General features: G+C 45.1%; 1 protein-coding gene across 1 annotated transcript; it reads left to right on the plus strand.

Annotated features, from left to right (window-relative positions):
- The first annotated feature begins 14,986 nt into the window (after window positions 1-14,986).
- SLC15A1 (solute carrier family 15 member 1) lies at window positions 14,987-113,037 on the plus strand. The gene is made up of 23 exons (XM_075336722.1): window positions 14,987-15,072; window positions 35,445-35,464; window positions 47,137-47,221; window positions 47,807-47,948; window positions 52,301-52,420; window positions 52,535-52,634; window positions 52,731-52,821; window positions 62,424-62,507; window positions 63,517-63,599; window positions 64,390-64,476; window positions 67,959-68,048; window positions 68,952-68,996; window positions 72,478-72,510; window positions 72,598-72,686; window positions 75,406-75,487; window positions 79,663-79,794; window positions 92,324-92,470; window positions 96,157-96,203; window positions 97,623-97,730; window positions 106,552-106,645; window positions 107,150-107,296; window positions 108,349-108,456; window positions 112,575-113,037. Exons 1-23 carry the CDS (start codon window positions 15,069-15,071, stop codon window positions 112,779-112,781), a joined length of 2,145 nt encoding a protein of 714 aa, XP_075192837.1. The 5' UTR covers window positions 14,987-15,068; the 3' UTR covers window positions 112,782-113,037.
- The last annotated feature ends 31,142 nt before the right edge of the window (window positions 113,038-144,179 follow it).

Consider the following 144,179-nt stretch of genomic DNA (forward strand, 5'->3'; position numbering starts at 1 on the left):
GTGAAACCAGCTTGCCTCGGGTGACCAGTTACCACCAGAAAGTGAGTAAAGAACCAGTTGCACTGAACCCCTTGTGTGGCGTACCTTCTTCTGACACCCGTCATTACACCTACCCTCTAGGGCCTGGCCCTGCTTGCAGAGGGTCTAACATCCAGGCTACCATTAACACCAGCCCCAGTAGTGGACATTGTGCAGCGGCGGGCTCCAGCTGCATAGCCTCAACACCGCAAGTGGCGTCACGTGTGAACACTATTCTATTCGCCTGTAAATACTTCCCTTTTCAAAAAGGACCCAGGGCACAGAACCGGACAACGCCCACCAAAGTGACATTCCCCAGTTATACACCGCCCAGGACCGAGTACCCCATAACCCTGGGAGTCACAAATGCACTGTTATTTGATGATACGTGCAACAGAATATCTAATAGGTGGTTCGGGTTTTGCTAATTATTCCCTCCCCTAACAGCCTGACTGTCCTCCCCCCCCTGTCCTTTCTCCCTCCTTCCTCCCCCTGTAATAACAGAGACAGGGGAAGGAGCGACAGGCAGGCAGACGGGCGGGAATAGCTAGCAAAACCTGACCCACTTATTAGATATTCCGTTGCACCTATCATCAAATAACAGTGCATTTCACAATCTTTACCTGCATGTATTTCAGAAACTATACATCCAATCTCACAAATAAAGGACCTAGAGAGACCTAGAGCACTGGCTTTAGTTTATATGTGAAAATCTTTGTGGTTGATCTGTCGCGGGTGGGGAAGGCGCTGTGCTTACCACGCTCGGGTCCGGCGCTGCTGCTGCTCGGTGGCTCGAGCGGTGGGCCGGATCCGGGGACTCGAGCGGCACTCCTCGCCCGTGAGTGAAAGGGGAGTAGTTTGGTTTGGGGATTTGGTCCGTGACGCCACCCACGGGTTGTGGTGAGGTTGGAGCACCACCACTGCTATTAACGGGGATCCCGGGAGCGATGGCAGGGAGCAGCTGGGATGTTTCTCTCCCCTCCGTGGGTAGGGGGGTTTGGTGGTCCCGGGGCCCGGAGAGGTGACGGGGAGGCAGGGTTGGCAAGGTGCAGGGTCGCTTGGCTGCGCAGCGCGGTGCCGGATGGCACGGTAGTACTCACTCAGCCACAAATGGATGCAAGTCTCTGGTAAAACAAACGGCTGGATGGACGGGTCCCGCAGCCGGCTGCTGTGGTTTCTCCCGGACGGTTGGTGGTGGCTGCCTTTCCCTGCACCATTTGTGTATCTTCGGTCCCGATGGCTTCCCACCGGTAACCCGCTCCCCAGCGTGTATATGGGCTGGAGGAGCTCTTTTGCCCGCAGGCTCTGACCCTGGGAACTCTAGCTGTGGCGGTAGCTGTATTTCCCTTGTGCTGTTTGGACGGTTGCCTTCAATCGGGTCTTGGCTGTTTGGAAACCCCTGGGGTTCCGGTCACTACCGGATTTGACCTGTTTAACGGCGACTCCAAGCCTGGTCGGGGTCTGCAGGCCCTGCCGGTTTGTGCTGGCTTCACTTCGCTCCCCGGTTCGGTACCGGCGGGCCACCGCCCGTCCCTGGTCCTACGGTTTCGCGTCGATCTGCCTCTCCTGCAGACGGTCACCACCATCTGCCAACCTTGCTCTCGGTGCCCGGGCCACGTACCCGGACACAGTCAGTTTGCTCCTCTACTACTCCTTCACTCCTTCTCACTTTCCTAACTCCTCTCAACTGACTTCCTTCTCCCGCCTCCAGGACTGTGAACTCCTCAGTGGGTGGGGCCAACCGCCTGGCTCCACCCCACCTGGTGTGGACATCAGCCCCTGGAGGGAGGCAACAAGGATTTGTGTCTGACTGATGTGCCTATCTCAGGGTGGGGGTGTTGTGCTGTAGTACCTGTGACGACCTGGCTAGTCCAGGGCGCCACATTCCCCCTTGGTTAAATGCAGACCGTCCACGGGCTGCCCTTCCATCACCGGTTTTATTTTCAACTGAAAAAGGTAGAAAAACATATGAAAAACATTCAACAAAGCATTCTTATGGATCTTCCCTTAACGGGAGGCACGGTACTTTAACGTTACAAACACAATTTTATTAATAATAACGGTCGGCTTCCGCTCTCCCACCCAAACAACCTGGCCCTGATGCTGCCCCTAAGAAGTGGGCAGCACCCGTTGACCCCAGTCCAGATCCAGGCTGCCCGAGCGGGAACAGGTACGGTGTCTCGTACCCTACGGTCACTTCAGTGGACCCCACGTCCATGGGGGACCCCTGACCCCCGGAGGATTGCCACCGGTTACGGTAGTGGCGGGCCTGGGCCATCTCTTTCCTCCAGGCCAATCCTCCAAATCAGCCTCTCCGGAGGTGGCAACGGAAACATGCCAACATATTTACATTTCCACTAGTTTGTGGGTGCCCTGCAAGTTCTCAGGCGTGTCCATAAGCAGTTTCTTATGCACGGTACAAAGGGTCCCTACGGGGACTACTTGCCGGCAACGGCCGATTCAATCACTGTCGACAATCAGGTAACATCTTCGGTTGATTACTTTCATTATTCATGTACATATTCACACACTCAACGTATCACACCCCTAATGGTAGTTTCCCTGTACCTAAGCGGGGGTCGACCTAGGTTGGGACGTGTGGACCTTCGGGGCCCAATGTCAGTGGTGACAGGCAGTGGGGCAGAGGGAACAACTGGATCCTCTTCCCGTCTATCGTGTGGGACGGGCGGAGACATAGGGGAGCTAGGTACAGGTGCATCCCTGGGCACTGGCTCATAGTCGACTACTTCCATCTCTTTTTTATCCACGGGTTGTGGGAACAGTATCACTGGAAGAATCACTGCGCCGTTCTGCGTAGGCCAATCTGCCGGGAAATCGCCCATCATGGTGTGGATTACCCCTTTTTCCTTCTCCCCAGCCGGTCTAGGGACCGGAGCTTCAGTTGCCACCCTCAATGGTGGTGGGCACCTCTTCAGGTGGTCCCTGGAAACCGTGGCCACAGTCTTCCCCTGGTCACGACTGACCTGGTAGGCCTTCCCATTCTCCCATTTGGTGGGTTGTATATCATACGGGGTCTTCTCCCATTGATCATCCAGCTTATGGGTTCTTCTCTTTTGCTTCAGTACTACATCCTCAGGCTGAAAAGGACCTGCAGGCGCCTCCTGTTGAAGCACTGCTCCTGCTGTCCCCGACTCCGGCACAAGTTCTTTTCTACGTATTCTTGGACCTGTCGGTACTGCGCCCTTCGCCGAGTGTCCCATCCAGCAGTCGAAGGGAGTGCTTCTGGAGCTTCCAAACCTATTTCCAGGTCCACTGGCAGCCGACCGGGCCGAGCTCTCATCAGGTATGCCGGGGTGCATTTCGTAGAGCTGGAGGGGATGTTTTTGTACATATCGACCAGGTCAGGTAGCTTTTTTGGCCACAGGTTCCGCTCTTCTAGCGGTAATGTCTTGAGGAGACCCAGGACCAGGTGGTTCATCTTTTCACACATACCATTGGTTTGGGCATGGTAAGGCGCGGTCCGAATTTTCTTGCAGCCGTACAACTGGCAGAATTCTTGAAACGCCTCCGCTTCAAAGGCCGGACCCCGGTCAGTAAGTACCCTTTCTGGGTACCCGTGCGGTCGACAGAAATAGGCCTGGAATGCTCTAGCGGCGGTACGGCCGGTCAGGTCCTTGACTGGGACAACCACCATGAATCTTGAATAGTGGTCTACAATGGTCAGAGCGTAGGTATACCCACTTCGGCTAGGAGTGAGCTTCACGTGGTCGAGGGCGACCAGCTCCAGCGGCTGATGCGTGATGATTGGGTGCAATGGGGCCTTCTGGCTGGCCTCGTTCCTTCTTCTCAGTGCACAGGGACCACATTCTCGGCACCAGGCTTCCACAGACTCCCGCATCCCTCTCCAGTAGAATTGCTCCCTCAACAGCATCTCCAACTTCTTCCACCCAAAGTGCTCGGCACCGTCATAGTATGCCTGCAAGACAGTGGGCACATTAGCCTGGGGAATCACCAGCTGGCGAACCTTCTCGTTGGTCTTCGGGTTGATCAATTCCCGATACAGCTTCCCCTGGTGCAGGTACAGCCGGGCTCGTTCCCTCCACAGTCGTTGGGCCTTGACGGGGGCGGCAGGGTCTATTCCGGCAGAGCCCTGTTCCACCAGGGTCTTGACCAAGTGAACAGCAGGTGCCTGGTTCTGGGCTTCTTGCCACCCTTGACTGGTAAGCGGATCTAGGTTCACCTGTTGTTGATGGACATGCAACTTCTCAGTCAGCGGCCGGTGAAAGGCAGGCAACTCGATTTCTTCGAGGTCATCATCATCCGGCCCCTCTCCCGACAGGTGGGGCATCCGGGAGAGTGCATCGGCATTGGCATTTGTACGGCCGGCCCGGTACTTGATGGTGAAATCGTAATTAGCCAGCCTGGCCACCCACCGCTGCTCCAATGCACCCAGCTTAGCTGTATCCAGATGGGTTAGTGGGTTATTGTCCGTATAAGCGGTGAACTTGGCTGCCGCTAGGTAATGGCGGAATCGCTCGGTGATGGCCCACACCAGTGCTAAGAGCTCGAGCTTGAAAGAGCTGTAGTTCTCAAGGTTTCTTTCCGTAGGTCGGAGTTTCCGGATAGCATAAGCGATCACCTTCTCTCTTCCGTCCTGGACCTGGGATAAGACTGCTCCCAAGCCTACATTACAGACATCGGTGTAGAGGATGAATGGGAGACTGTAGTCGGGGTACGCCAGGATTTCTTCCCTGATCAAGGCCGTCTTCAGCTGGTGAAATGATTCTTCATTTTTTTCTTCCCACGCCAACGGGGTTCCAGGGGGCCTACCACCCTTGGTCTGTCCCACGAGGAGGTCTTGCATGGGGGCGGCCATTTTCGTGTACCCCTTAATGAAGCGGCGGTAATAGTCCACCAGGCCCAGGAACTGCCTCACCTCTCTCACCGTGGTCGGTCGCGGCCAGTCCTGAATGGCAGTGATCTTTTTGGGATCTGGGGTGACGCCTTCCGCGCCCACCACATGTCCAAGGTACTGCACCCTGGGCTTCAATAGATGGCACTTGGAGGGCTTCAATTTCATCCCGTACTTGGCAAGGGACGCGAACACCTCCGCTAGGTGCTCCAGGTGGGCTTCATACATCTGTGAGTATACAATTACATCATCTAGGTACAGCAAGACGGTCTCAAAATTCAGATGTCCCAGACAGCATTCCATTAGCCGTTGGAAGGTTCCAGGGGCGTTGCACAGCCCGAACGGCATGCTATTGAACTCACAGAGTCCCATGGGTGTAGCGAAGGTGGTCTTCTCACGGTCTTTAGGCGCCACGGACACCTGCCAGTACCCACTGGTGAGATCAAGGGTAGAGAAGTAGTTAGCGGTTCTCAGCGCGGCCAATGACTCTTCAATACGGGGTAGAGGATAGGCATCTTTATGCGTTATCTGGTTAATCTTACGGTAATCCACACACATCCTCATGGTGCCATCCTTCTTCTTTACCGGCATCAGCGGGGCGGCCCAGGGACTGTAGCTATCCCGAATAACCCCGCCTCCTTCATGTTCCTCAACATGTCTTTGGCGCATTGGTAGTGTGCAGGGGGGATGCTCACCAGTGGGGATATTGTGTTGGACCCCTTTAATCCGCCCGAAGTCTAGTGAATGTTTGCTGAAAACCTGCTCGTATTCCTGTACCACTCTGTATACCCCTTCTTTATGATGTGTGGGGGTGTCATCAGTGCCTACGTGTAACTCTTGACACCACTCATCTAACCGCCCCGGGGATGGGTGGTGACTGGCAGGAGGCGGTGAGGTCGGGGGAACGGCCTCTTGGATGGTGTGGGGGTCTAGAGTAAGCAGCTTGGCGAAGGTAGCGTACCGGGGAAGCCTAACCTCCTCCTCCCCGCAGTTTAACACCCTTACGGGCACTCTCCCTTTCTTGACGTCTACCACCCCTCGGGCGGCCATTACTGTGGGCCAGTGTTCTGAGGGCATGGGCTCTACCATGGCTGGGTAATCCCGTCCCTGGGGACCTACCGCTGCCCTGCACCAGATCATCATCTCACTCCTGGGAGGAACAATCAAAGGGGCTGCATCCATCACTCTCACTCCCCCCAATCTCCCTCCTGTTGAGTTCACTTGCTGCCGATACATCAAGGCCCGGATCTCACGCTGCACAGCCCTCTGTCGGCCTCCTGCTGCTGTGGCGGCCAGCTGCCGCAGTAGGGTCAACACCTCACTCATGCAGTGCTCCATCACATTAGTCCCTAGCATTACCTTCGGGTTATGATCGCTGGGTTCATTCATTATCACAATCATTCCCTGGTGCTGCAGTTCAGCCCATCCCACGGTCATGGCTACTTGTTTGTACCCCATTTGGGTTAAGGGGAGTTCATCGGCTGCAACCAGTGTCATGTTACCGTCTGGAGGGGCAAGTTCATCATTTCCCTAATACCGCTAATACAGTGTGTAAGGTATCGTGGTTACCTGGGATCCAGTGTCTAGGAGTACCATCAGTGGGATGCCGTCCACTGCCAGAGGGATGATGGGCCGGGCTCCAATGTACCGGTCCCGCCAGTCGTGGGGGCCACTGGGTTCTACTCCTGAGGATTGGCCCTTGGCCCCAGGGGTTGTTCGTTTAACGGACACCGTCGGGAGTAGTGGCCGGGCTTGCTGCACCTGTGAGTGAGTCATTGGCCCTTCTCCGCTGCATCCAGGGGACGTCCTCCGGGCTGTCGGCGAGCTGCATCCTCCCCGGGGGCTTGGGTCTCGTCGGAGGCTGGAGTGCGGCGAGTATCTTGGCGAGGTCTCCATCCATGCGACGGACCTGGGCAGCCAGCTCCTCCATCATTCCGCCAGGGGCTGCAGGCGCCGAGGGAGCTGAGAGAGAAGGGGCTATCACGATGGGAGCCGTCTCAGCTGGCCATGGGGCCGCTTCCGGGCCGTCGGATGCTGGGGGTTGCAGAGCTTTGACGGCCCGTTCTTTCAGCATAGCAAAGTCCACATTAGGGTGTTCTAGGGCCCACAGCCGGAGCTTCTTGCGGTCCTCCGGGGATCCCATCCCCTGCACGAACTGCTCGACTAACATTTTGTTGCTGTCTGCATCACTAATGGAATCCACCCGCTTCAGTGTGCGGAGGGAAGTTTGCAGGCGCAAGGCATAGTCTCAAATACTGTCTGCAGGCCGCTGTCGGCATTGGTAAAACTGCATCCGCAGCTCGGCTTCGGTGCGGGTCTCGAAGGCAATCTGTAGCTTTTCAAAGATGGTGGCCACGGAGGACCAGTCCCCCTCGGTCCAGGTCTCCGTCGCCTGCTCATCCGCGCCGGTTAGCTGCCCCAGCACTACCGCTGCACGTTGCTTGTTGGTCAGGGGATATAGTTCTAGGACCGGGTTAAGCTTCTTCCGGAAGACCTGCATAGTGTCAGGTTTCCCGTCGTACTGCAGCAGCCAGGTAGCTCCGGGCACATAGGAGAACAACATCACCTGGGCAATGGCGGGGGCCGCGGCCTCCCCTGCTCGTGCGGCCGAAGCACGGCCTGGCCAATTCTCAATCACGGGCGCCGCTGCGGCTGCGACCGCCGCTCCTCCAGCGGCCTCGTCGGGCGCAGACATCTTGTTTCCGCCCCCTTGGTCTTTTCTCAGCACCTCCTCTTCAGGGGCGGAGCTTCGGCTTTCGCGCCTCAACTGCTCGAGAAGACGCTCGAGCGGGAAAATCTTTGCGCCCAAGATGGCGGCTTCTGAAATTTTTCGGCCGGATACCGCCGGCGGGACACAAGGCGCACTTCTACCAGCCGGTAGAACGGTAAGATCCTGTTCGTGATGCCAAGTTGTCGCGGTTGGGGAGGGCGCTGCGCTCACCACGCTCGGGTCCGGCGCTGCTGCTGCTGCTCAGTGGCTCGAGCGGTGGGCCGGATCCGGGGACTCGAGCTGCTCTCCTCGCCCGTGAGTGAAAGGGGAGTAGTTTGGTTTGGGGATTTGGTCCGTGACGCCACCCACGGGTTGTGGTGAGGTTGGAGCACCACCGCTGCTATTGACGGGGATCCCGGGAGCGATGGCAGGGAGCAGCTGGGATGTTTCTCTCCCCTCTGTGGGTAGGGGGGTTTGGTGGTCCCGGGGCCCGGAGAGGTGACGGGGAGGCAGGGTTGGCAAGGTGCAGGGTCGCTTGGCTGCGCAGCGCAGTGCCGGACGGCATGGTAGTACTCACTCAGCCACAAATGGATGCAAGTCTCTGGTAAAACAAACGGCTGGATAGACGAGTCCCGCAGCCGGCTGCTGTGGTTTCTCCTGGACAGTTGGTGGTGGCTGCCTTTCCCTGCACCTTTTGTGTATCTTCAGTCCCGATGGCTTCCCACCGGTAACCCGCTCCCCAACGTGTATATGGGCTGGAGGAGCCCTATTGCCTGCAGGCTCTGGCCCTGGGAACTCTAGCTGTGGCGGTAGCTGTATTTCCCTTGTGCTGTTTGGACGGTTGCCTTCAATCGGGTCTTGGCTGTTTGGAAAACCCTGGGGTTCCGGTCACTAACGGATTTGACCTGTTTAACGGCGACTCCAAGCCTGGTCGGGGTCCGCAGGCCCTGCCGGTTTGTGCTGGCTTCACTTCGCTAACCGGTTCGGTACCGGCGGGCCACCGCCTGTCCCCAGTCCTACGGTTCCGCGTTGATCTGCCTCCCCTGCAGACGGCCACCACCATCTGCCAACCTTGCTCTCGGTGCCCAGGCCACGTACCCGGACACAGTCAGTTTGCTCCTCTACTACTCCTTCACTCCTTCTCACTTTCCTAACTCCTCTCAACTAACTTCCTTCTCCCGCCTCCAGGACTGTGAACTCCTCAGTGGGTGGGGCCAACCACCTGGCTCCACCCCACCTGGTGTGGACATCAGCCCCTGGAGGGAGGCAACAAGAATTTGTGTCTGACTGATGTGCTGTAGTACCTGTGACGACCTGGCTAGTCCAGGGCGCAACAGATCCAAGTGGTAACGCCCCTAGTGATAAGACAGACTAATGGTTTAACCAACTTAAAAAGGCAATAAATAAATGGTTAAAAGAATCAACATATCCACTGCAATGTAAAAATGATTTCCTGTTGATATGTTAAGTCTTTTGAGCTTCTTTTTACCATGTCAGGTTTTTAAATATGCAAAGGAGTGGAAAGACATGACCTGACCATTTTTCAGGCAGCTTCTGTTTGAAAGCCATTCTCTAGTTTATTTAATACAATTTAAATTAAAAACAAAGGATAAAAATATCAGAAAAGACAAGTGGAAAAAAAAAAGTTGTTTTAGATCAAAAATGACGCTGACGTGTGCTGAAGCGTCTACCATCTGAAAAAGTTCCAGGGTTTGCAGACTTCTAAAGGACATTGTATGCCCATACCTTAAGAATGCAAAACTTTAATCTTAGAAGTGTTAAGTGGGCTTTACACACAGCGACATCGCTTGCGATGTCGCTGGTGAAAGCACCCGCCCCCGTCGGTTGTGCGTCATCGGCAAATCGCTGCCCGTGGCGCACAACATTGCTTACACTCGTCACACGTACTTACCTGCTTAGCGACGTCGCTGTTGCTGGCGAACCGCCTCCTATATAAGGGGGGGGGTTCGTTCAGCGTCACAGTGGCGTCTCTAAGCGGCCGCCCAATAGAAGCGGAGGGGCGGAGATGAGCGGGCCGAACATCCCGCCCACCTCTTTCCTTCCTCATTGCGGGCGGCCGCATGTACAGTGATATTCCTCGTTCCTGCGGTGTCACACATAGTGATGTGTGCTGCCGCAGGAACGACGAACAACATCGTACCTGCAGCAGCAATGATAATCGGGATTACAACGACTGGAGAACGATCAACAATATGGTGAGTATTTTGGATCGTTAACGGTCGTTCGTGCGTTTCACACGCAACAACATCGCTAACGAAGCCGGATGTGCGTCACGAATTCCGTGACCTCAACGACATCTCGTTAGCGATGTCGTTGCATGTAAAGCCCGCTTTAGCCTTGGCAGCAGCACGGCTCTCCTGGGTTGTTCAAGAGCAGTGATACAGAGACAGCTAATCAGAACATCAGTATTCCAGTCAGCAGGTCAAGTGAGCTGTAGGATATGTCAGATGGTGGTGGTAATTAGTGTGCACTGCTCTCCTGGGTTGTCCAACCTTAGGAGGAGTGGGAAGCTGATCAAGCTGGCTGCGACTGTAACCATTACCAGTGGAGGTCCCTGGGCCCACCGAAGCTCCAGTGCTGTGGTGGGCCAGTCCAACCCTGTTGCTGTCTGACTGTCAAAACTCTTTCCGAAAGGCTATGGATTCTTTTCAGAATACAAGGACCAAACTTATTAACGTTTTAGGCTTTAACATAAAAAGTACAGTGCTTACAAAATTATGAGTAAAAAGAGAAGTTATATACATATGCAACAGTTATAAAATAAGAAAATTCTAGAATACATCTAAATGCTTCCATCTGCTCTTCTGTTCCTTGACGGTAAGGGGAGTTATGGTTCACACTCAGGCCAGGCTGACCCCCAGAATGTGAATGTTTTCTAATTGTTCAACCCATAGTTTTATATCCCTAGTCCTGGACTAAGGATTCCAATACAACTGTATTATTTAAAATGCAAATATCAGGTCTGTAACTGGACAATGAACAAACATAAAATAGTTAATTGTCTTCCATTCCCTCTTATTGCGGGTAATAGGGAATGCCTGGACTGGGTAAGACAGGATCATCTCACCATCCTTTGAAACTTGAGCTAACTAGGCCTAAAGGGCCATTTACACGCTGCGATAGCGCTAACGATATATCGTCGGGTTAACGGTGTTTGTGACGCACATCCGGCGTAGTTAGCAACATCGCAGCGTGTAACACCTATGTGCAACCTTAAACGATCGCAAAAGAGGCAAAAATGGTGTGTGATATGTCATTCATTTACCAAAAATCGTTGTCTGGTCAGTAGCGAGGTTGTTTGTCGTTCCTCTGGCAGCACAAATCGCTATGTGTGACACCGCAGGAACGAGGGACAACCTCTTACCTGCGGCCGCCCACAATGAGGAAGGAAGGAGGTGGGCGGGATGTTCGTTCCGCTCATCTCGGCCCCTCAGCTTCTATTGGACGGCTGCCGTATGACGTCGCTGTGACGCTGCACGAACCGCCCCCTTTATAAAGGAGGCGGTTAGCCACCCACAGCGATGTCACAGGGAAGGTAAGTCCGTGTGGTGGGTGTAAGCGATGTTGTGCGCCACGGGCAGCGATTTGCCCGTGACGCATAACAGACGGGGGCGGGTACGCTCGCTAGCGATCTCGCTAGCGAGATCGCAGCGTGTAAAGCACCCTTAAGTGTCTGTACTACCAGAGATACATTATTTAGGTCAGGGTTCCTGTTAACTTCATAACCTACAATAAACGTTTTGACTTTTTATGGCCCTTTGTATTAACTTAACCACGTGGATGTTAGACTTATTGTAACATTATATTTTCCTTTACAACTTACTTTTTCTATCTGTTTTCATTATTCTGCCATATGAACTTTTGTCTTACATTGTTTACAGCTTGATTCAAAGGAGACTGTCCCTTCAAGCCTGACTGAACATACACAATAGCATACATTTGAGTCAACTCATGAGATCTCAGTCATCTCACACAACTCTAGGAGGGACCTGTCATCCACTGCAGACATATGGGGAAAAGCTGAGAGGGAGAAGCACCTGATTAGCTTTATCTCTCTCAATGGTCCTTGACTAATCAATTATTCATGCAGTCAGGTTGTCATTCACGGTGGTTTGGGTAGCATGAATTGATTGACAGTTTCCCTTTAGGTGAAGTAATAAGCTATATAGGTAATTTTTCATCAGATGTACTGTACATCTGTGACGCCCTGGCAAAACCAGGTTGTCACAGAGCCTGCACAAATCCACCAAAGTGCAGGCCATTCCCCTCTTTGACACCAACACAGTCCCCACACAGGCCAATCAGGCCTAGTCACTCCCCCACCCCCCAGGACAAGAGGAGGGATCGAGAAGAGCTTAGGAAGTGACAGAGCAGAGTTTAGTTTCAGTTTGAGCTGTAGTCAGTGGAGAGCTGACAGGAGGGAGTTGGAGCTCCCTGGAGAGGGTGGTAGTCGGGGTTGGAGCCCCGGACGACTGAACTAGCCACGCTGACTAGGTGGCAGTGAGGGCCACAGGTGATGGAGATCTGGTCACGGGGAACCTGAGGCCGACCGGGGCAGGCTTGTAGCCCGCCGGTGCCGAGAGAGGGGATCCGGTCCAGAGGCCGTTCAAGCGGACTAGTCCAGACAAGAGAGAGACAGGCAGAAAGTGCAGGAGAAAGGGCCCCTGGCTGTATATCTGTGTGTGGGACCCGAGTGCAACCGCTGGAGGCTACCGGTCACTGGCAACTTGGTTTACAATACAGACTGTGTGTGGTTACTGACCCTCCAAATTATCATCAGCTCATCCAGCACCACGACAACCGAACTGTGAGTTTCCTGCTCCCTGCAATCCCTCACAATACCCTGGGTCCCGGGACTACACCTCCCCTACCCATGGAGGGGATCCCACCTTGCTGCCTGCTCCATCAGCCTTGGGCACCCCCATATCTAGGCAGCGGCGATGTCACCATCCATCACCGCAACCCACGGGTGGTGTCACTGATAAAGACTCTATCCCCTGTAAATAACCCCTTTTCACTCATGGGTGACGGACGGCTGCGTGAGCCCCGGATCCGGCAGCCAGTCGAGCCACAGCAACCGCCCGGATCCGAGTGCCTTGAGTGGCCCCCCTGTTATGGTCTGCCCCCCGCCCGCGACACATCTACTCCAGATTATGTAGTCAACCACTTGGAGCAGTGTCAACACACAAACACAGAAGAAGGGCTCTGTTCAAAAACAATATATGGACACATTGCAGTCCAATAGCTAATCATAATTCACAATTACTACTGCTTTAGGCTGCTTGCCCATGAGTGTTTGCAGCATTTTGGGCGGAGCATGCTTCAGCTGCGTCCAAAACACTGCGTTGTATAGTACAAGTATAGTGGATGGGATTTCTTGAAATCCCATACCCATTGTGCTTGTTTTTTCGCAGCAAACACTTACCTGCGGTGCGTCTTTCCAGGCCATAGCTTCGCATGCATCCTCTGTAGGTAGACCACAAGCGACAGACTGCAACGCACTGAACCCTGATCGTGGGTACAAGCAGCTGCGGTCTCCTGTGTTCTCCTGTTGAGGAGGCTCACGGACCAGGAGGTCAGGACCCGCTGCATCCAGGACGCAGTGAGTCCTGATCCCCTTACCTCTTGGGCTGCACGAGTTGCTCCAAAGCTATATCCTACTCTGATTTTCAGTCCTAATCAAGCATAAATTGCAGAGTCCTGAAAATCGTTAATTGGAAGCAGCAACTATGTATCAGTAAATTAATTCAATTAGTCAAATTTGTCAGTAAATGTTCTCCAATTACTGAAAATGTCTTCTGATGTACAATATAATGTATTACATTTTTCCCTGTTAGTAAATCAGTAAAATAGTATATCAAAGTATACTATGAGTAGATAACACTGACTTTACAAAAAAATCAGTGTCCGAGTTCAGAGTTTGCGTGCTTTATGTACACTAACCACTCAATTGAGCATTGGTGTGCTCGGGTACACTCAGTGCTCGGCCTAGTGCAAGCCATTTGCAGTTGCTGAAAGGCTGTCGGTGGGGGGGAAAACAAAGTTTTCATATGTAGTGTGTAAAAAACAAAAAAGGAACCCCTCCCCCGGAAGTACATTGAACTTTATATAAAGTCTGGCTGAACCTGGCAGACCCAAACTTCCGTGGGTCCACTCATATCTTAACTCTGAGTAGTAAAGGCAATCTGTAAACAGGCTTTTGCTAAACAATCTGATAGTAGCCAAACATAGGGTGAGAAAGTCTGATTCCAGTGATGCAGGACTTACTGGGTTGCTTGAGTAACAGAAGGGGATTTAGTCAGGTCACCGGTTAGGGATTCTGATAGTGTCAGCAGGAAACATAAGAGGAATGCAGAGGGTCCAGCAATCGGAATCTTCATAAAACCATTCTCTTTTTGTAGAAAAAAATTTAAATCTTAGAACATGATGAAACAAATGCGTTTCGGACTGTGTAATTAGTATTTGTATATCATATAAAGACTAATGACACAGTCTGAAATTCGTTTGTTTGATCATGGTGTCCCTAGGTACAATTTTTTTATGACTTTTTTTCTACCATGTTTAACGATTTTATTTTTTCTACAATAAAATAATGGTTTTTATGAAGATTCCGATTGCTGGACCTTCTTCCTGTGTACAACTGTCAACATGCTGCTAATCAAATGGAGGAGGCGGAGTTACACCGATTAGCTAGTCTGCACTGCTCATGGTATGTAATCCTATAGTGTGAATCTCCTGCTAGGAAAACACTCATTGCATTGACAATACAGCATACAGCCTAATAAGTGACACATCCCTGGAATCAGGCTTTTGTGCCCAATATTATGTTGCTCTCAGATTCCCATTAATGTGTCCTCACTGATATTAGCAGGTGCACTGCAAAATCATGTGGACTTAGGTGTAATTTGGCTAAATGAGTTCACACATATGCATCTTATAGCGGCTCAGAGTGCTAAGAAATAGACTACATTACAAATGATGTTTGTTTACCAGCCGATGTGCCTTACAATGAAACTCGTATCCTAAATGTTGCCGCCTCCCAGGGTAATTCAAGTGTTCTGCCCATATAATGTACACAGCTGATGTGCTCTCCGCTGCCAACAGCCACTGTAAACAACTGACTTTTATCAGCGATTGCACGTCATTTTGCTGTGGCACACAGATTTCATTGCAGCCCTCCTGCCCCTTCTCTTCCCACAGAAGTTAACCAAACTCTGAACTGTACCCTACAGCCAGTGCTGGGGCAGAGGAGGAGCTCCCTATGATGCCCTTCTATCCAAGAAGAAGGAAGAAAACAGGAGGAGAGAAGGTACTTTGTCTATGTAATAAGTACCTAGTGCTGGTCCGCAGCCAAGTGCAGGGACTTTAAAAGAAAGGACTACAACAGGACATCCCTCCCATTCTCCAAAGAATACACCACCACTCAGTGGCACTATCACAGTCACCATGGGTATGTAACTACTTACTGCAACCCACTAATCTGTACTGTCCTTAATAATGCTCATTATCTACTATGTTGCATCATAATAACTAACCTAAAATTGTAACGTAATATCTAGTATTTGACTAATTCATTGTTTTTGTAGTAATTTCCTATATGGTTTCTTCTCTAAATCTGGGATACTAATGTAAATGTGTATAATAATAGGGAATATTTGCTTGGAATCTTCTAATCTTTCTGCCGGATTACAAATATTAGAACAGATTAATTGTACACTTGTGTATTTACTATAGAAATTTTTAAGCTGCAAAACATATAAACATGTAAGTGTATTAGCTTGAGCGTAAAATTCATTTACACTACTCCCTAAAATAAAAACATAAATGTAAACATGCATGCACAAGAGCAATACGGAGAAATGTGACATTACCTACTCGACTGCTTCTTTATTACTAATACTAATATTTCTATCTGCTTTTTCATGAATATCTATGAATCTGTGATAATATCACTAGGACATTCTTGTAGAGTTAAGAATTTTTTCTAAAAAATCCTCAGTTGTTCAAAATAGCAAGGTTTTAGCAAAACAGTTGTATTTTTTACCTTTACTTTGCCTAAATAAGACCAAAAGTCTTAAAGAAGCTATCTACTACTTTAACATTGATTGTGTGTCCTACTCCTTAGGACAGGTCAGCAACATCTGATCGTCCGAGATCCGACTCCAAACACCTTCATAGATTAGCTGTTCATGGTGCTGGTGGCAGCAGGCAGCCAGAAATGCTCCCATTCGAAGGTTTTCCATCTTCTGCACATCTGCCTCCCATTCAAAACAATAGGAGGCAAATGTGCTGTACCCGGCCGCGGCCATTATCAGAAGACGGAGCAGCTCTGTTAGTGAGCATTTCCGGCCATCTGCTACTGCCACCGGCACTGACAACAACTAAACAGTGAGGGTGCTGGGTGTCGGACCCTGGCCCATCAGGCATTGATGACCTGTCCTAAGGATAGACCATCAATGTTAAAGTAGTGGACAACCTTTTTAAGGATTAGACATTATCCATTAACAATTCTCTATGTCAGAAATGGCCAGCATACAAGCACTATAATTGATAAGAAATCCCACTAAACATATTTAATAAAAAACATAAGAAATGTTGTGATGTATCATTGCAGGACCTTCACTTTCCTGCAGGTATAGGTAAAGAGCAAGGGCCGCTTTACACACTACGACATCGCTAAAGCGATGTCGATGGGGTCACGGAAATTCTGGCGAACATCCGGCCGCGTTAGCAATGTCATTGCGTGTGACACCTATGAGCAATTTTGAATCGTTGCAAGAACGTTCAAAATCACTAATCGGTGACATGGGGGTCCATTCCCAATTATCGTTGCAGCTGCAGGTACGATGTTGTTCGTCGTTCCTGCGGCAGCATACATCGCTATGTGTGACACCGCAGGAACGAGGAACCTCACCTTACCTGCGTCCGCCGGCAATGAGGAAGAAAGAAGGTGGGCGGGATGTTACGTCCCGCTCATCTCCGCCCCTTCGCTTCTATTGGCAGGCCGCTTAGTGACGTCGCGGTGACGCTGAACGCACCTCCCCCTTCAGGGAGGGATTGTTCGGCAGTCACAGCGACGTCGCTGAACAGGTATATGCGTGTGACGCTGCCGTGGCGATAATGTTCGCTACGGCAGCGATGACCACATATCGGCCATACGACGGGCGCGGGTGCTATCGCGCTCGACATCGCCAGCAAATGCTAGCGATGTCGCAGTGTGTAAAGCGGCCCTTACACAGAGGACCCATTGGTCTTGGGAGTTATTCCCATAGATTTAAAATATACAAATGTAAATTGCCCTGAGTGTAATTTCTTGAATACACAGTAATCTTTGACGTGAAGTTACTGTAATGCTATGATATTCTTAGCATATTTCAATTTTTAGCACATTAGTATGTTATTTCTAAAGATATATGTATTTACTGGCACAAAGACCATAGCATAGAATGAGTAATTCTGCGTAAAATGAATTGTCAGCAAAATAGGCAAAATAAAAACCCAACTGTTCCCATAAAAGACAATTGAAAAGTGAAGATAAAAAATTTGTTTGTTATTGAAATTGAAGTCTGTACATAAAGTATAGAACAAACATAGACAACCCCTAGGCAAAGTTACTACAGTTGTAAACAGCATTAAAACTCATGAGGCTTGGCACTTTAGGGAAGGTTCACACTGTGTCTGCTTCTAAAAAAGCTGGAAAACACTCCCCAAATTCTCTCTATGGAAAAACAACTTGCTGTTCATATGTTTAGTATTTTGAGCATCTTTTAAATGCTTCAAGATTTAAAAAAAAAAAAAAAAAAAAAAAAAAACATCCGATGGGAGAAAACGAAGTGGAGGACACTTCTTTGAAGCGTCTCAGGGACGCATGATAAAAACTTGGCATTCGGCAATCAAAAGGCTGCAAAAACTCTTCAGGAAAAAACTCTGCAAAAGCACTTGAAAAACCCTTCAAAACCGATTCAGGATACTAAAACTTCTAAAAAACTATCCAAATAAGGAGAATTTCCTGAAGTGTTTCCACCAAAAAAACTCAGTTTTTGACAGCCTGAATAAAGCTCACACCCTTTGAGTACACACTGTCTTCTTCCAGCGGACATCCATTTTTTCAAGCAGAAGATGCTTCAGGAATCACTCTTTTTCTAAGGAGTTTTGAAAACCTGAAGCATGATTTTTAATGTTTTTTATTTTTTTCTTTTCCTGTACGCTTTTACAACATTTTATTTTTTTCATTTTCCCCCATTTTTTTTAATCAGCATTTTTTTTTGTCATCTATTCACTGGTGTATCCTAGGTGTTTTTAAAAATCCTTTTAAAAAAATTAAGAAAATGCTAGCACTTTTTTAAGCAAATGCTCAGACCGCTCAAGCTTTCAAAAGACAACAAGCATTTAAAAGACGTCCAATCATCTGGAGATTGTTGCAAGGAAGATACTGAATACTTTACAATAGAAGTCAATGGAAAAGCTGAAAAGACATGTATAAGATGCAGACGCTTCTTCTTGGGTGTTTTGTCAAGAGTTTTTTGCGTAAATGAAATGCTAGTGTGTTCATTGTTTAATGCAATAAAAATTTAAAGAAAGCCAGAGAATAACCATAAAAAGAAACACAAAATACAAATAAGATGCTACTAAAAAGGGGGAAAAAATATAAAGAAGGTTCAGAAGCTGATGAAAAAATGTTACAAAAAGACACTTTAGATTTTCAAAACTCCAGAGAACAGAAGCAATATGTGAAGCAACTGCTGCTTTAGAAAAGGTGTTTTTTTTACTACAGGAAAAAGACGCAGTGTGAACATAACCCCAACTCTTTCCAACAACTCTTCAAGCAAAAGATGATTCCATAAACCCACCTTTTTGCTGATGTTAAACGTCTTTTATTTGCTTCTTTTGGTCTTTTTTCATGAGCACTTTCTTGATTAATTTTTCTGGCAGCCTTTTTATATTTATTTTTATCAGCTCTTTTTTGGGTGTCTTTTTACAGGCTTTTTTTTAATCCATTAGTTAAACAATGAAGAGAACACTAGTGTTAAGCTGGTGTCACACTAAACGACAGCGACAACGACGTCGCTGTTACGTCACCATTTTCGGTGACGTAACAGCGACCTTGTAAGTCGCTGTTATGATCGCTGCTTAGCTGTCAAACACAGCAGAAGCAGCGATCATAACGTCGCTGTGCTACATGTTCAGAGAGCAGGGAGCCGCGCTTAGCGCTGGCTCCTTGCTCTCCTGCAGCACACATCGGGTTAATTAACCCGATGTGTGCTGCAGCTACATGTCACAGTTCAGAGAGCAGGGAGCCGCGCTTAGCGCTGGCTCCTTGCTCTCCTGCAGCACACATCGGGTTAATTAACCCGATGTGTGCTGCAGCTACATGTCACAGTGCAGAGAGCAGGGAGCCGCGCGCACTGCTTAGCGCTGGCTCCTTGCTCTCCTTGCTACAGTATACATTGGGTTAATTACCCGATGCATACTGCAGCCACATGTCACAGTGCAGGAGCCGGCGCTGGCAGCAAGAGCGGAGGCTGGTAACCAGCGTAAACATCGGGTAACCAGGGAAAGGTCTTCCCTTGGTTACCCGATGTTTACGCTGGTTACAGCTTACCGCAGCTGCCAGTGCCGGCTCCTGATCGCTTCATTTCGTCGCTCTCTCGCTGTCACACACAGCGATGTGTGTGTCACAGCGGGAGAGTGACGACCAAAAAATGAAGCTGGACATTCAGCAACGACCGGCGACCTCACAGCAGGGGCCAGGTCGTTGCTGGATGTCACACACAGCGACAGCGACGGGACGTCGCTGCAACGTCACAGAAAATGGTGACGTAGCAGCGACGTCGTTGTCGTCGTCGTTATGTGTGACACCAGCTTTATTTGGAGAACAATTATTGCAAAAAAAGTTCTGCGGACACAACTTTTTTTGTCTGTTTTCTCAGCTGGATTAGTTTTTGTTAACATTGAACTTATTTGGAAAACGGATCTAATAATCATCCATCCATTTCTCTTTCATTTGTAAAGGATCCATTTTTTTCTCCAATGTAAAAAAAAATCAGATGCAGCTGAAATCAGTTTTTTAAAAACAGACAGTCTCACACTCTCTCTCTCGTTAATCATAGTCTTTTTAATGGGGTTGTATGACAATAAAAACCATTCTGTGTCATTTCAAACATCAGAAGAACACAGGATTGCGAATGTACTGAGTGCAGAGAAGAAGAAACATCCTCCTAGGTACTGTAAGGTTGGGGCGGTCCTAATGAGTGATTGATATCAGACATTGCCTAAAGGCTGCTTTACATGGTACGACCGATTGTGCAATTTCACAATCGATCGTACCCGCCCCCGTCCTTTTTGCGTCACGGGCAAATCGCTGCCCGTGTCGCACAAAGTCAGTAACCCCCGTCACACATACTTACCTCTCGTGCGACCTCGCTGTGGGCGGCGAACGTCCACTTCCTGGAGTGGGAGGGATGTTCGGCGTCACAGCGCTGTCACACGGCCGCCGGCCAATGGAAGCGGAGGGGCGGAGATGAACAGGACGTAAACATCCCGCCCACCTCCTTCCTTCAAATAGCCGACGGCGGCCGCGTGACGCAGGTGAGCTGCTGTTCATCGTTCCCGGGGTGTCACACGGAGCGGCGTGTGCTACCCCGGAAACGATGAACAACTAAATTAAACGATATTATGGAACCTAGCGAGCAGTACACGACTCACGATTTGTGAGCGATACTGCGTTGCTAGGAGGTGTCACACAGGCCGGCATCGCCAGCGATGCCGGATCTGCGTCACAAAAACCGTGACCCCGACGATCTATCGCACGATAGATTTTCTGGTGTAAAGCAGCCTTAACTCTCCATGCACTTATGGAAAGTGGTGGGGAAACCGTACTTTCAAGAACCTATTATACAATAGGTTATATAATGTGAAAAAGGCATTACTTGAGCAAACATATGCACAAATAATATCCATCTGCACTGCACCAATTCAGTCACTTAGGGTCAGAAACCAATTAAATACAATGATGACTAAGTCGTACATTTGTGCTTGTGTGAACACGAGAGACCCAGAATAAGGAAGTCATAATCTTAAGAGCTATAGATCATAAAATAGGAGATCTGAACAACACGTGAAGTGATTCATGGAAATGGAGATACTGGCATCCAATTTTCTCTATGATCCAATAATATGTACATAAACTAATGTTGCAAAATTAAGTCTATTCCACTTGCTAATTTTAGAGTCATATTTTATTGCCATTAGTTACAGAACAAATATTACAGAAACAATCAGCCATTACACATATAAACAAATTGGCAATCAAACTGAAACTCAAAGTGCATCTGATTGCTCCGTCAAGAGATAACGCTCAGTGCAGAGTGCTGGAGCCCAGTCCCATGGATTGTGAAATTGACCGGAAAATATATTTCAAGACTGAAATTGCTTCCATCTTATAGATGTGTAAACATCTGGATGATGAGGGCCTTGTTTGTGATTTTTACCAGCTCATATCCACTGTATATCTGAAAACAAAAAAATCTAAAATAAATATCAAATAACGATAAATATCAAATTCGTAAATATTTGTAAATGACAATATAATAATAGGAGAATTAACCCCATAGCGACGGCCTAACGTCTCAAGACGTCGGAAAAACAGGGTACTTATTCTGTTCCGACGTCTTGAGACGTCAGGCCGGAAAAAGCTTGTAGCGCCCCCCAGTGACGAAAAATCTCGGGGGTTTCAGCTACCGGAGGTAGCTGAGACCCCCAAGATTATGAATCGGGGTGTTTTTTTTGGACCCCGTTAATGCGATCGCCGGTATACACCGTATACCGGCGACAACATTAAAAAAAAAAAAATGGCCGGTAAAATTGATTTATTTCTCATCTGACATGATCAAACATGTCAGATGAGAAATAAATATGAGCCCTTAGTGCCCCCAAAGCCCCCGGTACCGGAGAGTCCCCCCACCACCCCTACCCCCCCTCCGGAAAATCCAAGACGACGCGCGCTGAAAACTGCAGCCGCCGCCGGCTCTGCATTCATTTCCCTCCGATCTGAAATGATCAAACATTTCAGATCGGAGGGAAATGTCCTCCCCCTGACCCCTCCTCCGGGCCACCGGAGATCTCTGGTCCCCGGAGCCCCCTCCGGTCTCCAGAGCCGCCTCCCCCCTCCCCCCTCCAGAGCGTGGAACATGGCGGCCGCATCCATCCTGCTCTTTCTGCCGCATGTGACACGTCACATGCGGTAGAAAGTTGTCCCGCCGTCACCCCCCGTCACCCCCCGTCACCCCCCATCACCCCCGTCACCCAGCCCAGCCCCCCCCAGCCCCCGGTCTTACGTTACCTGTCTGCTGGTGATCCGTCCCTGCGATCACGCCGCCTGCTTCTTGAAAGCTGGCGGCGCATGCGCAGAAAGCGGCTGTCAGCTGGATCCCTGCAAGCAGGGACTCTGACGTCGCTGCTACACAGGCTGCTGCACTGTGGACCGGGGGAGGGTGAGTATGGTAATCTGCAGCCACACTCCTCACATGGAGAGACTGCTGTTCTAGAAAATGGGGGGTACGTTCTGTGAGCGTGCCCCTCATATTCTAGAATAAGGTTACTGCAGGTCACTCTGCCCTAGGTTGGACCGGGGCAGTGTGAGTGCAGTATTCTCAGATTACTGCACCCACACTGCTCATGGAGAGCTTGCTCTTCCAGGAAATGGGGGATACGTTCCCTGAACGTGCCCCCCATATTCTAGAAGATCCAGAGTCGGCGTGGGACCTCCAACATGGATTACAGCGACCGAAATTTATTTATTTTCAATAAATTGGTAAAAGAGGAATGTTTCGGGGAGTTTTTTTTTCAAATAAAATTTTTTTTTGTCTTTATTTTTTTCTATTACTTGACTGGGTTAGTGATGTCGGGTATCTGTTCAGATGCTGTGACATCACTAACCCCAGGGCTTGATGCCAGGTGACATTACAGCTGGTATCAACCCCATATATTACCCCGTCTGCCACTGCACCAGGGCGCGGGATGAGCTGGAGCGAAGCGCCAGGATTGGCGCATCTAATGGATGCGCCACTTCTGGGGCGGCTGCGGCCTGCTATTTTTAGGCTGGGAAGAGTCCAATAACCATGGCTCTTCCCACCCTGAGAATACCAGACCCCAGCTGTCCGCTTCACCTTGGCTGGTGATCTAATTTGGGGGGGACCCCACGTTTTTTTTTTTTAAAAAGACGCCTGGGGAGCCCTCCAAATTGATCACCAGCCAAGGTGAAGCTGTCAGCTGTGGTTTGCAGGCTACAGCTGTCTGCTTTACCCTAGCTGGCTATCAAAAATAGGGGGGACCCCACGTCGTTTATTTTAATTATTAATTTTTTGGGGGGCTAAATACAAGGCTAGGCACCCTTTAGTGCCACATGAAAGGCACTAAAGGGCGCCAGCTTAGAATATGAAGGGGGGTGGGACGTTATATTTGTTTGACATCTATCCATTCATCCATTGTAGCATTTTAGGCTGTGCGCCCACAATCGGGATTTGCAGCGTTTTGGGCGCAGAGTGTTTTCCCTGCGTCCATAGCGCTGCGTTGTGCAGTAGAAGCACAGTGGAAGGATTTTTAGAAATCTCATGCCCACTGTGCTTCTTTTCTCCGCAGCATACACTGACCTGTGGTGCAGCTTCCCGAGCCTCAGCATGTCAATTTATGCTGCGGAGATGAGTGTTCTCTACAGGTAGCATAGAGCTCCACAGCGGCCTGAACCCAAATCGTGGGCATGGGCAGCTGCGTTCTCCCGTGGACAACACTCATATCTCTGCAGGACGGCTGACACTGTATACTAGACGCCATGTCGCTGGATCATGGCCACATAGCCTAAAAGTGAGACATTTGTTGCTAAAGCAACATTTTTGTGAAGTACCTGTGGATTCAAAATGCTTACTATACTCCTGAATAAAATCCAGTTTCCAAAATGGGGTCACTTGTGGGGGGTTTCTGCTGTATAGGTACCCAAGGGGCCCTGCAAATGTGACATGGTGCCCGCAATTTATCTCAACTTTTCCAGAATTCAAATGGTACTCCTTCCATTCCAAGCCCTCCCATTTATCCAAACAGAGGTTTTTGGCCACATGTGGGGTATCCCTGTGCTCATAAGACATTGGATAACAACCTGTTGGGTCCACGGTTTGTTGTTGTCTCTTGAAAAAGTGAGAAATTTGATGCTGAAGCAACATTTTTGTGAAAAAAATGAAAATTTTCAATATGGCAACCTAAGCTTATCAAATTCTGTGAAGTATTCGTGGATTCAAACTGCTCACTATACACCTAGATAAAAGCCTTGAGGTGTCTTGTTTCCAGAATGGGGTCACTTGTGGGGGACCGCCACTGTTTAGGCACCTCAGGGGCTCTCCAAATGCAACCTGGCGTCCGCTATTGATTCCAGTCAATTTTGCAGTCAAATGGCACTCCTTCCCTTCCGAGCCCTGCCATGCGCCCAAACAGTTGATTTCCACCACATATAAGGTATCAGCATACTCAGGAGAAATTGCACAATAAATGTTATGCTGAATTTTTTCCTTTTACTCTTGTTAAAAAAAAAGCTACCTGGTTGAAATAACAATTTTGTGGTAAAATTTTATTTTTTTTTTTTCATGGCTCAACGTTATAAAATTCTGTGAAGCACCTGGGGGTTCAGGGTACTCACCAAACATCTAGATAAATTCCTTGAGGGGCCTAGTTTCCAAAATGGGGTCACTTGTGCGGGGTTTCTGCTGTTTAGGTACTTTAGGGGTCCTCCAAATGTGACATGGTGCCCGCAATCTTTTTCAGCCAAATTTCCTTTCCAAAATTCAAATATTGCTCCTTTCGTTCCAAGCCCTCCCATTTGTCCAAACAAAGGTTTCAGACCACATGTGAGGTATCACCGCGCTCATAAAAAAGTGGTTAACAAACCTTGAGGTCAAATTTTTGGAATTACCTCTTGAAAAAGTGAGAATATTGATGCTAAAGCAACATTTTTGAGAAAATTATTAAAATTTTCAATATGACAACGTAACGTTAACAAAATCTGTGAAGTACCTGTGGATCTAAAATGCTCACTATACCCCTAGATAGAAGCCTTGAGGGGTCTAGTTTCCAAAATGGTGTCACTTGTGAGGGATTTCTTCTGTTTAGGTACCTTAGCGGACCTGTAAATGCAACATGGTGCCCGCAATCTATTTCAGCCAAATTTGCTTTCCAAAATTCAAATATTGCTCCTTCTGTTCCGAGCCCTCCCATTTGTCCAAACAGAGGTTTCTGACCACATGTGGGGTATCGGCGCGCTCATAAGAAAGTGGGGAACAAGTTTTGGGGTCCATTTTGTTGTGTTATTTCTTCTAAAAGTGAATAAATTTGGGTTAGAGCAACATTTTTAGGTAAAATTTAATTTTTGCTTTTTTTCATTCCACATTGCTTTTGTTCATGTGAAGCACCTGAAGGGTCAATAAACTTCTTGAATGTGGTTTTGAGTACTTTGGGGGTTGCAGTTTTTAGAATGGGGTCACTTTTGGGTATTTTCTGTCATCTAGGCCTCTCAAAGTCACTTCAAATGTGATGTGGTCCCTAAAAAAATGGTTTTGTAAATTTTGATGTAAAAATGAGAAATCGCTGATAAACTTTGAACCCCTCTAACTTCCTAACGAAAAAAAAATTTGTTTCCAAAATTGTGCTGATGTAAAGTAGATAAGTGGGAAATGTTATTTATTAACTATTTTGTGTCACAGAAATCTCTGGTTTAACGGTATAAAAATTCAAAAGTTGAAAATTGCTAAATTTTCAAAATTTTTGCCAATATTCAATTTTTTTCATAAATAAACGCAAAAAATATTGTCCTAAATTTGGTACTAACATGAAGTCCAATATGTGACGAAAAAACAATCTCAGAATCACCGGGATCCGTTGAAGCGTTCTAGAGTTATAACCTCATGAAGTGACACTGGTCAGAATTGCAAAATTTGGTCTGGTCATTAAGGTGAAAATTAGCTCCGTCACTAAAGGGTTAAAGGGGACCTGTCATTTGTTAAAAAATAATTGAGCTAAATCCCTTAGCTCCCCCGAATCTGTCAATACCTTGCAGAGAAGTTTACATTTGCTGCTGTTAGAAGACAGTATGTGGAATGTTTGCTTGCAGACCACTGGGTGTTTCTTCAAATTCTTCTCTGGGGCGTGCACTTTCACCATTTCCCCCAGACGCTGCCAGTCACAGCTCGGCAGCGTCTGAGACTGATAGTGGCGGAGCAGCTACTGAGATGTGAGTGAAAGTGTATACCCTCAGAAAAAACTCTGAAGAAATGTCCAGTTGGTCTACAAGCAGAGATTTCACATACTGCACTCCAATCAAAGCAAATGTGAATATCTCTGCAATTGAGAAACATTAAAACAGAAAAGAGAGGCAAAATCAGGATTCATTTTTGCCAGATATTTAACTATTTTTTGGGAGCAATTGACTGGTACTCTTTAATTTGAGAAGGCTGCATTTCAGTAGTAGTACTATGCTGGGATCCTAAAGGGTACCAGTCATGTCCAAAAATGCTATTTACCTGCAGTTGTTGGGTTAATCTGCAGATAAATAGCATTAAAATAATGCCTGTCTTACTGGAGCAGCAGCTACAGCGAGAAAATGAACTTATATCCTCCTTGCGGCTATTTGTTCCCAGTCCTAGAGGTGGTGCAGGGACTAGTTAGGCCCGTTTCACACATCCGGCATTCCGACGGATTGCCGGATCCGGCACACTCCAGTACAGTGTAATACTGTACAATGGAATTGCGGCAAGCTCCAGTCACATGCTCCGGTCACATGCTGTCATGTGACCGGAGCATGTGAGCGGAGCTTGCCGCAATTCCATTGTACAGTATTACACTGTACTGGAGTGTGCCTGATCCGGCAATCCGTCGAAATGCTGGATGTGTGAAACTGGCCTTACAATCTCCATTGTCTACACTGTGTGGCTGTAATCACTTCCTGACACTTTGATTAACACTGAGCACTTTACACTCATGCTATAGAATATAAGTTCATTTTCTCCTTGTAGCCACTGCTCTAGAAAGGCAGCCAGGTATTAGTTTAATGCTATTTGATTGAAGGTTAACTCTATATCTACCAGTAAGTATAGTTTCTGGATGTTACAGATTTTGCATAGGAGTAAACAGATAACTTATTGACTATATGTTGCCCAAGTCATTATTACATTTACATTTGTAAGACTTTTTTTTACTAGCTTTTAGTGTTCTTTTGCCAGTTTTTTATTTGTACTTTATTCCTTTAAATTGTGCCTTTTGTACGTGAGCTTTGCTTTTCCAGATGTTTTTGACTAATTTATTAATTGCGGCTTTTTAAAACTCAGCTACATTTTTGCGCATTTTTAGTCCCCATCTAAAGTAGTTCCATGTCTGACATTTTTGCTCACATTTTGAAATGGAACTTTTTGAACTACATAAAATACATAAACTGTTATAGACAAAAAGTCAAGAAGTAAGAGCAATTTTTATTTTCTGCAAGATTCCAGTGCTGTGTGCATCATTTTAAAGAACTTGGCCCAAAACCAATAATGAATACCAGGAGATAAAAAAATAATTTCTCCTCTCTGTAATCAGGGTGTGCTCAGCTGTCAGTTGGGCAAGTGACAGCTCAGTCATCCAACCTGGAGCTGGGGCTTCTTGAGCTGTCAGTGTTTTGAATGACTGTTCAGTAGTCCAATCTCAAACTGGAAGGTGCTAGATTTTTGCTGGTTCTCCGGGTCCCTGGTAATTGTCCAGTTATTTAACTGTGCAGTTTAGCCCAGAGTACTGCCAGTCTTATTATTCAGTTCTGTGGTGCTTGCAGGCCTGTATCTGTGATTGGTGTTCTGATCATTGTTGCCAGACCTCTGACCATCATCTGACCTTCCTTTTGCCTCATCCATTCACTCTGATCCACAGCCCTCCAGGTATTCAGACTTTGGACCTTGACCTGACTATGCCTCTGCTTATACTCTTACTTCTGACAAGCTTTTCTGGTATCTGAACCCAGAATGTTTGACTACCCTATCTCTGACTTGTCTTTGTAGTGACTTACGACAAATTAAGACAGGCCTCACTATTTTTTACTCTCCTCATTAGTATGGATCCTATTCATACACTGTTTGATCAGATAATAAATCTGAGCCAGGTGGTTCATGATCTGGCCGGGATGTACCAGAGACTAGAGATGTCACAGTCTAAAGGCTGCTTTACACGGTACGACCGATTGTGCAATTTCACAATCGATCGTAACCACCCCAGTCCTTTTTGCGTCACGGTCAAATCGCTGCCCGTGGCGCACAAAGTCGGTAACCCCCCGTCACACATACTTACCTCTCGTGCGACCTCGCTGTGGGCGGCGAACGTCCACTTCCTGGAGTGGGAGGGACGTTCGGCGTCACAGCGACGTCACACGGACGCCAGCCAATGGAAGCGGAGGGGCAGAGATGAGCGGGACGTAAACATCCTGCCCACCTCCTTCCTTCACATAGCCGGCGGCGGCCGCGTGACGCAGGTGAGCTGCTGTTCATCGTTCCCGGAGTGTCACACGGAGCGGCGTGTGGTACCACGGAAACGATGAACAACTAAATTAAACAATATTATGGAACCTAGCGACCAGTACACGACTCACGATTTGTGAGCGATACTGCGTCGCTAGGAGGTGTCACACAGGCCGGCATCGCCAGCGATGCCGGATGTGCGTCACAAAAAACGTGACCCCGACGATCTATCGCACGATAGATTGTCTGGTGTAAAGCAGCCTTTAGTTGCAGGGTCAGTTATCAAGTGCGATGGGTGCCTCTCTGAGTCCTCCATTGCTGACTGCAGCTTTGACTTCTGTATCTTCTGATGTGCAGTTGGTCTCTCCCGGACTAGTTATGATCCTTCCTGACAAATTTTCAGGAGAGAAAGATCAGCTTAGGGTGTTCAGGGAGAGCTGCAGGCTATTTTTCAGTTTGCAACCCCAGTATTCATGGAATTAGTCCTAGCGGGTGGGAATAATGTTCCTGCTGCGAGGGGGTCCTCAGACTTGGGCGTTTTTATTGCCCCCACAAGCACCAGATTGGTCATCTGTTGATGCCTTTTATCACTCCATTAGGGTTAATCTATGAAGAACCTGACAGAATCTAAGTGGCAGAGACAAAGATCATGAACCTGATACAGGGAGCTGCCCAGCTGCGGACTATAGTACTGAGATCCGGCAATGGTCCAATGAAGTTTTTTGGAATGTTGCAGCTCTCGGCTGTCAGTTTCACTGTGGCCTTTTGGATTCACTTAAGGACACTGGTTCTGCATACTCCGCCCAGTTCCTTTGGGGACTCTGGCTATTCAGTTAGATTACAGTATTCGGGAAAGATGTGAAAAGTGACAGGTGGTTTTGGAAATTTTTCCAAAAATGGTTGTTTAGCTGAGCCAGAACTGATGGAGGTTGGAGCTGCCAGTTCTCAGACCATTGAGAGAAACGTCACTGCTATCTTGGACTCTGAGTCACTGTGGTCATGTGGGGCATTTTCTCAAGGGCTGCTCATTATGGACTCAAGCAAACAAGCAGTTGGTTGTTGAGGAGATCACTCAGACTTCCAGGTACCTTTGTACTCCTCAGATAAAGAACTATAGAATATTGACCTATTTTTCCAGGATCATTCATTATCCACATCCTCTTTCATTCATGTAGCCAACTTCATCAATTGAGGACTGGTTCTGAGACTAGGATTAGGGACAGGTAGATTGGAAGGACCCATGCAAATTGTTGTCATTAACAGGACACAGTGACTTCAGAAGCTTGTTCAGCTGGTAACAATGGAATTTACACTTAAAAGTGGGAACACTTCACTCTGAATCTATCTTCTGCTATGTTTTGGATAACTTACCTGTAGCGTTGGTACTCAGATTTCCATGATTGAATATTCATAATCCTGTCATTGATTGTGGTAGAAGGGATATTGTTAAATGGAGTCATAACATAACAAATGTCTTAATTCTGTACAAGTTTTGTACGCTAGTCTGGAGGGCTTTCCCGAGTATCTGAAGGACTTTAGGGATGTGTTCTCGAAAAAAGAGGCAGAGATAATATTTCCACATCGTATTTATGACTGTGCTATCAGTCTCATTCCCAATGTCAAATTACCTATAGCTTGCCTGTATAATTTATCGGGTCCTAAACGGACCGCTATGAAAGAATATGTAAACCAAAGTTCACAGAAGGGTCATATTAGTCAATCTTTCTGACCTGTAGCTCCTGGATTTTTCTTTGTTAAAAAGAAAGATGAGGGCCTTTGTCCTTAACTCGATTTCAATAAATTGAAGAAAATAACATTTAAGAATGCTTACCCACTTCCGCTTATCTCCTACCTATATAATCAATTTACAAGGTCTAAATAGTTATCCAAACTTGATTTTAGAGGGGCTTATAATTTGATACATATTTCGAAGGGTTATAAGTGGAAGACTACATTTTTAACGTCTGAAGGCCTATTTGAAAACCTTGTCATGCCCTGTTGATTAACCAATGAAGTAGCAGTTTTTTAAACTGTAAAAAGTATATATTTTTTTATTGTATTGAAAGGTTTATCGTAGTCTATCTGAACAATATTCTAATTTTTTCCCCTGATCTGGAATCACACTATGAAATGTCAATTTTGTCTTACAAAGCTTACAAAAAAATATTTGTTTGCCAAGTTGGAGAAATGTACTTGTTCTGTGCAAGAAATTTTGTTCTTGAGGTTCATTTTATCTGCTGAAGGGTTTAACCTGTGTGAGGTCATACCAATGTGACCAGAAGGGGCAGGGCCTCAGCCACCAAAGCTGGATACCAGGTCACACGGGTATGACCGCACACAGTTGATTGCCTTTAAGTGTCATAGCGATTAATATTTTTTTTGTTCAATGAAACTCATTGATGGTATTGTCTCAGGGTTCTTTGGTTCACTGAACTCAATCTAAGATACCTGTGATAATTATTTTGCCAGGTGAGCCCAATAAAAGGAAAACTGGATGCTCCACAATATTAAGCTATTAAGCAGGCCACAGTTTTCAAGTAACATGGGAAATAAAAAGGATCTCTTTTCTGCCAATAAGCATCAAATGGTGCAATGCCTTGGACAAGGGATGAAAACATTAGATATTTCACGAAAATTTAAACATGATCATTGTACTGTGAAGAGATTTGTGGCTGATTCAGAGCATGTACGTGTTCGTGCTGATAAAGGCAGAATGAGGAAGGTTTCTGCCAGGCAAGTTCATTGGATTAAGAGAGCAGCTGCTAAAAAGCCATTACAAACCAGCAAACAGATATTTGAAGCTGCTGGTGCCTCTGGAGTCCCTCTGGAGTCCCTCGAACCTCAAGGTGTAGGATCCTTCAAAGGCTTGCTGTGGTGCATAAACCTACTATTCGGCCACCCCTAACCAGTGCTCAAAAGCAGAAACGGTTGCAGTGGGCCCAGACATACATGAAGACTAATTTTCAAACATTCTTGTATACTGATGAGTGTTGAGCAACCCTGGATGGTCCAGATGGATGGAGTAGTGGATGGTTGGTGGATGGCCACCATGTCTCAACAAGGCTGCAACATCAGCAAGAAGGTGGAGGAGTCATGTTTTGGGTCGGAATCATGGGGAGACATCTGGTATGCGGTTCCTGAAGGTGTGAAAATAACCTCTGCAAAGTATATAGATTTTCTGACTGACAACTTTCTTCCATGGTACAAAAAGCAGAAACGTGCCTTCAGAAGCAAAATCATCTTCATGCATGACAATGCACCATCTCATGCTGCAAAGAATATCTCTGTGTCATTGGCTGCTATGGACATAAAAGGAAATAAACTCATGTTGTGGCCACCATCTTCCCCTGAACTCAACCCTATAGAGAACCTTTGGAGTATCATCAAGCAAAAGATCTATGAGGGTGGGAGGCAGTTCACATCAAAACAGCAGCTCTGGGAGGCTATTCTGACATCATGCAAAGAAATTCAAGCAGAAACTCTCCAAAAACTCACAAGTTCAATGGATGCAAGAATTGTGAAGGTTATATCAAAGAAGGGTTCCTATGTTAACATGTAACTTGGCCTGTTGGGATGTTTTGGATTTAAATAGCTTTTTATTTCAGTGAATGTGACCTCCTATTGCTGCAAATTCCACAAATGAGCATTTTCAGTTCTGTAAAAGATAAAATGTTTAGAAACTCTACTGTGCCCAATAATTTGGAACAGTGCATTTTGAGGTTTTTTTTAATTTTGAAGATTATACTGTTATCATTGGGAGGTTTCTTCAATAAAATTCGATGTATACTCTAACGGGTGATGACTTTTATTAGACTGACTGTCATTTGCACCGACCATTTAGGAAAATCAGAGAAAAATATAATTTGCATAATAATTTGGAACATGGTGTATATATTAAACAAAAGGGAAGGGTGCACCACTGGTAATTATAATTAAATATCAAAATATGGGTGCTCTCTAGAGCAACAGTGTAACAAGGAGAAAAAGACACTGCACATGCAGCAAGAGAGCATACCCAGTAGAATAAAATGTGACTTATTACATACCACAATTAAAATAGTATCCCACAATACAAGGGAGCAAAACTCCACAATATACAGGTAGTCATGGTGCCCATGATAGGGTGAGCAATACAAAATTAAACAATACAATCACATGCAGGTGAGAGTCGTGCATGAATGAATGTCATAAAATATGTCAATAAAAGACAATATCAGACAGTTCTTCAGGGGAAGCCGCTGCAGTGGCAATACGCGTGGGGATTCTCTCTCAGGGACTCTTTACTCACATTCGCCCTCCATTTGGCCTCACTGGTCTCTCCAGCAATTGGGGTTAGAATGTGGATTGTTTTTTTTACTGTATAACACCATTAGGTCTGTCTCATAGCTAATTGGGCCTGGGTTCTTACTGTCTTATATTGTCTCAGAGTTGGCCTTTTTTTTACATATTTTATGACATTATTTCAGGTATGACTCTCATCTGCATATGATTGCTTGCATTGTTTCTTTTTGTATTGGTCACCATACCATGGGCACCATGACTACCTGTATATTGTGGAGTTTTGTACCCTTATATTGTGAGATATTGTTTTAATTGTTTTTAATATTTGGTATGTAATAAAAGTCAAGTCTTATTCTACAGGGTGGCCTAGAGGTAGCCATACAGAATCTCAAGGATTCAAGGTAGTAAATCCAGCAACTTGATCCAAAAAATTATGAAGATAACATCTTTCTTTATTGAAGTACAAACATAAAATTAGTCCATATGGGTCACATGAAGTGTCTGTGTACCACTTCATACTGTTGATGGAGGTCTAGAGTTCAAGGTTCAGAAGATCATAGACTCTTGGATGGTCTGGAGTTCCCTCCATTAAATGGTTTATTGGAAGGGACAGAGACCTGAAGAGAGATCCTGGGTTACAAATTGTTCCATAAAGGCTTTCCATTGGACGTTTCCTGGGAAACCTAGGGCTCTGGTGCCCCCCTTTGAAAAGGGGGATACTGTCACGATTCCTCCATTCTGTGATGAGGTTGTTAGTTGGGTGAGTGATAGCTCAGTCGTTGAACCTGGAGTTGGGGCATGCTGAGTTGTCAGTGTTTTGAGTGACAACTCAGCCTCTTGACTTGTCTGTAAAGTGTCAAGCTCACAATAATGACTTAAAAAAACTTGCAAATGAATCCCAGCATATAAAACAGATGTACATTATTGAATTCTTTTTGTGCTAACAGATCCGTACTGCAAAGATCTGTAATATGATTACATTTCTAAGCCCCTTTGTTGTAGATTCAAGTACATTAAGTTCCTGAATAGTTAGATGGTTGACACATATTTCCCAACCATACTTTTTATTTGAGAGTAAGGGCTTAGTCAGATGTCCGTGTAGATGGCATTCTGTATATGAAGCTACTAAGTTTGACTCAGTAGGCCCGTGGACAATTTGTTCATTGTAGTCATTGATCGGATTGATGTGTACAGACATCTTGATGAGCCAAGGCCTCATTCATACATCATTTTTTTTTATGTATGAGAAAAACCACACTGAGTCTCATTAGTGTCATCAGAGTTAGGTCAAAGTTTCATGAATTTTCTTTTAATGTTGAGAAAAAAAAAGTTTCTCCACCTTCTCTTATCTATCAGTTAGTGGTAAATGGACAGTACACGGATATCATCTGAATGTTGTCCGATGTCGATATCAGACATGTCTCCATAATTTTGCATGGATTGGACCACTTCGTTCGCAATAAATCACAGAAATGTGAATAGCCCCATAGTCTGTTATAGGTATAAGTGCTATTCATGAAAAAAACAGAAAGTACTCATATATGAAAAATAGACGTATTAATGAAGACTTATTTATTGTTGTGGATTGGAAGTTAAGGACGAAAGCCCCTGAAATCTTTCATAGCTTTTCTTCCAGTGTTTTCTAACAAGACTCATGATGCAACCTAGTCCATAGCCTATTTAATTTATTGTGAGATCTATTTATGATTAATCATTGCCCACCACTTTCAGATAGATGCTACAGAAGTTACTTTGATTGCCATTAAGAACAAAGTGGTAAAAACTGGCTGTGATGTGGTATTTCTGTATATTGCGATCAGATGATCGCAAGTTCAAACTAGTAAGTAACAAAAAATATTTAAAAAAATATAAAAATAATCTAAAAGTTCAAATCGCCTCTTTTTACCCCAATTAAAAATTAAGAAAAAAAAAATACAGGAAATACAGATATGTTGTATCGCTACATTTCTAAAAGGTCAATCTATAAAAATATAAATTAAATTAATCCGAATCGGTATGGAGCAAAAGAAAAGTGGAAACTCTGGAATTGTGATTTTTTTTTTGGCTGGCGTAACTGAACAAAAAATGCAATAAGAGGTTATCAAAACATCGTATCTATCTCAAAGTGGTATCGATAAAAATATCTGCTCAGGGTGCAAAAAACAATTCCTCACACAGTTCCATCAGCCGAAAATTGAAAGTGTTACATTTCTTGGAAAATGTTGATACACACTTATTTTTTTTTTATACACATTTCTGGCTGTTTTTCACCACTTAAATTTTTTAAAAAGTGATTTTTACCTTATAATGATTACTGTAAATAAAAAAAACAATTAAGGATGATGCGTAGTGTCATTCAAAAGTACAACTTGTCCTGCAAAAAAACAAGGTCTCAAACAGCTATGTCGATGGTGAAATAAAGTTACTGCTCTTGAAAGGACATGACGAAAAAAATCGCCTCGTCAGTAAGAAGGATATACCTCTTTAAAGGGAATCTGTCACCAGATTTTTTCCACATAATCTGAGAGCAACATGATGTAGGGGCAAAGATCCTGATTCCAGTGATGTGTCATTTACTTAGCTGCTTAGTGTAATTTGGATAAAATCACTGTTTAATCAGCAGGAGATTATCATTAGAGGACTACCTGGCATGCTGTCTGGTAATCCAGCATATTCATGAGTTCTGTATAACTGCTAGATCTGCAGCAGTGATTTTATCAAAATGACAGCAAACAGCTCAGTAAGTGGCACATTGTTGAAATCAGGGTCTCTGTCTCTACATTATGCTGTTCTCAGATGGGGGAGCAAAAACCTGGTGACAGATTTCTTTTAATTATCACAGTTAGGTATGGAAAAGTTTAAAATGATAGATTTTTCCATTTAGAAATATATCATAAATACGTTTTCTTAAAGATATTTGTGTCAGATATATTTAGATAAGACGTTTATATCATGAACCTGGTACTTTAAGATTATTAGATTTGTCAAAATAAATAACACTTTATTTCTCTTTTCTTAACAGGGAGGGGCGAAAAATCAGTAGTAAGTTTCTCTAATGCAATATATTTACTTTAGTTAAACTCCTGTGTTCAGTTAGCTTTCTTATATGGATTTGAAAGACAAATAAAATATACATATAAATATATTTATTTTCGATTTTGTGTTTTTGTAAAAGAAAAAATATAAAACAGCTTAGAAAAAGTACAATTGCAGCGAAATTCACCGCAATCATTTTTCTCTTGTTATTCCCACTTTACTCTTTTCATTTACTGTTTACTCTGCATTTATAGTACCTACATTAATTTTAGGGTAAGGTAATTAAAGATTCCAGTCAAGGACTGAATTGAAATTTCAGAAAATATCACAGGGAACACAAATAAATAATAATTAACCCTGCTGTTCTGTTCGGGTTTACTATACACTTATAATGTTCCGGTTATTTTTGAAAAAAGCAATTTAATTAACCACAAGTTTCAGAGCCGCATAATGAATATTTTGAAAAAAATAAAAATAAAATTTCAAATTCGGTAATTTTTGACCAAACAGAACAGCAGGGTTAAATTAAAATAGAAAGGAAACAATTGTACAATTCGCCACAGCACAAGATTACAGATAATTTAGTGGACACTAAAGCTGGGTTTACACACTGCAACATCTCAAACGACATCGCTGTAACGTCACCGGTTTTGTGACGCAATAGCGATGTTGTTTGCGATGTTGCAGTGTGTGAAACCTATCAGCGACCCGGCCCCTGCTGTGAAGTTGTAATCGTTACAAATCGTTCAGGACCATTCCTAGGTCCTTTGTTTCCCGCTGTGCAGCATGAAGTTTCAGTGTGTGAAGACTTTGCAGCGACTTTGTTAGCAACTTCCCTTTCAAAAGGCTGCTTATCAACGTCCCCAACAACCAGCTAGGTCGCTCTGCAGGTCCGGATCGCTGTTGAGTTGTTGGCCAGGTTTGCCTGTTTGACAGCTCACCAGAGACTCACCAGAGACTTAGGGAGGTCGCTGTTACGTCACAAAACCGGTGACGTTACAGCGATGTCCTTTGCGATGTTGCAGTGTGTAAACCCAGCTTGAGAAACCTATGACAATGCAGAGCATGTTTCAATCATTAAAGGGTTAATCCCAAGGCAAATTTTATCACTTTATGATTCGTAGAGATTTGGCCTCTGTGGACTCTAAAGGATCTTTACAAGTTGCCATCAAAATGTTTTCTAGATAGCAGCATTCTGAGTAACTGCAGAGGGTGCGGCCTTGTTCTTTTCACTACGAAAGCATTACCGTGTCCCCTCTTCTCTAAGGATCAGTATAGGTCCTAGAGATTGAAACCCACCAATCAAAAAGTGATTTCATATAAGTAGTTATGAGGGAATAACTCAACATTTTGCAAAAAGATTTGAGACACTGAAATTACTGTAAGCGTTTTATCATCTAGTAAAGCCAAATGTAAAGTGAATCTGCCAGCATCTTTCCCCCCCCCCCCAAACTATTTATATGTGCATGTTGCATTTTCAAACACAAATCCAACAATACCTTTATATTGCCAGTCAGTTTCTTCATTACAGATAAATCAGCCCATGAATGGATATGCTAATGAAGCTGGAGGGCTTTCGGCAAATGGAAGTTCTTCTCAAGACTCTTTCACTTCAGATCTATTCCTGCCCAGTGTTGCCTTCTACTTGACTGATACCTCCTTTAGTGACTTCAAGCAAATGAGCTGTCAATCAAGCAAGAGAACTTGGTAATGGATAGGAAATAGAGCTGGAGTGATGGCAATTTGGGTTGAGCTTTCATGAGCCAAAAACATTTCAAACTTATTTGCTTTGAAGTAATGCAGAATGAAAAAGGTGAAACAGTCAACAAGGTGGAACAGCAGGTAGAGCTACTAAATTCGTATTTCGTTTCTATCTTCTCTCAAAAAACGAATGCAAGCATCAAAAATAATCCTTTTAGAAATGATGTTAAGGAGGAAGCCAAGTTGACATTAAGCTAAAGATTGATAGGAGAACATTTAGCCAAGTTAAAGGAAACCCAGTCCCCAGGTCCTGATGATGTAAATTCTACAGTCCTGAAAGAGATAGCAGAGGAAATAATAGTACTGCTTGTTATAATCTTCAGTAAGTCATGGGAATCAGGAGTGGTCCCTTTAGACTTGAAAAGGGCAATTGTGGTTTTTATCTACAAAAAGGGGGAAAAGGAGAATCCAGGAAATTACAGGCCTGACCTCCATAACAGGAAAGATCTTATAGCAAATTGTCAAGGTACTTGGATGGGAAGGCATTAATAAATCAGAGCAAGCACGGCTTTATGACCAATAAATCTTGTCAGACTAACCTGATTCTACAACAAAGTCACTGAATGGTTGGACCAGGGGAATGCTGTGGATATAGTATACCTTGACTTCAGTAAGGCATTCAATAAAGTATCACATAATATAGTCATTGAAAAAAATGATCAAGTATGGAATAGACAAAAAATCAGTTAGATGCATCAAAAACTGGCTTAATGATTGGCATAACGAGTAATACTAAATGGTTACACATCATACTGGGGGAAAGATAAAAGCAGTGTGCCGCAAGGCTCTGTCCTGGGGCCAGTGATGTTTAATATCTTTATAAATGACCTGAACAAAGGAATTACTGGGGAATTCATAAAATTCACAGATGATACAAAGATAGGAAGAATGGTCAGAGAGGAGGAGAGAGCGCATATTCAAAAGGATCTAGATACACTCGAACAATGTGATGAAGCAAACAGAATGGTGTTTAACAGAGATAAATGCAAAGTCTAACATCTGGGTAAAAGAAATGTAAAAAGCATATATAGTATGGAAGGAATAGGACTAATTGATAGCACAGGGGAAAAGGACTTGGGCATAATAGTAGATCCCAGATTCAACTTGAGCCAACAGTGTGGTGCTGCAGCTAAAAAGGCTAATAAAATTCTGGGACGTATCAAGACAAGCATTGAATCTAGATCAAGAGAGGTAATTATTCACCTATACCCTGCCCAGGTCAGAACCCACCTGTAATACTTGTACAGTTCTGGGCATCCCAATTCAAGAAAGTCATCGATATATTGAAGAAAAGATCAACCAAGATGGTAGAAGGTCTGCAAACCATGTCTTATGAAGATCGGCTAAAAGAACTAGGAATGTTTAGTTTGCAACATAGAAGGCTGAGAGGAGACTTAATAGTGGTCTACAAATATCTGAAAGGTAGTCACATTGCAGAGGGAACTGCCCTATTCTCATTAACACATGGTAATAGAATAAGCAATGGGAAGAAACAAAAAAGAAGGCGATACAGATTAAACATTAGGAAAAACCTCCTGACAGTGAGAGCAGTCAGAGAGTGGAACAGGCTAGCACGATGTCACAGCAACTATGGGGTAGCAGGGAACCAGGGCTCCTAAGTGGTCCCTCAAGCTAGGGGGCCCTATGTTATCCATAATCTCAGGTATACTCCTAATGCTGGAGATGCCTGAGTTTCTTTCCTGGCCCTGCTCCTGACCAGTCCTGACCTGATTCCCCCTCACCTTCCCACCCAGGGAGGGATAGGACAAGAGTACAATGAAGCTCACAGATAAAGATAGAAAAGGGAAAACCAGAACTCTATCACACAGCACTCACGCACAAAAAGTAAAGATAATAACAGATTCAGGAGGAAAAACAGGAAGGAAGCTATAAAACAACAGTGGTAAACTTCACAACTGCACCAAGCAATAAGCACAAGCATCACCAAAGAGTCTGGGACACCACACCTCACAGAACAACAAAGACAAACTATAGCTGGCATGGGTGGAAGGATTCAATCACAGCATAAATTGTAGGAGAGCAGATGTGATAGGCCTTGCATCAATATGCGATTAAAGGAGCAAGCAGACTAGCAGAGATTAGTTCTTAGCTCGCCAGCCTGCCTATGAATCAGCACACAGCCCAAGTCTGCCTGTGTGAATCCCAGACAGCAGAGAAATCATCAGGCAGAATCTGCAATCTGAACAGAGCCTGACACCGCTTTGACAGTTGGTGAAGTTTGTGCATAACTCCGTGTGACAGTAACCCCCCCTCTAAGAGGGGCCCCTGGACCTTCAGGACCCAATCTCTCAGGATGGAGACAATGGAATATCATAACCAGCCATGAATATCTGAGGCTGGTACCCAAGTCTTCTTCTCAGGGCCATAACTTCGCCAATGAACCAAGTACTGTAATGAACGGCGAACCTTAACAGAAAGATTCAGGGGAACAAAGAACTTGTTCACCGAAACCCTACATGGCACATCACCTTGAGCCTTAGCAATCTCAGGCTCAACATAAGTACTGAGCACTGACATCACCACTCCCTTCTGATGAAGGGGGACAGGTTCCTCACAGGGTACCCCTGTGGAAAATTCCTGGACTAAGCATCGGCTTTAATGTTCTTAGGACCAGAGCAATAAGTAATGAAAATATTAAACCTATTGAAAAATAATGACCACGGAGTGCGTATCAGTGTAAGACGTTTAGCAGACTCAAGGTAAAGAAGTTTTTTATGATCGGTAATTATTGTAACAGCATGAATAGCTCCCTACATACACTAACTTGATTGTCAGTAATTCCCTGTTACCAATATCGTAATTACATTTGCCAGGAGATAATTTCTTAGAATAGAAGGTGCATGAACGCAGTCTACCAAGAGATGGACCTTGAGACAATACAGCTCCAACCCCCACCCCCTCTGTAAAAGGTTGAGATACATTAGGCTGTATCAATACAGGTGCCGACGAGAAGCACTTCTCAAGACAGTCAAAAGCATACAAAGTACCCTAAGTCCAATTAAAGAAGTCTGTACCCGTCTTAAGGCCCTGTCACACACAGAGATAAATCTGCGGCAGATCTGTGGTTGCAGTGAAATTGTGGACAATCAGTGCCAGGTTTGTGGCTGTGTACAAATGGAACAATATGTCCATGATTTCACTGCAACCATAGATCTGCCAAAGATTTATCTCTGTGTGTGACGGGGCCTTTAGTTATGTCAGTAAGTGATCTTTCTATAGCAAATAAATTCTTAATAAACTTCCTGTAATAATTTCCAAAACCTTAAAACGTTTCAGAGCTTTGAGGTTTTCAGAATGGTCCCATTTCAAAATAGCTTGTAATATAGTGGGATCTATCCAAAAACCTGCAGCTGAAATAATGTAATCAAAAAACGGAAGTTCTTGAACAGTGAAAATACATTTTTCTAGCTTAGCGTAAATTTTTTTCCATCCTAAGAATTTGTAATACTTGTCTGACATGTTCCAAATAAGAACCAAAATCATGTGAATATATGAGAATGTCATCAAGGTAAACAATTACAAATTTCCCTAAGGCCTGTTTCACACGTTTGTGCTTTTTTTTAAACGTACCAGAATCACTGACATACACAAACACATTATAATGAATGGGTCTGCTCACACATCAGTGATTTTTCCCTGCACGTGTCTCCATGCGGCGTACCCGCGTGTCCGTGATTGCCGCACGTGACATGTCCATTTTTTTCTGGCATCACTGATGTCCCACGGACCACGCAGTGGTGTGGTCCGTGAAACACGTGCCAGAAAAAAACGTGCTTTTAAAATAAAAATAATTTTTACTCACCCGGCTCCAGCGATGTCCTCTGCAGCCCGTGCAGCTTGCTGCTTCTGAGCTGGCTCATTACTGTCGCGCATATTCATGATGCACGACACAGCCGACCCGGAAGCAGCTGCTGCGGGGGTCAGCGCCGGCCGGATGCTGCACCACGGGAGCGTTCAGCACCATGGAGAGCGGGTGCGGGCACAGGTGAGTTAATCTATAAGTGCAATCACGGGCCACGGAGAACGGAGCCCGGATTACACTTAGACAACCCACGTGTGCCGTTATTCACGGCACACGGAGGGACATGTGCGTGTTTTACACGCCAGTGAAAAACGTCAGTGTTTTTCACTGACGTGTGAAACGGGCCTAACAGATGAGAAAACACATCATTAACAAAATGTTGGAATACGGCAGGCGCATTGGTTAGACCACATGGCATCACCAAATTTTCAAGGTGCCCCTCTGGCGTATTAAAAGCCATTTTCCACTCATCCACCTGTCTGACCTGGATCACATTCCAGGATCCCCTAAGGTCAAGTTTAGAGAACCATTTACCACCGGCAATTTGATTAAATAAGTCAGGAATGAGTGACATGGGATACAGATCACAAACTGTTATCTGGTTGAGCTAACGAAAGTCCAAACATGACCGTAGTCCATTATCCTTCTTTATATCAAAGAGGAAAGCAACAGCCACCAGAGATGAGGATGGTCTGTGCCCTTTAGCTATAGTCTCTGTTATATAATCCTTGAGAGCTAATCTCTCAGGGCCCGACAAGTTATGTAGTCTGCACTTAGGCAATTTTGCCAGTGGCCTCAACCTTATGGTGCAGTCATAAGGTCTATGTGGCGACTACTCCTGACAACCCTTTTCAGAGAATCCAACACAAATGTCTGAGAATGGATCCAGAAGACTAGAGACAACTGCCGAAATACAGGTTCCTAGACAGTGTTCTTTACAATGTGTTCCATTTAATTATGTCTTGTGTTTTACAGTTAACAGTGGGGATATGTAATGCAAACCAGGGGAACCCTAATACTATTTATACAGAAAGGCCTTAAAGGGAACCTGTGACAAGGATTTTCCATTATAACCTGCGACCACCACCATAGGCCCTGATATACAGCATTCTAGAATGCTGCATACAAGTGTCCAGGCTCTCTGTATAACGTAAAAAAATCCCTTTTATTATACTCACCTGTGGGACTGTAGGGTTCGATGGGCGTCGCTAGTCTCGGTCTGGCTCCTTCTCTCTTCCTTCGATCGCCGTCCTGCTTCTCAGCTCCATGTGTACACCGCATCCTATGTCATCCACACAGAGGCCTACATTGCTTTGCTGCGCATGTCCACTTTGATCTTCCCTGCTTAGGGCAGAGCAAAGTACTGTAATGCGCAGGCTTGCAGAAAGGTCAAAGACCAACCACACATGTGCCCTACAATATTTTGATCTTCCCTCAGCAGGGCAGATCAAAGTACGCTTGCATAGGAGTGCAATGGAGGCCTCTGTATGGATTATGTAGGATGCGTCATCTACATGGAACTGGGAAGGAGGACGGCGACTGCACAGGATAGAGGGGGTGTTATGTCCGAGACCAGAGATGCCCTTTGGACCCGACCACCCTGCAGGTGAGCATAATAAAGGTCATTTTTACATTATATAGAGCAACCTGGGAACTTCCATACAACATTATAGAATGCTGTATATAAGGGCTTACATTGATGGTGGTCGCCGCTTACAAGGGATAAATCTGGTGACAGGTTCCCTTTAAGCAAATAACAAGATATGAGTTCAGAATGGAGTACCCCTATACGGAGTTTCAGCCTCTGTACACACTCAACAAAACCCTTCTGAGAAAGAAGTGACAAATCAATGACAAAAATCCATACCGTATTTGATAACTCCTTCACCTCTAACCCAGAAGAACGAGCAAACTGTTCATCAATTATGTTTGCCCCATAAACACTATGCAGAAATACCATAATAGGACAATCTATGCCCCAATCGTAACCCTTGAGGGTATTAAACATTGAGACACCATAGTTGAGGAAATACGTAGACCCAGTTTGGAATCACCCAACCAACCTGGGTCTAAAAGTTTTTAGCCATTTTTCCTTAGGCACGGAGGGGCAGGTACTGACAAAGTGTCCCTTTTTGCCACAGATAAAACAAATTCCTCCTCTTTTAGTAGAGGAGTTTTTCCCCTCATGGCACATTACTCCAAGCTGCATAGGCTCTGGTGAGGCTTCCAAAGGTAATGTTGTTATAGTAACCTCCTACCAGAGAGTCTTGGTTTTATGAGACCTCTACCGGAAATGGCAATCAATATGCATTACTAGAGACATGTATACTCAAGAGAAGGATAAGTTTAATATATTACCAACTCTTGTTTTACCCTCTTGGATACACCCTGGAAAAACAGGCTTTTGCATGCAGGGTCGTTCCACTGACTGTCCATGGACCAGGAATTTGTCCGATTATCCTGTTGCAGTGAACGGATTTTAGACTTGGCTAAAGATATTTTATCTGGATCATCATGTGACACCCTGGCCTATCAGGTCGTCACAGGGTATTGTGCAATCTGCCCTTCTGCATGATACCCATCTCCTCCTTGGCTACGGGTCCCGGACCTTTGGTGTTGCTAAGGACAAGCTACTCAAAACCCTAGGAACACTCTGCACCACACCCACCAGACACACCAGTGGACAGCCTGAAGGGAATAGGGCTGGCCACTTGGGGGGTTGGTTAAGGGAAGGTCAGGAGTGTTAGGAGACAGCAGTAGTAGTAGGAGTAGTGTGTGAGTGGTGACTCTAAAGTGGAGAGGTCAGGAGCTGGGCTCCTCGTGTACTAGGTGGCAGACGTTGGTCTGGGCCCTGTAGGAGCTGGATCCCGGTCGCAGGGAATCGTGACAAGGGGCAGGGACTGTCGAGGAGGACAGCCGGCGGCCTTGTGCCATCACCGGGCAGGGGCCAGGGCACAACGGGGTACGTGGACCCTGGGCCAGGAAGTAGCTTCAGGCGTCCTGGTAATTCACCCGACGAGGACGGAGCCTTCAAGATCCGTTCTCCACCCGCTCCAAAATCGGGGTACTAGAGCAACTATGGGGATAGGACTTTCCCACTGCATAGTCCAGAAAATCCCAAGCGTGAACCCTGAGAGCAAGCTCACTCCGTTAGCCATACGGTTGAGCGGGACCCGTTTAGTTTTAAGCTGAAAGGCACCAACTACGGAAAAGAGGTGCCAAGGTCAAGGTCACAGGCTAACAAGCAACACCACCGGGCACGAAATCCAGGCGTACCCCTCCCTGCTGCAGTGGCATCAAGAACTTTGGCTTACCACGGTTGTCAGCGTCACCGTTATTGAACTGAGTGAGTATGCAATTAACCCTTACCGGCCCGACGGCACCTCCCCGACACCGTTACCGAATCCCAGGGCATCCCCCCTACTCGTGGAGGAGTTAAGCACCTGGCTCTCCACACCATCGCCACTGGGTACTCCCAGTCGCAGCGGTGGTACTTCATCCTTACCACACACCACGGGTGGCGTCACAAACTTTCCACACCGTCCCCTATACATAGCCCCCCTTTATTTGAGTGGCCGCACGACCCCCGGGTCCGGATGTCCCTCGAGCCACCGCGGATCCGGATCCGAGCAGCCCGGCTGCTGACGCGGGGGCGGCACAATCATAGATAAGCCCAAGTGCTCAGAAAAACCCATCCACAGACAAAAACAAACAGTGAATCAGCAAGGAAAAAGCCTATGCTTGTGTTTCCCTACTCAAGGGTGAGACCACAATTCACACCCGCTGTGCCTCACCACCAGAGGAGAGGGGACGTAAATGGAAGTATAATTTACATGATTCTCTAAAGGTAACAAAGCAGCTATGCTGCTGGGAGGGACAGTTTGGGTTCAGATGATCCAGCAACCAAAAGAGATTGCGCCGATGTAGAGGACTGCACTTGTTTCTGTACTGCCCCCTTAAATAATTCAGGCACCTGGAGAGACAAGGTCTGCAATTATGGAATATAATATAGGGCCAGCTATAATGTCACAGCGACTATGGAAAACTAGGGAACCGGGGCTCCTAAGCTGTCCCTCATCCTAAGGGACTCTATGCTATCCCTAACCTCAGGGATTCTCCTGATGGTGGAGATGCCCGAGTCTCTTTCTTGGCCCTGCTCCTGACCAGTCCTGATCAGATTCCACCTCCCCCCTCCCCCCAGGGAGGGACATGACAAGACAGACAAGGAAAAACAAAACTCTGGCACACAACATGCACACACAAAGGTAAAGACATTAAGGCCTGTTTCACACATCAGTGATTCTGGTACGTTTGTGCTTTTTTTTAAACATACCAGAATCACTGACATATGCAGACCCATTATAATGAATGGGTCTGCTCACACATCAGTGATTTTTAACTGCACGTGTCTCCGTGCGGTGTACCCGCGTGTCCGTGATTGCCGCATGGAGACATGTCCATTTTTTTCTGGCATCACTGATGTCCCACGGACCACGCAGTGGTGTGGTCCGTGAAACACGTGCCAGAAAAAAACGTGCTTTTAAAATAAAAATAATTTTTACTCACCCGGCTCCAGCGATGTACTCTGCAGCCCGTGCAGCTTGTTGCTTCTGAGCCGGCTCATTACTGTCGCGCATATTCATGATGCACGACACAGCCGACCTGGAAGCAGCAGCTGCGGGGGTCAGCGCCGGCCGGATACTGCACCGCGAGATCGATCAGCACCAAGGAGAGCGGGAGCGCGCACAGGTGAGTTAATCTCTAAGTGCAATCACGGGCCACGGAGAACAGAGCCCGGATTGCACTTAGACAACCCACGTGTGCCGTGGTTCACGGCACACGGAGGGACATGTGCGTGTTTTACACGCCAGTGAAAAACGTCAGTGTTTTTCACTGATGTGTGAAACGGGCCTAAGAGATTTAGGATGAAAAAGAAGAGCAGGAAGGAAGCTTGAAAACAACAGTGACTTAGTGACAAAATGTAGAATTGGTGGAGGAAGGTTGAACTAGATGGACATAGGTCTTCTTTTCAACCTATGTAACTATGTAACTATGTAACAGGGGTAAATTCAACAACCGCACCAAGCAATAAGCACGACTTTCCCAACAGAGTCTGGTACACCACAACTCACAGACCAACAAAGACAAACTATAGCTGCCATGGGTGGAAGGACTGAACCAGCATAAATAAAAGGGGAGCAAATGTGGTAGGCATCCATACAACCTGGGATCAAAGGAGCAAGCAGACCAGCTGATATTAACTCTTTCTAGCCTGCCTATGAATCAGCACACAGCATGTCATTGCCCGAGTCTGCCTGTGTAGAACCCAGACACCAGAGAAACCATTGAGTGGAGTGTCAGAATCTGAACAAAGCCTGACTCCACCGTGACAGTTGGCGAAGTTTGTGCATCAATGTACATCTTAAAGCGGAAGCTGGATAAACACATAGCTGGGATGATTTAGGAAAGCCTGCACTCTCAGGAAGTTGGACCCGATGACCCTTGAGGTCTCATTCACCTTTACCATTCTATGCATTTTGATTCAAATGCTGGTTTATCAATAATGAAGGAATGGACTGTTTAGGTAATGGTATTTCTGAATTTCTAAATCATTTTAGGGTTGAAATCCTGCTGTCAAATATCCTTTAAATGTTTTGTGAAAAAAAAAAATAAAGTACCGTAAGTCACACACTGAACTTACAGCATCTCAATGCACCAGCTCCACCTTAAAGTATAGTTTTAGGATGCCTGATGCTTCTATTTAACAGTACCTAGAAATCTTATGAAAATTTACTTTAAAATTTATTTAAGAAAATACAAAAAATCCTGCTGCAGTGCAGGCTGCAAGAGAAATGTAAGATGTTCTGCAGAAAGATATCGAACACAAACTTAAAACAAAGCATTGTATTTTTATCCTGTGGAGATATAGAATGCTAAATAAACTTCTATGTGTGATATACTACTCAGAACTTGAATGGAGCAGACACATCGCAATATATGGATTGATTGTTACTTTGACAATATTAAACAATAAAAAAATTAATGAAATACTATTTGTAATATATGATTAATTCTTTTTTTTAACCTTTAACAGCCTGGATGCTTTGGCTACCCTCTAAGTATCTTCTTTATCGTCATCAATGAATTTTGTGAAAGGTTCTCCTACTATGGAATGCGAGGTAAAGTATTACCTTTCAGTTGATTTTTACTCTAAGGGATCGGTAACAAGGACAAATACTATTCGGTATTTTGTCAGATAGCATTCAGACCTATGTTATACTGTGGAGCAGTGCCGACCTACACTTTTTTTTCTCATGGCAGTTCACAATGAGAAAAAAAGTGTATATCAGATCACGCGCTCCCATTCAAGTCTACGGATGCGTATGAAATATAGGACTGCATTCGGATGTCATCGCTGACACAGACACTGGAAAAGATGGAGAAATTATGTTCTCCATCTTCTCCTCACCTGTGCTCTGATTCCTTCATGTGAGAGATTTGGATCTCCGTAAATGACACTCGGCTCAAACTGTTATCAGAGTTTGAGCCGAGTGTCATTAGTAAAATCAGGCTGATTCTCTTGTGTGAGAGAACATATGATTGTGTGACCGCAGACTAATAAAAATTCTGGTAGCGGTCAAAATCAAGCTATGATTGCTATGGCAATGGCAAATATCAATGGACTGCAGCAATTACTTAAGATTCAGTAATTAATTAGGAGAAATAATTAGGAAATATATTCTCTCTGTATCTTCTCTTTGTAGCGGTGTTGGTTTTATACTTTAAATACTTTTTACGATGGGACGACAACCTCTCCACTGTGGTTTATCACACTTTTGTTGCTGTGTGTTACCTGACTCCAATTCTTGGGGCGATCATCGCTGACTCTTGGCTCGGGAAATTCAAGTAAGTCATTTTGGAATCAGTTTGTTTACATGAATGTAGCTCCTTTACTTGTTTAACGGCTCATCCTTCACAAAGTTATAGGCTGTACTCTTCCCTTACAAGAAATATGTCAGTCATTAAATATTTTAGTAAAACACATGCACATATATAGCTAAATTGAATATGTTATGTGAATGAAGCTCCATGATAGCATGATAGGCCGTCTGATGGAAATGATGAAAGGATGCAACGTGCGTTAGTCTGAATGGTGGATAAGCAGCTCCAATCAAGTCCCAGAGAAACTCCAGCTTAGTGCATCAGTGTCAGCGTGCACTATTCGTTGACATTTGAATGAAATTAGGCAAAATTATATTATGGCAGAAGACTGAGGAGGACCCCACTGCTGACACAGAGAAATAAAAAAGCTAGACTGCAGTTTGCCAAAATATACGTGTGTAAGCCAAAATCCCTCTGTGAAAACATCTTCTGTACAGATGAGACCAAGGTAGAGATTTTTGGTAAAGCACATCATTCTACTGTTTACTGAATGAACGGAATGAGGCCTACAAAGAAAAGAACATAGTACCTAAAGTCAAATATGGTACAGCACAGCTTCCCTACTTAACAGTGGGGAGCGGGACCCCGACATCTTCAAGCATAGGGGTCACTCGGGACATCTAAAATACAGTGCATGGATGCAAGGTACAGACCATCAGCAATACCAAAGGAAGCGGACTCCCGGACAGGCTCCGCTGAAGCGGCAGCAGCACCCAGAGACTTGGTTTACCTTTGTGTCAGAGTCTGCTTTGAGGTCACATGACTACCAACACTGCCTGAGTGAGTACGCTGTCCTCCCCTGCTTCCAATCTGCACCACGCTCCCCTATACCTCCATCATCCAGAGTCCTGGGGCCTCCTCTACCCGTGGAGGGAACGTCATCTGACTGCCCCACTCCATCTCCCCCGGGTACTCCCATCGGCAGCGGCGGTACTCCCCTTACCGCAAACCATGGGTGGCGTCACAAACTCTTATCCCCTGTAAATACCCCCTTATCATTTGAAGTGGCCGTGAGCCCCCGGGTCCGGAGATCCTCGAGCCACAGCGACCCCCGGATCCGAGCGGTTCGACCGCTGCAGGGACGGCACACCTCAAATTTCTGGCGTCACGAACAGAATTCGGACTGGGCCCACTAACCGGGGTGATGTGCGCCTTGAAAGTCCAAGCTGTGGTGTCAGGGTCAGGTTCCCGCCATTTTTTGCCATCTTTGGCGCCTAAACGCCAACTTTCCGACCAAAAGAGCGCGAAACTGAAGCTCTGCCCCTTGTCCTGAGAGCGTGGCCGGAACCGGAAGTTCACAGTTTCCCCTGCGCGAGACCGTTTTGCTGACGAAAACCAAGGGGGCGTGACTGGATGTAGCATCGGAAGTGGAGCAGGGACACGAGGACTTTGCCCATAAAGTTCCTGGACACTGCAGAGGCAAGATGGCGGCAGCAAGGGACTGGTCACCGGAGTGTGCTGCTCCTGGGACCGCGACCTGGATTGAACAAGAGACCGAGCAGTTCTGCAGGAGGATGCGGACACAGTTCTTCTACATCCTGGACCATTGGAGGGAAGAGATGAGGAGTCTGGCTATGGCGTTGCGGGACCGTGAGATGGAGGTCCTGCACGTGGAGCGAGTAAGCAGCTACCCAGTCCGGGTTGACCCGGCCTACCTGGCCACGGGATCCGGTCTGCCCATGGCCACCGCAAGCCCTCAGCCACCGCCACCCTCACCCTCGGCGGACGCCGAGCCGCTACCCCCAACACCGGTAGCGGAACCTCCAGTCCCAGTCTACAGAGCACAGGCTACAATGCCTCCAGCCGCACCACCGGCCAGACCAGACCAGGCTGCGACGCAGCTAGTCCCAGAACCGGCCCGATCAGACCTGGCCGCATCACTGGGCCCATACCTTGGTACGGAGCACCTGGACTCTGCAATCCCGGCTGCGGAACAGCTGGTTTCTTTACCCACCATAGCGGAGGCGGAGCCTGTGGAGATGCCAGATCCACCGCCGCGCGGTATCCCGGTGGCCGCCGGGGCCGCATGAGTCCATCTCCCCCGGGTACTCCCATCGGCAGCGGCGGTACTCTACTTACTGCGAACCACGGGTGGCGTCACAAACTTTTATCCCCTGTAAATACCCCCTTTTCATTTGAAGTGGCTGTGAGGGTCCGGAGACCCTCGAGCCACAGCGACCCCCGGATCCGAGCGGTTCGACCGCTGCAGGGGCGGCACATTACAGTATGTCCAATTTCCATTTTTTTCTCTGTTATTTCTATGTTGTTCCAGTACACACAAAGGAAATAAGCATGTGTATGACAAAACGTTTAATTACAATAATTGTCTGGGAGAAATACTTAATTTTCTGTAACAATTTCAAGGGTACCAACACTTTTTGGCTATGACTACATACTGTATACACTGTATCTACTGAACAAAAATGTAAAGGAAACACTTGTTTCTGCTCCCATGTTTCATGAGCTGAACTCGAAGATCTAAGACTTTTTCTATGTACACAAAATGCCTTTTTTTTTCTCTCACATTCACATATTGTTCACAAATTTGTCTAAATCTGTGGTGAACACTTCTCATTTGCTGAGATAAAGCATCCACCTCACAGGTGTGGCATATCAAGATGCTGATTAGACAGCAGGATTATTGTATAGGTGTGCTTACCCTTAGGTTGGCTACTCTAAAATATGCAGTTTTACAGTATTGGAAGGGCCTGAGGCGTATAGAAAAAGGCATTTTGCATACATAGAAAAGTCTTAAGCGGGCTTTACAGGCTACGATATATCTAACGAGATGTCGGCGGGGTCACGTCGTAAGTGACGCACATCCGGCATCGTTAGTGATATCGTAGCGTGTGACAGCTATGAACGAGAAGAAATACTCACCTTCTCGTTCATTGCTGACACATCGCTCATTTTCTAAAAATTGCACGACCTGTTATTCATCGTACCCGGGGCAGCACACATCGCTCCGTGTGACACCCCTGCAGCCGCCGCCAATGCTGAAGGAAGGAGGTGGGCGGGATGTTTACGTCCCGCTCATCTCCGCCCCTCAGCTTCTATTGGCCGGCCGCTTTGTGACATCGCTGTGACGCCTAACATCCCTCCTCCCTCAGGAAGTGGATGTTCACCGCCCACAGCGAGGTCGTTTGGAAGGTAAGTACGTGTGATGGGGGGATTACAACATTGTGCGACACGGGCAAGAAATTGCCCGTGCCGCACAAACGATGGGGGCGGCTGCGATCGCACGATTAATTGTAACGTGTAAAGCAGGCTTTAGATCTTAGAATTCAGCTCATGAAAAATGGACGCAAAAACAAAAGTGTTGCAATTCTATTTTTGTTGAGTATATACATGGCCGGCTCCAGGTTTTCATGAGCCCAAGTCAAAAGATTCTCAGTGGCCCCATGCATATAAAGACATGCACATACACATACAAGCATACATACTTAAACATATTGGAATACAAATTCACTAAACTACATATAAACAGATCTAACTATATACACAGTCATATACACTGATATACATAAATATACACATAATAGATGCATACACAGACACATTAGAGATATTTTTAATATTGGTAAGCTGGCAACAAGCCTTGCTCACCTCCCCCTCTTGTCTCTCATCCCTCTCCTCTCCAGCATGTGGCTGTGCAGGCCCCTATGCATACTGGTCATCATTTTAATAGACATGGCTGCATAGAGTTCACTTTTCGGCCTTGTCCGCTAGCAGTAACACTGCCAAGCCGGCACTGCACTTTTAATTCTGTTTGTGTGCCAGCCGGACAGCGTCACTTGCTAGCAGACAAGGCCGCACAGTGTACACTGACACTGCTGTATATACAAGAGACATGGGGGCTACAGTATATACACCACAGAGGGGCTTGTGGCAAATACATCATAGGTGAGGCTGGGGGGCATAGACATCATTGGGGCATATACATCGGACGAGGTCATAGACATTACTGGAAGGCCATAGACATACACTTCACTGGAAGGCCATAGACTTCACTGTGTGTCATAGACATTATTGGATGGCATAAACATTACGGGGGGCATAGACATCACTGGGGGGGGGCATAGACATTATTGGGAGATATACACACTGGGGGGGAATTGAGATCTGCTCGGGGCTGCAGAAAAGGTAATCGCCCCTGCAGATGGTAAGTGGACCTACCTGTTTGTCCAGAGCCCTGACACGGCCTCAGTGTGCCGGTTGGCGGTTGGTGAGTTATAAGGCTGAAATATATGAAAATGCTTTCACACACCTGGATTGCCATGTAAATAATTTAACCTATAAAATGTCTTCACTTACAGGACTATCGTATATCTGTCTGTTGTTTATGCGGTTGGTCAGGTCATTTTGTCTGTCAGTGCCATTCACGATCTTACTGATGGGAACAGGGATGGAACACCTGACACTATCGATGTCCATATGTAAGTAGAAATAGTTTTAAAGGAACAATGTAAACTCACCTATTCATATTGTGTACGTTTTGCAGGTTTTCTTTGGGAGTATGATTTTTTTTTAGCATATTGCTTTTTTCATAGTGCATTATCAATAATTGGCCTCATTTTAATCGCTTTGGGCACGGGAGGAATCAAACCTTGTGTTGCAGCGTTTGGAGGAGACCAATTTGATGAGAGCCAGGTATGGTTTTATCAGTGTTATATGTCTTCCTACCATCATCTTATGAAACTGTTGTCGGTGTTATATTGACCTGAACAATATGTATTTCTACCATAGGATAAACAGAGGAGTCGGTTCTTCTCCATTTTTTATCTGTCAATCAATGCTGGAAGCCTTCTGTCTACCATTATTACTCCAATCCTGAGAGGTAAGTAGGACATCTCACTGTCAAGATTCACACCAGATGGAAAATATTAATTTTCTACTCTATGACTGTAATATGGCTGTATCCTGCATATCTGCTTACAAACAGAACCAGAGACATTTAGAAGTGGATATTGTAAACATAACTGATGTGGCATGCTGTGCTATAATTGTGGCAACATACCCTAAATACATAATGCGCCAATCATTTACTTTCAATTAGTGCAGCCGGGAGTCGGCTACGATACATGAATAGTGCATTCGTTATTCAGAGTGGCAGACTATCTGTAGAGATTATGTTTGCTACATCTGTAAAATGTCACTACTTCCAAGGACATTCAATAACATTTTGTAAAACCTGTTGTCCAAGTAGAAAGTAAGCAACGTTATGGATAATCTCTGTACAGTGCTATTGAATATGGTGTGGTTACATACACATCAAGAATAAACTAAAGAAAAAATAGCCACAATACAATATATATAACCTTACATTCAGGGGCTGGCTGGCAAATTTTGGCCAGGGGGGCAAGCACAAAGCAGTGGCCCATGAGCAGCGACCCATCCTTATTGTATTTAACTCCGGCTGCTTAACATAAAGAGTAGCGGTAACAAGGTTTTAAAAAGATAAAGCCGAAGTAATGATGATATTGTTGTGGTTAAATGCCGACTAAATTCTCATCCACGTCTATCAGTGTCCTACTGAGAGAGGTGTCCAGGACTCTAATCAGCACGTGACCATAACTGTGTAAAATGCATACATCCGATCACTACACTGGGAATACAGGGGAATCCTGACAGTGTGCACTGCGCTCTATCACCATTCATCAATCTGTTGTCACATAGGGATTACAGACATCTGTCTAGAGCTCAGAAAACAGTGTTGGAAAAAAAAATGTGGCCTGGAAATTGCATTTTGTCCACAGAGTTGATTCATATATACTAGTTTCCATTATAAAATAGACAAAACAGTCCACCTAAAGAAGCCTCATATGAACTTTTTTCTCTTTCTGTGTGTAAATGTTAGTGTAGTGTACTGTCAGTGTGTTTAATATACTCACCTGCCACAGCCTTTTCCTGTGTGCTGCACCACTCTGCTCCTCTTCTCAGTGACATCACCACTCTGCAGACTCTCTGGGTCACGCTGTGATCTGCTCCTCTTCTCAGTGACATCCCCGCTCTGCAGACTCTCTGGGTCACTCTGCACTCTGCATGGCCTAGAAGAGCCTTTTACAATGCAAGTCTATGGAACATCCAAACAAGGTTCCATAGACTTAGGCCCGTTTCACACGTCAGTGAAAAACACTGACGTTTTTCACTGGCATGTAAAACACGCACATGTCCCTGCGTGTGCCGTGATTCACGGCACACGTGGGTTGTCTAAGTGCAATCCGGGCTCCGTTCTCCGTGGCCCGTGATTGCACTTAGAAAACAACTCACCTGTGCCCGCTCCCGCTGTCCATGGTGCTGATCGCTCCCGCGGTGCAGCATCCGGCCGGCGCTGACCCCCGCAGCAGCTGCTTCCGGGTCGGCTGTGTCGCGCATAATGAATATGCGCGACAATAATGAGCCGGCTCAGAAGCAGGAGGGAGAACGGGCTGCAGAGGACATCGCTGGACGCCGGGTGAGTAAAAATGATTTTTATTTTAAAAGCACGTTTTTTTCTGGCACGTGTTTCACGGACCACACCACTGCGTGGTCCGTGGGACATCAGTGATGCAGAAAAAAATGGACATGTCTCCGTGCGGCAAACACGCACACGCGGGTACGCCGCACGGAGACACGTGCAGTGAAAAATCACTGACGTGTGAGCAGACCCATTCATTATAATGGGTCTGCGTATGTCAGTGATTCTGGTACGTTTTAAAAAAAGCACAAACGTACCAGAATCACTGACGTGTGAAAGGGGCCTTACATTGTAAAAGAGACTTCCAGGTCAGAAAGACCCAGTATACAGGACAGGAGAAGTGGTACTGTGCAGTGTATATATACAGAATAATACAGATACTGAGGACTACATCCAGTATACAGGACAGGAGAAGTGGTACTGTGCAGTGTATATATACAGAATAACACAGATACTGAGGATTACACCCAGTATACAGGACAGGAGGATTGGTACTGTACAGTGAATATACAGATACTGTATAGAGAATTACACCCAGTATATAGGACAAGAGAAGTGGTACTGTGCAGTGTAGCTATACACAGAATAATACAGATACTGAGGATCAGACCCAGTATACAGGACAGGAGAAGTGGTACCGTGCATTGTATATATACAGAATAATACAGATACTGAGGATTACAACCAGTATACAGGACAGGAGAAGTGATACTCTGTGGTGGGTATATACAGAATACGGCCGGGGTCACACTAGTAGTGGAAAGCATTGGATACAATATACTAATGACACTAGGCTCAGGCTCTGCTGCGAGCATGAGCAGAGTATCATTTACTGTGATCTGAGTCTCTGACATGCTGGAAACGGATCACAGGAGCGAAGAAGATGGAGGGATTAATTTCTCCATCTTCTCCATCTCTGCACACATTACACTGCACTTGGATGTCATCCGAGAGCAGTCCGATGTTTCTAATGCACCCATAAGATTTGTATGGGTGTGTGTGATTCGATTTGTGGAGGCGCTCACAGATCTTCCCTGGCTCATTGACTAACATTGCACCGTGAACAATGTGAGCGAGGCCTAATACATAGACTGAGAACATTTAACATTGCAACACACCCGAAACATTGCAACACACCCACACACACACACACACACACACACACACACACTCACACTCACACTCACACACACACACACACACACACACACACACACACACACACAGCCAGGTCTCCTATATATATACACACACACAGCCAGGCCTCCTATACACACACACACACACACACACACTGCCAGGCCTCCTATACACACATACACACAGCTAGGCCTCATATAAACACACACACACAGCTAGGCCTCCTATATACACACACACAGGCCTCCTATATACACACACTCACACACACAGCCAGTCCTCCTATATACAGTCATATGAAAAAGTTTGGGCACCCCTATTAATGTTAACCTTTTTTCTTTAGAACAATTTGGGTTTTTGCAACAGCTATTTTAGTGTCATATATCTAATAACTGATGGACTGAGTAATATATTCTGGATTGAAATGAGGTTTATTGTACTAACAGAAAATGTGCAATCCACATTTAAACAAAATTTGACCGATGCAAAAGTATGGGCACCTCAACATAAAAGTGAAATTAATATTTTGTAGATCCTCCTTTTGCAAAATTCATAGCCTCTAGTCGCTTCCTGTAGCTTTTAATGAGTTCCTGGATCCTGGATGAAGGTATATTTTACCATTCCTGTTTACAAAACAATTCCAGTTCAGTTAAGTTTGATGGTCGCCGAGCATGGACAGCATGCTTCAAATCATCCCACAGATTTCCAATGATATTCAGGTCTGGGGACTGGGATGGCCATTCCAGAACATTGTAATTGTTCCTCTGCATGAATGCCTGAGTAGATTTGGAGCGGTGTTTTGGATCATTGTCTTGCTGAAATATCCAGCCCCTGCGTAACTTCAACTTCGTCACTGATTCTTGCACATTATTGTCAAGAATCTGCTGATACTGAGTTGAATCCATGCGACCCTCAACTTTAACAAGATTCCCGGTGCCGGCATTGGCCACACAGCCCCAAAGCATGATGGAACCTCCACCAAATTTTACTGTGGGTAGCAAGTGCTTTTCTTGGAATGCCGTGTTTTTTTGCCTCCATGCATAACGCCTTTTTGTATGACCAAACAACTCAATCTTTGTTTCATCAGTCCACAGGAGCTTCTTCCAAAATGTAACTGGCTTGTCCAAATGTGCTTTTGCATACCTCAGGCGACTCTGTTTGTGCCGGGCTTGCAGAAACGGCTTCTTTCGCATCACTCTCCCATACAGCTTCTCCTTGTGCAACGTGCGCTGTATTGTTGACCGATGCACATTGACACCATCTGCAGCAAGATGATGCTGCAGGTCTTTGGAGGTGGTCTGTGGATTGTCCTTGACTGTTCTCACCATTCTTCTTCTCTGCCTTTCTGATATTTGTCTTGGCCTGCGACTTCTGGGCTTAACAAGAACTGTACCTGTGTTCTTCCATTTCCTTACTATGTTCCTCACAGTGGAAACTGACAGTTTAAATCTCTGAGACAACTTTTTGTATCCTTACCCTGAACAACTATGTTGAATAATCTTTGTTTTCAGATCATTTGAGAGTTGTTTTGAGGAGCCCATGATGCCACTCTTCATAGGAGATTCAAATAGGAGAACAACTTGCAAGTGGCCACCTTAAATACCTTTTCTCATGATTGGATACACCTGCCTATGAAGTTCAAAGCTCAATGAGGTTACAAAACCAATTTAGTGCTTTAGTAAGTCAGTAAAAAGTAGTTAGGAGTGCTCAAATCAAGAAATTGATAAGGGTGCCCATACTTTTGCATCGGTCAAATTTTGTTTAAATGCGGATTGCACATTTTCTGTTAGTACAATAAACCTCATTTCAATCCAGAAATATTACTTAGTCCATCAGTTATTAGATATATGAAACTGAAATAGCTGTTGCAAAAACCCAAATTGTTATAAAGAAAAAAGGTTAACATTAATAGGGGTGCCCAAACTTTTTCATATGACTGTATATACACACTCACACACACACACACACACACACACACACACACACACACAGCCTGGCCTCCTATACACACACACACACACACACACACACACACACACACACACACACACACACACACACAAAGCCTGGATTCCTATATATATACACACACACACACACACACAGCTAGGCCTCATATAAACACACACACAGCCAGGCCTCCTATACCCACACACATACACATACACACAAACACACACATACACACACACATGCCTCCTATATACACACACACTCACTCACACACACAGCCAGGCCTCCTATATATACACACACACACACCTCCTATATACACACACTCACTCACACAGACAGCCAGGCCTCATATACACACTTTCACAGAGTCAGGCCTGCTACACACACACACACACACACACACACACACTCACACAGCCAGGCCTCATATATACATACATACACACACACAGCCAGGCCACATCAACAAAGCACAAACACAGAACCACGTATGTACATTTACCTTAGGCCTCTTTCACACGTCCGTGCCTCCGGTACATGTATGGCCAGTTTTCTCATGTACCGGAGACACGGGCACACGCAGACCCATTAAAATCAATGGATCTGCGTTCACGGGCGTATTCTGCCATGGACCGTGTGTACATGTGGAGCATATGTGTGTCCGTGTGGTCCACACGTAGACATGTCCACGTTTTCTCCAGCATCACGGGTGTCACACGGAACGCAAACGGGTCACACGTAACACAAACGGACCACACGGATGTGTTCCATGTGACACGCACTGGAGAAAACACATGTATCTGAGAGAAAAAAAAACAACTTGACTCACCTTCTCCAGCCCTGCAGTCTCTGCCGCAGCTGTCACTTGCTTCCGACCGCTGCTCGTTATGCTCATTGAATATTCACTACACTGCGGCAGGAAGCTGCAGCAGCGGGGATTCAGCAGGACCGGATACTGAAGATCAGCACCACGAAGAGCAATGCCAGGGACAGGTGAGCAGAAAGTTTCCGTTCTCTGTGTGTTATCACGGATAACACACGGAAAACACACGTGAGCCATAAACACGGCTCACGGAGGGCAAAACGCACCTTTGACACATCCGTGAAAAACGTGCATGGTTTTTCACGGATGTGTGAAAGAGGCCTTAAAAAAAGTGTCTGTATAAGCAGTGGAGATGGCCTCAGCGGAGAGCAGGAACAGGAAGTCAGGAATCAGCTCCTCTGAAGTGAAGCTCCGGCCCCGCCCCCAGGTCTGCTCCTGGTGAGTGGCTGAATGCAGCTTCCGCAGAACTGTGTGTGCAGCCTCCGGCCTCCTGTCACTGCAGACAGGGAGCTTAGGGGCCGCAGCAGCCTTTCACACCAATGAAACAGATGGTCGGGCGACCCGAAACTACTGCTCATAGACCGGCCCAGGGGGCAATTGCCCCCCTGCGTCAATGACCAGTCCGCCCCTGCTTACATTTGATTTTATCCATGCTCACAACTCTGCTAACACCCTATTGCTAAGGCATGGATCAAAAACAACTTCAACTAAAGAAATAAATGGCTTCATCCATACAGCTGTAGGATGTTTCAGTGCAGGAGCCATATATATATTTTGACCATAGGAAACAGTCAGTTTTTATCCTATCATACCAGGTAAGCCTTCCTTGAAGAATACTCTTAGGCTGGCATTACACGGTATGATTTATCGTGCGATTTCATGAGCGATCGCACCCGCCCCCGTCGTTTGTGCGTCAAGGGAAAATTGTTTCCCCGTGTCGCACAAAGTCGTTAACCCCGTCACACGCACTTACCTCCCGGACGACCTCGCTGTGGGCGGCAAACATCCTCTTCCTGAAGGGGGAGGGACGTTTTGCGTCACAGCGACGTCACACAGCGGCTGGCCAATAGAATCGGAGGGGCGGAGATGAGCAGAACGTAACATCCCGCCCACCTCCTTCCTTCCACATTGCCGGCGGGACGCAGGTAAGCTGTGTTTGTCATTCCCGTGGTGTCACACGGAGCGATGTGTGCTGCCTCGGGAACGATGAACAACCGGAGCACAGAAGGAGGACCGACATTTTGAAAATGAACGACGTATCAACGAGCAACAATAAGGTGAGTATTTTTGCTCGTTCACAGTCATTCGTAGCTGTCATACGCTACAATATGTCTAACGATGCCGGATGTGCGTCACGGAATCCGTGACCCCGACGACATATCGCCCGATATATTGTAGCGTGTGACGCCGCCCCTAGGCTGCATGCCCACGATCAGTGTTTCCAGAGTTTTGGATGTGCCGTGTTTTCGCTGCGTCCAAAACACTGCGTTGTACAGTACAAGCACAATGGATGAGATTTCTAGAAATCCCATGTTTATTGTGCGTGAATGGTCCATAGCGAAAACTGACCTGTGGTGCAGCTTTCTGAGCCTCAGCATGTCAATTCTTTGTTGCAGAGTCGCAAGCGTCGTCCGTAGGGAGAACACAGCGAGAGACCGCAACTGCCCGAGCCCGGATCGTGGTCACGGGCAGCTGCGGTCTCCTGCTGAGGAGACTTGAGGCCCAGCAAATCAGGACTTACCGCGTCCAGGACGCAGCGGGTCCTGATCGTGGGGACGTACCCTTAGAAATGCTTTCCTGATTTCACAGGATAGAATCTGATCCCATCCTTGGCACTAAATACAGTCATATGAAAAAGTTTGGGCACCCCTATTAATGTTAACCTTTTTTCTTTATAACAATTTGGGTTTTTGCAACAGCTATTTCAGTTTCATATATTTAATAACTGATGGACTGAGTAATATTTATGGATTGAAATGAGGTTTATTGTACTAACAGAAAATATGCAATCCGCATTTAAACAAAATTTGACCGGTGCAAAAAGTTGTCTCAGAGATTTAAGCCTGCTTTACACGTTGCAATTTCGCATACGATATCGTATGCGATTTGCAACGCCCCATCGTATGTGTGGCACGTTCAATTTGTTGAACGTGCCGCACAAACGATTAACCCCCGTCACACGTACTTACCCGTCCATATGACCTCGATGTCGGCGGCGAACGTCTACTTCCTGGAGTGGGAGGGACGTTCGGCGTCACATCGACGTCACGCGTCAGCCGGCCAATAGAAGTGGAGGGGCGGAGATGAGCGGGACGTAAACATCCCGCCCACCCTTTCCTTCCGCATAGCCGGCTGGAGCCGCGGGAGGCAGGTAAGATCTGTTCAATGTTCCCAAGGTGTCAATCACTGCGATGTGTGCTGCCTCGGGAACATTGAACAACCTCACATTCAATTCATGAGGAATGGACGACGTGCATGTGAGGAACGGATTTTCGTTCAATCGCAATCGCACGTACCTGTCACACACTAGAATGTACCTTACGATGCCGGATGTGCGTCACTTACGACGTGACCCTGCCGACACATTGTAAGATACATTGCAGCGTGTAAAGCTGGATTTAAACTGTCAGTTTCCACTGTGAGGAACATAGTAAGGAAATGGAAGAACACAGGTACAGTTCTTGTTAAGCCCAGAAGTGGCAGGCCAAGAAAAATATCAGAAAGGCAGAGAAGAAGAATGGTGAGAACAGTCAAGGACAATCCACAGACCACCTCCAAAGACCTGCAGCTTCATCTTGCTGCAGATGGTGTCAATGTGCATCGGTCAACAATACAGCGCACTTTGCACAAGGAGAAGCTGTATGGGAGAGTGATGCGAAAGAAGCCGTATCTGCAAGCACGCCACAAACAGAGTTGCCTGAGGTATGCAAAAGCACATTTGGACAAGCCAGTTACATTTTGGAAGAAGGTCCTGTGGACTAATGAAACAAAGATTGAGTTGTTTGGTCATGCAAAAAGGCGTTATGCATGGAGGCAAAAAAACACGGCATTCCAAGAAAAGCACTTGCTACCCACAGTAAAATTTGGTGGAGGTTCCATCATGCTTTAGGGCTGTGTGGCCAATGCCGGCACCGGGAATCTTGTTAAAGTTGAGGGTCGCATGGATTCAACTCAGTATCAGCAGATTCTTGACAATAATGTGCAAGCATCAGTGACGAAGTTGAAGTTACGCGGGGATGGATATTTCAGCAAGACAATGATCCAAAACACCGCTCCAAATCTACTCAGGCATTCATGCAGAGGAACAATTACAATGTTCTGGAATGGCCATCCCAGTCCCCAGACCTGAATATCATTCAAAATCTGTGGGATGATCTGAAGCGTGCTGTCCATGCTCAGCGACCATCAAACTTAACTGAACTGGAATTGTTTTGTAAACAGGAATGGTCAAATATACCTTCATCCAGGATCCAGGAACTCATTAAAAGCTACAGGAAGCGACTAGAGGCTGTGAATTTTGCAAAAGGAGGATCTACAAAATATTAATGTCACTTTTATGTTGAGGTGCCCATACTTTTGCATCGGTCAAATTTTGTTTAAATGCGGATTGCACATTTTCTGTTAGTACAATAAACCTCATTTCAATCCAGAAATATTACTCAGTCCATCAGTTATTAGATATATGAAACTGAATTAGCTGTTGCAAAACCCCAAATTGTTATAAAGAAAAAAGGTTAACATTAATAGGGGTGCCCAAACTTTTTCATATGACTGTATATACTCTACATGAAAACAAAACCAGCTGGGTGCGAGGTGCGGTAGATAGATGCAATTCTTGATTGGTGTACCTTTTAATTTTATTTTATTGAAATGCACAATCCTCTATGATTTTCATTGCAAAGGAATTCTGCAAAAAAGTCCATAGCTTTTTAACATGGGGGCCTATTGGTAATGCAGGTTACTATATTCTTATAAAGTGGCATATGTTGCTACCATTCAATAATCTAAGTAACATGAAAAAGATAACATGAAGATTATTGAAATCTATTCTTATCATTTTCAGGCCAGGAGTGTGGGATTCACACTAAACAAAAGTGCTACCCTCTGGCCTTTGGTGTGCCTGCTGCTCTCATGGTGGTTGCTCTTGGTAAGTTCATTGAAATTAATGGTAATTATTCATTCTTAGAAGTGCTCCCAGCAAATAGGTCACAACGGTGACGTTATGAAAGTGTAACCTGAAAACCAGAAATCATAAATCTTGAAATATTTCCATAACTACCCCTCTGCCTCACAGTTTTAAAGTAGACCTGTCACAATGTCAAAATGGTTAATTTGTGCTTTTAATCTATTCTCACTGCCCCTAATTATTTTTTTTCTTTCTTCTTTTACCCTCCATACTGTTCCAGACATATGAGCCTATTTACTTAGTGCTAATTTTTAAGATCTTCACCAAGTAGGCTTAGCCTAAATATTACCATGTGAGTAACGCCCCTCTGGTAAAGACTATAAAAATTTGCACTGAATAAGGCTATGTTCACACAGTGCATCTTTTATTGCGTTTTTGAGGTCGCAGAGATGCACCTACATGCCTGTATTTCCTTCTCCCAGCAAAGTCTAAGAGATTTCTATTTTGCTGTCCACACTGGGCATCTTTTTTTTTGGCTGCATCTTGGTTTGTTTTTTGAAGATGCACCATGTCAATTTTTTTGCATTTTTCCAGCGTTTTGAGCCCTTCCAGTCAATAGATTTGACTTAAAAAACACATTGGTTAAAATGCGATAAAAAAGCATGCGTTTTTTTTATGCGTTTTTGCCGTGGGTGCGCTTTTTGGGGCCAAAAACGCTGCAACTTTGTGGTTAGAAAAGATGCACTGTGTGAACATAGCCTAAAAAGGCTCATATCTCTGGAACAATTTGCCAGATAAAAAAAATAGAACACACAGGGAGGCAGTGGGAATAAAATAAAAGCGAATGCTGTCCAATTTTGACCTGGTGACACATTCTTTTTAACTGCACTAGGTGAGAAGAACTGTCAATAACATTTCTTAGCGTTCACAAGAATCACTGAACCCCAGAACAGCATAGTCGTTGGTAGTAATCATCTTGTTATGTAATATAGACATTTGGATGGTAACTTTATCTTTCTTTCCTACACAGTTGTATTTATCGTTGGGAGTAGAATGTACAAAAAAGTGTCTCCCCAGGGAAACATTATTGTTAAGGTTTTCAAATGCATCTCGGTGAGTAAAATAGAGATTTTACTGTAAATGCTGTTTTAGTAATATTTTCTCTCAATCTTGTTTTGAATAAATAAAATACAATACCAAAAAATATAACGCATAATATTACTCACTATTAATAACCAACTTTGATATTTCATCACATATATAGATGGAAAACCTCATTTGAAGAGAACCTGTCATGCAAAAAAAAACGCTGAGGTTTATCTGCAGGTTAATAGTACTCTGACACCGTATGGCCCTTGCACTGACTACCCCAATGCACTGGGAGGAAATGATCTTTATTCTTCCCAGCAGCCTCCGGCTTTCAGTCATAGAGGTGCGGCCGACGCAGTTTTAGTCACCGCCCAGTGCAGAGAGACCGGCGGCTGTAACCACTGACTAACAGACAGCTCTGATACAATGAAAAATGATTTAAAAAATCCAATGAAGATATAAATAAACCTATGTCATCACATCTGTTACATTTACTTATTATGTTTGCAATGCATTATTGATACCTATAATAGTTACTCATTTGCTTTGTTTTTATAACTTAAAAAGGAAACAAACACCTAAACAAATCTATAGAATGATCATTTTTTTTGGGAGATACTATAGAATGAACAAATAAAAAACAGTCATTCTGATTTTAACTTTTTTAATCACCGTTCATTATTCAGTATAACTGACATGTTAACTCTATTCTGAGGGTTCATATGAAAATGTCAGTACTAAATTTATATATTTTCTTTGTTTACTATTTTTAAGCAACAAAAAAAATTGCTTATTTTGTGTATTCTGTTCACAGTTTGCGGTCAGTAACAGATACAAAAATCGCAGTAAATCAATTCCTAAGAGAGACCATTGGATGGACTGGGCAAAAGAAAAGTATGATGTAAGAAACAAATTGGTTATTACTGCAATAAAACATATATTAGATTAATTGTATCAGTGTATGCCTCTGCATGATGGGGGTAAGGTCCCTAGTAGTATACACTATGCGCCTGCCGAGCTCTTAGGACACGGCATGGAGGAAGCGCTGCCATGAAAGTCACAGCGACATTCAAATTAGTGGAAACTTTGGGGGCATTTTTACAAAAACCACACTCATTAAAGGGAAGGTGTCGTGTTTTTTTTTTTGTATTAATAATAGTGATTATGAAATCAAGTATTTTTAATACAAAATTAAATTCACTATTTATTTAGTTTTTATTTAATTCTAGTTTTACTGATACACTGGGCGCTGCCATCTTGGATATGCTGTGTGTAACAACAGTTACTCACCTCAGATACAGCAGCCCCTGTGCATAGAAGACAGTTGTCGGGCTCTGACCCCTATACTTAACACACAGACTGCTCCCTGCTTTCACGTGGACACACCACCTGGGCTGTCCAGATCACACCAGAGGCAGGAGATCGGCACCATCTTTGTGGAGCTCACAGTGTATGCTGTGTGCTGCCCTTTCTCCTGTCATTTGTTCGGGTTGGGTGAGTACCGGGCCGCCGCCGTTACCCTCTCCCACCTACAGTAGCTCTACAGTAGGATTTCAGCAGCTGCTCCCCCTAGTGTTTAAGAGTGGAAAATATCAAACTTTTAATTTTTTTTTTATATTTTGCTCATTTAAAAACAAATAATTATTTAAACAAAACATTAAAACATTAATACTTTGGAGTTTTTCAGTTATTGATTTTTTTTTTTTACAACACCTTCCCTTTAATACCAAGAAATTACCAAGAATTTATTATCAATTTTTAATGTTCCTTTTGAAAGTTGCATTGACTTTTTTGATGGACACACACAGTGGCCCCTATGTAGGACCATTTCCAAAAGTAGATATTCATTAATTTATATGACTCACAAACTTCCAAGTAAAATAATATTGATATTTTGAAGAACAATTAAAAAAGCAGATGGAAAGGAAAAATAGTGGCATATGTAACTTAAAGACAAGGGACACAACTGTGATGGGGCCTTTAGTCAGAGGGGAATACGTACTGAATTGCTTACCATGTCATAGTGAATATTGTAGATATTGAAAGGGTTGACAGTATGCAAAAAGAGAAACAAAATAAGGCACTGCTCAAATCTGCTCTGACATATTGGCGTATAAATTAGCAGCATAAATACCATGATGAGTGGTGCTTAATCTTAGAAGTATATTCCATAAATAATAGTAACAGTCCAGAAGTAGTAATTCACTACTTGATGTAAAATCAATTCTTTTATTGTTGTAGCACATCACAACAGGGAATACAGAGACTAATAGGGTAACTGATGTTTCGCACGAGACCTAAGCTTCCTCTAAGCCTTGATGATTTACTGTACATCACTAACATCTTTATATATCACGCACCAAACTTTAGTAACACAAATTTTTGAAACAACTTAAAACACATTTAATTAATAGAGCTTATTTCTATCAAAACAACTACCGTACTGATTTCAGTATTTACATTTAGACCTCCACGACATAGTGCTTCCAATTATAGTATAAGCTGTTCTTCTTTTTTCAATAGGATGTGTTCATTACCCACATCTACTTGGTGGTTGTACTTGATATAAAACAAAAAAAACTATGCACTATGGTCTCCTCCATGAAAGTCAGGCATATGTTGGATCAACCTTGGATAACCCTTTCCTGAGGTGCAGCATTGGTCATCCTGGACGATCAACTGTTCTGGGCACCAGGGGCTGAATGTGATCAGTTGCAGGACTGCACAGCACAATTTCATCAACTGTATATTGGATGCAGTGGTGTACTGCAGATCCACTCGTATTCACCCTAATAGAGGTGGATTTGCATTATCAAGCCAAAGCCACTATACAGTTGCATAGCTGGGCTGTGCAGCTGTACAACTGATCACATTCAGCCGCTGGTACCCGGAACAGCTGATTGGTAGACATGTCAGGTGTCGCTCCCACCAAATTTAATACTGGTGATCTATCCTAAAGATAGGAAATCAATATAAAAGTAGTGGATAACCTTTTTAAATATTGATTGTATGGTTTTCCCGAGTCCATGAGCCATGGCTTGATTGAACTTTGACTGTCACTGTGCGAGTCTCATATCGGTATTACCCGGCACAGCGCACAATCTCCTGACAGGAGCGGGTCGACTGCATGTATTTCCATGCAGCTGAGGCACTCCTGTCAGGAGAGTATGTGCCGTGTGATACCGATGCAAGACTTGTAGGAGTGATACGCAAGTGGAATCATATCTTCAGTGTCAGCCTGCTTCTCGCTCAGTATAGATGCTTGTCTATACAAAGCGATGAAGAAGAGCTGACATTGCTCTCCCTTTTGACTACGTTGGACAAAGGAATTTTTTTTATAATAAAGATGGAGTCTCTAAATGTTTTTTTTTGTTTTATTTCTAATGAAAAAATTTTTTCTACGTGTTAAGTTTTTCTTTTTACTGTTTACTAGAAATTCATGGTGGCCATGTCTAATTTGGCGTGATACCATGAATTTCAGGTTTAGTACCAGCTGAGAATACAAAGCTGGTATTAACCCCTTTATTACCCAGAGCGCCACCGCCATCAGGGCTGCTGGATGAGCTGGGTAAAGTGCTGGAAGTGGCACTGAGAAACAATGCGCCATTTCCAAGGGTAGCGGAGACTCCCAGCCCCCAGCTGTCTGATTTTACCTGACTGGCAATCAAAATACGCCGGGAGCCCACACATTTTTTTTAGTTACTTTTTTAAATAATTAAAAAAAAAAATTCATGGGCTTCCCTGTATTTTGATTGCCAGCCAAGGTAAAGACAGGCAGATGGGGGCGGCAGTCCATAGCCATCCGCTTTATCTGCGCTGATAATCAAAAATACAGCGGAGCGCTACATCATTTTTTTCAAATTATTTATTTATTTTTACACTACTATATGTGTGAGGAACCCAACAGCCAATCTCAGATACTGTCACGCAGAATGGGCATCTGTGATTGGCTGTTGGAGTAACCTGGAATCTGCACATATATTTTACATGCTAGAATGTATGGGCTGGTTTCAGGTTATTCCAGCATCTAATCACAGACGCCCACTCTGTGACAGCGTTTGTGATTGTCTGTTATTTTAACAGTAAAATAAAGCAACAACACAGAGAATTTTTTTTTTATTAGAAATAAAACAGAAGATGTTTAGGAATCCATCTTTATTACCCCCCCAAAAATATATACTTTACATTTTTTTAACGAGTAGCACACGGTCATGTGCGTAGAGCCCAAACAGACATTAGAAAATATTATCCCTTGCATTTTAAGGCTTTGTATATCCTAACTATCTCAAAGTCTAATTATTCTGTAAAGAATTTTGTTACTGTACTGTATGATACAATTTACATTTAAATTATATGTTGTAACTTATTTCTTTTTATTATTAGGAACTTCTTATTGCTCAAATTAAGATGGTTCTAAAGGTCCTGTTTCTTTACATCCCTTTACCAATGTTCTGGGCTCTTTTTGATCAACAGGTAAACTGTAAAATTGAATACTATCAGTTATGAAAACATCTTTAATTAAAGAAAAAAGTTGTTTTATTGTGTTAAGATTTATACTTTTTTTTTTAAACCATTAAAGGGGTTGCAACTTGCAAGACAGTAGAAAAGTCAGGAACAGTGACATATTTGTCTATAAGACATGTGTGGATTCAGCTAACCTTTTTCTTGAATGGGGGTCAGCTGCAGTACACGACTCAGCAGATGTACCCATGTGATACTATGCTGGAAAATAAAAGACAATTTATTATTATTATTTATTTATATAGCATCATTGATTCCATGGTGCTTTACAAGAGAAGGGGCTACATACAAAATACAGATATAGGTTACAGTAAACAAATTGGCTGATAGACACTCTGGATTTTGGACAACAGAGAGGTGACATCTGGCTCAGAGAGGTAGATCTTAGTGTCATCAGCATATAGGTGGTACTGGCCATGGACTTTATAAGTTGTCCCAAGCCAAGGGTATAGATTGAGAGTAGTGGTACTAGGACGGAGCCTTGCAGGAGTCCAACAGAGAGAGGGTGGGAGGAGGATGTAGTCTGGGACTGGAAGACGTTAAATGTGTGGTTGGAAAGGAATGAGGAGATCCAGGATAGGGCAATGTCTTTGATGCCGAAGGAAGAGCGGATCTGTAGTATGAGGGATTCGTCAACTGTGTCGAAGACAGAGGACAGGTCTAGGAGGAGTATAGAGAATTGTTTGTTAGGTTTGCCTATATGCAAGTCGTTAGTAATTTTGGTCAGGGCAGTTTCCTTGAAATGATGGCGCCAGAAGATTCATCTAATCTTATACAACCCCTGTAAGCAGGGTCATTGTTTTAGTGGGTACCACAAACAATTATTCATTGCATTTATCATTAATTTTATTTAAGGGTTCAAGATGGACTATACAAGCTACTACTATGGATGGAAATTTTGTAAGTTATTTAGAAAATACCTATAAACAAAGTCTGCATATATAACCTTAACAATGAGAGTAATAATAATAAATTCCCATTTTTACTCATTGTAGTTACTATGACTGCTGTTGAACGTACAAAACGTACTGAAACATATCCAGACTGTATGTTTACTCTAGATAGACATATCAATAAAATAAAAATCCTCACAAATTCTATACAGCACTTTAAAGACAACCTTTCAGCACAATTTTGTAATGTAATGTAAAGACAGGGTTGTAATGGCACTGTAATTATGATTACATCGATACCTTTGGTTAAGAAATTCGCTTTGAGGTTTTTCTGTAATCGCCATTTGAAGTTTTATACTAATTAGGTGCACAGGTCATTCATAGACAGGAGGCAGCCAGAGGCTCAGGGAATCATGGACCGCAGGCACGCAGAAGGTCCGAGAATCACAGACAGGAAGGAGAAATCCTGTGTACTGTACACAGAAATCTAATTAGCAGAAAACATCAAATGGTGATTAAAGAAGAACCACAAAGTAGATTTCTACACCAAAAATATCACTACTTGGACAACCCCTTCTCATTCTACATGGTCACCCATATAAATAAGAAAACTTATACATACCTCCAGTGTCGACGCAGTTTCAGCAATGTCAGAACTTGCGTTTCCGGGGCACACGTGCAGGGCCGGCTCCAGGTTTTTGTGGGCCCTGGGCGGAAGAGTCCCGGTGGGCCCCATCCACACGCAGACACACACATACGTACACATACATATACATATTTAAAGACAAACTCACAAAAATACGTATAGAACTGACATATCTATACAGTCATATACACTGACATACATAGATACACATCATACATGCATACAGACACACACAACACAACTCTGCTAGATACATACATACAGACACACACAGCTCTGCTGGATACATACACACATAGCTCTGCTACATACATACACACCTAGCTCTGCTATATACAGACACACACAGCTCTGCTGGATACATACACACATAGCTCTGCTATATACATACACACCTAGCTCTGCTATATACAGACACACACAGCTCTGCTGGATACATACACACATAGCTCTGCTACATACATACATACATAGCTCTGCTACATACATACACACATAGCTCTGCTACATACACTCATAGCTCTGCTACATACACACACAGCTCTGCTGGATACATACACACATAGCTCTGCTACATACATACACACATAGCTCTGCTACATACACACACAGCTCTGCTGGATACATACACACATAGCTCTGCTACATACATACACACATAGCTCTGCTGGATACATACACACATAGCTCTGCTACATACATACACACATAGCTCTGCTACATACATACACACATAGCTCTGCTACATACATACACACATAGCTCTGCTACATACATACACACATAGCTCTGCTACATACATACACACATAGCTCTGCTACATACATACATGAATCTGCTACATACATACACACATAGCTCTGCTACATACATACACACATAGCTCTGCTGCATACATACACACATAGCTCTGCTACACACATACATACACACATAGCTCTGCTACATACATACATGAATCTGCTACATACATACACACATAGCTCTGCTACATACATACACACATAGCTCTGCTACATACATACACAGCTCTGCTGGATACATACACACATAGCTCTGCTACATACATACACACATAGCTCTGCTACATACATACACACATAGCTCTGCTACATACATACACACATAGCTCTGCTACATACATACACACATAGCTCTGCTACATACATACACACATAGCTCTGCTACATACATACACACATAGCTCTGCTACATACATACACACATAGCTCTGCTACATACATACATGAATCTGCTACATACATACACACATAGCTCTGCTACATACATACACACATAGCTCTGCTGCATACATACACACACACATAGCTCTGCTACATACATAGCTCTGCTACATACATACATGAATCTGCTACATACATACACATATAGCTCTGCTACATACATACAGACATAGCTCTGCTACATACATACACACATAGCTCTGCTACATACATACAGACACACACGTAGCTCTGTGGGGCCCACACACACAGCTCCAGGGGCCAGCACATACAGCACCGGGGGGCAGGGCATGCACCTAAGGGGGGAGAAGCCCATACAGCTCCCCAGGGCCCATAAATCGGGGGCGGGGAGGGCACATACCTCTCAGGTCACGGTGGAGAGGGGGCCCTCACAGCGCCGGAGAGGGGGCCCACACAGCGCCGGAGAGGGGGCCCACACAGCGCCGGAGAGGGGGCCCACACAGCGCCGGAGAGGGGACCCACACAGCGCCGGAGAGGGGGCCCACACAGCGCCGGAGAGGGGGCCCACACAGCGCCGGAGAGGGGGCCCACACAGCGCCGGAGAGGTGGCCCACACAGCGCCGGAGAGGTGGCCCACACAGCGCCGGAGAGGGGGCCCACACAGCGCCGGAGAGGGGGCCCACACAGCGCCGGAGAGGGGGCCCACACAGCGCCGGAGAGAAGAGCTGTGCTGGGGGTCGCTGGCTGGCACTGCAACTCCTTCATCTGTGGGACTGAGCAGGCCGGTCGGTAGCTCCGCCCACAGATGAAGTTCAAACCAGGAAGTCTGCGCGCCTTAAAGGGACGGCGCTGCAGATTCCTGCCGAGGACTGCGGAACTCGGCCCGGGGGCAGCAGAACTAAGGCGAGGGGGCCCCGGCCAAGGGGCACCAGAACTGACGAGGCCGAGTGGGCCCCCCCGGCTCTCCAGGGCCCCGGCATTTGCCCAGGTATGCCGCGTGCTGACGCCGGCCCTGCACACGTGACTGTTATAAAGCAGGTTCCGTCGAATAGCAGTCACAACACTCACTTCTTTATGTATAATATGTGTCATTTTGCTGCTGTTCTCTAATGCATAAAAAAATTCCCTCATTCCTCTCACCTTCCTCCGTTTCAACAACACGAGGCATCCTCTTCTATAGTCAGTGTAGAGACCAGCAGCAGACATCGGTGTGCCAGCTAGGAGCAATCTATGATGTCACTGCCATGGACGCACATCCACCTGAAGTAGAAGCTGGAATCGGTGGGTCCCCCTCCAAAACGGGCCCAGTTGTAGTCACATTTTCTGTGACTGCAATCATTACGCCCCTGCTACTAGTCATCTCATAGCCAGACATGAACATGAAGTGGAGATTTCTTTATACATTTCTCAGTTTTAACTGATATAGAAAAAAAAGCAGGATCGAAGGCGAAAAAGGAGAAAGTCGGAGAATAGGTTTTTTTTTTGCTTTGGACATTTTCTACATTCTTTCTTAAAGTGTTGGGAACAGAAAATCAAATCTAATGGCATAAATAAAATGATACTGCTTAGGGAGTGATAAATACATAAATTGTTTACAAATTGCATATTTTAACAGTATTTTATATTTTTTATTTCAGGGAGCGATTCAGATTCAGCCAGATCAAATGCAGGTAAGTGAATAATGTTTTTGAATCTAAGTAAATAATAATTGCCATCATTTTGTTTTCAAATTTATAATAACTACTTTTTTATTGTAGACCGTGAATCCAATATTGATTATTTTTTTTGTGCCAGTGATGGATTTGGTAATATATCCCCTCATTAAGAAGTGCAAACTAAATTTCTCGTAAGTATAACAACTGTAAGCTACAAATATACATTACTAAAATGAATATTATCATGGTAATTGCGTCAAAACAAGTAATAAAATTAAGCAACTAGAAATAAAATTTAAAAAAAATCTATCCTTTTGTGTTACTGCTTTTATGCAGACCTAAACAGTTCTGTGGGTAAAGGCTATAGAAAAGCCTTTTATGTTTAGCTGTTTCTGCAGTTGTGTGTTACTCCGCTCCCTCATAACTACAGGTTCACGGAAAACATAGGCTTTGTTTGCAGTATATAACCATAGAGATTAATACAGTACAGACCAAAGGTTTGGACACACTTTCTCATTCAAAGAGTATTCTTTATTTTCATGACTCTGAAAATAGGTTCTTCAAAGTAGCCACCTTTTGCTTTCATTACTGCTTTGCACACTCTTGGCATTCTCTTGATGAGCTTCAAGAGGTAGTCACTGGAAATGGTTCTCACTTCACAGGTATGCCCTGTCAGGACCATCAGTTGTGTTGTCAGAAGTCTGGTGGATACACAGCTGATAGTCCTACTGAATAGACCATGGGTCCCCAATTCCAGTCCTCAAGGGCCGCCAACAGTGCATGTTTTCAGGATTTACTTAGTATTGCACATGTGATAATTTAATCACCTGCACAGTTGATGATTCCAACACCCATGCAATGCTAAGGAAATCCTGAAAACATGCACTGTTGGTGGCCCTTGAGGACTGGAGTTGGGGAACCCTGGAATAGACTGTTAGAATTTGTATTATGGCAAGAAAAAAGCAGCTAAGTAAAGAAAAACGAATGGCCATCATTAATTACTTTAAGAAATGAAGGTCAGTCAGTCAGAAAAATTGGGAAACATTGAAAGTGTCCCCAAGTGCAGTGGCAAAAACCATCAAACGCTACAAAGAAACTGGCTCACATGAGGACCACCTCAGGAAAGGAAGACCTAGAGTCACTTCTGCTGCCGAGGATAAGTTTACCCGAGTCACCAGCCTCAGAAATCCCAGGTTAACAGCAGCTCAGATTAGAGACCAGGTCAATGCCACACAGAGTTCTAGCAGCTGACACATCTCTAGAACAACTGTTAAGAGCAGACTTTGTGCAGCAGGCCTTCATGGTAAAATAGCTGCTAGGAAACCACTGCTGAGAACAGGTAACAAGCAGAAGAGACTTGTCTGGGCTAAAGAACACAAGGAATGGACATTAGACCAGTGGAAATCTGTGCTTTGGTCTGATGAGTCCAAATTTGAGATCTTTGGATCCAACCAACGTGTCTTTGTGCGACGCAAAAGAGGTGAACAGATGGACTCTAAATGCCTGGTTCCCACCGTGAAGCATGGAGGAGGAGGTGTGATGGTGTGGGGGTGCTTTGCTGGTGACACTGTTGGTGATTTATTCAAAATTGAAGGCAAACTGAACCAGCATGGCTACCACAGCATCTTCCAGCGGCATGCTATTCCATCCGGTTTGCGTTTAGTTGGACCATCATTTATTTTTCAACAGGACAATGACCCCATACACACCTCCAGGCTGTATAAGGGCTATTTGACTAACAAAGAGAGTGATGGGGTGCTACGCCAGATGACCTGCCCTCCACAGTCACCAGACCTGAACTCAATCAAGATGGTTTGGGGTGAGCTGGACCGCAAAGTGAAGGCAAAAGAGCCAACAAGTGCTAAGCATCTCTGGAAACTCCTTCAAGACTGTTGGAAGACCATTTCCGGTGACTACCTTTTGAAGCTCATCAAGAGAATGCCAAGAGTCTGCAGAGCAGTAATCAAAGCAAAAGGTGGCTACTTTGAAGAACCTAGAATATAAGACATATTTTCAGTTTTTTCACACTTTTTTGTTGAGTATTTCATTCCACATGTGTTAATTTATAGTTTTGATGCCTTCAATGTGAAACTTCAACTTTCAGAGTCATGACAATAAAGAAAACTCTTTGAATGAGAAGGTATGTCCAAACTTTTGGTCTGTACTGTAGTTCTTCATATGACCTGCATACATAAAGCACTGGGACATTTTAACTCCTTATTGCTCTATGTCGTCAATGTACCTTAGGCTACATTCACTAATCGCTGCGTTTTTAACCTCAGTATTTGTAGCTAAACCAGGAGTTGGTGATAAATACAGAAGTCATGCCCATGTTTCTATCATACTTTTTCTCTGATTGTTCCACTCCTGATTTTGGCTTACAAATACTGAGGTAAAATACTGACCAAATACTGAACGCATTTTAACCTAATGGCTCCACAACCTAACCTTAGGTCAGGATGGTCACCCAGCTACTGCTAACATTATCATCAGTAGAATCCAGCTGAGATTGACAGCTAGGCTTTTGCTATAACAACAAGGATAAGAAAAATGGCTGATTTGGGTTGTTTAACCTACTATATGCTAAGTTCAATGTCAAAAGCTGCCTGTAGGGTGTTTCTCAGATAAAGGGGTATTTAGAGCAAGGCCATGAGTCACATGAGTCTAAAAGAAAAGTGAATAAATAAAATGTAATTGACTACTTTTTTACCCCAACATGTTCTCTAAAAATCAAGGCCTCAACTATATGTTTAATAGACTGATCAGCCTCAGGTTTTTCTAGAAACAGCGACTGAACTGATAAATTCTATTATGGCAGTGTTATTACCTAGGTAGAAGTATAATGTTTCATAAATTCATCTTTCAATGTACTGTATACTGCTCTACTAAATTTCTACATTGCATCTGCAGACCTCTGAAGAGGATGACTGTGGGCATGTTCCTGGCTGCCATGGCATTTGTTGTTGCTGCTATTGTACAGATGGAAATTGATGTAAGTAACAGTTGTCATTCTCATTAAATCTCTCACATCATAGAAATTATTACAGAATAGATGTCCTAGTCCATGTCTATGGGTTGTCCAACTGTGCAAAAGCCAGAAAAAAAGCAATAAGCTACAGAGTACATATGGCTCACTTGTTATATTTAGCAATGGGGGATCGTACTCGCCACTGCTTGTTACTCAATCGAGCATTGTGTTGATCTGATGCGACTCGAGTGCTGAGTACAATGGAAGATAATGGGAAACTCCAGCATTTTCAAACTCAGATCATCAAGGCTCAATAGAGTAATGTGCAGTGATGAACATGCTTGCCCATCACTAGTTATATCCCCTGCACTCCAGCTCTGATGCTTTTCTTGCAGACCACCAGTCTGTGTTCCCATGCCAGTAGTGATGGTATGCCGTACAATCCATCGCAATCACCTAAAAGGGGATAAATGTTAGATTTTTGTTGTCACAGTCCCTGCTATCCATTTTCTTGTGGGTTTGTACAGCCCCTTTTAGGCACATGTTGACTATTTGGTGAGTTTTTTACCTCAGTATTTATAAACCAAAACCAGGACTGGGTAAAAAATACATAAGTGGTGCCCGTGTTTCTATTATATTTTCCTCTGAGTGTTCTACTCCTGATTTTGGCTACAAATCCTTAGGTAAAAATACAGCAAATACTCAATGTGTGCATGTGGCCTAAACGCCGCTTTACACGCTGCGATCTCGCTAGCAAGATCGCTAGCTTGCGTACCCGCCCCCATCGTTTGTGCGTCACGTTCAAATCGCTGCCCGTGGTGCACAAAATCGCGTGGACCCGTCACACTACTTACCTGCCTAGCGACGTCACTGTGACCGGCGAACCGCCTCCTTTCTAAGGGGGCGGTTCGTTCGGCGTCACAGCAACGTCACTAAGCGGCCACCCAATCGAAGCGGTATGGTGGAGATGAGCGGGACGTAACATCCCACCCACCTCCTTCCTTCCTCATTGCCGGCGGCCGCAGGTAAGGTGAGGTTCCTCGTTCCTGCGGTGTCACACATAGCGATGTGTGCTGCCGCAGGAACGACAAACAACATCGTAATTGCAGCAGCAACGATAATTGGGAATAGGGGAGCATGTCAACGATTAGCGATTTTGCACGTGTTTGCGACGGTTTTCGATCGCACGTAGGTGTCACATGCAACGACATTGCTAAAGCGGCCGGATGTGCGTCACGAATTCCGTGACCCCAACGACATCGCTTTAGCGATGTCGCAGCGTGTAAAGCGGTCTTTAGTCTTATGACCTGGTCAAGATCACTGGTGCATCGCTACAGGGTCACTGGTGAGCTGTCAATCAGGCAGATCTCACCAGCGACCAGTGACCAGCCACCAGCCCGCAGCGACTCGTGGAAACGATGCTTCGCTTGGTAACCAAGGTAAATATCGGGTAACTAAGCAAAATGCTTTGCTTGGTTACCCAATATTTACCCTGGTTACAAGCGCACACCGCTTAGCACTGGCTCCCTGCATTCGTAGCCAGCGTACATATCGGGTTACTAAGCAAAGCGCTTTGCTTAGTTACCCGATGTGTACTCTGGCTACATGTGCAGGGAGCCAGCACTGGCAACCTGAAAGCGGCGTACGCTAGTAACCAAGATAAATATCGGGTAACCAAGCAAAGCGCTTCCCTTAGTTACCCAATGTGTACCTTGGTTACCAGCGTCCGCAGCTTCCAGACGCCGTCTCCCTGCACATTCAGATTGTTGCTCTCTCGCTGTCAAACACAGCGATGTGTGCTTCACAGCGGGAGAGCAACGAGCAAAAAATGAACCAGCACTGTGTGTAACGATCAGTGATTTCACAGCAGGGGCCAGGTCGCTGCTTAGTGTCACACAAAGCGAGATCGCTGATGAGGTCACTGGTACATCACAAGCAGCGATCTCGCTATGTGAGAAGTACCCCTTACTTTTAGGTCACATACACACGCTGAGTATTTGGTGAGTTTTTTACCTCAGTACTTGTAGCTAAAACCAGAAGGGGATGAAAAATACAAAAGTGGTTCTCATGTTTCTATTATACTTTTCCTCTGATTGTTTTATTTCTGGTTTTGGATCACAAATCCTGAGTTAAAAACTCACCAAATACTCAACATGTTTCTGTGGCCTTATACAGTAATACAATTCAGCTTCACGATTTTAGCAGAAATTTCTACACTGTACTGTACGTCAGGGTTTTTTTTTTACTATTTTAACAATTTATTGTTTTTTTACTACATCAGTGCTCTCTATATTATCTCATGCAAAATAAATATGGTTGCCTCAGGGCAAATGTAGTAAATATGCAGTATTATGGAGTGAACACATGAACAGGGAGAATCTGACAGAGAAAGAGATTCTTGTTGTCAGTGTTTCTGTGGTTCGGCTAAAGGCTACTTGACACACTGCGTATCGGTACCGATATCGCCAGCGTGCGTACCCGCCCCCATCAGTTGTGCGACACGGGCAAATCGCCGCCCGTGTTGCACAACCACGTCCGGAACCGTCACACGGACTTACCTTCCGTGTGATGTCGCTGTGACCGGCGAACCGCCTCCTTTCTAAGGGGGCGGTTCGTTCAGCATCACAGCGACGTCACAGCAGCGTCACTGAACCGCCGCCCAATAGAAGCGGAGGGGCGGAGATGAGCGGGACGAACATCACGCCCACCTCCTTCCTTCCGCATTGTGGCCAGGAGGCAGGAAAGGAGAGCTTCCTCGTTCCTGCGGTGTCACACGTACCGATGTGTGCTGTCGCAGGAACGAGGAACAACTTCGTTACTGCTGCAGTAACGATATTTGAGAATGGACCCACATGTCACTGATGAGCGATTTTGCACGTTTTTGCGACGATGCAAAATCACTTATAGGTGTCACACGCAACGGCATCGCTAAAGCGACCGGATGTGGGTCACAAATTCCGTGACCCCAACGAGATCACTTGAGCGATGTTGTAGTGTGTAAAGCCCGCTTAAGGCTGCTTTCACACTTCCGTCTTTTCCATCAGTTGTAATCCATGGGCTTGAGAAAATACGGTATTCTGCAAAATAATATGCAGGATTCCGTTTTTTCCCCATAGACTTGTATTAATGATGGATTGTGACTGATGGGCTTGCGTTGCATCCGTCCCATGACAGATCAGTCGTGGAATGAAAGACCGTCAGGCGGGAGCAACACACAATGCAACCTTGTTTCTTCCGTCGGCATCCATCGTTAGTTATAATGGAAGCCTATGGGCGCAGGAATCCGTCGTCATTCCTGAAATCCACATAGGTAAGGATGGTTGAACTCGGGGAGATCAACATCCAACACCACGGAGACACCATCATGTGTTTCTCAACACAGTGATATTAGAACAAGGCCCCCTGGGAAAATATGCAAAACAAGAATGCCACGGAGACACCATCACATTTTTCTCAACTCTGGCAGGAAACTACTATACGATACGATGCGATACCATAATTTCCCACGGGATCAATAAAGTGTATCACAGCAGCACAACTTAAATCATAACATGAATTACTTAATTGACAAGACTAGCCAGGTCTTTCACCGGGAAGGAACAACCATGGGAAGGGCAGTATCCAGTCAAGGAGACCACCTATGCCAAACATGGTATCCATCCACAGACAGCTGTTTCGGGGTATTTGCCCCTCACCAGTGTGGAGTAGGAAACTGGCTAGTGGGAGCAATGCCTAGTAGAAGACTACATAGATAAGGATGGTTGACCTCGGGGAGATCAACATCCAACACCGCGGAGACACCATCAAGTCTTTCTCAACGCAGTGACACTAGAACAAGGCCCCAAATGTCCACATGAAAGAAATCACACCATGCACCATTGTCTTCCATATTTCGGATGAGATTTGACTATTCCTGGTGAGTAAGGTGCTCAAAAATGATTGGATGCCACACAGATGAACTAAGTAGCATCTGTGCTTTATGAATACATTGCTATTATTAAAAATGGAAACTGTTTTGAGTCTGGTGAAAATGTAACGATTTGTTACACGCTCATGTGAACTGAGCTTTAAAATAACACATGGGGTATAGAAAATTGAAGTTATTTGACACCAGTGTGAACAGAACCTTAGTTGATAACTTGTGTCAATCTATTATTATATTTATTTTGCTATATTGCTTATTTCTATTTGTCCTACAGAAAACTCTGCCAAAATTCCCAGCTGGAAATCAGTTACAAGTTAAAGTCATAAACTTAGGTGCAGAGAATGTCAATGTTTCTTATATACAAGCTGTGGATTCCCCTGGTCCCCTTTCACTGCCTTCTTTCCAGGTAATACACGATTTCTACTCATTTGGCTTTTCTTAGTGATTCACTGGTTTGGGAAAAGTCTGTATAAAATGTTTCTCCCTACTTGGTTTATAAAGTTTTATAAACAGCAGTCATCTATATATATAATTGCCTTATTCTGTCTGTCTGTCTGTCTATCTGTCTGTCTATCTGTCTGTCTGTCTGTCTGTCATGCTCCGAAATTGTGTCCTTACGGTGACACAAAGCTGATTGGCCGCTGGGCTCGCCATGGCCCCGCCCCCCCACACGGATTGGCCTCTCGCCCCGGCTCTCTGCAGGCCCCGCCCCCCTCACGCAATGCACGCTCGCTGTGGCCCAACTGACACGGGGCTCCGATTCCCAGGTGAGTACACACACACATCAGATCACACTCACACTCACACTCACTCTCACACACACCTTACACACACCTCACACATCACAACATCCTGGGATATCGCTTGCTTCTACACCGGCTGCGTCAGGATCCCGGCAGCGCCAGACATAACCTTGCGATGCTGGGATCTTAACGGAGGCCGTGAAAGCTGGTAACCATTATACACATCGGGTAACTAAGGTCCCTTAGTTACCCGATGTGTATCATAGTTACCAGTGTACACCGGCTCACACTCACTCTCACACACACCTCACACACACATCACATCGCATCCACACATCAAGGTCCTGCAGCTGCGGAACATACATGACATAACAGCACACACATAACAGCACACACACACACACACACAAATCAGATCACACTCACTCACACACACACATCACATCGCATCCAAATACTCACAACATCCTGTGATATCGCTTGCTTCTCGGCGGCGATATTGTGCTGTGAGCTTCCAGGACCTGACGGAGGATCACATGGCCAGAAGCATGTGATATCCCCGGATGTTGTGAGTATCAGCGCGTATGTGCAATATCGTCAGTGTCTGTGTGTGTGAGTGTATGCGATCGGGTGTGTGTGAGTGGATGCGATCGGGTGTGTGTGAGTGTATGCGATCGGGTGTGTGTGAGTGGATGCGATCGGTTGTGTGTGTGAGTGGATGCGATCGGTTGTGTGGGTGAGTGGATGCGATCGGTTGTGTGGGTGAGTGGATGCGATCGGTTGTGTGGGTGAGTGGATGCGATCGGGTGTGGGTGAGTGTCGGCAGAGGAGCACGGCGTGCTGGAGGAGGCTGGGAGCAGAGAGGCTGATCTTGGGGAAGGCTGGGAGGGGGAGGCTGATGCTGAGGGAGGCTGGAAGGAGAGAGGCTGAGCAAACGTGCTCCATCCGCCATACTGCGCACTCCCCATCGTGCTGCATCCCACATGCTGCGCACTCCCAAACGTGGTCCATCCGCCATGCTGCGCACTCCCAAACGTGGTCCATCCGCCATGCTGCGCACTCCCAAACGTGGTCCATCCGCCATGCTGCGCACTCCCAAACGTGCTCCATCCGCCACACTGCGCACTCCCAAACGTGCTCCATCCGCCATACTGCGCACTCCCAAACGTGCTCCATCTGCCATACTGCGCACTCCCCATCGTGCACCATCCGGCATGCTGCGCACTCCCAAGCGGATGGAGCATGATGGGGGGTGCGCAGCATGGCGGATGGAGCACGTTTGGGAGTGCGCAGCATGACGGATGGAGCACGTTTGGGAGTGCGCAGCATGACGGATGGAGCACGTTTGGGAGTGCGCAGCATGCCGGATGGTGCACGATGGGGAGTGCGCAGTATGGCGGATGGAGCACGTTTGGGAGTGCGCAGTATGGCGGATGGAGCATGTTTGGGAGTGCGCAGCATGGCGGATGGAGCACGTTTGGGAGTGCGCAGCATGGCGGATGGACCACGTTTGGGAGTGCGCAGCATGGCGGATGGAGCACGTTTGGGAGTGCGCAGCATGGCGGATGGAGCACGTTTGGGAGTGCGCAGCATGGCGGATGGAGCACGTTTGGGAGTGCGCAGCATGGCGGATGGAGCACGTTTGGGAGTGCGCAGCATGCCGGATGGTGCACGATGGGGAGTGCGCAGTATGGCGGATGGAGCACGTTTGGGAGTGCGCAGCATGGCGGATGGAGCACGTTTGGGAGTGCGCAGCATGGCGGATGGACCACGTTTGGGAGTGCGCAGCATGGCGGATGGAGCACGTTTGGGAGTGCGCAGCATGGCGGATGGAGCACGTTTGGGAGTGCGCAGCATGGCGGGTGGAGCACGTTTGGGAGTGCGCAGCATGGCGGATGGAGCATGATAGGGGGTGCGCAGCATGGCGGATGGAGCACGTTTGGGAGTGCGCAGCATGGCGGATGGAGCACGATGGGAGGTGCACACCTCCCCCCAACACACACACACACGCGCACTGCACAACACACACACACTAGGAATCACAAACAACGCCCTACACAGACACCCACACACACAGACAACGCTGCACACACAAATATACGCACATACTGCACAACACACACATTGCTCAAAACATACCTCCCCCCAAAACACACCACACCCACACAAACCGCACAACACACACACACACACAACGCTACAGACACACAGCGCTCCACAAACAACGCAACACACATACAACACCGCTCTCACCCCCCGCGACACTCAGAACATGTACAGCGCCCTACACAAACACTTGGTAACTACACACAACAACATCTATATATATATATATATATATATATATATATATATATAACAAAAATCATACATGAACTACACAATACATAAATTCTAGAAACCCGATGCGTAGAATCGGGCCACCTTCTAGTTTAGATTATAATGCATCTGGTGAGGGCATGGTTGTTCTAGATTTGTAAGAGCCTCAGCGGCGCAGCTTGGGGAATGCTGATTAGGATTGGAACAGTTATCAAATATACTGCAAATCGTTTAATCTATTCATAGGCACATATGCTATTTTGCAAAGAACTGAACAACCAAGCAGGTGTGAATTAGATCTTCTACGGTATTATAATAGAGTGGTACACTGGTGGATGCAGACAGAAGAGGCCTCCTGCACAAGAACAGTATATGGGCCCTTTGCAGTCCAATAGCTCATCATAATGCACATTTCCACCTACTTTGGAAGTAGAAAATGGCCCTCTCATCTCTTGGGCCCCGTGCGCTGCAGAGGTTGCACTTATGATATGTCCATGATGTACTCCATGATTTGGATAGCTCTATAAATGAATTATGATGCCTCATAGCAAGAAACCTAATTGCCCTCAACCCACATCGATGGAGTAGATGGGGTTACTGCCCATATCAGCAGTCACAGAACATCATGACTAACAACTTTTAAAACACTGGGAGAGAGTGTCACTTACAGAGTGATTTTGCCCTTATTGTTGCCCAAGCACACACAGTATAGTGTTCCCAAAGTATCTCCACCACAGTAGGATGCCCATACAGTTCCCCTACAGTGACCTCACAAAGCAGTATGATGCTGCCAAAATCCCCCCACACCATATGGTACAAATCCAGGACCCCACAAGTACTGACTGGTAAAAAAAAAAAATTTCACCTAGCTGTGTTCCTCCACTCCACTGTGCTGCTTTATTTGCAGTGTGTGGACTGAGACTCAAATGTTGTCACAATGTCTGCTGCACTGAGAATCATAGGCTGAAAGGAGGAACAAGGAGTCTGGCTCCCTTCTCCACCATTGTATTCAACTGTATCTGCATCTGTGGTAGGAGTCGTGTGCAATTTTGTACCATGCCACCCTATTCACATGCCCCATTGCGTTTGTGTTGTCTTTCACGATTGTCTTTATAGCCCGCTTTACATGCTACAATTTATCTTACGATGTGTCGGCGGGGTCACGTCGTAAGTGATGCACATCCGGCATCGTAAGTTACATTGTAACATGTAAGAGCTACGTGCGATTGCGATTGAACGGTAAAACGTTCATCACACGCACGTCGTTCATTCCTCATGAATTGAACGTCAGGTTGTTCATCGTACCTGGGGTAGCACACATAGCAGTGTGTGACACCCCGGAAACGATGAACAGATCTTACCTGCGTCCTGCGGCTCCCGGCCAGCTATGCGGAAGGAAGGAGGTGGGCGGGATGTTTACGTCCCGCTCATCTCCGCCCCTCCGCTTCTATTGGTCGGCTGCCGTGTGACGTCGATGTGACGCCGAACGTCCCTCCCACTCCAAGAAGTGGATGTTCGCCGCCCACATCGAGGTCGTATGGAAGGTAAGTACGTGTGACGGGGGGTTACTCGTGTGTGCGACACATTCAACAAATTGAACGTGCCGCACATACGATGGGGGCATTGCAAATCGCATACGATATCGTATGTGAAATTGCAACGTGTAAAGCAGGCTTTTGTCACTGATCTTTTGGTCTACTTTGGCTGCCATAAGTCATTTCATTTAATTGGATTTAAACAGTTGAAATGGGATTCTGGTTCTAATAAGAGGAGGTCCTGAGTTCAGTAGAGAAGGAGCCAAAGATTTTCAGAGAAACTGTGTTGATCATTATTCCACAGATCAATGTGGTATTACTTGTGCAGCAGCCAATAGAGAAGAACACAAGTTCTCAGCTGTTCACAGCTGACATTTTTGCTATACTCTTTCTAGCTGGCCATTTACAGTACAAGTTTATCTAAAAGTACTTCGCCACAATCCACCCCATCTACCAGGTACTTTTTTTATAACACTGTTGTCTTCTTATTAGGGTACGCTTACACAAGCGTATGACTCGGATGAGTGCAAAGCGAGAAAATCTCGCCTTGCACTCAAACCAATGTTAGTCAATGAGGGAGAGCAGATGGTCAGTTTTTTTCTCATGCAGATTCTGAATGAGCGATAAGAGGCATCATGCTGCGATTGTCAGTGAGAGACGTGTCACTCGCACCCATACAAGTCTATGGGTGCGAGTGAAACATCGGACTACACTCAGATGACATCCGAGTGGAGTGCGATATATGCACAGGCTGACAAATGTAGAGATAGGGAGATTAATCCCTCCCTCTCCTCCGCAGCACCTGCCCTCTCCTCCACAGCTGTGATCCAATCGCAGGATCAGATCACAGTTGCATGACACTTGACTCACGCTGGCAGCACAGCGGGAGCTGAGGGCCATTAGCATATCGCATAGGATGCCATACCATCATTTGAATCCAGCCTGAGATCATACCCATGTGAACAGAAGGGGCGGGGTCTCAACCAACAATGCTGGATACCAGGTCACATGGGTATGACCTCAGACAGGTCCTGCAACAGACAAAGTGAATCGTTTGTATAATACTTATGCTGATTCTAACAGAGGGACGGGATAACTATGAATATATTATATGCTCCTTTGCTGCTGTCACTCAACAAGCAGCTAATTTTATAAACTTTACTTTTTTGGATTGGAAAACCTAAACATCCGAGCTGACCACTACAGGTATGTAGAGAATCAGCCTGATAGTGCCAGTACAGCACTGGCTTTAGGTTATATACAGAAATGCTGGTGATTGATTCCCTTTAAAGGCCCCAATGTTTGCACACGACATCTTTAAACGCTGAAGTTTTCTTTCACATAGCTGCTTCAGAAAATATCTTGTAACGTTTTTACTGAAGCAGCTCAGATCTGCGAGTTTTTCCTCATCCCTAATCGTACTGAGGAAAAAATTGCAGCCTGCTGTGATTGTCAGTGAGAGACATGTCACTCGCACCCATACATGTCTATGGGTGCTAGAGAAACATCGGACATCACTCAGATGACATCCAAGTGCAGTGCAATATACTCACAGGCTGACAATACAGAAGATGGGGATCGGATCACACTTGCATGACACTCAGCTCACGCTCGCAGCAGAGCAGGAGCCAAGGGTCATTAGTAGTGATGAGCAAGTACCAAAAAGCTCGGGTGCTCGAGGCTCGGGCCGAGCATCCCAAGATACTCGTGTACTCGGCCCGAGCACCGAGCCCAATGCTATCCTATGGGAGACCCGAGTATTTTTCTGAAATGACCCCCGGCAGCATGTAGAAACCCTAAAAATGTCACAAAAGTCTCAGAAAAGTGCTCAAATGACATGGCAACAGCATGGGGAAGACCCCTTGAAGCATTTATCACTCAAAAGTCAGCTGTGAACAATTTTGTCCGAGTTTTACGCCATTTTTACAGACTCACCAGAAAACCTTCCAAAATGACACCAAAATGAATTTTAATGGCGGAAATGTTAAGGGCACATACCCAATAGTGAGATAGAGCTGGTGTATGTTACTTTTTGAGATTATTACATGAAAGATTTTACGTAAAAACATTGTGTGGCACTCCGATGTCCAAAACGCACGTTTTGTGCTTTTTACTAGCGATGTCGGTCATTTTTTTTTTCATTCTATCTCCCGTCGGTCGGTCTCGCTCTGTCTGTCTCTCTCTGTCTTGTCTGTCCCCCTCTCACAGTCTGTCGGTCATTCTCCCCCCTCTCTCTTACTTACCGTTCCCCGATCACTGCCGCGGCGCTGCACAGCTGTTCACTAAACTCCGGCGACTTTTCCTCTTTTGAAAAAGCCGGCCGCTCATTAATCAATCTCGTACTCCCTGCTTTCCTGCTTTTCGGCGCCTATGATTGGTTGCAGTGAGACCAGCCCCCACTCTGAGTGACAGGTGTCTCACTGCACCCAAACACAGCAGCTGGTGGGTGTGTGTATACTGTACAGTGAAATAAATAATTAAATAATTTTAAAAAACGGCGTGCGGTCCCCCCAATTTTAATACCAGCCAGATAAAGCCATACGGCTGAAGGCTGGTATTCTCAGGATGGGGAGCTCCACGTTATGGGGAGCCCCCCAGCCTAACAATATCAGTCAGCAGCCGCCCAGAATTGCCGCATACATTATATGCGACAGTTCTGGAACTGTACCCGGCTCTTCCCGATTTACCCTAGTGCGTTGGCAAATCGGGGTAATAAGGAGTTAATGGCAGCCCATAGCTGCCACTAAATCCTAGATTAATCATGTCAGGCATCTCCCCGAGATTCCTTCCATGATTAATCTGTAAATTACAGTTAAAAAACACACACACACGAAAAATCCTTTATTAGAAATAAAAAACTCTAACAAAGTCCCTCATTACCAATTTATTAACCCCGACAAACCCTCCATGCGCGGCGTACTCCACAGTCCTCCAGAGGACACATGCACGCACGCACATACAGTACCTTCCGTTCCACCGCTGGTCTCTTGGTTCTTGTAGTTCCCGGGTACATCGCGACGTCCTCGCGGCGAACTACAAGACCAAGGAGGCCGGCGGTGGAACTGAAGGTAAGGTGAGCATATAATATAACTTAATATAGTGTACCTTCCGTTTCATCGCCGGCCTCCTGGGTCCTGTAGTTTGCCGCTGCGCTCCAGTCCACGCTGTGTATCGGCATCCATAGTGACGAGGGAGGAACTTCCTCTCGCCGCTACTGAAAGGCAGCACGCTGGCCAATCAGAGGCAAGCGGCTCTGCCTTTGACGTCAGCGCTCTGGCCGGGAAGTTCCTCCCTCGTCGTTATGGTAAAGCGATACACAGCCTGGCCCCGTACCAGAGAACAGCAAGTCCCAGCAGGCCGGCAATGGAACGGAAGGTAAGGTGAGCATATAATATGTGCGTGTGCGTGGCATGTGTGTTTGTGTGAGTTTGTGTGTGTTTGTACGTGTTTGTGTGTGTTTGTGCATGTGTGGAATGACAGAATAAGGGACCAGGATGGGAAATTTAACACGTTGTGGAACGAATCGTTTGCATTGCTATGATTTCCTATGGGAAATCTTGCTTTGCCTAACGAGTAACTTGGTTAACAAGCACAGTCCCAGAACGGATTGTTCTCGTTAAGCAAGGTTCCACTGTACACATGTTTATTTCCTGTGTGTGTATTGGAACAACACAAACAAAATTAGAAAATTGGACATTTTCACACAAAACCCACAAAATAAGCCCGTCAAAATTGTTGCACCTTTCCAAAATTATTGGGTAAACAACTTTGTTTTGAGCATGTAATGCTCATTCTAACTCACCCGTGGCAAGTAACAGGTGTGGGCAACATGAATACCACACCTGAAACTAGATAAAAAGGGAAGAAGTTGACTCAATCGTTGCATTGTGTGTCTTTGTGTGCCACACTAAGCATGAAAAACAGAAAAAGAAGAGAACTGAGAACTTGAGAACCAAAATTGTTGAAAAATATCAACCTTCTCAAGGTTATAAGTCCATCTCCAGAGGTTTTGATGTTCCTTTTTCCATGGTGCACAACATAACGAAGAAGTTTACAACTTTACAGTCCTGATAGTGGATAAGCAGCTCCAATCAAGTTCCAAAGAAATTGAAGCTTTCCTGCAGGCTTAGGCTATGTGCGCACTTACCGGATTTTGCCGTGGATTTTCCGCGGATTTGCTGCATGTTTCGCTGCAGAAAATGTTCATAACATCTCTGCAGTGAATCACCAGCAAATCCTATGGAGAAAAAAAATCCTGTGCGCACTGGGCGGAATTTGACAGCTGCATGTTTTGCTGCGGGAATCCCGCAGCAAAAACAAGTGCATGTCACTTCTTTTCCGCACATCGCTGCGGGATTTCACTCCATTGACACCAATGTTAATCATGAAATCCCGCAGGGAATAACGCAGGAAGCAAATTCTGTGCGGTTCACTGCGTTTTCCTGCGTTATTCCCTGCGGTATTTCGCGGTTTACCTCCGGTAATGTACATCGCCTGTCTGCGGTTTTGCAGGGAAGTGATGTCATTACAGGAAGAGGAAGCCATGCAGAGAGTAAACACACACATCACAGACACATACACATCACACACACACACAGACATCACAGACATAGAACACATCACAGACATAGAACGCACATAGAAAGAAAACGGAAATATAGAAAAAAAAGAACGTGGGCTCCGCTGCATATTTACCTTCCAGCCGAGGTAAGCACACAGCGGCGGCCCGGTATTCTCAGGCTGGGGAGGGAGAGGGGCAGGGTTAATGTCCCCCGCCTCACTCCCCCTCCCGCAGCCGAGAATATCAGCCACAGCTGCCCCGGCACTGTCGCATGCATTATGCGGCACTACCGGAGTGTCCTCGGCTCTTCTTGCCACCGTGTAGCAGTGGTGGCAAGGTAATACAAGGGGTTAATGGTGGTGGATCACCGCCATTAACTCCAGGCTTGATCATGGCAGCGTCTATGTGACAGCTGACATGATCAACCCATAAGTAAAGTGAATAAAACACACACACAGAAAAATCCTTTATTTTAAATAAAACCAACAAGCCTCGTTCACCATTTTATTAACCCCCCCAAACAAAGCTCCGGCATAATCCACAGGTCCGACGTCCTGCGCTGCTTCCATCCAGCCGCGACTAACACAGCGCTGAATGAAAGCAGCAGACAGCAGAGGTAATTACCGGTCATTTCCCACGGCCGGTAATGTGAACTCACTGCCGACCGTGGGAAATGCAGCGATCTGTCCTCTATCTATCTATCCCTCTGTCTATCTATCTATCTATCTATCCCTCTGTCTGTCTATCTATCCCTCTATCTATTCTTCTGTCTATCTACTATCAGAATTAAATGTATTTTTTTTTTTTTTTCTTCAATGTGCTTTATTGCATTGAATGCAATAAAGCACATCCCAACCCGCACGCGGCAAAACCGCGGCAATACCGCGAATAATACCGCGGTAAAACCGCAGCAAACCGCATGCGGTTTTCGGGTGCGGTTTCCCGCGGTTTTTTACTGCGGGTGCGGTAATCTTTGAGAGGATGTGGAATTTTCTCAAGAAAATTCCATTTCCCAGTGCGCACATAGCCTTAGAGTGCATCACTGTCAGAGCAAACTATTCATCAACATTTGATTAAAATGAAACGCTATGGCAAGAGACTGACAAGGACCCAACTGCTGACACAGAGAAATAAAAAGCTAGACTGCAATTTGCTAAAATCTATGTGAGAAAGCCAATATCCTTCTGGGAAAGAGTATTGTAGACAGATGAGACCAAGATAGAGCTTTTTTGATAAAGCACATCATTCTACCATTTACTGAAAATGGAATGAGGTCTACAAAGAAAAGAAAACAGTACCTGCAGTCAAATATGGTGGAGGTTCAAAGATGTTTTGGGGTTGCTTTGTGGCCTCTGGCACTAGGTGCCTTGACTGTGTGCAAGGCACAGGAAATCTGAAGATTAATAAAGGATTTGGGGTCACATTGTAGTACATGGTGTTAGAAAGTTGGGTTTGCGTCCTAGGTCATGGGTCTTCCAGCATGACAATGAATCAAAACACACTTCAAAAAGCCTCCTAAAATGGAAGGAAACAAAGTACCAGATAGTTTTGAAGTGGCAGCAATGAGTCTGGATCGAAGTCCCATTGAACACCTGTGGAGAGATCTTAAAATTGTTTTTGCGAAAAGGCACCCTTCAAATATGAGCAGTTTGCAAAAGAAAAGTGATCCAAAATTCCAGTTGAGAGGTGTAAGAAGCCTGTGTATGATTATAATAGGAAGCGATGTCTTGCAGTTACAATATATCACAAAAGTGAGTACACCACTCACATTTTTGTAAATATTGTATTATTTTTCATGGGACAACATTGAAAATATGACACTTTTATAAAATGTAAAGTAGTCTGTGTACAGCTTGCATAAATGTAAATTTGATGTGTCCTCTAAAATAATTCAACACACAGCCATTAATGTCAAAACTGCTGGCAACAAAAGTGAGTACACCTCGTTGTAAAAATGGGAAAATTATGCCCAATTAACCATTTTCCCTCCCTGGTGTCATGTGACTCATTAGTTACAAGGTCTCAGGTGTGAATGGGAGCAGGTGTACATTTGGTGTTATCACTCACACTCTCACGTACTGGTCAGGCTAGTTTCACACTACGTCTTTTTAACATCCGCTGAAAACGTTTTTTTAGCGGAAGTACGGATCCTGCTTTTACAGCAAATAACGTATGCAAACGCATATGTTATTTTGCAGGATCCTGCACTGGATGTTTAGGGGAGGGCATTGGAGTCATGTGATCGGGAGTGAGGGGAACTAGACTGGGAGCCGGCTTCTGACAGCTGCAGACACTGGTAACCAAGGTAAACATCGGGCTTGGATACCCGATATTTATCTTGGTTACGAGTGTCTGCAGCTGCTAGGAGCCGGGCTGTCTGCACGCGTAACCAACGTAAACATCGGGTAACTAAGAGAAGTGGTTACGCGATATTTACCTTGGTTACGAGTGTCCGCAGCTCTCAGGTGGGAGAGAGAGGAAGGGGAGGAAGGGGGAAAGACAGAGATAGAGAGAGAGAGGGTGAGGGAGGGAGTAGAGAGATAGACAGATCACGCGAGACTGGTTCTGGGCATGCTCAGTACTTTCTGGGCATGCTCAGTACAAAAGCAGGATCCTGTCTATCAGCACGCCAGTGTTCACCTGCGTTTGCGTGCGTTATAGTCAGGATCCAGCAATTTGCAGTATTTGGACGGAGCTCAAAAACGCTACAAGTAGCGTTTTTGAAACATGTTAAAAAACTGCAAGTCACTGGATCCTCACTATAACGCACGCAAACGCAGGTGAACGGATGTTAACGCGAGTCCATTGCAAATGCATTGAAATGAAAACGCATTTGCACTGGATCCGCTTGTCCGCTAAAATAACGTTAAGGACGGATGTTAAAAAGACGTAGTGTGAAACCAGCCTCACTGAAATAAGGTCACTGGATCTGAAATAAGAATTGTTGTTCTACTGCTTTCAAACCTCCGTTTTTTCCTGTGCAGCACAATCTGGCACTTTGCAGAAAAAACGTAACCGTTTTTTTTTTGCTGCTGGTTGCGTTTTTTTGCATAGACTAACATTAGTGCCGCATTGTGCCGCATGGGCTTGCGCTCCATCCATTTTTTGCCGCATGCGGTGGCCGGATGGAACGTTGCCTGGCATGTTTTTTTGTGCAGCAAAAAAAACTGCATCGCACCGCATCCGGCCGATGCGGCGCATTTTCCTATGCATGCCTATGGACGCCGCATGCGGTGCGATGCGGCAAAAAACGCATCCGGACGCTGCATGCGGTTTTTGCCACTGCGCATGCTCAGTAGCCTGCCGCAAGCGGCAAAAACCGGACGGGCCGCATGTAAAAAACTTATGCAAAGGATGCTGTGTTTTCGCCGCATCCGTTGCATAGGTTTCACAGCCGGATTGAGCCGCACTGCTCAAACCGGATGTGTGAAAGCAGCCTTAGGCTCTAAGAAGATTGCCAACACCCTGAGACTGAGTTGCAGCACGGTGGCAAAGACCCCATACAGCAGTTTAACAAGACAGGTTCCACTCAGAACAGGCCTCGCCATTGTCGATCAAAGAAGCTAAGTGCACGTGCTCAGTGGCCTCCTGCGATGACCTCGTGTTAAACGTGAATTCTGCAATTCTGTTATATCTGAACCTACCATGTTTATAGTGATTGATTTATAAATATAAATATAGCACAAAAATGTAGACAAAGTTACAGACCAATAACATTCGATATGTAGTATAATTTGTAGAAAAAATATTTTTTTACTTTTTTTGTGTTTTTTTTAGGCAAGTGGATATGAAAAACTTCAGAAAAACAGCATGATTATGGTTAACTATGGAAATATAGCACAAGATTTACCACTTGATGGCTTTTCTGCTGGATACCGATATACATACATTGTTACAAATGAACCCAACCTGCAGCCAAAGTGGGTGAGTAAATGTACCAGATGTACACATATTTATAACAATTATTATTATTGTATCACTTTCACAAACATGTTGAAGCTTGATGCAATTAAAAAAGAAGCTAAAAAGACTGAACATATGCACAGCAAGTCAATTTGATACTGCAGTGCATATCTTCATTCATTTTAGCACTTTTTAAGCTCTTTTTTAGCCGCACAGCAGGTGGAATCCACCTAAAAAAGACACCGCGCATGTAACCTAAGAAGTAGGTTCGCATGAGGGTGTAAAAAATATCAACAGTGTGTAATCAATAAAACTTGGACCATTTTTTGCTCTCGTTTGTCATTCATATAGAATATGTTGTTTTACAGGAGCAGTGTTTAATAATTTACCAAATAAGTTAGTTTCCTATAGTAAAGAATTGCAGTGTATCCATAGAAAATGCATGCTCTACGGATGTTTCATATGGGATCCATCTTTTGTGTGCACCCATAGACTTGAATGGGCGAGTCTGACCCAAAATATGGAAAAAACTAGTGAACACTGCAATTTTTTTAACATGCAGATTTGGTGAAAAAAAACCACCCTCATCTGAACAGCTTAATTGCCACCACCCACACCAGTGTACATTTCCATAGACAGAAGCTGCTAATCCCAGAGGGGGAGGAGTCAGACTACAACTCATGCACCACTGAGACCCACTAATGATAAAGATAACAGGCTTAAGCTAACATAACAAGGTAAACAAAAAAAACTGTGAGATAACAGATGGTGCACTGAAGTCTCTGTATTAACACTTGCAGCATGCTGTCTTCAGGTTACATTGCAGAAATCCACTGACAGTCCCTTTAAGTCAATATTTTAGCAATTTTTTGTGTTTTCACCCCAGTCCCTTGTAGCTACACCGATATTGGCTGAGCATGGGCAGGATGGGTCATAGCTATGCTCAGCTGTCAAATTCATGAACAGTTACATTGCTTTATTGGCGTATCTTACCTTAGAAATGTACTCTAATCCCTGACTAAAGTATATTTTTGGTGATGGCACATGCCAGTTAAGAAATGCGCTTTTTTCAATAAGTAGCATGCACCTCTTAACAAATTAGGTGTATCGTCCTTCAGCAAGCCTATTCTTTAAGGCATGCGTATTGCCGATCGACATACCCTAGCTCTGTATAAACATGTATTGGCTACAATGATATGAAGGCCTGAAAGCTTCTAGGAGGGCATAGTAGTTCATATTAGTAGCTGAAGAAGGTGGGGGGGGGGGCTGAACAGTAGTGTGCTTAATCATGCAACATCTCTGAAGTGCTGAAAAAAATTCAGTGGAACAATTGGGTGGCGCTCCTGAATCTATTGATGTTAAAATACATGAATGCATGCAGGCTCATACATTTTCAAAAGGAATACAGGAAGAGAGGGAAGCAGACAACAAGGAGAATTATCTTCACCATCCTCAACTAAAGTTCTCCTGATGTATTGCATAAGTTGAAGTTTTTTCTTTTTTTCACCCCTTAGGACCACTTACAGAAGCCAGAGTGGTGACCTAAAAGTGGTTGACACTGGAGCTGTGGTCTTGGTTGTGGTTGTCACTGGTTCTGTAGTATGAGCATTAGTTCCTTCACGAGCTAGGATTGTATCCCCAGTTGTGCCCAGATTTAGATCATTAATAGGTTCTGCCATAAAGGTTTCATCTTCAATATTGTTCTCAGTGCTGGCAATTGCACTTCTGCAAAAACAGGATTTACCCAAAACTTGCCTGATGTATGCTTGGAATTAGAGCCACTTGCCTCATCAAGTTTGGTGTCCACCTTATAAAATATACATTAATAACTGTCCCAATTTTTAAATAATGGCAAATGTGTGAATACTTTGTACTTATGCTCATAAATCCATGACTGCAGACTGCAAATTCAGCTGCTGTAGACACATTTATGGGCACTTACGTCCTGCTGCACGCCCACTCTTCAGCCTCAGCTGCATTTTCTTCCCGACATGTCTTCTAAACACTATTATTTTGAAAAAAGCAAAAAAAAAAATAATGGGCCCTTAACCATAGGACCATTAGATATTATATACATTTAGATATGGGTATAGACATTGGGCCATTAAACAGTGTATACATCTAGTTGTGGGACAAAAGACAGCAGAAACCATTGGGCCACTAAACAGCATACATGGAGGATGCATACTTTACAGTATCACAGGTCTGATTATACTTACACATCAATATCTATTCAGGGGGTGTGCCCTTCTCATACTGAGGGTTGTGCATCTTGCAAATCTACGCGGCTTAATTCTCGTTTTTGTCACTGCAGGCAGATAGTCTATTAACCCAAAGTTTACACAGTAACAATGAGCTACTAAACATTTATAGTGCAGGGCATCAGGGGCGTACATAGAAATCATGGGACCCCTTAGCAGAATATCTAATTGGGCCCACCTCCCCCCCAAAAAAAATTATAATATTGAGCTGGGTCACAGAAGGGCATATTTCACAACTTTACAGCCCTTACCAAGCAATTTTCCTCCTACTGAAGCCCCTAGATTCCCATTTCCTTGCAGCCATAAAATATGATGGCAACAAAACTGCTCCACAAACATTGTATGATCCTCAACTGTAAATTCTTCCACAATACCCTTCACACGCACAGTATGATGACCCTACTGTTCCCCCATTCAACTACCCTAGCAATGAATGGTGACCCCGACACAGTATGATCCCCAACTGTGGCCCACACACAGCCCTCCATGCAGTATAATGCTCCATACTGTCCTCCAAATAGTATAATGGCCCCTACACAGTCCTCCGCACTGTATGATGGACACCCAACAAACCACACTGTACAATTGCTTGCACACAGTATAATGGCCCTCATATAACGCTAGATAAAGTATAAAGGCTCCCTCACAGCTCTCCAAATATTATAATAGCGCCACAAAGCCTTCCATATAGTATAATGGACCTCACATAGTCCACCATACAGAATGGGCCCCACATGTCCTCCATGTACTATAATACACTCCCCATATTCCTCCATATAGCATTATGCAGCCCCCACATAGCATTATGCTACCCCACATAGCATTATACACACCCCACATAGCATTATACACCCCCACATAGCATTATATACTCCCACATAGCGTTACACACTCCCACATAGCATTATACACCCCCATGATGTACTGAATAGGAGCTCTCTGTAGGTTAAAATGTCTGACTTTCCGGTCTATAAATACAGGATGTTATATTTATTGGTTCATAAAAACACATGACAAACCATGACAACCAGTATGAGATGGGTTTTTTTTTAACAGCCATTGACTTATAATGGGTAAGTCTGATCAAAGGTAGTACATGGTGTGATTTTTTTTATATGCAGTCTATCTGTCCAGGTGGAAAAATGTTCAGGAACATTAGCACATAGACTGGCGTTGGTCACTGCACTCTTTACCCTGCCCGTTTGGCACACAGACAGCACATGGACATTTAATATGCTCATCTGAACGAGCCCTAAGTCAGTTCAGTCTGTCAGTTGATGAAAGGATCTGGAGTACAACATATCTAGTACGATATGAAGGTGGTACTTTACACTATTGAGTGACAATCAGTGCCTTTTATGCGCAATTTATTTTTTTTATAAATTAGCAATTAAAATGTGCTATGACTTTATAACCTGAAAACAGTGAACAAATGTATTTTTTTAGCGTGAAGATATAACCAAGAAACCAGAACAAGGAAGCAATGCGATCAGGTATGTTCTTCTAACATCATTGTTCACTGCAGCTACTTGATATATGAGTTGTCAAATTACACAATCCAGTTCCTTTACCTGGAAATATAATAGCAATGTCCGCCATTGGCTATTTTGCTAGGTAATTCCAACCTGAATAATGATGATAAATATACTGTAATAAGAAGCTGCGTGTGTATGTGTGTGAGTGACACGCCCCACCAGGGCATGGGGGCACTCGAAACCGGGCCAGTTTTGTTTCTTTAGGGATGATGTCATGGCAACAGGGCTTGACTTTGTGACCCCGGCGGTGTGGTTTTAAATGACGTGGAGACAAGGGAAGATGAGTTTGTGATGCCACCCGTGGTGTGCGGCCAGATATGAGCCGCTGCTGCCTGGCAGATGCCCTGGGGTCGGTGGTGACACAACAGAGGTGGTTGAGCTCTCCACGGGCAGAGCTTAGCCCCAGGGCAGGTAAATAGGTGATAGAGTCTATGGTTTTGAGATGTAATGGCGGGGTGCAGGGCTGGAGGCGCAGACTACAACTGGGCAACACAGGAATGCAGTCACAAGTTCTTTACTCACTGTTGAGAGTTCCAGGTTACCATGACTAGTCAAAGACTTCCGTCGGGGTGCTGAGTCCTGCTGTGATGGGCCCCAGCCGATCCCCAGATAGTTCAGAGGCACAATCTGGTACACCCTTCTGTGTTCCTTCCCTGGTCGTCTTCCTGTGCTGGCCTCTCCTGCCTGCCCCACACACACAGTGCCCTGAGCCGGTGTCCGCTGATCCCTTTTATGAGTGGCTTACCTGCCTTGTCCCTTGTCCAATGTAGTCAACTTGTCAGCGGGTTATGTGCGGTGGTGGCTTCGGTACTTGAAGTAACCTCAGCCTCCGGTTTACTAGCTGAGCCTAGTTGTTCTCCACTAGTCTAGGGACCGGTTCCCCGTTGCGGCCAAGTTCCTCCACAACGGTATACTGGCTGTGGATGCGAGCCCATGGGTGGATGGCTCACTTCCCGTAGCTCTAAGACTCCTTTTTTACTGATCCTGAGACGAGCTGCTCCAGACCCCAGGACCTTTCTCCTCTGCGTCCACTTCCTGACTGACTAATGTTCTACAGTCTGCTCCCACTAACTAAACCCCACCTCTAGACTGGCTTCGGGACTGTGCTTTCCCTAAGGTGCAACGCGCCCTAACCACGGCCAAATGGAGTATCGCTAAATTAAGAATGTGTGTCTGTGTGTGTGTGCAATGACTTGTGGCCTCCTCCTTACCCGGGAATGGGATACCACAAATCTGGCTGAGGTGCAGTAATTCTGTGGCGACTGGACCCTCAGGAATGTCACGTGTGTGTGTGTGTATATGTGTGTGTATATGTGCATGTATGTGTGAAGACAGAGGCTAATGCTTAATTATTTTCTTCACAATTTATTGTTTCAGATTCATCAATAGTCTAAACGAAACTATAATGGTGCAAATGCATAAAGAAAGTCTTGGTGACATTCAGCCATTCAGCTTCTCAAATTATACCATGCAATCCTTAGGAGTGTAAGTGTTTTCCTTTTTTACCTTGAATAGCAAGTATGCTTATATGTTATAATGGTATGCTGAGTAAGAGTTATTCATCGGAGTATAGTGACGCGATGATAGTCAGGTGACCAAGTAAAGCAGTGATTTACTAATTTAACTTCCATCCATTTAGAACAATGGTTTAGTCTTTAGCGGGCTATACACGCTGTGACATCGCTAGCGATGTTGCGAGCGATAGTACCCGCCCCCGTCAGTTGTGCATCACGGGCAAATCGCTGCCTGTGGCGCATTACATCGCTGACACCCGTCACACATACTTACCTGCCTAGCGACGTCGCTGTGGCCGGCGAACCGCCTCCTTTCTAAGGGGCGGTTAGTTCGGCGTCACAGCGGCATTTTTAAGCAGCCGCCCAATAGAAGCGGAGGGGCGGAGATGAGCGGCCGGAACATCCCGCCCACCTCCTCCCTTCCTCAATGCGGGTGGCCGCAGGCACGATGTGGTTCCTCGTTCCTGCGGTATCACACATAGCGATGTGTGCTGCCGCAGGAACGACGAACAACCTGTGTCCTGCAACAGCAACGATAATCGGGATTAGAACGACGTGTCAACGATCAACGATTAGGTGAGTAATTTCGATCGTTAACAGTCGTTCGTGCGTTTAAAACACAACGACGTCGCTAGCGAGGCTGGATGTGCATCACGAATTCCGTGACCCCAACGACATCTCGTTAGCGATGTTGTTGCGTGTAAAGCCTGCTTTAGTCTCCTGAAATTTAAACATGAGTGGTAGTGTTCACTTTGCCACTAATCTAAGAGTAGGATTTGTGGTGAGGCGCACACAGAAGTGTACACCACTTGTCAGTACAGTAACCATAATAGTTGCATGGGTTGCAATCACACCCAGGTCCTGGAGCCTTAGGGCCCCAAAAGTCCCTTTGACCTGTATGAAAATACCAATAGGGTTGTTTTGTAAAAACAAGTTGTCACCTATCCATGGGATAAATGATTACTTGGTTATGAGTAGGGGGTCCATCTACCAGAACTGTTAACTTTTATTCCCATTGTAATGGAGCAGCAGTGCTCATGTGCAGTCTGTGCTTTAGTTATTCTCTGTGGCGTTGCGCTCTGAAAGGAGCAGTGATTAGTCACCCGACCTGCTAGTTTATTTTGTAACTTGGATGAAAATGTCCCATTGGAAATACAAATTCCCAATCTGCCGATCCGTGTGGGTCCCAGAGCTCGGATCCCTACTGATCAATATGATATCACCCATCCTGCGGATACATGATGACTTGTTTTCATAGGACAACCCATTCAACCTCTTCATACTACATATGTTTTAGACCTCAAGCCATTAAAGACAGAGATATTTTGCCATTAAGGACACAGTGATTTTCTTGATTTTTTTTTTTCTTACAATGTTTTAATCAATTGACATATGAGGATTTGGATTTTTTTCTGGAACGACTCTAGATAGAAATATTAATTAAATAATGATCCTCACAACTTCTTTGACATTACATTACTAACACTGCTTAACTTGTCTAAATGAATCCCTACCTTGTATATTTTTCAAAGAGACACTGAATATACAAATTAAAGCACCTCTTCAGCATTTTTTTCTTAGCGCTGGAGTGGTGCTTTAAACCCAAGAACCTACGGTAAGTCTCTTGTCCAGGTCTTATACTTTCTAGCATTTTCACCCTTATTTATTTCAAATCTGTTTTATTGATGAAACTGTTGTCAACATACAAACATATCATTTGTGCAATTACAATACATAAACATCATTTTCTCAATGCCGGGATAACATCCAGAAATTGTTAAATTACTAAATTTCTTGGAATTCTTCAAATTATCTTTGTGCTATTACCATACAACCACTTATAAATTATAGGCCAGAATCCCACTTCTTTTGACTTCCCGTATCCTAATATACTCATTCTCATTGTATGTCTATTGTCTTATGAATTATTGATAAATCTTTTCATATAAAAAATGAAACTAGAAAAATGCAGATTAATGTTACCCTAACGTCTAAATGTAGAACTGGTGGAGGAAGGTTGAACTAGATGGACCTAGGTCTTTTTTCAACCTAAGTAACTATGTAACTATGTAACTATGTAACGTCGGGTCTAAAAAGACAAAAAGACTAAAAGTAACTGTATAGGTATAAGAGAATACCAAACTGTCTAACCTAGGGATGGTGAGACTACGCCACTCCTTTATGGCGTGTTATCCCAATCAGGGAGGGAACTTTATACAAAGGAGCCCCCTGCCCCGGACTAACAATAAGCAATTATTCAACTTAGTTTGTCAGCCAGAGCCCTATATAATGTGAGGACACAAGGTCTAGAGAGAATATTGTGTTATACACCGTCAAGGGGTGCCCCCCCTTCCAGGAAGGTGGGAGGGAACCCCCCTCCCTCATAATCAGGAAGACTTAATCCCCCTGGCAAAAAAAATTATGGCAAAACTGGGAGGTACATTCTATTGAGAAACAACCCAATGAATTTTTGTTTATAAACCAATAACTCCTTAAACATCAGACTGGTCTTCCTCTTCGAGGGCCACACATCCGATCACCATCTGGGGCAGCACCCCATCCACCCATTGGAAACACCGGCCATTCCTCAATAGGCACCAACGGAATATCCAGGGCTGCAGAAAACGATGGCATATCATTCGGGTTCCTAAGAACATGCATTCTTCCCGAGTAGCAACAAAAAGTGAGTGGGACTCAGCACCAATGCGAATGAATAAAAATCTTCATGCTTTATTTGAATAAATTAAAAATAGAGAAAGGGTCACAGATCATCCAAAACGCCATGCGGCTTGCCGTGCGGCTTGACGCGTTTCGGACACAAAAGGGAAATTTAAAAACAGTCCTTAATCATAAGCCCGGGCTTTGTATTTTAGCTGCCTGTATTTGGTTCTGAGTGTCCACTCTTTCCACCTCCCCCCTCAGGGCCGACAGCTCTGTGCGGTATGCCTGTTCCAGCCTTGCTATATATGTCTCCATATCTTTTCTGGTGGGCATAGAAGAGATGTGTGCCCGGATTTCATTAAGTTCTGTCAGCACTCCTGCTTCATGTGATCTTATTGTACTTGTGGCAGGCTCTAACTCTGCTTGCATTTCCATATCATACACACTTTGACTCAGGCTGTGTCTCACTGAAGATAGGAGATTTCCACTAGCAGGGCCCTATTCCCCATTTGCAGCATTAACAGCCTCTGCTTGAGATTTATTATTGTCCTCCTTCTGTGACAGGGGTAAGGGTACCTCTCCCCCCTCCTGAGGCTTCCCCACTGCAGGTCTGCAATCAGCAATGGTGGGGGTTGTACCCATGCTCCCTACTCCAGGGTTCCCCTGTACCTGAGACCTTGCACGCTGGCTGTCTGGAGTTATCAGCTGCCTCTCCTCCGCTGCCCAGGTGGTTTCCTCCCTCTGTCTCTGCTGCTGGGGCTTCCCCTCCTCTCCATCTTGGGAGATGTCTGCGGTGCTGTCCTCTGCTTCGGCCGGGTAAGGAAGCCTCTGATTCCCTTCTCCTCTGTCCGTGACGCTCCTCTGCTGGGCCCCTGGGAGCTCTCCCTTCTCCTCCGCTGCATATCCTTTTCTTCCAGGCTCTTGGGCTGGTTTAATTGTCAGTAATGTAGTCCAGTGGCAGGAGCTGAGACAAACATGTCCTCACTCCTCCATAGCCAGGACACGCCCCCCATTTTCACCCTTTTTTGATGCCATCTTGTGACAGTAACTTCTGACTGGCCAGAAGTTATAAATTACATCAAAAGTTCTCAATATAAATCTATGAGAGCGAGAACAAGGCCACAATAAGGCTCTCATAAATTTGTATTGATTTGTTACCTCCAGTGCGCTCCATTAAACACTGAAACTGCCAGTAGGTCACAATTTGTCAGAGACCTATGAGAGCAACACTGAAAACAGATGAAGACACTGGAGGGTGAGTATAAGACAGAGGACAGGGGACTTAGATTTAAAGGGAACCTGTCAGGTCAAAAAAGCGTTTTGACCTACAAGCAGGAGCCTGTGTGAGCTGCTAACCCCTTCCTACCCATCCTTGTGTTGTTATATTGTGTAATATGAATGTAATAAAATATGTTTTATTACTTTCATAATGCCTATGTAAATAGCACAGGTCTCTAGCTCCATGGGCGTCTTATCGCCCTGTGGGCGTCTACATGCTTTCCAAGGTATCACGCCCCTGTGGGCGTAATACCATGAATTAACATGAGCAACGTCACTTCTGCAGCTTCAGATCTCACGTGCTTACCATTCTCGTCTCCTTCTCATCCTGGCGCTTCTCAGCTTCTGACGCGCACTGCGCATGATCGGAACCGCAGGCGTCTTATTGAGCATGCGCAGTGCGCGTCAGAAGCCAACCCGCAAAACCAGGATGAGGCAGCGAGAATGGTAAGCGTTTGCATGCGCGAGATTCTAAAGTAGCGACGGTCATGTCGCTGATGTAAATCCAAGGTATCACACCCACAGGGGCATGATACCATGGAAAGAATGTAGACGCCCACAGGGCGATGAGACACCAATGAGGCTAGAGACCTGTGCTATTTACATAGGGAATATGAAATTAATAAAATGTTATTTTATTACTTTCATATTACCCAATATAACAACACAGGGATGGGTAGGGAGGGGTCAGCAGCTCACACAGGCTCCTGCTTGTAGGTCAGAATGCTTTTTTGACCTGACAGGTTCCCTTTAAAGCACTACTCCAGTGGTGAAATAAAATAAAATGCTAGCGTTGTGGTTTAATTATAATAGTTTGTTAGTCTGCTACTCCATAGGATTCTATGCATGTTCTGTAAATTCAAAGTTTTAAAAAAATCCCACATTGAACACAAAGATTACATTTCTGCTGATCAGTTCCATTTTTTGCAGAAGAATGACTGAGATTGGTTTAGTTAAGGATTGGATTTAACCACTGTGCCCTGCTGCAGTGAAGACAGAGGTGGGAGGCAACTGCCCCAGACAGTTATCTCACAGCCAGACATAAGAGAATGGGGTTGAGATTTCTTTATACATTTGTCTTTTGTTTTAACTGTTGTACAGTGCTCAATATAGATCAGTACACCCAACAAATGTCAGAAAACCTTTATTTTCTTATCAGAATCAACATTTTCTGTGGGATACAATATGACAAAATATTCACACAAATGTCGACTGCTGATTGCAAACAAGAGTTGTTATTTTGCACACTCAAAAAAGTAATTTTTTCAACAAATTCAATTTAACTATGTTGCAAAAAGTAGGGCACCTCAATAAAAAAGTCTTAGGAGTAAAGCTAAAGTTTAGGCTACAAAATTCTAATTAACAAGAATTCAACCACAGGTATGTCTAATTATTCATTAAACAAGTTTCCAGGAGACAATTGACTATAAAGGCTCATTAACATGATTTTTGTTTAATTGCTATCCGTGAAAAGAAAAGGACAGCCCTTGGACGTCTGTGAATTAATGGGACAGTGCATATGATTGATTTTGTTTCACTGACAGAATCTGTGAATTAAAAAAATCACAGCATGATCAATTTTCCTCTGAAAACTGGATGAGACGCTCCCATTCAAGTCTATGGGTGCGAGAAAAAAATATCGCATACCACAGTATGGCATTAGTCTTTATAGATACATTGCAATTATGTAGGAAACTGTAAATGGTTCTGTAAATTCTTAAGCTAGTGTAAAAATCAGATTGCACATGCACTGCACACAAATTGCCCATGGATGACAAGTGAGGAAAAAAAATCGTTCCACTTTTTTGGAAAAAAATCTGATTTTTTTTTTTAAATGCTCATGTTAACCTAACCTAAAAGGGCATTACTTAGAGAAAATCCCTTCTCAATACATATTGTCAGCAATGGCACCACATGGAAGAGAAGTGTCTCAAGACCTGAGCAAGAAAATAATTTCTTTACACAAGAAAGGTAAATGCTACAAGAAGATCTGCAAAGATTTACTTATCAGTCAGAATATTGTAGCAAAAGTGATAAAAAAATTAACATCGATAGAACTGCAACCATCTGACAGAGACATCCAAACAATCACAGAAATTAACACCTAAACAGGAGCATTTTCTGAGGAAATGGGTTGAGACAAATTGACATATAAGTTTCCTGCAGTTAGCTAAAGAAATAGAAAGGCAAACCGGGGTGAGTGTTTCCCATGACTCAAAATGACATGCACTGCAGAGAAATTGAATACATGGGCATCATCTAGGAAGAAAGCCTCTCCTAAAGCCCATGTACAGAAATGTCCACCTACAATTTAGCAATGCCCATGCTAAAAAACTATAGTCTGGAGTGATGCGACCAGGATAAATATTTTGGAACTGAAGATTTCAAAACTGTATGACATCATAAAATGTCAGGAGTACAAAGATAATTCCATGGTGCCTACAGTGATGGTGGTTGTGTCCCTATGAGGAGCTACATGAGTGGTGCTGGTGTTGGGGAGGTATATTTCATTGATGGTATCATGAATTCGCAGATGTACTGCTCTATGTTGAAAGAGAATATACTACCATTGTTAGGGTGAACACTTCGAAATGTTCACGAGTTGCCTGCTCCTGACTTAATTAGTGTGAATCAAGTGCATGCTTAAAAGAGTTAACACCGCACAGAGTCAGATGTGAAATCTCTTCTTGATCAGAGTAAATGGCACCAAGAGAGAGGTTTATTAGTCATGCTGCATTTTATATAGGCTAGGGGGATAGGCATGTTCAGATATGCTCATTGGTCAGTGGGATAGTCCATGGGTTAACCAATGGGTGGATCTGTGATGCTGATGGGCGGGTCTATGACATCATCGGGGCAGATCTGCGGTGATGCTGATGGGCGGGTCTATGATGTCATCAGGGCCCATCTTGGGTGTGTCACAAAACTGGTTTATGCAAGGCGAATTGATTTTGGTTGGATATACTTACTACAATCCCCTATGTCAAGAGGTTAATTAAATATTTGATGGAAAGACCCTCATCTCCATCACGCCTTGGTTTTGGTAGTTGTGCACTTTTCCATCATGACAATCATAAAAACCTCACATATAAGGCCATTGTTGTATTCCTGAAGGAGAACAGGATGAAAAGTGATTCAGTGGCCAAAAATGTCTCCTGATATGAACCCAATATAACACCTATGGGAATTCTGATGAAACAAGATGAGCATCCAGACTCTGAAAGCAGTCGTTCTTGAAAAATAGTAAAAGACAGATGCCGCAACATGACAGACTTGTTCATTCTATACTTAGAAGACTTGGTGCGCTTCTTAAAAATCACGGAGGTCATACAAAAGACTAGCAGTTGTAGTTTTTGATGTGGGTTGTATTAATTTTTGCATAAATTAATATGAGGAAAAATGAAGATTTTGTAATGATCACTAGGCAGCACCACACAATGACCACAGTCCCTGCTGGACGCTGGTAGCGTGTATAAGTTTAGGTTTTAGACTGCTGAGATTAGTTGTCCCTTTCCTGTTCACCTGTGTTTTGCTGCAGTGTGCTGGAATATAATTTGCTCTTTGCTAGGTGCCATGGGCAGGGTTTGCTTCTATATAATCCCCAGCAGACAGTCTTCAGCTTTCAGTTATTTAATTAGTTCAGTTAGACCTGGTCATGTTGATCCTGTGTGCATTTTGTACGAGTCTTGTTGTCTTTCTTTGGCTTGTATTTTGAACACCCGCTTGCCTTCTGATTTGTCCCTGATGTGACTTCTTAGTTTTTCACCCAGTGTTACTTATGACCCCTGTTGCCCCCAGTTCACTCCTCCGGCAAGCAGCCCTTGTGTTGAAGCAATCTAGTGGAACCCGAAGTAAGGCCAGATCCCTGTACAAGGACTTAGGGTTAAGGTTGGGGTTCTTCTAGAAGTTGTCAGACAAAGTAGCTTGTGCTAAGTCTGAAGTAACCTCTTTGAGACTGTGGCCTGCCGACATGTGCCTCTGACAGTGAGATTAAACATGTGTCATTTCTCGCTCCCATCGGCACACGCATGATGTGGTTGTGGGGCGCCGATGGTTTGTTATGATAGCCAGGGGTCAGGTGATGACCCCTGTGTCTGTCACGATGATATTCCTATGAATGCCATCTGTGAGCCGGCTTTCATAGGAAATTATGATTTCAGCTATACAGAGTAGTGCCCATCACTGCTCTGCACAGCACAAATGATCAGATAATTGCAGCTTCAAGTCCCCTAAACTTGACTAGTAAGTACGGTAAAAAGTTTTTCAAAAAGTCTTTAAAAATATGGAAAAAATAAAAAAAAAACACAAATTCAAGTCACTCCCCTTTTTGCCCTATTGAAAATAAAATAATTAAACATAAAAAAAATACATACAGTATTTGGTATAGCTGTACTCAGAAATGTCCGATCTATCAAAAAATAAAATAAATTAATACGACTGGTAAACAATGTAGGGAAAAAAAAATGCCGGAAAGACAAAAATAGACGATTAAAACATTGCACAAGTTATCATACAGCTATATTGATAAAAAGTTATAGCTTTTGGATGAAGGGGGGAGGGGGGAACGAAAGTGAAAAAACAGAAAAAGGATATAGTGTGAAGGGGCTAAAGGAATTTTCCAGATTAGGGCTAATGTTCTGCAGGAAATCAGCCCAAGTATCAGAGTTCCGAGTATCAGACCGAATTGTAAAAAGTGTAGTAAGTAGTATTAAAGTGTCTTATTGCCTCCATATGCCTAAGTTACTGCCCTTAGTAATACTGCACATGCTGTATGTCATTGTATCTATGTCTAGTAGAAAGACAACACACATATCCCTATACACACTTCCATTCTCTTGTTTGATCTTCTACAGGAAAACAATAAAAGGTTTTACAGAATTTGCAAATTGTTCTATGGAGTCAATGAAGTTCGGATTTGGAAGCTCTTATACAATAATCATTAAGGAGGTTAGTACTAGTAGAAGACAAATACTAACTATGTCCTAAAGGAATTAAATGACACCTTCTTTTCACTAATATAATAGTTTGTACAGTAGGGAAATATTAGAAAATATTAACTGAAATAGCGTAGAAATGGTTGTACAGGCAAGAGGAAAATATTATGTTATTTAGAAGTGTTTTTAAAAATGAGACTATTTTGTAGCATGAAATGTATTGGCTGTTGCTTAAATTAAACATATACTAAAAAAGAAAAGATGAGCACACGCATACATCATCCACACGTCTGATCACGAGCACAGGATAGCAGGTGCCCAGAAGTACCAGCTGATTGTCCAAGATTCATGGAATAAAAGCTTCGCCAAGACTTCTCCAGCCTTGACCAGAGAGCGATATCTCTTTTGGATGTCTTTGTTTAGAAAGAAAACAACTATTTTTTTTTTTTTTAACTTGAGAGGTGCCAGGGAGCTAACAAAAATGATAGTAATTGTTTGTTTCCTTTTGATTTTACAGTGTACAGCAACATCAATGTCTGTTGAGTACATCCAGGACATTCAACCCAATACAGTCCACATGGCTCTACAGATTCCTCAGTTTTTCCTCCTTACTGCCGGGGAGGTCATGTACTCCGTTACAGGGTTGGAATTCTCATATTCTCAGGTGGGTAGAGAGTAGCGGAGGAATGCCCGTGTGAATGAAGATACTCTAACCCCTTTAAAGATGCGCATTTGAGCCTCTATATCTCTAAATAGGAATATACAGCACCACTTCATGGTGGTCTAAACGTTTAAAAGAAATATGTCACCACGTTTTGCCTCCTAACCTGAAAGCAGCAAACTGTAGAAAACTGTAGAAAAAAGAGACCCTAAAATGTGTTACTCGGCTTCTTAGGGTACCATCTCACTAAACGACGTACCAGCGATTCCGACCACGATACGACCTGGTCAGGATCGCTAGTACGTCGCTACAGGGTCGCTAGTGAGCTGTCAAACAGTCAGATCTTCCCAATGACCAGCCATCAGCAACTCATGTAACGATGCTGCGCTTGGTAACCACTCTAAATATCGGGTAACTAAGCAAAGCGCTTTGCTTGGTTACCCGATGTTTACCCAGTTACTAGTGTACACCGCTTACAGGCTGCCAGCACTGGCTCCCTGTATACGTAGCTAGGGTACACACCGGGTTACTAAGCAAAGCGCTTTGCTTAGTTACCCGATATTTACCCTGGTTACCAGCGTACATTGCTTACACAGAGTCGGTGCTCGTTGGTCTCCCACTGTCAAACAAGCCGATGCGTGCTGCACAGCGGGAGACCAACAATCAAAAAATGAACCAGAACAGTGTGTAACGATCAGCGATTTCACAGCAGGGGCCAAATCGCTGCTTAGTGTCACACACAGCGAGAAATTGTTGCGCTCATCAAAAAAAAATGCTAATTATTGTGCAATTATAATAATTTTAAGCTTTTTTTATTCAAGAAATCCCTCAACATTAAATAATAAGGGACAGGAACAACTGGATTATAGGCCCCTCGAACATAAGAGGACCGCACCATGGGCTATGAACTTTCCTAGTGTAAAACTAATGCAGTCCAATCATTTTCTAACCTATACTAGTAACATTGCAACTACAATACATTGGCTATGAAAGGCTTCATCTCAACATTGCACTAGTAACAGAGCTCTAATAATATTTTATCTGATTCCTGATAGGCTCCATCCAACATGAAATCTGTACTGCAAGCAGGATGGCTCCTGACAGTGGCGGTTGGTAATATTATTGTCCTTATCGTGGCCGGAGCCTCTAGCCTTAGTGAACAGGTAAAAATCCATTTTTATTAAAATTTACATAAAATTTAAAGGTAAACTGGTAAATGGAAACTTTCTACATAAAATACGACACTAATATAGTTGCTGAATATTAGTAATGAGCGAGCACTCAAATGCTTGAGTTCTCGGTACTCGATTCAAGCAAGTTGGACGCTCATATGGGCTCGATTCAAGTAACAAGTATAATGGGAGTCAGTCAAGCATTTTCCGAAACATCCTACCAGGAGGGTTGGAGGGGGGGGCAGGAAAATCGCTGAAATGGATGTAAACAGCACTCAAATGGAATAGGAACACCCTGGGAAAGAAGCCTGGAAGAGCATCTGACTCCCAGGTCGCTGCTGGAAACAATGTTGTCTGAGTATTACTGCACTTTTATGGACTGACAATAAAATATACAAAACCAAAGATTAAATGGAATTTACAGGAAAATATTGTTAGGAAACATTCTGTTCTGTATAACAATTTGTATATAAGGCAAAATTAAAAAGAGAAAAAAACATCTTCTCCACCCCTTAATAGCCGGCCCATCTCTTACCGCATTTCACCATCGCCTATGACTACAGTAGATGACATACTAGAAGGGGGTATAAAATTACACCCACCAGTAAATGTAGTTTTAACATATTACTACCTTATCTGGGCATGCGGTGTGTGTGAGATGGTCAGACACATCCTGTTTAATTCATGAAAGAGGAACTCTGAACCTTACGAAGCCTATGCGAATGTGACGCCCCGGACTAGTCGGGTCGTCCCAGTTAGTCACACACAACACCACACCCCCTCCCAGTTAGGTAACACCAGGCAAACTAAAAACCTTGTCCCCACCCTCCAGGTTTGATGTCCACACCAGGGGGGCGGAGCCAGGCGGTTGGCTCCACCCACCGAGGAGTTCCCAGCCTAGGAGGCGGGAAAACAGTTAGTCTAGTCTAGTCAAGTTCAGGGTCTAGTGAAGAGCAGTCAAGGTCATGGGCAGTCCTGTGTCCGTGTCCTGATAAGAGACTACCAGGTGGCTGGGTCAGAGATCAGCTGCCATTGGCAAGGAGGCAGATGGTGGTGGCCGCCTGCAGGAGACCGGGAATACGACTGGTGAAACCGTAAGGGACCGGGACAGCGTAGTGGGACCGAACCGGGAAGCCAACTGGATACCGGAGCACCAGGCAGGGTACTCAGACCCAGTACAAAGCCCTGAACCGACAGGGCCGAGTCGAATCAACTGATTGCGGACTGGACTTAAGGACCTATCCCACACAAGTCCCGTTAGAAGACAACAGCCCAACTATACAGGGTAAAGCCACCGCCAAGGCATAGAGACCCAAAGGACCAGCGTCTGCGGGCAAATGGGCTCCTACGGCATATGCAAGTCGGGGAGCGGACTACCGGTGTCTAGGCATAGGAGTCAAACATTTACACACAGAGGTGCAGGAGAAAGGCGGAAACCACCAACCTATTCTGGGAGAAGCTGCAGCCGGCTGCGGGCCCCGTTCATCACTCCGTTTGGTTTACCAGAGACTCCAGTGTCTTGTGTCAGAGTAAGTACACCAGTGCCATCAGGCACCGCACTGCACCGCAACACTTCACCCTGCACCCCGGCCCTCGCCTACCGGGCCCCGAGACCAACACCCCCTACCCACGGAGGGGTCAACACCTAGCTGCGCCATTACACCGCTCCCGGGAGCCCCCATACCTTCACCACAGCGGTGGTGTCTACATTCACCACAACCCATGGGTGGCATCACGAACTAACATTCAAAACCAAACCACTGCGACCCCGGCCGTGGAACTCATCATCTAAATACCCGCGTGTAGCGCCAACTCCCTTGCAGAGCGACGTGGCCCTCGGGTCCGTGAGAGGCTCGAGCCACCACCCTCAGTACGAGCACGGATCCAAGCGGCTCGGCGGTCGCAGCCGAGCCCGCGGGGCGGTACACGAACAATGCAAGAACTGCCAAAAATTAAAAGGAAGAGGTACTCCAAAAGATCCTGTACTAGACATAAAAAAGGCCACATACACATTCTGTTAAATTTGTTAGGTAGCAGGACTCACACATACATAAAGCTTATGTACTAAGCGCAAGGCCTGCCAAAAATTAGAAGGACAGACTGCAATATACCCTCGAAGACATGTAGATGAGGGCCTCTGAAATTTATTTTTTTTACCATTGTTAAGGAGTGGGACTCATAGTCTGGTAAAGCCTATGCACTTATTGGAAGGGCTGAAAAACGTTTACCGCTGGGAGGGTTATACATCTATATATGGAAGAGAGTTGTAGAGGTAGGCCTCCTACACATCCTGAAAAAATTATGGAGGGTATGATACACACCCTGGAAAAACTAAGAGCCAGGGTCGCTTGATGACTCTCTAATGATTTGGAGCACAGGCCGCCTGATGACCCTACAAACATTTGGAGTGAGCACCGCCTGATAACCCTCTAAAGATTTTGAGCAAAGGCTGCCCAATGACCTTCTAAAGATTTGGAGTGAGGGCTGCCTAATGACCCTCCAAAGATTTTAAGCGAGAGCCGCCTAATGACATTCAAAAGATTTTGAGCGAGGGCTGCCTGATGACCCTCAAAAGATTTTGCACGAGGGCCGCCTAATGAACTTCTAAAGATCTACAGCGAGGGCCGATTGATAACCCTCCAAAAATTTTGAGTGAGGGCCGCCTGATGACCCTCAAAAGATTTTGAGCGAGGGTCGCCTGATGACCTTTTATGTAGACAGAAAAATAAAAAGGTTATGGCTCTGGGAAGAAGGGGATGAAAAAACTAAAACACAAAAACAAAAATTGGCATGGGATAATAACGTCGGTGTAAATTTTAGGCTGTCTAATCTAAATTTACACCACCTGTTAGTTGGCTTACTTTGCAACAGAAATTTGTGCCAAGATGTTTTTGTATTTTTGGCTCTCTATTTGCATTTCAATCCATTTTTATTCTTGACACAGCCCTTGATGATCAAGTCAGAAAATGTTTCTTAAATATTTAATAAATGTGATAGAAGACATGTAAGGCTATGTGCCCATGGGACTCTGTACCCGCGGATATATCCGCAGGTTTGTCCGCAGGTTTCCCGCAGCTGCTCCCCGGAATCTGCAGCTATCCATTGCTGTGGGTTACGAGCATTTTTGTTGCGGTAACCTGCGTGATAAGTGCGGTAATACCTGCGGAAGTACCGCCTTCTATCTCCATAGTGGAGGAGTGGGAATTCTGCAGATATTTCCGCATGAATAATTGACATGCAATTACGTGCAGCTGCTGGACATCCTCAGCATATTTTGCAGCGGCACATACCGCAGCATTGATAAAGCACTCTGCAAATCCCATAGGGTAACATGGGGAGTGTCTGTACTTGCTTAAACCTGAGGACTTATCTGGAAAATCCAGATGAATCCGCAGGTTTTCGGCGGCAAAATTCGCAGGTACATTGTCCCGTGGGCACATAGCCTAAAGGTTGCTTTACACGCAGCGATGTCGCTGGTGAAAGCACCCGCCCCCGTCGGTTGTGCGTCACGGGCAAATCGCTGCCCATGGCGCCCAATATCGCTAGGCCCCGTCACACGGACTTACCTGCCTAGCGACGTCACTGTGGCCGGCAAACCGCCTCCTTTCTAAGGGGGCGGTTCGTGCGGCATCACAGTGACATCACACGGCAGCCATCCAATAGAAGCGGAGGGGCAGAGAGCAGCTGAAAGAAAGTGACGCCCACCTCGTTGCTGGAGGACACAGGTAAGGTGTTGTTCCTCGTTTCTGGGTTGTCACACGTAGCGATGTGCGCTGCCTCAGAAACGACGAACAACCTGCGTCCAGCACCAGCAACGATATTTGGGATTAGAACGACGTGTCAACAATCAACGATTAGGTGAGTAATTTTGATCGTTAGCAATCGTTCGTACGTTTCACACGCAACAACGTCGCTAACGAGACCAAATGTGCGTCACGAATTCCATGACCCCAACGACATTTCGTTAGCGATGTCGTTGCGTGTAAAGCCTCCTTTAGAGTTTTTTATGCAACTTAAGGGAGAATTCCTGACCATTTACCTTAGTAAATCTACTTAATGTGTATGTGTTTATCCTTTTCCTAAAGTATTCTTTCTCATTGTTTCTACAGTGGGCAGAGTATATTCTCTTTGCTGCTCTTCTAGTGGCAGTTTGCATCATATTTGCTATCATGGCCTATTTTTACACCTATGTGGACCCTGCAGCAATTGAAGCCCAGTATGATTCTGAAGGAAAGAAAAAGAAAGAGAAAGAGAAGGAAATAGAGGCATTGGGCTTTGATATTTCTGATGGACCTAAGGCACTAACAAAAATGTAACATGACTTTGTCCTTGTTTTGTAAATATTGTACTTTATCCTTCCAATATGTGGACGATGACGGAGAGGCCTTTGCCGGCCGACAGACAGACAAGATAATAAAAGGTTAACTGAGTCGGTTGCTATTTCTCAGCCAAAATAGCAAAACACCAAAAATGTGAAGATGGAAAATCCAACTGCATAAACCCAATGTGCAAAATGTATTGATCATGTTGAGATTCTGTATAAAGGAGACAAATAAATCTAAGTTCTCTATATTCAATCTCTACAATAATATCTGGAAATAGTTGCTCCATATTTATTAACCCTTTTCTTGTACAACGCCAAATGTTTTCAATTACAAATCTAAATGTTCATATGAGGCTCAATGAATAGTCAAATAGCATAAAAATATGATGTTTGTTCTGGAGCTCTGCTATAAAACAGATTGTACTCATGAATGAACATATGGAGTAGATCTGTAATAACGTAATATGATAATGCAAAAATATTAATTCTTTTACACATATTAACACTTTATTTTTTGGCTCAATTCAGGATAACATTTTAAGCACCACTCCAGCGTTGTTGGGGTTTTTTCAGAGCTGCAGTGGCGCTTTAAATATAAGTCCCCTGCCCCCGTTCTTATACTCACCCTCCAGCAGCTTCATCTTTTTTCAGCGCCGCTCCGGTCCCACAGCGTCATATTGTGCCCATAACATCTGACTGGCCAGAAGTAAGAAATGTCACAAGTGCTCAGTGCAAGTCTATGAGAGTCAGAATGAGGCTTTCATAGAGATGCATTGATTTGTGAGGTTCAGCTCCACCAAACACTCGGGATGCTTGCTAGCAGTCACAAATCACTTCAGTACTGAAATAATTTTTTTATAAAAAAAAGCTGGAGTGGTACTTTAAAGAGAACCTGACAGCTGATACATGCTGCATGATGATCCATGGGCGATATGCATAAGGCACTGGCTGTATAACCTCAGCCAGGTATGTTTGACTCTGAAACGCTGCATTTTAGAGACAAACATACCTTAAAAGCCTTGAAGAACTGAGCTGCAAGTGAGACTAGTCATACAGATGGGTCCCTGGAGTTATAGTTTTCTATTTATACACGCTTACAGAGACAGACCTGTGACTACAAGGTAGTGCACATCATGTTTTCTTTATTTCAGGGTAACTGGTGGGTGAAGCTGGCAGGACCCGCCTGCCCACCTAGTCTCCTGTGCAGCTTGGTCCCCGGCGGTTTTTAAAATGTCTTTTTCTCTGAAACACTGAAAGGTTTCAGTCAAACATACATGGTGGAAATTCTACTGCCAGTATCTGATGTATGCTGCCCATGGATAGGACAGTATGCATCCACTCACAGGTTCTCTCTAAAACGGATTTGTCACCTGATTTCAATATGCAAATTGCATGCATTACTAAATAGATATCAGAGACTCGATGTGGCTGATGTACTTTGACAAGTACAAAATACTTAGTTTCAAACTAAGTAAACAATTCTGACATTGATTTCAAAGTAATTACACAGTCACATCAGGTCTGAGAAATCTGTGTAATACTGTATGTCTTTTCTATTGTGAAATCTGGTGACTGATTTTAGCATGAGAAAATATTAGTAAAAATCAATTTCTTACATTGAAAATCATTTTTATTGTTACCACCTACATCAGGGGTGTTAAAATAATTTTCACAGAGGGCCACATCAGCATTATAGTTGCCTTCAAAGGGCCACTCATTATTGCAAGGGCTCATGGAGATCTCTGTGCAACACGATACGAACATGGACTGCAAAGCACAAACTGGCCAGGGACTATAAGAGAGCTGTTCCTGGGTGGAAGAGCTATACGACAGCTGTCCCTGGGTAGAAGAGCTATACGACAGCTGTCCCTGGGTAGAAGAGCTATACGACAGCTGTCCCTGGGTAGAAGAGCTATACGACAGCTGTCCCTGGGTTGTAGGGATGTACGAGACCTTTCCTTAGGTAGAAGGGCTATACAAAAGCTGTCTCTACTTAATAGGGCTGTGTGAGAGCTTTCCTTGGGTACTATGGCTATATGTGCTGTTCCCGTGTCAGCAGCCGAGCTGCTCGGATCCGGATCCGCGGTGGCTCGAGGGGTCTCCGGACCCAGGGTTCGTGCGGCCACTCAAATGAAGGGGGTATTTACAGGGGATTGTGTTAGAGTTCGCGACGCCACCCGTGGTATGTGGTAATTTGGAGTACCACCGCTGCAGTTGGGACTACCCGGGGGTGATGGAATGGGGCAGCCAGGTGTTAGAACCCTCCACGGGTAGGGGTGATGCCCCGGGACTCGGTGATGGTGACTGGGGAGTGCCGTCAGGTGTGAAGGGGTCACTTGCGTACTCACTCAGTCCATTAAGCTGACACCGACTACTGGATAAACCAAAGTTCTGGACACCGCTGCCGCTGAGGGGAGCTAGTTCGGGTCCCGTCCCCAATGGTGCTGCCTGGTGATCCGTGACCTGCCTCCTGGCACTAAATTTACTTCTCTGTTGGTCCCGGTAGTATGGAACTTGCCGGGTCCCGCTCCCACTATGGCTAAGTGTGGGAGCTTGCTCTCAGAGTTCACGCTTGGGATTTTCTGGAACGTTTAAGTGGAAAGTCCTATCCTCCTCGTTGCGCTAGTACCCCGATTTTGGAGCGGGTGGTTAGCGGATCTTGAAGGCTCCGTTCTCGTCGGGTATATTGTCAGGTTGCCTGAAGCTACTCCCTGACCTAGGGGCCACGTACCCTGTCGTGCCCTGGTCCCAGCCCGGTGATGGTGCAAGGCCGCCGGCTGTCCTCCTCGACAGTTCCGTGTCCCTTACCACGATCCCCTGCGACCGAGGGTCCAGCTCCTCTAGGCCCAGACCACTGTCTGCTACCTAGATAGCTTCCTAGGAGCCCTGCTCCTGACCTCCTCTCTCCTTCGGTTCCAACACACTTCTCTCCACTCTTGACACTCCTGACCTCTCCTAACCAACCCCCCAAGTGGGCGACCCTATTCCACTCAGGCCGTCCACTGGTGTGCTTGGTGGGTGTGGTGCAGAGTGTACCTAGGATTTAATTAGCTGATGTAGGCAACACCATGTAGTTGGGGACCCATAACCAAGAAGGAGGTGGATATTGCACCAGAGGGCAGATTGTGCAATACCCTGTGAAGACCTGATAGTCCAGGGGCGTCACATATACAACAGCTGTCCCTGGGTACTAGGGCTATACGACAGCTGTTCCTGGGTACTAGGCCTATACAACAGCTGTCCCTGGGCACTAGGGCTAGGGTAGTAGGGCTATACAAGAGCTGACCCTGGTTACTAGAGCTATGGGCGCTTTCTCTGGGTATTAGGGCCAAGGGCACTGTCCATGGATACTAGGGTTTAAGATGCTGTCCTGGGTTGTAGGGCTAAGGGTGCTGTCCTTGGGTTGCAGAGCCAAGGGTGTTGTCCCTGGGATGTAGGGCTAAGGGTGTTGTCCCTGGGTTGTAAGACTAAGGGTGCTGCCCCTGAGGTGTAAATCCCACAACAAGCTTCCTCCCCACTACAGATATCCACACATCATTAAAGACCCCAAAATCCCAGCACAGGAATCCCTCCCCAGCATTGTACACCCCCCCTCCCCCCACAAACCCCAAATTCCGCACAGGCATCCCCCAGCATCACATACCCTTAAACTCCCACCACAGGCATCTCCAAGCATTGTAGACCCCCAAATTCCACCACAGGCATTCCTCCAACATTACATACTCCCCAAAATTCCACATCAGGCATCCCCACAGCATTTTACACCGCTAAAATCCATCTGGAGGTATACCCCATCATTGTACACCCCTACACTCCACAAAATTGCACCATAGGCATCCGACCAGTATCACACACTCCCTAAAATCCCATCAAATGCATCGCTCCCCCCGCACATTGCACACACCCTAAATCCCACCACAGGCATCAGACCCCCAAAATTCCACCGCAGGCATGCCCACAGCATTATAGACCTACAAGACCTTTCCACAGGGGACCCCCAAAATCCAATGACCAGCATCCCTACAACATTGCATCCCCCTAAAATTCCACCACAGAAGTCCTGCCAGCATTGCATACGTCCCAAATACCAACACATACATCCCTACAGCATTACACACACACACACAAATTCCAACATAGGTATCCCCACAGCATTATAGACCTTAAAATTCCAACACAGGTATCCATACAGCAGTATAGACCCCTTAAATCCCACCACCCTTTCTCTTTTTTACCTGAAGCGTCTCATTGATGCAGTGAATGAAGGCTAAAGAGGAGGAGGATGTGATACATCTCTCCTGAGTCCCAGCCACTTCATCGACTGGCGTGCTATGCTCCAGACCAGAATTAACGCCGACAATACATCACTGAAATGATTGAAATGATATCACATCTACCAGGAACCCATACATTCTAGCTTATACTGTTTGTTCTGCACATGGCAGCCTCTTCAGCACATGAGCAGTACAAACTAGCGGAAAATGTAAATAATCAAAATGGTGCTTTTTTCAGATACACTCTATTGACGGCAGAGAAAAGTACCTGAGTTTTAGGGTACTTTCACACTTGTGTTAATTTCCTTCTGTTACAATCCGCCCTTTTGGAAAACAGCGGAATCCGTTAACGGATTCTGCTGTTTCCCATAGACTTGTATGGATGACGGATTGTACCAAAAGGACCTGCGTTGCTTCCGCTAAGCGACGCTCCGTTGCTTCTGCCCAGCGGGAGGAACGCAGCATGTGACGTTGTTTTGAGCAGCGGAATCCTCTGGATTTCACTGCGCATGCTCTTTTTTTTTTTTTTAAATCACAAACTTTATCTTGGCTCGCGGTGGCCGAACGTTCAGCTGATCACCCGGCGGCCGGCAAGTGACAGCGCTCAGCTGATCACCCGGCGGCCGGCTGCAGGGAGCGATCAGCTGATCGTTCACAATAGTCTGCCGCCGGTAAAACTGTAAAAAAAAAAAATCAAAACTGATTCCGTTGTTTTGCAGCATCCGTTGCATCCGTTGTGCCACTATATGCAACACATCCGTTGCATCCGTCACACAACGCAATGCAACGGATACCGTTCAACGCAAGTGTGAAACTAGCCTTACTGGTAAAACAGCTCATGGGCCACATAAAATTATGTGTCAGGCTCGATTTGGCCCACTGGCCTTGAGTTTGACACCCCTGACCTACAGTATATTAATATAGTCCTGCAATATTTTCACATGGCCCAAGAAGACTTACTATAGATTTAGAATTCTTGCTTAAAGGCTGTAATCACACATGACTGTATATGGTGCAGAAGAAGGTGGAAGAAGGCACTCTGGTCAGATGAAATCAAAGTCAAACTTTTTGAGCAAAATGCAAAACGCTATGTAGGATGGAAATCTAAGGCTATGTGCGCACTAGAGCAAAATACCCGCGGATTTACCCGCGGATTTGCCGCGGAAATTTCTTGAGAAATGTCTGCAATCTTTGTGCAGACATTTCCCATGAAATTCTATGAGAAAAAAAAAAAGCTGTGCGCACTGGTGCGGATTTTTCTCAAGAAAGTTTCTTGAGAAAAGTTTCTCGAGAAAGTTTCTTGAGAAAATGAACATGTCCATTAAATCCGCAGGTATCCCGCGGATTTCTGCAGTACAGACTGCAAAAATCCGCAGGGAACCACCCGCGGGAAAATCGCGGCAAATCCGCGGTAAATCCGCGGCTAATCCGCGGCAAATCCGCATGCGGTTTTGCCGCGGATTTTTTCCGGAGGTCAGCAAATCTTCACTCCCAGAAGTTTCTCGAGAAGATTTTCTCGAGAAACTTCACATCTCTAGTGCGCACATAGCCTAACATTCAACATCACCATGAAAACACCATCCCCCATCATACATTGTGGTTGCAGCATCATGCTGTGGGAGGATTTTCTTCACCAGAAACAAGGAAACTGGTCAAAGTTGATGGCAAGATGGATAGAGCTAGATACTGGGCAATTCTGGAGGAAAACCTGTGAGAAGCTTCAAAATACTTGATACGGGGGCAAAGGTTCACCTTCCAGCCGCCAGCTGGACAACAACCTTAGGCCCGTTTCACACGTCAGTGAAAAACAGTGACGTTTTTCACTGGCGTGTAAAACACGCACATGTCCCTGCGTGTGCCGTGATTCACGGCACACGTGGGTTGTCTAAGTGCAATCCGGGCTCCGTTCTCCGTGGCCCGTGATTGCACTTAGAAAACAACTCACCTGGTGCTGATCGCTCGCGGTGCAGCATCCGGCCGGCGGTGACCCCCGCAGCAGCTGCTTCCGGGTCGTCTGTGTCGCGCATAATGAATATGCGCGACAATAATGAGCCGGCTCAGAAGCAGCAGGGAGAACGGGCTGCAGAGGACATCGCTGGACGCCGAGTGAGTAAAAATGATTTTTATTTTAAAAGCACGTTCTTTTCTGGCACGTGTTTCACGGACCACACCACTGCGTGGTCCGTGGAACATCAGTGATGCCAGAAAAAAATGGACATGTCTCCATGCGGCAATCACGCACACGCGGGTACGCCGCACGGAGACACGTGCAGTGAAAAATCACTGACGTGTGAGCAGACCCATTCATGGTAGCACAAGGCATACCTTAATATAAATAATTCTTACATTAATAACACTACAATAATAAATAAAAACAGCAAAGTCAATAATGGTGAAAAATGGCCGTGATGTTTTATTAAGAGTTTCGTAAGAATTAAAACAACCAGAAACATAGAAAATTAAATATTCAAAATTCCACCTTTTAACTGAATTAATAACAATTTTATCAACCATATATCTATTTAATAAAAACACCAAATCCACCCAGCAAAAACTGGGTGATTTTTCCCTCTAACAAAACATCACGACATAAAATAACAAACATCCTGGGAGGGAGGGCGGATGCTTCTTGCTTCAGTCAGCTGGAACTGCACAGCTGACCCACGGACACTGCCTTAAATATAATTCAAATTCCCGCACTTTTTACATTCAGCCAATCAGGACCTAGAAAAACCCAAGCGCGCAACAGCTGGACAAAACCAGTTTATTCCAGCTGTCCGTGTTACCAGGTAGATTACTCCATATTATGAAATCATCAAATTAACCCTTAATGAACCGATACATAAAAAAGCTATATACCGGATGCCTGTGCGACCATGGAAAACCCACTGCTATCCGCTGTGTGGGTTTTTAACATGGTAGCACAAGGCATACCTTAATATAAATAATTCTTACATTAATAACACTACAATAATAAATAAAAACAGCAAAGTCAATAATGGTGAAAAATGGCCGTGATGTTTTATTAAGAGTTTCGTAAGAATTAAAACAACCAGAAACATAGAAAATTAAATATTCAAAATTCCACCTTTTAACTGAATTAATAACAATTTTATCAACCATATATCTATTTAATAAAAACACCAAATCCACCCAGCAAAAACTGGGTGATTTTTCCCACCAGGACACGACTACACAGGCGTGGCCCCCCCACAAAACCACACAGCCATTTTTCTACCATTGATTGGAGGCCAAGATTAAAAATGTCCATTCCTATATCCGACAAATGAACCCAATCATGTCTAAATAATCCCGGCGTAAAACCTTCAAGATCTAGGTGTCTATATGTAAAGCCACCTAACAATTTGAAAAACTTCTCTAAATCTCTATTAACCCTCTTTCGAATTTTATCCATAAATTGCACTCCACCCAATTTCCACGCTAAACGCGGGATTATTTCTGAAAAAACTAGACATGTATTGGGAAAATAATTTTTTAGGTCTCTATGCATTTCCCATAACAAATTTACAGTATTCACTTTACCTATATCATTCCCACCAAGATGAATAATGATCACATCAGGGGAAGGATAATACAATAACAACTTCCTTATTTTACCCATTAACTGTGACCAAACCATGCCTCTATAACCAAACCACATAACCTGAATAAAGTCCAAATCAAACGACAAATTCTCTGTATATTGCCGCTGACTCGCTCTCTTCTGTGCCCAATGAACGTAAGAATGTCCCAAAATCCAGACAATTATTGGGCCTAAAAAAATGAGGATCAATTAAGTTAGTAAATTAGGCCTGACATATAACTTAAATCTATTAGACTGCCACCGCCCTATAGCTTTAATACTATCCTCACTGAGACCAAACCCTGCAGCCATTGTAGCTGCACCTATTCTGAATGAGTGTGATGAAATGTTACACTTACCCATGTTCAGCTTCCATAAACATTTCTTCAATACGCTATTGAATTGAAATATTGTAGCAGGGTCACCTCCAATATGTACTAACAAAGGCCCCTTACCAACAGGCCGTACCTGAAGCCACTTTTTAAGATTAGCAATCGGGCAAATAGATGTGTAAAGCAAAGGATTCAACTTTATTAATGACCCTCTCCCCATCTGATCCGTTTTAGATCTTCTAATATTAATTAACAACTGATTGTTAACAAAAGCCACGTCCTCAACTCTCAGCCCTGAAGGACGACTTTTGCTAGCACTAAGTAATTCACCCACTCGTAATGCAGCAAAAAACATTAAAATGAATGCTGTCTGAAACAAACAAGTCTCAAACTCATTCTTACATACAAAGTTCAAGACCTCCCATAACCGATATAATAAATCAATGGATATAGGTCTTCTTGTATCCGGCTGAAAATTCAATCTTTTCAGCCCTTTCATCACTTGCACAATTGAGAACAAACCGCTCAAAGGCTTACTGCCACTAAGCTTCAGAAAAAAGGAAATACCCGCTATCAATTTTGCCAATGAAGCATAAGTGACACCAGCCTCAAGCAGTTCATTAACAAATTGCATTGCTGACACAGAATTAGTCACATACGGATTAATATTGTTCAGAGCACAAAATTTTGTCCATTTAACCCATGCCGATGCATACCCCTTCCATGTACTATGCGCCACTGAATTTTGAATAACCATGGGAATCAGTCCCATAAAACCTGCCAAAGATGCGGTGGGCAGGCTGTATTGTCTTGATCTGCCTCTGGGCACACCCGATGAAACTCCTCCCACTGCTGGCGAGAAAGAGAGTCAGCCATGACATTAGACTTACCCTCAAATACTTCGCTTTCATCCAAATATTGAATTTAAGACAGCATAACACTATCTGTCTTAAAATCCTGACAGTCCACCGACACTTGGACCCCAATGTATTAACACTAAATACAACACCCTGATTATCTGAAAACAACAATATCCTCTTGTTTGCTAGAACACTACCCCAAAGCACTAGAGCCACTAAAACTGGAAATAATTCCAATACTAAAATATTCTTGGTAACACCTTGTCGAACCCAAGACTCATGCCACAACTCCGCTGACCAATGATTACCCAACAATACTCCATAACCAACACCTCCGGCTGCGTCAGAAAATAAAGATAACGCATCTGACGACTGAAATTCATCCTGCCAACAATTAATCCCATTGAAATTCTCCAAAAATTCCAACCAAACAACTAAATCATCTTTCATATGCTTCGTCACTCTAATATGACACCTATTAGATTTAACCCCTTTTGTTGCATCATACAAGCTCCTGGAAAAAACTCTTCCCATTGGAATGATTCTCAAACTAAAATTCAACAATCCTAGCAGAGACTGCAACGTTTTCAATGTCACTTTTTCCTTTCCAAGCAGCTCCAACACCCGCTCTTTCAATTTCACAATCTTCTCTATTGGTAAACTGCATTCCATTTTTGTAGAATCAATCAAAATACCCAAAAATTCTAAACTAGTACAAGGAAAGACTGTTTTTTCCTCTGCTAACGGGATACCAAAGAGACCACTCATTGCCATAAATTTAAAAAGCAGCTCTTGACAACACGTCGAACCAGCCTTTACCACAAATAAAAAATCATCAAGATAATGAACAATTCCCCCTATAGGTAACTCAAACTCAACCACCCATTGTAGGAAAGACGAAAAAGCCTCAAAATAATAACACGACAGGGAGAAACCCATAGGGAGACAACGATCAAAATAAAAATAACCATCAAAAGAAAAACCTAAAGAACTAAAACCATCAGGATCCACAGGTAACAACCTAAATGCCGATTTAATATCTGATTTTGCCAACAGAGCATCCCTACCAAACCTCCTCACTAAATCAACCGCCATATCAAATGACGCATATTTCACTGAGGCCACCGATGAATCAACCTCGTCATTTAAAGAAAAACCACTTGGGTAAGAAAGATGATGGATAAGCCGAAATGTACCCAATTCCTTCTTTGGCACCAAGCCCAATGGAGACACTCTAAAATTGACAAATGGTGGCCCTTCAAAGGGACCTGCTACTCTACCGGCTTCAACCTCCTTTGCAATTTTATCCCTCACTATGTCCCTATTCTCATTAACTGAACGCAAATTTTCAAACATTAAACAACCAACCCCATTAAACCTTGGCACCGGAAAACCTGACTTAAAACCATTCAAAACAACATTACGCTTCTCCCTGTCTGGAAACATTTCTAACCATGGCAGCATGTTTTCCCACTTCACTGGCGTCACTGCTTTTAGAAATGTGTTCTTTAGTGTTATGCACCTGCTGTGTAGATTGGGATTGTTTCTTAAAACATTTTGACATGGAGTGTGCTCCGCCGCAAAACGAACACTCGTGCCGAAAACGACAATTGTTTAACCAGCGACAAGCGGATTCGTTAAAGGCAAAACACACTCCCTTCCTAATTGTCTGATTAGATGTTTGTCTCAATCCAACATTCCTTTGTGGAAGCATTAGATTGAGCCAAAGCCCAACATCCTTTACACCCCATGTTAAACTATGATGAATTGCTATTTTTTGACGAAAAGATTCATCATAATTTAACCAGGCCAAACCGCCAAAGTTACGGTATGCCTCCAATATTATATCTAAGTGCTGGAAAAGTCCGCTGCACAGCTCCGGACGTTTTTCACCTAGAACAGCAGCATAAATGGCAAACGCTTGCACCCAATTATTAAAAGATTTGTACACCTTCCTACCCTCCAAATCCTGTTTCTCATCTCTTTTATCTGATTTATGCTGCTGTTCTCTAGTACAAGGCAACAGGGAGAACAAATCAATGAACTCCCTGTTCCATATTTTTTCTTTCAAGGAGACACTCAAATGGAAACCTAAAGGAGAGATTTCACAAGTAAGTGTCTCCTTAAAACAAGTATCCGCTACACCCGAGGGTCTGTCCTTACGTAAGGCAGACACCTCAGATGCTTTTTTAGTACAAACCCTATTCTGCAATACATGACATACAGCTATATTCACTAATTCCCTAAACTCAATAGCATCAAAACTCGCATTTGACACATTAGACATTGTATGGGTGTTCTTACCCTTTCCATCTGTCGGCAAGCCACGGACCTCTTCACCCCTATTCACACTGGGGGCCGCGTCCAGGATCACCGGTTCTTCCTCCACGATCTGCTGCCGCCCTGTGTCCGACCGGCTATCGCTCACCGCTGTTGCAGGCGCACTGCCTGCCCAGACCCTGAGCGCCGCCGCTGCCCCAGAAAGGCTCTTTTGCATGGGCAGCGGCGCGACACTCTGGTCTCTGCAGCGGCCGCGTTCGCTGGTCGCCGCCATCTTCTTCCGGTCCGCGCTGCTTGATGACGTCGCACTTCCTGTTGACACGCCGACCGTCGCTTTTCCATGACGACTCTGTTCACGCGATGCGTTGTCCTGATCTCGCCGCCTCCCAGACGTCTTCCTGCTTGTCGTCTTCCTCGCTGGCAGCGGCGGAGGTGAGTAAACATCCCGACGGCTTCTTTTCTTCCGCAGGTTCTTGCTAGTAGCCGAATCCATACGCGGCGCGACCTCCTCTTCTTCGCTCGCTTCATCCATCGCCGCTGTTTCATTCACTTCAGGCTCGGGTAACGGTGCCGCAGTAGAGAGGCACGCCCGCAGCCAGTCTTCTCCGCCTTCTTCCCCCGCTCTCCGCACCAGCTCCTGCAGCATTTCTTCCATGCTTCTTGCTTCAGTCAGCTGGAACTGCACAGCTGACCCACGGACACTGCCTTAAATATAATTCAAATTCCCGCACTTTTTACATTCAGCCAATCAGGACCTAGAAAAACCCAAGCGCGCAACAGCTGGACAAAACCAGTTTATTCCAGCTGTCCGTGTTACCAGGTAGATTACTCCATATTATGAAATCATCAAATTAACCCTTAATGAACCGATACATAAAAAAGCTATATACCGGATGCCTGTGCGACCATGGAAAACCCACTGCTATCCGCTGTGTGGGTTTTTAACATTATAATGTGTCTGTGTATGTCAGTGATTCTGGTACGTTTTAAAAAAAGCACAAACGTCCCAGAATCACTGACGTGTGAAAGGGGCCTTAAGCATACTGCCAGAGCTACAATGGAATGGTTTAATTAAAGCATATTCATGTGTGTGAATGACCCCGTCAAAGTCCACACCTAATTCCCATTGAGAATCTGTGGCAAGACTTGAAAATTGCTGTTCACAGAAGCTCTCCATCCAATCTCACTGAGCTAGAGTTAATTTGCAAAGAAAAATGAACAAAAATTTCAGTCTATAAATGTGAAAGCTTGTACAGACATACCCCTAAGGTCTTGCAGCATTCATTGAGGGAAAATATGGTCCTACAAAGTATTGATTCAAAGGTTGAATACAAATGCAAGTCACAATTTTCCCATTTATATTTGTAAAATATTTTGAAAACCATGTATAATTTCCTTTACACTTCAGAAAAACTTTCTATTTTGTGTTGGTATGCAGTGGGTGAGCAGACCCCCTGCAAAAGGGAGCATAGTTAACCCGGAAATGTTATTAATAAAAATGTTTTATTTGTATGTGCATGTGTATTGTGTTAGGGTACCCCTAGTGGCCGGGTGGGACGGCTGTCACCACAGTGGGGAGGAGGAGCCGGCAGAGACAAGGGGAGGAGAGAGCAAGGGTGTGAGGAAAAGATTAGATCAAGGGAGCAGTCGTCTCGGGGACAGGAGCGGAGCAGCAGAGCCGGGGCAGAGTGTGGGAGCTGGAAATCAGGGAAGCCGGTGAGAAAAGGAGCGGGCGGAACCTCATAGTGTGAAGCAGTCCGGTGTGGGTCCGGGCTGTGGGTAGCCAGAAGTGGGAGCCGGGCGAAGTGGAGTAGTCAGGCACATCCCCACTGGAGGGGACGCAAGGACAGGCTTCCCCCAGCTAAGAAAGCGTATCATCACCTTTATTGCTTTGTTTGGGACTTTGTGAAGAATAAAAGAATGTTTGTTCATTGCATTGAACCCTGCCTGAAGAGTGTTTGTGCGCCGGATAACATCTTCATCACCACCACACTCTGCCCCACCAAGTCATCTCCTGTCCCCATAGTGACGGTGGAACCAGGGGTAAGCCTGATTGCAAGGGCCACGACTACAAGGCCAGAGGCACCCCTGGCACCCCGTTACATGTGGCGTAGTCGGCAGGATCCGAGTCCCCTGCCGGGGACCCAGGAGGCTGGAGATCGGGTCGTGCCTGAAGCACAGGATCCGGACCGTGATACAGGATTTCCAGTCCCGTGGTGGGAAGAGAACCTAGTACCCGTAGCGTTGGACCGGGTACAAGATGGCGGCAAGGAGGCCGTTATCTGTGAGGAAGAAAAGGCGCGGAAAATTGGCGCCGAAAGAAGAGCCTGGGGCTGGCCGGTGCCGAAGAGAAAGCATGGAGTACTCCGCCCAAAGAGGGGAGGCGCCAGCTCCAGGGCATGGAAGAAGAAGAAAAAGAAGTACCTCAGCGGAGGAGTCAAGATGATGCGTGAGGCTGGGGGTGGGGTCCGTTTAAGAGCGGGAAACGAAGACCCGCCTCCACTCTTCCCAGTCTCAGCGTCGACACCACCGCCATCTCGGGCAGAGACGCCATCACCCCCAAGAGGAGCTGCAGCAGCTGTGCCGGTGGAGCCGCCTTTCGCCCCTGTGTCTTTCAGGCGAATCCGCCGCCAGCCGGGACAATCTCTGGGGGCCTATATCCAGGCTCAAGCAGAGGAGGAGAACTGGGCACACTGGTGGCCGTCCAGAGGAGGAGAACTGGGCACACTGGTGGCCGTCCAGAGGAGGAGAGCTGCGCACACTGGTGGCCGTCCAGAGGAGGAGAGCTGTGCACACTGGTGGCCGTCCAGAGGAGGAGAACTGGGCACACTGGTGGCCGTCCAGGGAATGGAAGAGGGCCTGGCCCCCAGAGTAAGTCACCACTGCTGATCTGTTGTTTAAGTCCGGCGCCGTTTAGCCAGCAGAAGTTCTTTTAAAGTTTTACGGGCCGTTGCCCCATTCTGTGTGTTTGTACGGGCAGTCGCCCCATCTAAGACCGGGAGCGCTGTTGCCAAGCCTCCGGGCGCCCATCTAAGACCGGGAGCGCTGTTGAGCCTCCGGGCGCAAGTTGAAAGAAGGACCGGGAGCGCTGCAGAAACCGCCGGGCGCGGGACTGGTGCCCTCTGTGTGAGTGCTGCGCCTATTGTGGACGGTATTGCAGACTTTACGTGCTTCTGTGTGTTTTAAGTAAGAGCCGTGCCGGGAGGCTCGGGTTTTAAGAGGGGAGGTATGCAGTGGGTGAGCAGACCCCCTGCAAAAGGGAGCATAGTTAACCCGGAAATGTTATTAATAAAAATGTTTTATTTGTATGTGCATGTGTATTGTGTTAGGGTACCCCTAGTGGCCGGGTGGGACGGCTGTCACCACAGTGGGGAGGAGGAGCCGGCAGAGACAAGGGGAGGAGAGAGCAAGGGTGTGAGGAAAAGATTAGATCAAGGGAGCAGTCGTCTCGGGGACAGGAGCGGAGCAGCAGAGCCGGGGCAGAGTGTGGGAGCTGGAAATCAGGGAAGCCGGTGAGAAAAGGAGCGGGCGGAACCTCATAGTGTGAAGCAGTCCGGTGTGGGTCCGGGCTGTGGGTAGCCAGAAGTGGGAGCCGGGCGAAGTGGAGTAGTCAGGCACATCCCCACTGGAGGGGACGCAAGGACAGGCTTCCCCCAGCTAAGAAAGCGTATCATCACCTTTATTGCTTTGTTTGGGACTTTGTGCATTGAACCCTGCCTGAAGAGTGTTTGTGCGCCGGATAACATCTTCATCACCACCACACTCTGCCCCACCAAGTCATCTCCTGTCCCCATAGTGACGGTGGAACCAGGGGTAAGCCTGATTGCAAGGGCCACGACTACAAGGCCAGAGGCACCCCTGGCACCCCGTTACAGGTATATGAAATGAAATCCCAATAAAATACATTTAAACTTGTCGGTGTACCATGAGAAAATGTAGAAACGTTCACGGGGTATAAATACTTTTTCACGATATTATATATCTGATATTTACTCACTTATATAGCACCATTATATAGCACTTTACATACATCAATAACACTGTCCCCATTGGGGCTCACAAATCTAAATTCCATATCATTAAGCATTAATGAAAACCGTCACAAACACAGGGAGAACATACAAACTTCTAGCAGATGTTGTCCTTGGTGGGATTTCAACCCAAGACCCAGTGCTGCAAACACACACACACACACACACACACACACACACACACAGACACACACACACACACACACACACACACACACACACACACTATACATGTATATACATACACAGTATGTATATATATATTGTGAGGTAGCACGGTCGGCTGCGTAGCAGAAGACATGGGATCCAGGCATGAAGGTTCACAGCACACGGTTTAATGTCCAAACAAAAGTCCACAACAATATACATGTGCCTCTCCAGCAGAGAGCTCAGGGAGTTCTGTTCACTCCCCCACACCCGGCACACCTGCCCTTGTTCCTGATTCTATTTAACCCTTCCTTCAGCCTGTAGGGAAACAGCATTAACCCTAGAGTGGATTTACTTTCTATCATGGAGTGAGCACAACCGGGGCGAGACATACCGGCCATCATAGATAACCCCGGTCACAGTCTCACAATATATATATATATATAAATATAAACACACACATATATTTATATATGTACCGTATACATATATATATATTATATATATAAATATAGTCTATATATAAATATACTGCTCAAAAAAATAAGGGGACCACCTAAACGACAGAATGGTACTTTAGTGTTCCCTTTATTTTTTTGAGCAGTATATACAGTATATATACAGTACAGACCAAATGTTTGGACACACCTTCTCATTCAAACAGTTTTCTTTATTTTCAGGACTCTGAAAATTGTAGATTCACATTGAAGGCATCAAATCTATGAATTAAAACATGTGGAATGAAATACTTAAAGTGTGAAACAACTGAAAATATGTCTTATATTCTAGGTTCTTCAAAGTAGCCACCTTTTGCTTTGATTATTGCTTTGCACACTCTTGGTATTCTCTTGAGCTTCAAGATGTAGTCACCGGAAATGGTTTTCTAACATTCTTGAAGGAGTTCCCAGAGATGTTTAGCACTTGTTGGCCCTTTTGCCTTCACTCTGCGGTCCAGCTCACCCCAAACAATCTCGATTGGGTTCAGGTCTGGTGACTGTGGAGACCAGGTTATCTGGCGTAGCACCCCATCACTCTCCTTCTTAGTCAAATAGCCCTTACACAGCCTGGAGGTGTGTTTGGGGTCATTGTCCTGTTGAAAAATAAATGATGGTCCAACTAAACGCAAACCGGATGGAATAGCACGCCGCTGCAAGATGCTGTGGTAGCCATGCTGGTTCTGTATGCCATCAATTTTGAATAAATCCCCAACAGTGTCACCAGCAAAGCACCCCCACACCATCACACCTCCTCCTCCATGCTTCATGGTGGGAACCAGCCATGTAAAGGCCATCCGTTGACCTTTTCTACGTTTGTGAACCCAGCCCCACCCAATAGCCAGTCCACATTATACGCATATATAGCCTGGGTCTCAGCTTCCCATACACGGTAAGTTTTTTTAACTGCATGAGAGGACAAACACTAGCTAGGGACCCCAACGTAGAGAAATACTTTGGCGTAGTGTTGGGGCTCTGTTGCATTGATCAATTCAATAGCTAAATTTCTCTTTATTCATATGTTCATGGCAGCAATGCAGATTCCATTTTTCATATTTTCATTCTTACATATAGCTATTGGATTTTTCATGTCAGTATTCACACAGCAGTTTCTGCTTTTCATATATTCCCGTTACATAGTTACTGGTGTGGTGTGCATACCTTCTCTCCATATAATACACCTTTTCTACAATGACACGGTGGTTGGATACAAAGATCTCAAATTTGGACTCATCAGACCAAAGCACAGATTTCCACTGGTCTAATGTCCATTTCTTGTGTTCTTTAGCCCAAACAAGTCTCTTCTGCTTGTTGCCTGTCCTTAGCAGTGGTTTCCTAGCAGCTATTTTACCATGAAGGCCTGCTGCACAAAGTCTCCTCTTAACAGTTGTACTAGAGATGAGAAGGTGTGTCCAAACGTTTGGTCTGTACTGTATGTATATATATTTATGTACTGTATGTATTATTATTATTATTTATTTTTATAGCGCCATTTATTCCATGGCGCTTTACAGTGAAAGAGGGTATACATACAACAATCATTAACAGTACATAACAGACTGGTATAGGAGGAGAGAGGACCCTGCCCGCGAGGGCTCACAGTCCATAGGGAATGGGTGATGGTACAATAGGTAAGGACAGAGCTGGTTGTGCAGTGGTGTACTGGACTGAGGGTTATTGTAGGTTGTAGGCTTGTTGGAAGAGATGGGTCTTGAGGTTCATCTTGAAGCTGTCCACGGTAGGGGAGAGTCTGATATGCTGTGGTAGAGCGTTCCAGAGTATGGGGGAGGCACGGGAGAAATCTTATACGCGATTGTGGGAAGAGGAGATAAGAGAGGAGTAGAGAAGGAGATCTTGTGAGGATCTGAGGTTGCGTGCGGGTAGGTACCGGGAGACTAGGTCACAGATGTGAGGAGACAGGTTGTGGATGGCTTTGTATGTCATGGTTAATGTTTTGAACTGGAGTCGTTGGGCGATGGGAAGCCAGTGAAGGGATTGGCAGAGTGGTGAGGCTGGGGAATAGCGAGGGGAGATGTGGATTAAGTGGGCCGCAGAGTTTAGGATAGATTGGAGGGGTGCAAGAGTGTTGGAAGGGAGGCCAGAGAGCAGGAGGTTGCAGTAGTCGAGACAGGAGATGATGAGGGCATGCACTAATGTTTTTGCTGAATCTTGGTTAAGGAAAGCACGGATCCGGGAGATATTTTTGAGTTGTAGTCTGGATGAGGTGAAGAGGGCTTGGATGTGTGGCTTGAAGGATAGAGCAGAGTCGAGGGTTACTCCAAGGCAACAAGCTTGTGAGACTGGGGAGAGTGAGCAACCATCAAGTTTGATGGAAAGGCTTCTTGGAGGGGATGAGTGATGAGGAGGAAAGACAATGAATTCTGTTTTGTCAATGTTAAGCTTTAGGAATCGCGCAGAGAAGGATGAAATAGCAGACAGACATTGTGGAATTTTGGTTAGTAGAGAGTTAATGTCAGGTCCAGAGAGGTAGATCTGCGTATCATCAGCGTAGAGATGATACTGAAAGCCGTGGGACTCTATGAGCTGTCCCAGGCTGAAGGTGTAGATGGAGAACAGCAGGGGTCCAAGAACTGAGCCTTGATGTACACCGACAGATAGGGGACGAGATGAGGAAGTGGTGTGAGAATGGGAGACGCTGAAAGTTCGGTTGGTTAGGTATGAGGAGATCCAAGATAGGGCCAAGTCTGTGATGCCCAGAGATGAGAGAATCTGTAGTAGGAGGGAATGGTCTACTGTGTCGAAGGCAGAGGACAGGTCCAGGAGGAGGAGGATAGAGTAGTGTCGCTTGGCTTTGGTGGTTAGTAGATCATTTGTGACTTTGGTTAGGGCAGTTTCAGTAGAGTGATGAGGTCGGAAGCCAGATTGTAGCCGGTCAAAGAGGGAGCAGGAGGAGAGGTATGAGGACAATTCAAGATGGACATGCTCTTCCAGTAGTTTTGAGGCATAGGGGAGAAGGGATATGGAGCGATAGTTTGACACAGAGGATGGGTCAAGGGAGGGCTTTTTGAGAATGGGTGTAATGGAGGCATGTTTAAAGCATGAGGGGAATACACCACTTGTTAGTGATAGGTTGAAGAGATGGGTTAGGGCTGGGATGAGGACTGCGGTAATGTTGGGGATGAAGTGCGATGGGAGCGGGTCAAGTGCACAGGTGGTTAGATGTGATCTTGAGAGTAGAGTGGAAAGATTGTTTTCTGTCATGGTGGAGAAGCTGGATTAGGAGGACGAGGGCTGAGTGGCGATGATGAGGGGCTGTGGTGATTGTGGGCCAAAGCTTGCTCTGATGTTGTCAATCTTCTGCTTGAAGAAAGAGGCAAAGTCTTCAGCTGAGATGAGAGGAGAGGGAGGTGGTGCTGGAGGACGGAGGAGAGAATTGAAAGTGTTGAATAGCTGTTTAGGGTTGTGAGAGAGAGAGGATATGAGGGATGAGAAGTAGGTTTGTTTTGCAGCAGTGAGTGTGGACTTGAAGGTGGTGAGGGACTCTTTATATGCAATGAAGTGGTCAGTGGAATGTGACTTCTTCCATCTGCGCTCAGCAATTCTGGAAGCCCGTCTCAGTTGTTTAGTCTGACTCGTGTGCCAGGGTTGCCTGTTGATTGTGCGGGTTTTGGTGTGTGTGAGGGGGGCAGCTGATTCGAGAGCTACAGAGATTGTAGTGTTGTATAAAGTTGCAGTAGCATCTACGTCGTGTAAAAAAGCAATGTCTGTGAGAAAAAGAAGGAACTGTGAAAGTGCGTGGAAATCATATTTCTGCGAGGGTGTGAAAGTTTGTGGAGTGGGGGTTGCGTACTTGGAGAAGAGAGGGAAGAGAATGTGAGTAGGTTGTGGTCAGACAGGGGAAGAGGTGAGTTAGAGAGGTTAGATAGGGAACAGAGGCGAGTAAAGATGAGGTCCAGCGTGTGGCCATCTTTGTGAGTAGCTGCAGAAGACCATTGGGTGAGGCCGAAGGAGGAAGCGAGTGTTAGAAGTTTGGAGACAGATGAGTGGGAAGTGTCAATGGGGATATTGAAATCACCCATGATGATGGTGGGGATGTCGGTGGAAAGGAAGTGTAGTAGCCAGGTGGTGAAATGGTCAAAAAAGGCAGTGGCTGGCCCTGGAGGGCGGTAAATGACAGCCAGTTGAAGGTTGTAGGGGGCGTAGATGCGTATGGAGTGCACCTCAAAAGAGGGAAGAGTAACAGAGGGTGGCAGTGGAATTGGTGTAAAGCAGCATTGGTTGGACAGGAGCAAACCAACTCCTCCACCATGCTTGTTACTGGGGCGGGGGTGCGTGAGAGAGTTGGAGACCACCATAAGAAAGTGCAGCAGGAGAGGCTGTGTCAGAGGGGGTGAGCCAGGTTTCTGTGATGGCAAGAATGGAAAGTTTATTAGTGATGAAAAGATCATGAATGTAGGATAGTTTGTTGCAGACAGAGCGAGCGTTCCATAGAGCTCCTGTTAGTGGGACTGGGTGAGAGGGTACTAGGTGGATGGGTATGAGGTTAGAGAGGTTGCGGAAATTTGTGATGGGTTGTGGATGAGGGTTTGAAGTGACAATAGGGATGTGGTGAGGAGGACCAGGATTTGGAGCGATATCCCCAGCAGTGAGGAGAAGCAGTGAGAGTGTTAGTAGGTGGGAGCAGGAGAGGCCATAAGATGGTCGTGTGTGTCTGGAGACACAAGGTGAAATGTGGAGGAAAATATGTGAGGGGAAGGTGAGATGGGTGGGGAGGATGGAGGGAGAGATGAATAGTTCATTACTGGGTTTAGGGATCAGAGGGGGCAGTATAAAGTGAAGTATTATAGAGGAGAAAGTAAAGAAAAACACAAACATTGTTTACAGTGACTATGTTTCCAGTTACCTTCCGGCTCAATTCTGGCTTAATTCAATGCAGCATACTTATATGGTGCATACTTCTATAGGTGCAGACGAAAAGTCTATGTGCAGACTTTTAGGTGCTCCATTATATACATATACAAGTACAGTCAGCTGTTAAGGGGTGGGGTGCAACAAGAACCTCTTGGTCACTCAATCAAAGAAAAAGACAGATGCAGCATCACATAGGCAGAGTAAACAAAGGTCATAAAAGGAGGTTGGGGAACTGGGGGGGGGAGAGGTCACAGTGAGATGTTGGAGCATGCCAGGGATATATTGAAGCAAAGAGAGAACAGGTCAGATATTTTCGGAAAGTAGAGTGGATGGTTTAACATACCAGGTAATAGCACACACAGCAGATGAAAGGGGAAATCAGTTCATAGGAAAGTAGATATATATATATTTTTTTTTTGATGGAACAACACTGAAAATATGACACTTTGATACTATGTAAAGTAGTCATTGTACATCTTATGTAACAGTGTAAATTTGGTGTGCCTGCTAAATAACTCAACACACAGCCATTACTGCTGGCAACAAAAGTGAGTACACTCCTACTTGAAAATGGACAAATCGTGCCCAATTTGCCATTTTCCCTCCCTGGTGTCATGTGACTTATTAGTGTTACAAGCCCTCATATGTGAATGGGGATCAGGTGAGTTACATTTGGTGTCATCGCTCACACACTCTTATACTGGTTACTGTAAGTTCAACATGGCACCTCATGGCAAAGAATTCTCTGAGGATCTGAAATAAGAATTGTTTCTCTACATAAAGATGTAAAGATGGCTTAGGCTCTAAGAAGATTGTCAGCATCCTGAATGTGAGCTGCAGTACAGTGGCCAAGACCATACAGTGGTATAACAAGACAGGTTCCACACAGAACAGGCCTTGACATGTTCAACCAAAGAAGTTGAGTGCACATGCTCAACTTCATATTAGGATATTGTCTTTTAAAATAGACATATGAGTCCTGCAGGTATTGCTGCAGAGGTTACAGGGTGGCATGGGAGGGGAGAGGGGGTCAGCCTGTCAGTATTCAGACCATATGCTAAGCACTGCATCAAGTGGCTGTTGTCCCAGAAGGAGACTATCACTGCCTTACTAAAGAAACTTGGGGTAAAGGTGATGGACTGACCAAGCATTTCTCCAGACCTGTTCCCTATTGAGCATCTGTGGCGCATCCTCAAATGAAAAGTGGAAGAGTGCAAGGTATCTGAAATCCACTGCGCCGTGATGTCATCATGGAGCAGAGGAAGAGGATCCAGTGGCTACTTTGAAGCTCTAGTGAACTCCATGCCCAAGACAGTTAAGGCAGTGCTTGAAAATAATAGTGGCCACCTAAAATATTGATATTTTGAGTACAATTTGGCTTTTTTTCATTTGAGTGTATTCACTTTTGCTGCCAGAGGTTTGAACATTAATGTCTGTCTGTTGTGTTATTTAGATGGCACACCAAATTTACACTATTATACAAGTTGTACATGGACTACTTTACATTGTATCTTCAGTGTTGACCCATGAAAAGATATAATAAAATATTTATAAAAATGTGTGGGGTGTATTCACTTTTACAATATACTGTGTGTATATATATATATATATATATATATATATATATATATACATATACATATATATATATATATATATATATATTTATTTGTTTGTTTGCTTGTGTAAATAATTTAAACAGACAATGAGCTTGTTGTTTTTCTATGATGCCGCAAAAACATTTTGGTTGCAAAGTGGGAAAGGGCTCATGTTGATGTCTGTGAAACTTAGTCTGAGCACAGGTCATAATGCATGTGACGCACCCACCGGGGCCTGGGGAGACTCGTTACCGGGCCGTGGTTCTTCTGTTGCTGAGATACCGTGGTGGGTAGGCCCGGTAAAGATAAAGGGGATGTTGATGATTGATTTGTGATGCCACCTGTGGTATGCGGCAAGTTGGGTGCCGCCGCTGGGGATAGGGACTTATGGGGCAGCTGGTGATGCAGATGGGATGGTATAGCTCTCCACAGGTAAAGCTGGGCCCCAGGGCGGATGGAGGTGGTAGTAGTAGTCTATAATGGTGGGGGTTGAAGGGCAGGAAGCACAGGTAAATAACAGAGCCACACAGAGATGTAGTCTCAAGATCTTTACTCACTGTAGCCAGTTCCAAGGTAACACACTCGCTAGTCACCACCTTTGGAGTGCCGTGATTCATCGTGATGGGCTCCAGCCGATTCGGGGTAGTTTGGAGGTCGAGTCCGGTCTACCTTTTTAAAGTGTACCCTTTCCTGGTCAAATCCTGCTCTTGCTTCTCCCTCCTGCTTGCGCCTTTGCTCACTGAACCCTGTATCAGTGCCCGTGAATCCTGTGGGGTGGCGTGAAGCTCTATCCCTTTGGTCCTTGAGGGTCACCTTCTAGTGAATTTGTGTGCGGTGGTAGCTTTGGTGCGTTCAGTCTCTTCAGCCGCTGATTTTGTTAGCGAAGCCCGTAGGTTATACTCCCCTAGCCTAGGGACCAGTCCCCGTGTTGCAGCCAAGTCCTTCCACCGATAGATTATATGTGGAACAAAGCCACGGGAGGACATTGTACTTCCCGTAGTCTCTAGGACCCCTTCTGTCTGTGCCCGGGCCAAGCGGTACCAGCTCCAGACCGCGGGTCTTAACTCCTCCACTGCTCCTCTGACTGAAACTAAACACTTCACACTATGTTCCCACTTGTACCGTTGTGTTCCCACTCCAAAGACTCCAATCCCCCAGCCTGGCTTCAGGTATAATCACGCCATTGCCATGTCTGATGAGGTGTTTCTGAGCCTGGGTGTTGTGCTTTTGTCTGAATCGGTGTTGACCTCCTCCTTACCCAGGATGAAATACCACACCTCTGGCTAAGGTACAGAACTTCTGTGGCGACTAAAGCCTTCGGCGCACCACACATGGACTGTCCATGAGTTTCCTGACCTACGAAAGCTTCATAGGAATTTGTGAGACTGTCAAGTTCGGGTAGAGAAACCAATGGACATCCATCTGCATGAGTTCTACCAGTTCAAGATAAGTCAATGTAATTTCATCAAATGTCATGGCGCACTGTGTGTTTAAGGATTTGCTCGCATGTGCGTATAAAACCGCTGAGTGCAATCTGATAAAAAAAATTGCATTCCACTTAAACCAATGCTATTCAGTGAGCTATCCCTCAGCTGTAATCGAGCAGAGGAAAAAATTGCAGCATGCTGCATATACTCGATGAGACTTGCCAATGCAAGAGTATGGGTGTGGAAAAAAAAATGGACAACACATGGACCATCTCAAAGGGAAAAAAAACTAATATAAACATATAGCTAGATGATAGAAAGATATTACATGGTTGAATTGATAGACTGCAGTCTACAGATTTTTATGCTTGTTTAAATAATATTAAAAAACTATGTTTGATCTTTCCTATTTTTGATAACCAGGAAAGGTAAAACAGACAACTTCAAGCTGATATTACAAGGCTGGGAAGATCCATGGTTATTGGGCCTTTCCCAGCCTATAAATATCAGCCATCAGCTGCGCCAGAAGTGGTAGTTTACATTAGATACATCAATTCTTGCACTTCGCCTCGGCTCTTCCCGAATTCCATGGTGAGGTGGCCATTGAGCTAATGGTATTTGAGGTTCATGTCAATTGTGATTTGTCCCAAAACACAGCTGGCATCAAACCTTGGTGTTAGTAATGGCGAGTTATCTATCAGACACCCCCATTACTAGTCCAGTAAGTAAAAAGAAAAAAAACCCACACAAAAATACTCTATTTTTTGGTTTCATAAGATGCACCGGATTATAAGACGCACCCCAAATTCAGAGCAAAAAACGGTGGAAAAAAATCGGGTCTTGTAATCCGGTGGTGTCTTACCAGAGGAGGTGGCAGCGGTGGTGGAGCGGGGTCACAGGAGGCAGAGGCTGTCGGTGTCCCACATGCTGGGGCACCTGTGCTGGTGCTAAGGCTTGGGCTACGGCGGTGACTGTGGGTGGTGAGGGCTTCAAAGAAATGGCGCACGGAGTCAGCATGCACGCCGATTGAGCTCTCGGCTTAAAGGCAAGCCAAGATCTCATCTGCTCAAGCGCCACCTCCGGGCGCCATTTTATTCAAGTCCACTGATGGAGATCAATGGGCCAGAGGCAGCACGTACGCAGATGAGATCTTGAGCCGAGAGCTCCATCTGTGCACGTGCCGACTCCAGGTGCCATTATTTGCAGTCCTCATTGCTCCAGCACCACCTGCCGCAGCTTCAGCACTAGCCACTGCAGACCCTGCACAGCCATCTCAGACCCCACACAGCCGCCACAGCACCAGCCACCACAGACCACGCACAGTTGCCACAGATCCCACACAGCCGCCGCACACCACGCACAGCCGCAGCAGCACCGGCCCAGCCACCGCAGTATTCCCCCGGCCTCCTGCAACCCCTCCCCACCACCCCAAGTAAGCTACATTCAGATAATAAGACACACCCCTCACTTTCCTCCCAAATTTTTGGGAGGAAAAGTGCGTCTTATAATTCGAAAAATACGGTAGTTTATTTTAAAAAACACTCCCCCACTTTGTCCCTGGTTCACCAATTTATTTATTTAAAAAAAAACCTGGCAGGTCTGACGTGATCCAGGGAATCCGACGTAGTTCACAGAGGAAAACATGATAAACATAAAAGAAATAAAACCAAGACTCCCTTGCTTATTCTTTTTAAAAAATAAAGAATTTTTGTCAGTGTGTTTTTTCCTTTTTTACTTACTGGGTTAGTACTGGGAGTACTGATACTCTGATAGATACCTCTCCATTACTAATACCGAGGCTTATTGTCAGCTGTGTTTTTGGACAACTCACAGCTAACATCAATCCCAAATACCATTACCCAAATTGCCACCGCAGCAGGGCGATTGGGAAGAGCTGAGGCAAACCGCTAGAATTGGCGCATCTAATGTGATGCACTATTTCTAGGGTGGCTGCAGGCTGGTATTTTTAGGCTGGGAAAGGTCAAATAACCATGAACCTTCCCAGCCTGATAATATCAATGTATCAGTCCTCACTTGTGTGCTTTACCTTTGTTGGTTATCAAACATAGGGGGGACCCCACATTGTTTTTAAATTAGTCATTTATTAGGTTAACAAAGCATAAAAAGCTTTAGAATAAACAACATGAAAGGCACTAAAGTGGGGAAGTTTCCAATTATAAGGGGGGTTGGGAAATTATAAATATGGAGGGTATCTATTATCTATCACTCATATACAGTATCTAATATCTATCATCTATATTTATTCTGATTGCTTTATTATTTTTGTCAAATAGCTTTTAAGTTTACGTACAGTATGTATGTAAAAGATAATATTATAAATGCCTCGTATACGGATTGCATATGCTGCTACGTATGTTATACGGATGCTAGGCAAGGAACAAGAAAATTGCATACTCGCATAGCATTCGCATGACATATAGAATGACATACACATGTCACTCACCAGCATTTCTGGCTAAGAATCGAAGTGATTATACAGTATATACGCAGATGTGAGGCTGGATTTACACATTGCATATTTGGTGTACATTTTTTGCACAAATATTCAGGCCATAAAACTAGAAGTATTTTACAGTCCCAACAAAATGGATGAGTTTTAATTTAATCTCATTCACACGCTGAATTTGTTTTGTTTGTGAAATCCAAGTGAAAATAGTTTTTTGTTTCTATTGCAAAAAGGTAGCTTTTTGGCGTGGATTTTACCCATTACTTTCAATGGAAACCGTAAATCCACTTGTTATACCTCTGGCTTGGTATTCTTTTGTTTCATAGTTTTTATAACATTTAAAGCATAACAGCGTTTTAATTTTCATTTCATAAATCAATAGTACACATGAAAATAAGCAACGTTGTAGTATATCTTATCAGACGGAAGGAGGGAGGAACTAGAGGGAGAGCTCCTACCTCCTACCGTCTGATAAGATATACTATAACTAGGGATGATTGAATACCTCAAAAATTCGACTTTGCGAATATTTTCCAAATAGGTAGCCGAAATGCAAATATTCGATGCGCAATGTAAGTCTATGTAAAGCCTGAATAGTTCCGAATAGTTGTTATTCGGGTTTCTCATACACTTACATTGCACATCGAATATTCGCGAATAGTCGAATAGCGGTGACCTATTTGGAAAATATTCGCAAAGCCGAATATTTGACGTATTCGAGCATCCCTAACTATAACGTTGCTTATTTTCAGGTGTACTATTGATTGATGAAATAAAAATGAAAACGACTGTTATGCTTTAACTTTGAAAGTAGACATAAGTCTGTAACCTGTAACCAACTAAACTGACCCATAGAAAGAGACAAAATCCCTGTTTTGTTGTGTTTTTTTTTGTGTTTGCTTTTGCAACAAAAAAAGCACATAAAACACATAGGTAGGCGCAGAAACGATGCTCAGTATTTAGATGCAGAAGTGCTGCAGAAATATCATTTTAGAAATACGTACATAAAATCTGCACACGATAAAGATGTCATTGCATCCCCAGTGACAAGCTAAAAAATAAAATAAAAAATTAATAATACAATCCACAGAAAACAATAACACTACAACATTTTTTTTTCTTTATTAAAAAGAAATGAAATCATCATTAAAAAAATGTATTGTTTTAAAAAACAGTTGTGTTAATGCTCCTAATGTAGTAGCTTATTTTACAGAAATTGTTTGACATTCTTTACTCTTACCACTAGATGGAAGCAAACATCTGTGGTGGGGAAGTCTATTGCCTGCGGAATTTCTTTACATTCCTAAAGTAACTAATTTTAAACATAGTTGTCAACTATTGAATAGTAACACTTCACTTTTAATTATTGGTGCATGTTATGCCATCCGGTAGACTTGAGCAATTGGCTGCCCACATACCTCATCCAGCCATTTTGATGCCGATTTCAAGTTCGTGCATTGGCATAGTCAAAGAATTGGAAATAGCAGAGTACCATACCATCCTCCCAACAGCAGTGTCTGTGTTAATTTATTGGTTATGATGCTTTGATGGCGAAGGACTGCTTCCATTTACCCACCTAAACTACAAAGTACCCCACATGTCCAGTTTTCAGAGCAGTTTTCCTAATGATTGCTGTCTCTCACCCAAGCTAGTTCTTGTCCATTGTTACAACAGTGTAAACTTCAGATCAAGCACAGACAGACCAATGATGTAACAAAGTAGCACAAATTCAGCAGTAAGACAAAGCTATTGAACTAGAACTGTCACTTAAAGGGAACCTGTCAGCAGATTTGGGCCTATAAGCTGCGGCAATCACCAGTGGGCTCTTATATACAGCATTCTGACATGCTGTGTATAAGAGCCCAGACCGCTGTGTAGATTGTAAAATTCACTTTATAAAACTTACCTTAACGGTCGACGTGGTGGAGTTGGGTTATATGGGCGTCTCCGTTCTCCGGTGTCGGCGCCTCCTCTTTCAGCCATCTTCGTCCTCCTTCTGAAGCCTGTGTGCATGACGCTTCCTACGTCACACACTCGCCGATCCCGCGAAGGCGCACTACAAAACTTTGATCTGCCCTGCTCAGGGCAGATCAAAGTGCACCTGTGCAGGACCTCAATGCTGGCGAGTGTGGATGACGTAGGACGCGTCATACACACAGGCTTCAGAAGAAGGATGATAAAGATGGCCAAAAGAAGAAGCGCTGGCACCGGAGATGCCCATATGGCCCAACTCCACCACAGTGACCGTTTAGGTAAGTAATATAAAGTGATTTTTACGTTCTACACAGCGGCCTGGGCTCTTATGTACAGGATCTTAGAATGCTGTATATAAGAGCCCAAAGGTGGTTGTCGCAGCTTATAGGCCCCAAATCTACTGACAGGTTCCCTTTAACACTAGAAGTCCCAGAAATTTCGAGCTCCCCCCTGAAGTCCCGAAAGAGGGTCAAATGATATATAATAAACTGAATAGAACTAACTAGAAACTAAATGGCTAAACTCAATGGAAAATAACAACCTCCTGTGGTGCGACAGTAATGGCCTTAATTACAGAACAAAAGACGATGATTATAGAATGTTAGCTAAAATCCTTCAGGTCATTCGACCCGTCTCTGGGTTCCAAAGGTAGAAATGTTAAATGACCCCTTTCTGGGACTTCTAGTGTTAAAGAAGAGTACTGAGATCACCTCCCCTTCTCCCTCAGCAACAGGGAAGCACAGGGCCGGATTATAGGCGGGGCAGGCGGGGCTTCAGCCCCGGGGCCCCCACCATAAGAGCTTCCAAGGGGGCCCCCACCACTAGGGCCATACTTGCCACCCGTCAGCAATTTTTTTTTTATTTCTTCACACCCTCTCCCCCTCCGTAAAGACAGTCTAATAAATCAGCTGTGTTTTCGGGGGGGGGGAGAGGTGCGCGCACCTACATTTATTTGTATCTGCGTCTCTAAGACGCAAAAACAAACTGCGGGCGCAGGACGCTGATTGACCCCGGAAGTGCAAGTAGTTTGTACTTCCGGGGTCAGAGGTATGCCTGCTCCCTGCTCTGCTGCAGCGTCCAATGCTGCAGCCATCACAGCAGGACGCCGCGGACGTCACAGCAGGACGCCGCGGCCGCGGATGAGAAGACCGACGCCGTGGCTGCGGAGGAGAAGACCGGCGCCGCGGAGGAGAAGACCAATGCCGTGGCCAGGAGAGGAGACTCACCGGAGCAGGAGGATGGCCGTGGCACCGGAACAGCAGCAGGAGGATGGCGGCCTATACCGGAGCAGCAGGAGGATGGCATCAGAGCAGGTAAGGGCAGAGCTGAAGAAAGATGTGTGGTGTGTGTGTGTGTGTGTGTGTGTGTGTGTGTGTGTGTGTGTGTGTGTGTGAAACAGAGCTGTGTGTGTGTGTGTGAAGCAGAGGTGTGTGTGTGTGTGTGTGTGTGTGTGTGTGAGAGAAACAGAGCTGTGTGTGTGTAAAGCAGAGCTGTGTGTGTGTGTGTGTGTGTGAGAAACAGAGCTGTGTGTGTGTGAAGCAGAGCTGTGTGTGTGTGTGTGTGTGTTTGTGAGAAACAGAGCTGTGTGTGTGTGTGAAGCAGAGGTGTGTGTGTGTGTGTGAAACAGAGCTGTGTGTGTGTGTGTGTGTGTGAGAAACAGAGCTGTGTGTGTGTGAAGCAGAGCTGTGTGTGTGTGTGTGTGTGTGTGTGTGTGAAACAGAGCTGTGTGTGTGTGTGTGTGTGTGTGTGAAGCAGAGCTGAAGAAAGATGTGTGGTGTGAAGCAGAGCTGTGTGTGTGAAGCAGAGCTGTGTGTGTGTGTGTGTGACGCAGAGCTGAAGAAAGATGTGTGGTGTGAAGCAGAGCTGTGTATGTGAAGCAGAGCTGTGTGTGAAGCAGAGCTGTGTGTGTGTGAAGCAGAGCTGTGTGTGTGAAGCAGAGCTGTGTGTGAAGCAGAGCTGTGTGTAAAGCAGAGCTGTGTGTGTGTGAAGCAGAGCTGTGTGTGTGTGTGTGTGTGTGTGTGTGAAGCAGAGCTGAAGAAAGATGTGTGGTGTGTGTGTGTGTGAGAGAGAAACAGCTGTGTGTGTGTGTGAAGCAGAGCTGAAGAAAGATGTGTGGTGTGAAGCAGAGCTGTGTGTGTGAAGCAGAGCTGTGTGTGAAGCAGAGCTGTGTGTGTGTGTGTGTGTGAAGCAGAGCTGTGTGTGTGAAGCAGAGCTGTGTGTGAAGCAGAGCTGTGTGTAAAGCAGAGCTGTGTGTGTGTGAAGCAGAGCTGTGTGTGTGTGTGTGTGTGTGTGAAGCAGAGCTGAAGAAAGATGTGTGGTGTGTGTGTGTGTGAGAGAGAGAAACAGCTGTGTGTGTGTGTGAAGCAGAGCTGAAGAAAGATGTGTAGTGTGAAGCAGAGCTGTGTGTGTGAAGCAGAGCTGAAGAAAGATGTGTGGTGTGAAGCAGAGCTGTGTGTGTGAAGCAGAGCTGTGTGTGAAGCAGAGCTGTGTGTAAAGCAGAGCTGTGTGTGTGTGTGTGAAGCAGAGCTGTGTGTGTGAAGCAGAGCTGAAGAAAGATGTGTGGTGTGTGTGTGTGTGTGTGTGAGAAACAGAGCTGTGTGTGTGTGTGAAGCAGAGCTGAAGAAAGATGTGTAGTGTGAAGCAGAGCTGTGTGTGTGTGTGTGTGTGTGAAGCAGAGCTGTGTGTGTGAAGCAGAACTGTGCGTGTGTGTGTGTGTGAAGCAGAGCTGTGTGTGTGTGTGAAGCAGAGCTGTGTGTGTGTGTGTGTGTGTGTGTGTGTGTGTGAAGCAGCTGTGTGTGTGAAGCAGAGCTGTGTGTGTGTGAAGCAGAGCTGTGTGTGTGTGTGTAGCAGAGCTGTGTGTGTGTGTAGCAGAGCTGTGTGTGTAGCAGAGCTGTGTGTATGTGTGTGTAGCAGAGCTGTGTGTGTGTGTGTGTGTGTCAGAGCTGTGTGTGTGTGTGTGTGTGTGTGTGTGAAACAGAGCTGTGTGTGTGTATATATGAATCAGAGCAGTCTGTTCGACACCCCAGAGCGCTAAGCCACCCATCCCAGTAA

Source organism: Anomaloglossus baeobatrachus, chromosome 2, assembly GCF_048569485.1.
Source record: "Anomaloglossus baeobatrachus isolate aAnoBae1 chromosome 2, aAnoBae1.hap1, whole genome shotgun sequence".
Classification (NCBI taxonomy): domain Eukaryota; kingdom Metazoa; phylum Chordata; class Amphibia; order Anura; family Aromobatidae; genus Anomaloglossus; species Anomaloglossus baeobatrachus.

Coding starts and splice junctions, on each gene's coding strand:
- SLC15A1 (XM_075336722.1), top strand. Junction 64,477..67,958: donor GGGCAAAAGAAAAGTATGAT/GTAAGAAACAAA, acceptor TTTTATTATTAG/GAACTTCTTATTGCTCAAAT. Junction 108,457..112,574: donor CCTCTAGCCTTAGTGAACAG/GTAAAAATCCAT, acceptor TTGTTTCTACAG/TGGGCAGAGTATATTCTCTT.